This window comes from Lissotriton vulgaris, chromosome 9, assembly GCF_964263255.1.
Source record: "Lissotriton vulgaris chromosome 9, aLisVul1.2, whole genome shotgun sequence".
NCBI lineage: Eukaryota > Metazoa > Chordata > Amphibia > Caudata > Salamandridae > Lissotriton > Lissotriton vulgaris.
In genome coordinates, this window is record NC_141697.1 from 374,388,289 (window position 1) to 374,532,467 (window position 144,179).

Here is a 144,179-nt window from a genome sequence, read left to right on the forward strand (position 1 = left end):
TCAGCGATATTCATGCTTTCCGGCGATTTTTATCGCATTTGCGATAAACCTTGGTAACCCCTTAAGTGCTGCCTCGGTGCATTGGCCGACGGCAGCACTACCTCCCCCGTGCTGCGCACGACCATTGGACGTCCATTCAGCACTAGTTCCAATGGACAGCGCAGCACTGGGGAGGAATGTTTAATAGCATCTATGAGGGTAATACCAAGGTTTATTTGCGGTAAAAATCGCCGCAACTCAGCGGTACATTTTTATCTCTAACCAAGCAATAGAGATAATTATCGCTATTGCTTGGTAATATGCCCCGCCGTTTTTTATAGATCATAAACAGAACATCAGCTGGTGCTCCTGCCTTCATGGCGATCTACACCAGGGCTAGCAAGGACATTGCTAGCCCCGGCTATCCCTGTTTTAGAGTGTCCCTTTACTGCATATAATATAACGGAAGACAGGTAGCAAACACCTTCTTTATCATAAAATGATTTCATTATAACACAAGAGGCTATATTATGCAATAACTTTTATTTGCTGCCTAGACATGCAGCAAACACCTTCTTTATCATAAAATGATTCTTTAGCCTAAAAAAATTGAAAAGTAGAAAAAAAGTGGATCAATTTACCCACTGTAAAAATCCTGTTTAGAGGGGATTATGCACTTTATCCAAAACTATAAAACAAAGTATTGTGGATGCTTATTTTGATAAACAAAATCTTAACAATCCTAGCAAACTAAAGTGTGCACAACAGAACTTGCAGTTATGCAAGTAGTTAACATAAGACAGATGGAGGCCTAATAACAAAGGTATTTTGAAGTATCCGATTTTTAGACCTGCCATCCTTGGTGTGGTTTTCCCCCAACGTTTTGCTACAGCGCTCCTGATTCACTGACTTCGTTTTTACTGGCTTTAGGACTCTGCACACTTTACCTCTGCTAACTAGTGTTTAAGTGCTTGCACTTCCTCCTTAAAACATGCACAAATTGGCTTATACTCAATTGGTGCATTTAATTTACATGTTAGTCCCTAGTAAAGTAGCTATATATGTGCCACAGGCCTGTAAATTAAATGCTACTGGTGGGCCTGCAGCACTGATTGTGCCCCCCACTTAAGTAGCACTTTAAACATGTCTCAGGCCTGCCACTGCACCCTATGTTTGGCAAAATAAACCTTTTGCCAGGCCCAAACCTTCCTTTTTAATACATATACATCAGCCCTAGGGTAGGCCCTGGACAGCCCAGATGGCAATGTGCAATATATTTTAAAAGTAGGTTGTTCGAAATAGGTTTTCAAGTTGGCAGATGTATGCACCCTGTCGAAGTAGCTTTGTGCAATACAACACACAGTAACACAACGACCAAAATGACAATAACCCAAAGAGTAGAAGATGAGTTATGAATTTTTAAAGAATAAAATAAGTTCTAGGGCTTAGAAGTAATAAGTGCCAAGGGGAGTTACCTGGTCACTTTGGACTGGGGCAAAGCCAACAGTTCAGGCCAACAGTTCAGGCCAGCCACGATGGAGCGCAGGCCAGGGGCAAGAGCCACTCAGGCCCAGTAAATAGAGTAACTTGATCCTGGTTGCAACAGTGCAGACGAGCAATGTGTCGATGTCGAGCCCGCAGTCAAGGTGATACGTTGATTTTCTTCATACAAGGGTGGCAATGCGTTGGTTCCGAAGATGAAGCACCAAGATGCCTTGGTTCTGAAGTACGATGCGCCAGGTTTTGCCACACATGTTGAGTGGATTAGTTGACCTTTCCACACTGCTGCAGCATCAATGCATGGTTCCGATGTGTCAATATCATGATACTCTAGCCACACTACTATTCTGTCCTGTATTAGTCACCCTGAGGGCAGCAATATTCCCACATACCTCACTGAACACAGTATGCCTGAAAGGTCACTCATCTCTGCATAGACGGTACAGTGGCAGACAGTTAGAACTTATGCTGCAGTAACTGCATCAGAAAATAACACAGGTTGGGGACGGTTCTCATATATCCATGTCCCAGTGGCCATTTAAGAAGGGGCGGCTCCTCCTTGAAAGTGGAGGAGCGACGTCCCGCCTGCTGCAGGCGCAGCAGCAATCACAAACAAATAAAGTGGCATTTTATTTTGCCAGCAGCTTACGCTGTGTACAGCACAAGTGGGAGGGCAGGGGGCGGGGCTGGATCTTGCGATTTCATGGATGACTGCCACCCCTGCCATTGAGCACGTCAGACTGGTCAGCTGCATAGAGCTGTCCTATCCAACATGCGCACTGTGGAACCAGCAATCCAAGGGCTTTGAAACCGCCAGGGGATTTCTGGCAACGGCCCCAGCCTCATAATGAGCACTGGGTTAGCCTGCTCCCATCAATTCTGCAGCTTCTCTTATGCTGAAAACAGCATGAAAGCAGTTTCACCATTGGTTGGATTCGCATTCCACTGAGCACCAAGGAAGTCTTTACCTTCCTGCTTGTGGACGCTAAGGGGAAAAGTGCTGCACCGGGGGAGCCGCATACATGGTGAGTTTGGCACCATCTTGCCCCTCCATATTTTGGTCCTGGAAGCCGCCACTGCGTTTTGGCGATATGAGTATTTAAGAGTGCTCCCAGCAAGCATCTGGGCTTGCTATTCTGTTTACGTCCTGCAGATGTCTATGTTTCAGATCATTGGTGGAGGCGGAGTCCAGCAACTCAGCCCCTGACCCAGAAGCCATCTGTTTCTAGCTGTTGAGGCCGGATTATTTCCGCTTCTGCGGTCCCGTATATCAGAGCAGCTGAGGATTGTAGTGGCCTTGTTTGAAAGTGGCCTGGGATTTCAGAGGCCCTCTTGGGTATTAGTGATGCCACTCAGTGTGGATAAAAAAAGAAACAAAGGTCCTAAGCTAAGCAAAATTACAAATTGATACTATATAGACCACAATAGGCTGCTATATATTTTCCTTGCCCAGCCGGACAGGGAATTTATTATAAATCAGATCAAGTGTTAAAAGTTTGGATACATTTAGCAACAAACAATTTATTGCCGTAAGGCACAGTCCTGCACCGTACTGGAGAGGTAAGCAAAAATTGAAAGGAAAAGTAGTAGGAAAGAAGGGTTCTTCAGGCAAAAAGAGTGAGCGATCTGGGCACTGTTTTAATCAAAGTTATCAGTGTTTCCCAGAGTAGCACATACAAACAATAATATACAAGGGTCAGACGTATGTCTACTAGAAGGAGTCGACCTTTCGATCCCGTCCTCTAGTTACAAGGGGATCATCTTCAGGACTTAACAAATTAATTGCCTGGTTAAACAATATATACGCCTGTTGGGGAAGAAAACAGGGAAAAAGAACAGAAAAACAATGCGATTTAAGTTTGGTTTCGGAAAAGTTGGCAGAGTTCCGAGTTACACTACAGAATGCCCTTGTCAGGGCCTGCTCCGCAGAATCCGATTGATGAACAAAGGGGTCCACCTCCTGATGTTACCAACACCCTGAATGTGTACACAGGGGGTTCGAACCATCAGGCGAGGGATAAATAATGAAAAGAGACCGGGGACGGGAAGGGGTCAGCAGGGACAAGGGATCTGAAACGACAGAGCATACGTTTATAACACCAATCAAATATCAAGGCTACTCTCAGTAATACTCTCTCAAACTCTGAATACCTTGCAGGGCTGTGCACTTTCCTCCAACAAGTTTAAATGAGATATCAGTTCAACTTCCTGAAAGGAAACACAATGGTTATCATAACATATAACACACAGGTGTAAGATCTAGCAGCAGTGTACCCTTTGTAATACACACCGTGTTATGCGGAGAAAGAACCTTTGTAATAGACCCCCCCCGGGTAAAATGACTTGTTCCTCTAAATTAGTCTTTGAGATAATGCACAAGTCTATCATCCGGATTTATTCTAAAAGAGTTTGTGGTATAATCCCCCACGTTGTCACTCCATTAAGCACAGTACTGTCTCTTGAATTCGCATATGATATCTTTAAGCCCAAAAGATGCGATACGCTGGTGTACACTTATGTAGTAACAAGAGTCTTTTAAACCATATAACGGCAGTGTGTGGTTGCGACCACCACCACGCTCCGCTATTAGAATCTGATTCAGATCAAACAAAAACAACTAGCCGGCAGTAGGTAGTGGAATACCACTCTACTCCGGACATTGCAGGACAAGAAATGATCCTTCCACGGTAACTTGCAGCAGCCGCCGCCAAGCTCCGGGAACAGAAAACCCAGTAGAGCCGGGTTTGGAAATGGCACACACAAGACGGTGCTTTCCTTAGCCAAGGAAACAAAGTAGCAATTCTCACAATGCTGGCAGCGCCCGTGAACAGGGCTCCCAGCTGATACAATGTTACAATGCCGGCAAGCGCCCGGACAGGGCTCCCAGCTGATACAATGTTACAAAGCCAGCAAGCGCCCGGACAGGGCTCCCAGCTGTTACAATGTTGCAAAGCCGGCAAGCGCCCGGACAGGGCTCCCAGCTGATACAATGTTGCAATACCTCAATGCCGGGAAATCTTGATCAGCGCTCTCACTTCACAAAACTCTGAAGCAGCTCGATAGACGCCGTCTTCTCCCAGGAACTCAAAAACACAAAGAAAGGACACAAAATTACGAGCAACTCTCTTCCTGGAAACACCTCCCTTATACTTCCTCCCTACAAGGATCATGGTAGATGTAGTTCCCTAAAGATTGGGTAGGCGCGGTGCTGCAGGAACCTGACAGTATGCCCTCCCTCCTAGCGCCTCCTAGGCCCCGGCTTGGCAGGATGTCTTCGGTGAAATGACCTAACAGCAACAGGAGCATGCACATTCGTAGATGGCTCCCAGGAGTCGTCCTCAGCCGAGTAACCCTTCCAGGCCACCAAGTACCACAATGTGCCTCTGCGACGTTTAGAGTCTTTTATGCAGCGTACCACATACTCCAGTCCATCGTTGCACAGCACTGGAGGAGGAGCCCTCCGTCGAGCAGACAAGGCCGGTTTCAACAAACTACAGTGAAAAACCGGGTGGATTCGAAGCGAGGCTGGAAGTTTCAGTTTATACGCCACAGGGTTCACCTGTTTCACAACAACGTACGGACCAATATATTTAGGATGGAACACCGAACGGAGTTTGAACCTGATGTTTTTGGTGGACAACCACACCCTGTCCCCCACCTGGTAAACAGGACCCACACCTCGATGCTTATCAGCCCATTTCTTGTACTCTTGTTTGGCTCGAACCAAATGTTTGGACACTTTCTTTTGGACCGCATGCAAACGTTGGACCGAACCCAACACCGAAGGTTGATTACCCACTTCTTCAGGAATGGTGATAGGCAAGGCCCGGGCATCGAATCCGTAATTAGCATAGAAAGGGGACACCCCCAATGAACTATGCCAGGCATTATTATAGGCAAATTCAGCTAGCCACAACAGGGACACCCAGGAATCATGAGCCTCAGTAGCATAGCATCGTAGATATTTCTTCAATGTCTGATTGAGCCTTTCAGTCTGACCATCTGTCTGGGGATGGAAACTGGTTGACAAAGAGGCTTTGATCTTCAACGCCAAACACCACGACTTCCAAAAGCTCGCAATGAACTGAGGTCCCCTGTCTGATATGATGACTTCAGGAATCCCATGGAAACGGAAGACATTAGACAAAAGCAGCTGTGCTGTTTGACCAGCCGTGGGGAGGTTCCTACATGGTATAAAATGTCCCATTTTCGTGAGGCTGTCTACCACCACTAGCACAGCTGTATGTCCATGATCAGAAGGCAACCCTGTGATAAAGTCCATACTGATACTCTGCCATGGTTTCTTTGGGGTGGGCAATGGCATAAGTTTTCCCTTGCTCTGACTCTGCAATGTCTTGGCCCGTGCACACTCCTCACACTGACCCACCCAAAGTGTTACGTCTCTGGACAAGGTATCCCACCAGAACTGTCTTTGAACCAAGAGCACTGATTTCTTTATGCCTTGATGACCTGACATTGGTGAAGAGTGACACCACTCAAAAGCCTTTTTCCTGCTTTCCATGGTAGGCAAAAATAGTTTGTTTTCTACGAAGGGCAGACCACGGACGAGGGATCGTCTGGTGTCTTTGCTACTCCATGACCTCCAGGCAGCCTCGGTCTTTTGTCCCTTGATTGTCTCTAGGAAGACATCAGCATTAAGAACACAGATCACTTTACTAGGTTCAATGATGGCATCCATTGGAGGATCGGCCTTTACCTCCAATGTATCACCCAAGCGTGACAGAGTATCCGCCTTCCTGTTTTCGGCACCTGGGCGGAAGGTTATCAAAAAATTGTACTCCGCAAAAAACAGCATCCACCGCATCTGTCTCTGCGACAGATGTCTAGCTGTTCGCATGTATTGCAGATTACGGTGGTCCGAGAACACAGTCACTGGATGTATGGCCCCCCATAAGTACTGTCGCCACTCCTGGAAGGCCTTTTTAATAGCAAGTAGTTCTTTTTCTGCTATGGTGTAGTTTTTCTCGGCTTGGCTCAGTTTTTTGGAGAGGTACGCTACTGGATGGAGTTGACCTGTTTGCACATGTCTCTGAGACAAAATAGCCCCAACTGCCTCATCCGAGGCATCAGCCTCCACAATATACGGCAATTCAGGTTGTGGATGAGCCAAAATGGGCGCGGTGACAAACGCCCTCTTGAGATGAGTGAAAGCATGCTCTGCTTCTTGCGACCAACCGTACACCACCCCTTTTCTTAGTAATCGAGAAAGAGGCGCAGCAATGCGCGAAAAGCCATCTATAAACCTCCTGTAATAGTTCGCAAAACCCAGGAAACATTGGACTTCTTTCACTGTTTTCGGTGTGGGCCAGGATTGTACTGCTTGCACCTTTCTCTCTGCCATTTGCAACCCCTCTGGACATAGCATGACCCCCAGGAACTCCACAGTGGTTACTCCAAACTCACATTTACTAAGCTTGCAGAACAGATTGTTCTCTCTCAATCTCTGTAGGACCTGTGACACATGGTCGTGATGAATCCCTACATTACAAGAATATATCAAGATATCATCAATGTAAACAACCACACTGATGTCTACCAGATCCCTCAAAACATCATTCAGGAAGTATTGGAAAGCGGCCGGGGCGTTACACAATCCAAATGGCATAACAGTATATTCGAACAACCCATAGCATGTTTTAAAGGCCGTCTTCCATTCATCGCCCTCCCTCATTCTCACAAGGTGATACGCCCCCCGAAGATCTAACTTTGTGTAAATGCAGGCCTTCCTTACTTGATCTAACAGCACCGGAATAAGGGGAAGAGGGTACCGGTTACGGACAGTGTTTTTGTTCAGCATTCTGTAATCAACACAAGCCCTCAATTCACCATTAGCTTTCGCTATGAAAAATAAAGGAGAGGCTGCAGGGGACTTGGAAGGGTGGATGAAACCTATAGCTTGATAATGAGTTAGATACTCTTTGAGGTGAGTAGTTTCGGGCACAGATAAAGCATACACACGACAGGAGGGCATCAGGGCTCCTTCCACCATATCAATGCAACAGTCGTATGAACGATGGGGTGGTAGTTCATTAGCCAACTGTTCGCTAAATACATCTGCAAACGACTGATATGCACTAGGTAATGAAACCTCCTTTTCGGCCGCAGTAGCCACCTGAAAAGGAATAGACAGCTCTCTAGCCTGAGTAACCGGATGTGCTGACATATGTTCCTGACATACAGGTGAAAGAAACCTCAATTTCTTCTCTTTCCAATCAATATCTGGGTTATGGTAGGATAGCCAGGGCATGCCCAGAATCACCTCATATTGTGGAGCCTCGATTATGTTGAGGGTTAACCTGTCCTGGTGTTCCCCTTCGGGTAAGTCTATCACCAACAACACTTCTTCTGTTTGTTCAGTGATCTTCCCAGACTTTAAGGGTTTCCCATCCACCGCCCACACTTCTTCTGGGTGCATCCGGGGTATGCGTCTCAAGTTCAAAGATGTTACTAGTCCGCTGTCTATGAAGTTGCCCGTGGCCCCAGAGTCAATCATCACCAGAACTTGATGACCCCCTAACTGACTCACCAGACACATGGACAACACGATGTGGGATACCGAATCCTGAAGAACCTCACAAACCAAAGAAGGTAGCTTTAAGGGAGTCTGATCACCCCTTCCTTCATTATCTTTGTCATATGACTCGGTGCTAGATATGGCTAACTTTTTCTTAACCCAACTCCCTGTAGTCTTTGGCTTGGAGGGACATTCTCTCACATAATGTCCCTTTCTTCCGTAATACATGCACAGCCCCTGAGTTCTACGGGTTTCCTTTTCTTCTCTAGTTAAGGGAGCTCTCACTGCTCCTATCTCCATGGGTTCATGGCTCTCCCCTATTGATGATGGCCCCTTCTTGCTGAAATACTCTGGCCTAGGGGAACCTCTGTCCCATTTTCTCCTGTCCCCTTATCTTTCTGACATTCTACCATCGAGTCGTAAGGAAAGATTGATCATACCAGCACAGGTAGTCGGTTGGGGATCTATTTGCGCTATGACATCTTTCATCCCATCCCGTAGCCCTTGATAATAAATGGACATCTGTTTCTCTTCAGGCCAGGAAGACTCAGCCACCAATCTGTTAAATGACGTTAAGTATGTAATCAATTCATTACGTCCCTGTCTTAACTCCATCAATTCCCTGTCAGCCCTGAATGTGGTGGCCCGTCTATCGAACACCCTCTCAAACTCGGTCCTAAAGGCCCCCCAATCTGAAAGAATAGCATCATCTCTCCTTACCAGTGGGACAGCCCAGCTTGCTGCATCCCCTATCATGTAGGAGATGGCGAACGCTACTCTAGAATGGTGGTTGGGAAAGGACGCGGGTTTGCAAGAAAAGTGCATCATGATTTGTGTAAGAAATATCTGCGTCTTGGATGAATCCCCCGAATACCTCTCAGGACTTGCCAACGGTATAGGGGGGGGTACCGTTACTTGGATACGGGGATTGAGCGTAGCAGCATCAAAAGGGTTACCAACTAACCTATCCACCCTTTCTCTCAAGGCGGTAGCCTCTGCTCTAGAAGCCGTAGCCTCAGCTCTAGAGGCCACTAACTCTTGTTGGACTATAACAAGCGCTTGCAACACTTCCTCTAGGGTAGCCATGTTTGTTCACCAATCGTATCAGGCGGAGCATATATCGTGGGCTCGTAATTCTGTCAGGGCCTGCTCCGCAGAATCCGATTGATGAACAAAGGGGTCCACCTCCTGATGTTACCAACACCCTGAATGTGTACACAGGGGGTTCGAACCATCAGGCGAGGGATAAATAATGAAAAGAGACCGGGGACGGGAAGGGGTCAGCAGGGACAAGGGATCTGAAACGACAGAGCATACGTTTATAACACCAATCAAATATCAAGGCTACTCTCAGTAATACTCTCTCAAACTCTGAATACCTTGCAGGGCTGTGCACTTTCCTCCAACAAGTTTAAATGAGATATCAGTTCAACTTCCTGAAAGGAAACACAATGGTTATCATAACATATAACACGCAGGTGTAAGATCTAGCAGCAGTGTACCCTTTGTAATACACACCGTGTTATGCGGAGAAAGAACCTTTGTAATAGACCCCCCCCGGGTAAAATGACTTGTTCCTCTAAATTAGTCTTTGAGATAATGCACAAGTCTATCATCCGGATTTATTCTAAAAGAGTTTGTGGTATAATCCCCCACGTTGTCACTCCATTAAGCACAGTACTGTCTCTTGAATTCGCATATGATATCTTTAAGCCCAAAAGATGCGATACGCTGGTGTACACTTATGTAGTAACAAGAGTCTTTTAAACCATATAACGGCAGTGTGTGGTTGCGACCACCACCACGCTCCGCTATTAGAATCTGATTCAGATCAAACAAAAACAACTAGCCGGCAGTAGGTAGTGGAATACCACTCTACTCCGGACATTGCAGGACAAGAAATGATCCTTCCACGGTAACTTGCAGCAGCCGCCGCCAAGCTCCGGGAACAGAAAACCCAGTAGAGCCGGGTTTGGAAATGGCACACACAAGACGGTGCTTTCCTTAGCCAAGGAAACAAAGTAGCAATTCTCACAATGCTGGCAGCGCCCGTGAACAGGGCTCCCAGCTGATACAATGTTACAATGCCGGCAAGCGCCCGGACAGGGCTCCCAGCTGATACAATGTTACAAAGCTAGCAAGCGCCCGGACAGGGCTCCCAGCTGTTACAATGTTGCAAAGCCGGCAAGCGCCCGGACAGGGCTCCCAGCTGATACAATGTTGCAATACCTCAATGCCGGGAAATCTTGATCAGCGCTCTCACTTCACAAAACTCTGAAGCAGCTCGATAGACGCCGTCTTCTCCCAGGAACTCAAAAACACAAAGAAAGGACACAAAATTACGAGCAACTCTCTTCCTGGAAACACCTCCCTTATACTTCCTCCCTACAAGGATCATGGTAGATGTAGTTCCCTAAAGATTGGGTAGGCGCGGTGCTGCAGGAACCTGACAGTATGCCCTCCCTCCTAGCGCCTCCTAGGCCCCGGCTTGGCAGGATGTCTTCGGTGAAATGACCTAACAGCAACAGGAGCATGCACATTCGTAGATGGCTCCCAGGAGTCGTCCTCAGCCGAGTAACCCTTCCAGGCCACCAAGTACCACAATGTGCCTCTGCGACGTTTAGAGTCTTTTATGCAGCGTACCACATACTCCAGTCCATCGTTGCACAGCACTGGAGGAGGAGCCCTCCGTGAAGCAGACAAGGCCGGTTTCAACAAACTACAGTGAAAAACCGGGTGGATTCGAAGCGAGGCTGGAAGTTTCAGTTTATACGCCACAGGGTTCACCTGTTTCACAACAACGTACGGACCAATATATTTAGGATGGAACACCGAACGGAGTTTGAACCTGATGTTTTTGGTGGACAACCACACCCTGTCCCCCACCTGGTAAACAGGACCCACACCTCGATGCTTATCAGCCCATTTCTTGTACTCTTGTTTGGCTCGAACCAAATGTTTGGACACTTTCTTTTGGACCGCATGCAAACGTTGGACCGAACCCAACACCGAAGGTTGATTACCCACTTCTTCAGGAATGGTGATAGGCAAGGCCCGGGCATCGAATCCGTAATTAGCATAGAAAGGGGACACCCCCAATGAACTATGCCAGGCATTATTATAGGCAAATTCAGCTAGCCACAACAGGGACACCCAGGAATCATGAGCCTCAGTAGCATAGCATCGTAGATATTTCTTCAATGTCTGATTGAGCCTTTCAGTCTGACCATCTGTCTGGGGATGGAAACTGGTTGACAAAGAGGCTTTGATCTTCAACGCCAAACACCACGACTTCCAAAAGCTCGCAATGAACTGAGGTCCCCTGTCTGATATGATGACTTCAGGAATCCCATGGAAACGGAAGACATTAGACAAAAGCAGCTGTGCTGTTTGACCAGCCGTGGGGAGGTTCCTACATGGTATAAAATGTCCCATTTTCGTGAGGCTGTCTACCACCACTAGCACAGCTGTATGTCCATGATCAGAAGGCAACCCTGTGATAAAGTCCATACTGATACTCTGCCATGGTTTCTTTGGGGTGGGCAATGGCATAAGTTTTCCCTTGCTCTGACTCTGCAATGTCTTGGCCCGTGCACACTCCTCACACTGACCCACCCAAAGTGTTACGTCTCTGGACAAGGTATCCCACCAGAACTGTCTTTGAACCAAGAGCACTGATTTCTTTATGCCTTGATGACCTGACATTGGTGAAGAGTGACACCACTCAAAAGCCTTTTTCCTGCTTTCCATGGTAGGCAAAAATAGTTTGTTTTCTACGAAGGGCAGACCACGGACGAGGGATCGTCTGGTGTCTTTGCTACTCCATGACCTCCAGGCAGCCTCGGTCTTTTGTCCCTTGATTGTCTCTAGGAAGACATCAGCATTAAGAACACAGATCACTTTACTAGGTTCAATGATGGCATCCATTGGAGGATCGGCCTTTACCTCCAATGTATCACCCAAGCGTGACAGAGTATCCGCCTTCCTGTTTTCGGCACCTGGGCGGAAGGTTATCAAAAAATTGTACTCCGCAAAAAACAGCATCCACCGCATCTGTCTCTGCGACAGATGTCTAGCTGTTCGCATGTATTGCAGATTACGGTGGTCCGAGAACACAGTCACTGGATGTATGGCCCCCCATAAGTACTGTCGCCACTCCTGGAAGGCCTTTTTAATAGCAAGTAGTTCTTTTTCTGCTATGGTGTAGTTTTTCTCGGCTTGGCTCAGTTTTTTGGAGAGGTACGCTACTGGATGGAGTTGACCTGTTTGCACATGTCTCTGAGACAAAATAGCCCCAACTGCCTCATCCGAGGCATCAGCCTCCACAATATACGGCAATTCAGGTTGTGGATGAGCCAAAATGGGCGCGGTGACAAACGCCCTCTTGAGATGAGTGAAAGCATGCTCTGCTTCTTGCGACCAACCGTACACCACCCCTTTTCTTAGTAATCGAGAAAGAGGCGCAGCAATGCGCGAAAAGCCATCAATAAACCTCCTGTAATAGTTCGCAAAACCCAGGAAACATTGGACTTCTTTCACTGTTTTCGGTGTGGGCCAGGATTGTACTGCTTGCACCTTTCTCTCTGCCATTTGCAACCCCTCTGGACATAGCATGACCCCCAGGAACTCCACAGTGGTTACTCCAAACTCACATTTACTAAGCTTGCAGAACAGATTGTTCTCTCTCAATCTCTGTAGGACCTGTGACACATGGTCGTGATGAATCTCTACATTACAAGAATATATCAAGATATCATCAATGTAAACAACCACACTGATGTCTACCAGATCCCTCAAAACATCATTCAGGAAGTATTGGAAAGCGGCCGGGGCGTTCTAAGCGTGGGCGGAAAATCCGTTCCGCTCGCGGATTTTGCGGATTTTCGGGAAATCCGCAATCCGCGAGATTTGCGGATTTCCCGCAAAATCCGCAAATTCGCACGCAGCGGATTTTTTTGGCGGCGCGCGGCGTTGGTGATACAATTTTTGCGGCGCGCGGCGTTTATCATCGTTTGCCGAGTTGTTTTTTTCGATAGTTTGCGAGTGCTGCGCCATTTTGGATCTTGCTGTGTGATCCCGCGGGAATTGGCGAGCGCGATTACGTCATCGCGGCTTGCCAGCGAGAGTTTGTCAACGCGAGTACGGCGAGATCACGTCTCGCGGTACTTCGCAAATTGCGAGATTTGAGATGCGGCGCGCGAAAATATAAATTTGCAATTCTGCACAAGAAATCCACCAGCAAGCAGCATAAACCTTCTAGAAATGATGATTTTTATGTGAATAACTCCTTAGTTTGACATTTGCCTGCACTTTTTTAGCGAGGAGTCCATTTTGGGGAGGGGGGCAGGGGGGTGGGAGGAAGGAAGTGCCCCATAGTCTTCAACTTCCTGTTCCTGTTCAGCAGGCTCCTCCCAGTGCTTTGTCCATCTCCTGGTCACTTTTCATTCGGATGTGGACCTGGAAGGATTACCTTTTGTGGATGCTGCTGGATCTTTGGATTTGAGGCCTTTTTGACTTTCTTTGGATCACTGTTGGATTAGAAATTTTACAAGTAAGTTTGTTTGGGGCATTACAGTTGCTGCAACTAAAATTTTGGGATTTTCGATTTTTTTGCTGTTTTGGGGCCTTTTCCCAGGGGTACTCAGTGGTGGGTGGACTGATTCTTTCTGTGGGTTGTCTTGAATTTAAACATCATGGAGGCCATAGATGAATTGGGATTGTGCTGATTTTTCTGTGTTTTTCGATTTTTTTTTTTTGTAAAATTTTGTGTTTTTCGATTTTTGACCTGTTGTTGGGGCCTTGACCAGGGGTAGTGAGTGGTGCATGGGGCCTAGTCTTTCTGTGGGCTGTCTTGAATTTAAACATCATGGATGGAATGGGATTGTGCAGATTTTGCAGTGTTTTTCGATTTTTGGGGGTGTTCATGGGGAGGGACATGCCATGTGGCTGGTGGCCATTTTGAGTGCAGCTACAGGCACTGGCCATGTGCTGGCAGGCAAGTGGCCATTTTGAATGCAGGCTTTGTTGTTAGGCCTCCAACCATTTTGCCTACTTTTCAACCTTTATTTATGCCAGGGGTAGTGAGTCTTGCATGGGCCTAGTATTTCTGTGGGTTGTCTTGAATTTAAACATCATGGAGGCCATAGATGAATTGGGATTGTGCTGATTTTTCTGTGTTTTTCGATTTTTTTTTTTTGTAAAATTTTGTGTTTTTCGATTTTTGACCTGTTGTTGGGGCCTTGACCAGGGGTAGTGAGTGGTGCATGGGGCCTAGTCTTTCTGTGGGCTGTCTTGAATTTAAACATCATGGATGGAATGGGATTGTGCTGATTTTGCAGTGTTTTTCGATTTTTGGGGGTGTTCATGGGGAGGGACATGCCATGTGGCTGGTGGCCATTTTGAGTGCAGCTACAGGCACTTGCCATGTGCTGGCAGGCAAGTGGCCATTTTGAATGCAGGCTTTGTTGTTAGGCCTCCAACCATTTTGCCTACTTTTCAACCTTTATTTATGCCAGGGGTAGTGAGTCTTGCATGGGCCTAGTATTTCTGTGGGTTGTCTTGAATTTAAACATCATGGAGGCCATAGATGAATTGGGATTGTGCTGATTTTTCTGTGTTTTTCGATTTTTTTTTGTGTAAAATTTTGTGTTTTTCGATTTTTGACCTGTTGTTGGGGCCTTGACCAGGGGTAGTGAGTGGTGCATGGGGCCTAGTCTTTCTGTGGGCTGTCTTGAATTTAAACATCATGGATGGAATGGGATTGTGCAGATTTTGCAGTGTTTTTCGATTTTTGGGGGTGTTCATGGGGAGGGACATGCCATGTGGCTGGTGGCCATTTTGAGTGCAGCTACAGGCACTGGCCATGTGCTGGCAGGCAAGTGGCCATTTTGAATGCAGGCTTTGTTGTTAGGCCTCCAACCATTTTGCCTACTTTTCAACCTTTATTTATGCCAGGGGTAGTGAGTCTTGCATGGGCCTAGTATTTCTGTGGGTTGTCTTGAATTTAAACATCATGGAGGCCATAGATGAATTGGGATTGTGCTGATTTTTCTGTGTTTTTCGATTTTTTTTTTTTGTACAATTTTGTGTTTTTCGATTTTTGACCTGTTGTTGGGGCCTTGACCAGGGGTAGTGAGTGGTGCATGGGGCCTAGTCTTTCTGTGGGCTGTCTTGAATTTAAACATCATGGATGGAATGGGATTGTGCTGATTTTGCAGTGTTTTTCGATTTTTGGGGGTGTTCATGGGGAGGGACATGCCATGTGGCTGGTGGCCATTTTGAGTGCAGCTACAGGCACTGGCCATGTGCTGGCAGGCAAGTGGCCATTTTGAATGCAGGCTTTGTTGTTAGGCCTCCAACCATTTTGCCTACTTTTCAACCTTTATTTATGCCAGGGGTAGTGAGTCTTGCATGGGCCTAGTATTTCTGTGGGTTGTCTTGAATTTAAACATCATGGAGGCCATAGATGAATTGGGATTGTGCTGATTTTTCTGTGTTTTTCGATTTTTTTTTTTTGTAAAATTTTGTGTTTTTCGATTTTTGACCTGTTGTTGGGGCCTTGACCAGGGGTAGTGAGTGGTGCATGGGGCCTAGTCTTTCTGTGGGCTGTCTTGAATTTAAACATCATGGATGGAATGGGATTGTGCTGATTTTGCAGTGTTTTTCGATTTTTGGGGGTGTTCATGGGGAGGGACATGCCATGTGGCTGGTGGCCATTTTGAGTGCAGCTACAGGCACTGGCCATGTGCTGGCAGGCAAGTGGCCATTTTGAATGCAGGCTTTGTTGTTAGGCCTCCAACCATTTTGCCTACTTTTCAACCTTTATTTATGCCAGGGGTAGTGAGTCTTGCATGGGCCTAGTATTTCTGTGGGTTGTCTTGAATTTAAACATCATGGAGGCCATAGATGAATTGGGATTGTGCTGATTTTTCTGTGTTTTTCGATTTTTTTTTGTGTAAAATTTTGTGTTTTTCGATTTTTGACCTGTTGTTGGGGCCTTGACCAGGGGTAGTGAGTGGTGCATGGGGCCTAGTCTTTCTGTGGGCTGTCTTGAATTTAAACATCATGGATGGAATGGGATTGTGCTGATTTTGCAGTGTTTTTCGATTTTTGGGGGTGTTCATGGGGAGGGACATGCCATGTGGCTGGTGGCCATTTTGAGTGCAGCTACAGGCACTGGCCATGTGCTGGCAGGCAAGTGGCCATTTTGAATGCAGGCTTTGTTGTTAGGCCTCCAACCATTTTGCCTACTTTTCAACCTTTATTTATGCCAGGGGTAGTGAGTCTTGCATGGGCCTAGTATTTCTGTGGGTTGTCTTGAATTTAAACATCATGGAGGCCATAGATGAATTGGGATTGTGCTGATTTTTCTGTGTTTTTCGATTTTTTTTTTTTGTACAATTTTGTGTTTTTCGATTTTTGACCTGTTGTTGGGGCCTTTTCACCAGGGGTATTTGAGTCTAGCATGGGCCTAGTCTTTCTGTGGGCTGTCTTGAATTTAAACATCATGGAGGCCATGGATGGAATAGGATTGTGCTGATTTTGCAGTGTTTTTCGATTTTTGGGGGTGTTCATGGGGAGGGACATGCCATGTGGCTGGTGGCCATTTTGAGTGCAGCTACAGGCACTGGCCATGTGCTTGGCAGGCAAGTGGCCATTTTGAATGCAGGCTTTGTTGTTAGGCCTCCAACCATTTTGCCTACTTTTCAACCTTTATTTATGCCCAGGGGTAGTGAGTCTTGCATGGGCCTAGTCTTTCTGTGGGTTGTCTTGAATTTAAACATTATGGAGGGCATGGATGGATTGGGATTGTGCTGATTTTGCAGTGTTTTTCGATTTTTTTGTGCTCTATAACTGAACTGATGTTCCTCTGTCTTCCATTTTTTTTAGGTGCACAAGACTCAAGAGAACCACCAGTGCCAGGAAGAAGTCCTGCAGCGGTGTGTGTGTGCAGCATAACGTCACGCGACGTCACGTCTGGCCTCAGACAACTCTACAATTCGTGCAACTGCGGCCTGCTGTCTGACCTGCTCTGAAGAAGATGGCCCCAAAGAAAGTTCTCCGTAGCTCCTCTAGCAAGAAAGTTGCTAGTAAGGAGCAGAAGAAGCAAGTTACCAAGGAGGCTGGTGTGTCACCCGCCACTTTTTTTGGGAGCAAAAGAAAAAGTACGCCTGCAGCAGCAGGATCTGCTGGGGACCAACCTGAGAGCAGCACCCCTGCTCCATTGGGTTCAGTGCCTCCACCACCACGCCAACTTAAGTCAAAGCCCTTGAGTGCTTCAGAGGCAGTCAGTGTACTTCTCCAATCACCATCGACCAGTGATGTTGGCTCATCGCAAGAAAGTAGCAGCAATGTCCCTGAATCAACACAGGTTGTTGTAACTCATCTGACAAGTGTTGAACAACCACAGCCGCAACAACAACACCATGTGCAAGTACACGCCCAAGTACATGTGGAAGGAGAGGCAGCAAAAGGAGATGCGCAAGCAAAGGTGCATGGACGTTCACAAGTGCCCACAATAGTTGTTCCTCCCGAAGTAGGGGCACATTTGGAAATCGACAATGAAGCTGAGGTATCATTGGAAGCCACTCCTCCTGATGATCATTCATTGTCTTCCACATCCCTAGCAAGGAAAAGATCAAGGGGGGTGTCTACATCTTCTTCAAGCCCACCTCGTTCTGGTGCAAGTGATCTGTCTTGGGAACCACGACAACTGCGGTCTGACAGTGAGGCAGAGGCACACCATGATCTGCCACCGGTACCTAAGCGTAAAAGGAAGGTCGTCCAAAAACTCAAACCTATGGAGTGTGATGAGGCTCAACAAGAAGTGACAGATACTGCTGGTGATGAAGCCTCTCACGATGACGACGAGGCAGTCATCACAAAGGTCACTGCAGCCCCACCGGGCATGCAGCAAAGAGACATTTTGACCCTATCCCGAGAAGCTGCTGAGCGTGATGATGATGTCGGCGAGGAGGCAATGGAAATGGAATCATTAGATTTGGAGTTAAGTAGTACACCAAAACCTACCGCTTCCATATTTCTTCCTCGCAAGAAGGTACCCACCTCGTCCTCGACCTCAATTCGTGGTGGTGAAAGTGCAAAACGTACTGAAGTTCGGCAATCCACATCCTCCACTTCATCTGTCATTAGCAGCAGGACCACCACCACCAGTATCGACGCCTCCTCCGGCGGCGGCCCCCGAAGACATTTCAAGTCTCCAGTTTGGGACTTCTTTAGTGTTTGCCCAAAAAAGGAAAACGTAGCCATTTGTAGCCTTTGTAAGCTTCGATATAGTCGTGGTAAGCTTGGTTCTAACTATGGTACCGGAGGCCAGAGAGGTCATCTTGAGAGAAGGCACCCTGTCGAATGGTTTCCGCACCTAGAGGCGGTCAAGAAAGCCGGAATTGCACGTAATGAAAACGTTGATTTGTCATCTGCTGATGACGAGGAGGTAGAAGAAGACGATCCAAACACTTCACTTACACCCAGTTCCCATGTCAGCAGCACACCCCATGGGAGCCACACTAAGAGTGTGGGAGAGAGTGAGACATCAATGCGGAAAAGTTCATCAGCGAGCGTAACTGGGTCGAAGAGATCATCATCCCGTAAATCATTGGTCCAGGGCAACATTAAAAAGATGTTGTTTACAGAAGCGCAATATGAACGCAACCACCCAATGACCCGTCTGTATAACACTAAGCTGGCTAAAATGCTAGCTCTGGACCTTCTCCCTTTTTCTTTTGTCGAAGGGGTTGGTTTTCTAGAATTAGTGGCAGCGCTCTGCCCTAAATGGAAGGTTCCTAGCCGGTTCTATTTTGCCCGAGTTGCGGTTCCAGCACTACATGAAGATGTTCTGAAGGCGATTGGGGCAGCTTTGCAGAAGAGTGCTGTTCACACTATACATCTGACAACAGACATGTGGAGCAGTGGCGCAGGCGCTGATTACATGTGCATCACTGCACACTGGGTCTCTTTTTCAGGGGCTAAAGCAAAGCTAAACTCAGGTGTTGACACTAACATTGTTTTTAAAGGTGCTCGGAAACATGCAACACTAGCCATGTTTGGTTTGGAGAAACGTCACACAGCAGAAAACATTTTGGATGTCTTTAACACAAAGGTCCTTAACTGTCTGTCCCCACTAAAACGCAAGGTTGGTTATGTTTCCACGGACAATGGCTCCAATATAGTTAAGGCCATGAGGGACGGTTACTATTTCAGAGTGCCGTGTTTGGCGCACTGTATAAACCTGGTTGTCCAAAAATTCTTGGGTAATAAACTCAGTGCAGCGTCCAGTGTATTGGAGAACTGCCGAAAAATTTGCAAGCATTTCAGGCATTCTTTTAAGGCCCGCAAGCAGCTGAGGAGCATGCTATATCAATGTCAAATGCCAGTGAAAGCACTCATCCAGGAGGTGGTAACACGTTGGAACTCAACCTTCTACATGCTTGAGCGTCTGTATGAGCAGTATACGCAACTCGATCAATATTTCTTGAAAGAGGGTATAGAGGAGCTGAGGATGGGTGGGCCGCAATGGAACATAGTTGAAAGCCTAACACGCATGCTTCGTCCTTTTGAGGTCTTCACGCGTGCAGTCAGCAAGGAGGACTCTAATTTGGGAAAAGCTATCCCATTGTTGTACATGCTGGAGGACCAACTGAAGGAGGTGTGTTCTGTGTTTCGAAAAGATGACAAAAAGAAAGGCTCTTCTTTGCTTCTGGCTGAGCAATTATTAGAGCTCCTACAAGGTGATGAACGTCTTCAAAAGATCCACTCAGAACAGCATTACATTTGTGCTACTATTCTGGATCCACGCTACAAAAAGGCGCTGGCAGGCAGAGCATTCTTTTCTTTTGCTGATGAAGATGTTACAAAGTACAAACGTTGGCTAGCCTTGTCAGCCAAGAAGTTTGAAACAGAACGGCTGGAAATTGAAGGAAATGGCAGTACATCAGCAGGCCATCCCCAGTCAAAACAATCCACTTCTGCACCTGTGGCTGTGGCACAAGTGACCTCTCAGCCGTTAAAGACACCGGCAACCGCATCATCTGCACGAAAGACAGCAGAAACATTGGAGGCTGAAGAGGATTGGCTAGCTCTGCGTGGGTTTGGTTCTCAAAAGGCCAGAGGCACAGCAAGAGCTACGCAAAGTGGAGGAACCTTGGAGGAGGACCTTGAGTCGATGGTGAAGGACTATCTGAATGACTCCACAGAGGTCTATGTTAATTCTGACCCATTGGCGTATTGGCATGGGAAAAAAGAATTGTGGCCACAGCTCACCAACCTGGCTTTAAACTACTTGTCTTGCCCACTCGCAAGTGTGTCTTCTGAACGGGTTTTCAGTGCGGCTGGTGGGATTGTAACTCCCAAACGGAGCCGCCTCTCGCCCAAAAATGTGGAGAGGTTAACAATGATCAAGATGAATCAGCACCTCATACCACCAGATATAAGAGTACGAGAGAGCGTGCCGGATGAAGAGGAGGTGGCCAGCACCATAGATGAGGGAATTTCTACTCTGTCAGGTGGCACTGACCTCACCCGGGCTGAATTCGCAGAGTATGATGACGAAGCCTTATTCTTATTCCTGGACCGTGATTCCGACTTCGAGCCCTGAAAATGAGACAACGAATCAATAACTTTCTTTTTCATCCTTATTCACTTTTATTCCTGTGTGTCTGTCTTTCTTTGTTGTGCACAGTTAATATAATTCAAACTTTAATCAGATTATCACAAAGACAAGCCCATCAGCAGAACTGTCTTCACTTGTTTGCTAATTTATTTGAAGGTGCCGCAGTCTGCATTCCTCAGGTTCACAAGTTCAGAAGAACATGCTCCTCTATCCTCCTCCTCCAGACTCCTATTTCCATCAAAGCAGAGGGCTGGTTTACGCCCAATGAAGAAAGACTCAGCACTTGTGGGGGTGTTGTTCTACCTCTTTGCAGGTGAGTTGACGGGTCTGGGGCCATTGCTGGGAAGCACTAAAAGTGGTTTGTGCCAAATCCGAGGCGGAATTTTTTTTGTGTTTTTGATGACTTGCTTGCCTTTGAGGTGCTCTTAGGGGGGGTTCCGTCTGTTTGTGGGTGAGTTTCATGGTCTGAGAGCATTGCTGGGACACTCTAATCTTGATTGCATTTGCTTTTCAGGAAATCCGTCGTGCCAACCCCGACTTATGGCCTAGCTACGCAGCGCGTTTGGACCGAAGGCCCAGAAATATTGCAAGTATGAGATTTTGCTTTTGGCCTGTTTGGGGGTGTTATGCTTCTTGGCGGGTGGGTTGCCGGGTCTTGGGGCATTCCTGGGAAGGTCTAATACCGGGTAGAAGTGGTTGGGACAAAATCCAGGCCGATTTTTTTTGGGCTATTTCAGACATTTTGCTCTATGTAGCGTTTTCGGGGGCCTGTTTGGGGGGCTTGCTGGTGTTTGCGGGTGAGTTTCGTGGTCTGGGAGCACTGCTGGGACACTCTAATCTTGATTGCATTTGCTTTTCAGGAAATCCGTCGTGCCAACCCCGACTTATGGCCTAGCTACGCAGCGCGTTTGGACCGAAGGCCCAGAAATATTGCAAGTATGAGATTTTGCTTTTGGCCTGTTTGGGGGTGTTATGCTTCTTGGCGGGTGGGTTGCCGGGTCTTGGGGCATTCCTGGGAAGGTCTAATACCGGGTAGAAGTGGTTGGGACAAAATCCAGGCCGATTTTTTTTGGGCTATTTCAGACATTTTGCTCTATGTAGCGTTTTCGGGGGCCTGTTTGGGGGGCTTGCTGGTGTTTGCGGGTGAGTTTCGTGGTGTGGGAGCACTGCTGGCTATATATACTTTACTTTGCAAGAGGTTTGAAGCAAATCCATGGTGGCTGAGGGGACTTAGGGCCTAGCTGCAGAGCGCGCGCGGAGTGATTTGGGAAATTTGTGAAAAAGTGACTAAGTCCCCATTTTTGTACTTTTGCTCTTTGGCTGTTTGGGGGTCTTCTACTCGTTTTCTCCTGGGTTGACGGCTCTGGGGCCATTGCTGGGAAGCTCTAATACCGGATAAAAGTGTTTTGGACCAAATCCCAGGCGGAATTTTTTTTGTGTTTTTGATGACTTGCTTGCCTTTGAGGTGCTCTTAGGGGGGGTTCCGTCTGTTTGCGGGTGAGTTTCGTGGTCTGGGAGCACTGCTGGGACACTCTAATCTTGATTGCATTTGCTTTTCAGGAAATCCGTCGTGCCAACCCCGACTTATGGCCTAGCTACGCAGCGCGTTTGGACCGAAGGCCCAGAAATATTGCAAGTATGAGATTTTGCTTTTGGCCTGTTTGGGGGTGTTATGCTTCTTGGCGGGTGGGTTGCCGGGTCTTGGGGCATTCCTGGGAAGGTCTAATACCGGGTAGAAGTGGTTGGGACAAAATCCAGGCCGATTTTTTTTGGGCTATTTCAGACATTTTGCTCTATGTAGCGTTTTCGGGGGCCTGTTTGGGGGGCTTCCTGGTGTTTGCGGGTGAGTTTCGTGGTCTGGGAGCACTGCTGGGACACTCTAATCTTGATTGCATTTGCTTTTCAGGAAATCCGTCGTGCCAACCCCGACTTATGGCCTAGCTACGCAGCGCGTTTGGACCGAAGGCCCAGAAATATTGCAAGTATGAGATTTTGCTTTTGGCCTGTTTGGGGGTGTTATGCTTCTTGGCGGGTGGGTTGCCGGGTCTTGGGGCATTCCTGGGAAGGTCTAATACCGGGTAGAAGTGGTTGGGACAAAATCCAGGCCGATTTTTTTTGGGCTATTTCAGACATTTTGCTCTATGTAGCGTTTTCGGGGGCCTGTTTGGGGGGCTTGCTGGTGTTTGCGGGTGAGTTTCGTGGTCTGGGAGCACTGCTGGGACACTCTAATCTTGATTGCATTTGCTTTTCAGGAAATCCGTCGTGCCAACCCCGACTTATGGCCTAGCTACGCAGCGCGTTTGGACCGAAGGCCCAGAAATATTGCAAGTATGAGATTTTGCTTTTGGCCTGTTTGGGGGTGTTATGCTTCTTGGCGGGTGGGTTGCCGGGTCTTGGGGCATTCCTGGGAAGGTCTAATACCGGGTAGAAGTGGTTGGGACAAAATCCAGGCCGATTTTTTTTTGGGCTATTTCTGACATTTTGCTCTATGTAGCGTTTTCGGGGGCCTGTTTGGGGGGCTTCCTGGTGTTTGCGGGTGAGTTTCGTGGTGTGGGAGCACTGCTGGCTATATATACTTTACTTTGCAAGAGGTTTGAAGCAAATCCATGGTGGCTGAGGGGACTTAGGGCCTAGCTGCAGAGCGCGCGCGGAGTGATTTGGGAAATTTGTGAAAAAGTGACTAAGTCCCCATTTTTGTACTTTTGCTCTTTGGCTGTTTGGGGGTCTTCTACTCGTTTTCTCCTGGGTTGACGGCTCTGGGGCCATTGCTGGGAAGCTCTAATACCGGATAAAAGTGTTTTGGACCAAATCCCAGGCGGAATTTTTTTTGTGTTTTTGATGACTTGCTTGCCTTTGAGGTGCTCTTAGGGGGGGTTCCGTCTGTTTGCGGGTGAGTTTCGTGGTCTGGGAGCACTGCTGGGACACTCTAATCTTGATTGCATTTGCTTTTCAGGAAATCCGTCGTGCCAACCCCGACTTATGGCCTAGCTACGCAGCGCGTTTGGACCGAAGGCCCAGAAATATTGCAAGTATGAGATTTTGCTTTTGGCCTGTTTGGGGGTGTTATGCTTCTTGGCGGGTGGGTTGCCGGGTCTTGGGGCATTCCTGGGAAGGTCTAATACCGGGTAGAAGTGGTTGGGACAAAATCCGCGCGGAAAAGCCTTTAGTTTTGGCACTTTTTGTAACTTAGGGTTCGTTAGGGTTAGCCCTAGCAGCAGGATTGCATGTGTATCGGGGTGTTCTAGATTTTTCAAACTGAGTTCTGGGGTCTTAGAGCACTCGTGAGAATGTGTAATTTTGGTTGCAAGTCATTTGAAGAAAATCCATGGTGGGAAAGGGGGGATTTGGCATAGTTAAAGAAAGCCTTTGCCACTATTCTTAACTTAGGGTTCGTTAGGGTTAGCAGTATTTCTATTGCATGTGTTTGAGTGGGGGGGATTTCGAGTCTTGGAGCGATGCTGGCTATGGCTACTTTTGCTTGGTTGCTTGCAAGTGGTTTGAATACAATCCACGGGGGGTAATGGGTAATTAGGGTACTTCGGCCTACTTTTACTTTCAAAGTAAGTTTTGTCTCCAGTTTTCTGCTAGGCCTCGTTTTTTGGGTGGGAGCACTGCTAGGAAGATCTATTTTTGTTCTAAAACACAGTTTACAGTACACCTAGCTTGAGGGGCAAGATCCGCTACATTAATTTGCCCATACTTACTTATCCTTCAAAAGGTGACTCAGAGTACGCACTTTCAAAAACATTGTACTGTCTGTCTACTAGGAAAAACAAATTGTGACTTTTTGCACTCCACAGCCTACATACCTTATATTTATTTATCAGTGGTGTTGTAATATTATATCACTTCCTGTTTTTCGTTGAATAATTACAGGCCGGGTTTCAGTCTCTGCAATGGGGAAAAAAGGATGGAGTCAGGCTTCACAGTAGCGAGCCACAATTCAGCATCAGGCAGGCAGTGGACAGGGTGTCTTCTGGTGACCAACATCGGTGGACGAAGCGTCGGCTGCAATGGAGGAGTGCCGCTAATAGGAGGATTTTTTTTCTGCGGGCAACTTACTTACCACTTCCAACAGGACCACTACAACCACATAGATACAGTATCCCTTGCCTTTTTCTCTGACTGTGACTGCATTTCTTTGCTCTCTCTCGGCTTCTACATTGATCCCTTAACACATCACTTAGTCCACTCCACTATCTGCACCACACATAGTCATTTGTAAGTGCTCCTACGTAATTCGCAAGTCGCAGCACGCCCCAGGCCGTAGAGGACTGGGATGGCCCCAATGATGAAGCATGTCACCAAGGGGCAACCCTGGTGAGTGAGGGGACACCTAGAAAAAAAGCAATTTCTCCTTTTCTATCTACTATACCTTCTGTCAGGTTACGCAGCCCCTAAGCGCCTACCGTACTATGAAACTACATTTCCCATGAGTAGGCGGGAGACTTGCAGACTATTTAGTGAGACTATATGAGAGTACCCTTGTATGTTAGGACATCACTTCACTGATGCCTGTCTTGTCTTCTCTTACAGGTATCCTTTCCCTGCTGACCCTACCTTTACCCATCCCACATTTTTTATTTTAGTTTGTTATTTTTCTCCCTCGCCTAATGCCTCGAACACCCTGTGTTTACACTTCTGGGTGTTGGTGACATTTGGAGGTGGAACCATATTTGCATCGACTGGATCACGGGGAGTAAACGTGACACCTTCCAGACCAACCCCATTGAGTGTTGTTGTGAATGGATTTATAGTGACCAGCAAGGCTCTCGGGTATCTGGCTACAGAGACCTTATGTTGAATATAGTTATCAATAATTCCACACAGGCCCTGTACTGTCGCATTCTTTCTTTCCACAGTTGTCGATGATATATTCTTACTCTGCTTGACAAAGAACCATTGCTAATGTGAAAGAACTTCAACCGAATTAGTAGTTATACTTTACCATTTGTTAGGCTACAATGTGGCACTGCTCTACTGTACTTCTGTCACCTGCTATATTCTCAGTTGTACCGTTGAATTGCTCAGGAGGACAAACCAGATTTCATTTTCTTTTTTTTCATAGGCATGCAACTGCCACTGTGTCACACCACTACTACCACCGCTATGAGGAAATTTTATCCGACCAAGATTGCCAACGTTATTCGGTGTTTCCCGTGGAGCCAGCCCTGGGCCTAGCCCTACTTTCAAACACAAATTACAGGTAAGATAAGCGTTTGGTGGTTTGGGGGTATAATGGAGTATTAGTACGAGAGACGAGAGCCTGAAGGTAGTACTACTAAAGTCCTAGGACTCTTGGATTCACTTCACTTAGTCTGTGAGAGGCACTTAGTGTTGAAAACATTTGGGCATTTACACTTAAAGGAAGAAAATGGAACTAAACTTTCAGGAAAACAGTCAACGTTAAACCCCCACCCACCAGGCAAGCAGTAAAAAACAGGTATGCTCAGATAAAGTTTGAAAAAGTATATTTATATCCCTAACAAAATAATCTCCCGCAAGACCCTCCCTAACCCCAACGATTGTCCTTCAAAAGTCCCCAAAAACCCAACTCCCAATTCCCACCCCCCAAAAGTCTCTAAAAAAGGGGCAAGGGACACTATGGGTGGATGCTGTTCACTTTTTGGGCCAGGGCATCATGCTCCTCGCGGAGCAAGGCGAGCTCCTGCTGAAGGCGGGACACCATCAGGGTGGTGCGGCGCAGGCGTGCCTTCACTGCCTTGCAGGTGCAAGGCCTGTGAGAAGCAGCTGTTGGCCTTGCTGCTCGGCGGTGGCGTTTGCCTTTGGCAGCCCGGCTCAGTCTCGGTGGACCACTGTGCTGGGTCACGGTGGCAGCCGGTGAGGCCACGGAGGACGACGTTGTCGTTGTTGTCGACCGCACACTTTCCACGTCCTCCAGGGCCACCAGCCGCCGATATTCCGCAACAGTGGCCTCGATTCTCCGTTGCCGGGCCGCTCTAGCCAGCTCCTTCCTCCTTGTTCGTTTGGAAGGAGAACCTATATGAAGAAAGAAAGACATAGTCTGTAACCAATGCTCTTTAAGATTAACTCAATCATTCAGCAGAAATGTGTGCTGCAGTACAACTAGCAACTTGCAAGCGCATTACATAACTATTGAGGCCAGTATCTATCTAACCTCACACTTCTTCATCCTTGCTCTAACATTAGTGGGAGTTTAAGGAACAAATTCTATGAGCACTGTGGACTTCCATTGGAGTCGACTATGAAAGTACACCAGTCTTATTCTTCTTCTTGTCTCTTGTTTTGGAAAATTGGTACGTTATTTTCTGCAAGCCGGCATAATGCCAGCGCGGTAAACTTGCACCCGAGAAAAAGAGACGCACGCCATGAGGAGTGACCTAGACTTGCGTTGCCGTTGCGTTACTGTACCCGTCCAGTACATGCAGGTGGTGAATCTCTTACTTTTCTATTACGGGTGGCACTGAGAATACTCTGTTACAACTCAAGGGCTACTGCTTAATTAATTTAACTTTCACCCTACAGTGGAAATGAGTACTAGAAATGGAAAATTGAAGAAGATAAATAATCTGATTATCTATCACTTCACATGGGATGTTTTTGCTTATATATGGGATGACTTTAGGTGCTTTGCTTTTTATTGAGTGACAGGCAGTGATACATCCACACATGAATGACTGAGTACTACTAAACTTATTAAGAGAGGTAGGGAGTGGCCACCATAATAACCGGATCTATGCAGTGCTTGCAATACAAACTACTGCTACTATTTATGGTAGTATTTGGACAAAATTAAAAGTTCTTTTCCTTGCCTTTCCTACACTGGAACGGACGTGCGGGTGCAGTGTTAGTGTTACATGCTCTTCAAAGTTACACTTAGTTCATCCACTGACCGTCTACTCTCTCTAGATCATGGGTACTCACAAACTTTCTCTCAGGGGCTACATTTACAGTGTAGTTTGGGGCCGAGGGCCGCACTGGTGGGGGCGGAGTCAGAGGGGGCGGGGCTAAAGCAAAACGATAACTTGTGACCATGAGGTTGCACACAGGTCCCTGCAGCAGATGCCCTCATCCACTGAGCCACCAGACCCAGCATTTACATACATCTCTCTCCCTCCTGCTGTCCCTCCTGCCCTCCCTCCATCTCTCTCTCCCTCCTGCCCTCCCTCTCCCTCTGTCATCTCACTGTGTGTGTGTCTATCTGTGTCAGCCTTCAGCCCGGGTTGAGACCGCTTCCTCAACGCGCACACACAGACAACAACACCAAAGTACTTAACAGGTCTTTAAAAGACCATTAACATATTATTGAGGCTTTGTTTGTTTTAGCGCCCCTGCTTCTCCACCCTGACAATCACTGCTTGCCCGGCCCCACAGAGCAGAGGCTTAGTTCTATTTCACCTCTTTGTGGCCTTGCATCTCCACTCTGCTCTGTGGGGGCCGGGGGAGCAGTGATTGTCAGAGTGGAGATGCAGGGGCGCTAACAGGTGAAATACAAAAAAGCCTCTGCTCTGTGGGGGCCGGGGGAGCAGTGATTGTCTGCAAGGTCAGCGCACCGCCAACGAAGGCTTGCCGGGCCACCACCGGCCCGCGGGCCGTACTAGGAGTACCCCTGCTCTAGATACACATATGCTATCTAAGAGTCAGATAGTAGCATGATCCAGGTATATGGACACATACAGTTTCTGTGTCACCCACCCAGGCTGTTGTCCTTCCACCCATCATTGCTTCATCATTCACCCAGCCATGCATCTCATATTCTTGCCTTCCCAGCTAGTCTTCAATCTCAATAAGTAAGGAATATATAAGAGCTTACCTCTGGCCGCCACCACCGTCTCAACTCTCACATCCGGCGCCGCCGCCTCCTCCCCTGATGATGAATTGCCCTCCGCCTCCGTGTCGAGCACCACCACCACACTGGCCCCGCCACCAGATGTTCCACCTACAAAGTACATTTAAGAATCTTAGAATAAAGCACTCACTAGTCACTAGTATTTGGTCTAGGAATGAAGACATGTGAAAACAATGTAATTTGTGACTGTCTACGTTAAAGTTAAAAAAAATGTCCCTTTTTCCAGGGAAGGTTGTCTTGCTGCACTTTTTGGCACAACTGATGAAGGCTGATTTTTTAACACGCACCATTTTTCTCCACACAGACAGAAGATGGACTTCTAACAACAAGATCAAGTTGAAACCAGGTGAGAGCTCGGCTCGACCACAAGAAATGTCTTCAATTAATCGTCAGCACTAACCACTTTTCCATTATCAGTTAAACGTTTAGTTTTATTATGACTTCATTTTAATAAATGTGTTTACTTTTAATAAAGCTTTTAAATTTAAATACAATCTGTGTTTTTTGGTCCTCCAGACTAGAGTGACTGAACGAAAGGTTTTGCAATTTTTGCAAGCATGAGTCCAGATAGAACACTTCAAAAGACATTATGGACAATCCCAGAGGACTGCACTAAGTTGATAGAGCTATTGCTGACTAGAATCATGGGAGTTTCGCCAACCGTGCAATCTTAGTTAGCTACACAGACAGACTAATAAGAATAATCTAGTAATACCACAGGGAGTCATAGTAGAGGCAGGATAAGAATTTAGATACAGTCTACAAGAAGAGCAAAGACAATTTTGAAAAAATTCAAATGAGGAACGCTAGGAAAAATAGGTACTAGTCTAAAATGAAAACTTACTGGGGCCAGCAGAGGAGCCCTCGCCTGCCCGATCCTGGCCCTGTTGATGAACAGCATCCGCCGCCTGCTGCTCCTGTGTCCTCCTCTCGCCCCTGGGGGGAGCTGACGTACAACATGAAAGAAAGAACAGAAAACATGGATGATTGTTGCTTGTCAATGTCAACCAAATCAAACATTTCAAAAGAACAATAACAAAATATTTCCGCGAAATTATATTGATTATGGTTACTTTTTATTTATTTGCGGACCTGTGACTTCGAAAGTCACGTAACTCACTAAACAAAGTACTGAAACGTTCACCTAGGACTGGCAGGCAGCAGTCCGCAGGCAAGACGCAAAGTGACAGACAAACTCCATTGTGATTTCAGTCAGATCAGTGACAACACTAACAGTTGCCTGCTACATTACCAGTCATTTAAATAGTCAAACTATCAATCCACCGCCACTATTTTTCTTATTGTCAGGGTTACAAAGGAAGGGGCAGATTTAAGCCCTTGCGGCTCTTTTGCGCCGTTCTTGCGTGACTTTTGTGACGCAGCAGCTAAACAAAAAAGGGCGCCATGGTGCGGCGTATAATATTATAACAACGTGACGCATTTGGGAGATGCATCCCGTTATAAAGCCCTGCGCCATCAGGGGGCGTTCCGGCGCAAGGGAGGGCATTCCTGCGCTGGAACACATCCTAATAGTGGCTGAGGGAAATCTACAAAATATCAATCAGTCACCTTTAGGACAATGATGCGTCACACAAACCCTGCACCTGCTTGAAGCAGACGTACGGCTTGACCCAGCATTGGGGAGATAGGGTACCCCAGAGCATTGATGGAGCTGCGCCATCGTTGCGACGCAACTCCAGCAGTAAAGCTTCGGTGACGTTTTGGGCCCATGGGGAGCCGCATTGCAAATACGGCGCACCATGTTTGGTGGTGGTAGCGGGCCGCACAATTAATGGCGCATCCCTGCTACTTTGCAGGGATGCGACGGTAATTGCAATTCTGCCCCTTAGGGGCATACTTACTTACGCGTTCTGGCGCATCTCCAGAGATGCGCCAGATCAAATGCGTCACGCAAAACTACCCTTGCGACACGGCAGATGTGCCTCATTTACAATGCGGCGCGCCCTGGCGCAAGGGTAGGCACTTGCGTGACGCATCTCGTCACGTAAGAGCGGCGCATCGCTGGAGTCACGTCGCCAACGCAATGCAACTCCAGTAATGCTCAGGGCCACCCAATACTTTACATGCTGTGTCAGTCCTTTCGCCTGCTTCGAGCAGACATAAGGAATTGAATTGACGTAGCAGCGTCGCAGAAGTGCCTGCGTTAAATCTTGTAGATTTCACGCAGGCAATTTTGCGAGGCGCACAGCCGCTGGACCGCCCACCCTGCGTACTAGGAACGCACCCATTGTGGTGCAGGCCCATGGCTTTATAACGTGACGCATCTCCCTAGATGCGTCATGCTGTAAATGACTTGCAGGGATGCGGCACGTTTACGCCGCTGTTGCGTCACGCAAGGCAACGTAAACGTGGCGCAAGGGGCTTGTAAATGTAATCTGCCCCCTAGTGTCTAGCATTACGCAGTTCTGTTAAGTACACTCATACATAATAGTTACTCAGGCCAATGAGACCACGAAATAGAAAACAAATAAGCATAGTAGCAACCCCACTGAGAAGGAGAGCAGTGCACCTGAAATGCACAGAAGATTTTGAAATATAATTTAACTACAATGTAATCGTCATCAGCGGCATTATTGGCTTGCTCCATGTAAAAAACAAATATTTGCAATACAACAACACAGAGCAGGAGAAAACATCATAGTAGTGAGTGATTAAATGCCAATGGCTACTACTACTCACCAAGCCCGGGGATCTCCAAGCCGAGCTGGTCCAGCAGGTCGCGCTCGCGGTCCAGGAGGTCCGTCCAGCGATGGGTGACCTGGCTGTAGGTGCGCTGGACCCCGTAGAGGTGGGATATGGCCCAGCACACCTTCTCCCACCGCTTCCGGCGCTCCCGCATGTTATAGCCGCCGGCCGCGATCCTGCCGCCTCCCGCGATGGTCCTGGGCAGGCGGCGCTGGACGAAGTAGACCAGCGCGCCCACTTCCTCCGGGCTGAATATCTCCCGGCGCGTCACCTGCTCCCCCCTCGATCTCACGCCTGCTGTCCTGCCACTGGGTCCAGCACTACTCCCCGCCGCCGCTGCGGCCCTCAAGTGCCTGGGCAGCTTCACGGCGCCTGGCTTGACCATGGTCTGGGCAGGTAAGGTAGGAAGAAGTAGAAAATTAAGAAAGAATAGGATAGGGAAGAAGAAAAGAAAAGAGTTTACAAAAGTAGTTTAAAAGTAAAGAAAAATAGCAGAAAAGACAAAAATATACAGCTAGGAAAAGAGAGGGATAGATAAGAAGCAAAATCGTAAAAAAAAAACTGAAAACAAGCAAAGGATGGGAAAGATATCAAGAGGATTAAACACCATGCCCAGACACAGGAAATGAATGAAAAACAAGATGGCCGGCGCCCGTTTCCGAGCGCGAAAGTCAGTTCGCGCGAGATTTTCCTCGCGATCTCGTGCGAACCTCTAGATTTCCCGCGCGATCTCGTGCGAACCTCTACTCGCAATGCGCTTACTGCGCGAGATTATACATAGCGGGCGGAAACGGAAATACGTCACGCAAACAAAATGGCCGCGCCCGTACTCGACCTTGGGGTAAATTCGCGTGTTGCGCTGCAAGCGGCTCGCGAATACTGCAAAAAAACTCGCGAAACAACAAGCCGCAAAAAAATAAAATGCTCATTCGCACGAATTGGCGGCTTCCGCGGTCGGTTTCGCACGACGCCGCGCCCCGCGAATAGCGCGAAAAAAACCGCAAAACGATTTCAGCAAAAGCAAAAGCAATGAGCAGGTGCAAAAGGTCAACCTCATGATTTGTAACGATTCTTTGTATTGCTTCCTGAGGGGGCCCTCCAGAATTCGGTTGCCTGCTTGCAACTATTGTGTGACCCTGCTCTGACCTTAACTGTATGCCACAAAGGTCCTGATTTACAGCTAAAGGAGCAGACAAGCAGGTGCCAGGCTGGAACTTTAAATTCTTTCAGTGACACATTAATTAGCCCCTAATTCATTATTGTCAGTTGGGGCAGGGCAGGTGTTGTAACTAATTTTGCAACAATGAAAGCACTTAGCAAGTGCAAAAGATCACTAATCAGGGCGCACTAAGGAAGCAGGTGCCAGCTAAAAAAATATTCTGTGACACATTAATCAGCCCCAAATTAATTCAGGTCACTTGAGGCAGGGAAGGTGTGCTTTGCTTTGCCGAAAATAATGTACACTGGACAACCAGAGGGTGTGGTGATGAAACAGAGGGTGGCATGGGTGGGCCAGAGGGTGGCATGAGTAGTCAGAGAGTGGCAGTGGTGACAGAGAGTGGCAGTGATGAAGAAGAGTGTCCCAAACAGGCTGGACATGTAGAAACAACAAGTTCGCAAAACTTGCGACCCGACAGGTAAGTTCGCAAATTGCGAAATTGTAAAAACCCTCGCGAACTGGCAGAAACACGGGCGAACACAAAAAAAAAAAAAAATCCGCAAATTCGCGGGAATTCGCGGATTTTGCGGATTGCGAATCCGCAAATCCGCAAAATTCGCGAACGCGAGATCCGCAAAATTCGCCCATGCTTAGGCGTTACACAATCCAAATGGCATAACAGTATGTTCGAACAACCCATAGCATGTTTTAAAGGCCGTCTTCCATTCATCGCCCTCCCTCATTCTCACAAGGTGATACGCCCCCTGAAGATCTAACTTTGTGTAAATGCAGGCCTTCCTTACTTGATCTAACAGCACCGGAATAAGGGGAAGAGGGTACCGGTTACGGACAGTGTTTTTGTTCAGCATTCTGTAATCAACACAAGCCCTCAATTCACCATTAGCTTTCGCTATGAAAAATAAAGGAGAGGCTGCAGGGGACTTGGAAGGGTGGATGAAACCTATAGCTTGATAATGAGTTAGATACTCTTTGAGGTGAGTAGTTTCGGGCACAGATAAAGCATACACACGACAGGAGGGCATCAGGGCTCCTTCCACCATATCAATGCAACAGTCGTATGAACGATGGGGTGGTAGTTCATTAGCCAACTGTTCGCTAAATACATCTGCAAACGACTGATATGCACTAGGTAATGAAACCTCCTTTTCGGCCGCAGTAGCCACCTGAAAAGGAATAGACAGCTCTCTAGCCTGAGTAACCGGATGTGCTGACATATGTTCCTGACATACAGGTGAAAGAAACCTCAATTTCTTCTCTTTCCAATCAATATCTGGGTTATGGTAGGATAGCCAGGGCATGCCCAGAATCACCTCATATTGTGGAGCCTCGATTATGTTGAGGGTTAACCTGTCCTGGTGTTCCCCTTCGGGTAAGTCTATCACCAACAACACTTCTTCTGTTTGTTCAGTGATCTTCCCAGACTTTAAGGGTTTCCCATCCACCGCCCACACTTCTTCTGGGTGCATCCGGGGTATGCGTCTCAAGTTCAAAGATGTTACTAGTCCGCTGTCTATGAAGTTGCCCGTGGCCCCAGAGTCAATCATCACCAGAACTTGATGACCCCCTAACTGACTCACCAGACACATGGACAACACGATGTGGGATACCGAATCCTGAAGAACCTCACAAACCAAAGAAGGTAGCTTTAAGGGAGTCTGATCACCCCTTCCTTCATTATCTTTGTCATATGACTCGGTGCTAGATATGGCTAACTTTTTCTTAACCCAACTCCCTGTAGTCTTTGGCTTGGAGGGACATTCTCTCACATAATGTCCCTTTCTTCCGCAATACATGCACAGCCCCTGAGTTCTACGGGTTTCCTTTTCTTCTCTAGTTAAGGGAGCTCTCACTGCTCCTATCTCCATGGGTTCATGGCTCTCCCCTATTGATGATGGCCCCTTCTTGCTGAAATACTCTGGCCTAGGGGAACCTCTGTCCCATTTTCTCCTGTCCCCTGATCTTTCTGACATTCTACCATCGAGTCGTAAGGAAAGATTGATCATACCAGCACAGGTAGTCGGTTGGGGATCTATTTGCGCTATGACATCTTTCATCCCATCCCGTAGCCCTTGATAATAAATGGACATCTGTTTCTCTTCAGGCCAGGAAGACTCAGCCACCAATCTGTTAAATGACGTTAAGTATGTAATCAATTCATTACGTCCCTGTCTTAACTCCATCAATTCCCTGTCAGCCCTGAATGTGGTGGCCCGTCTATCGAACACCCTCTCAAACTCGGTCCTAAAGGCCCCCCAATCTGAAAGAATAGCATCATCTCTCCTTACCAGTGGGACAGCCCAGCTTGCTGCATCCCCTATCATGTAGGAGATGGCGAACGCTACTCTAGAATGGTGGTTGGGAAAGGACGCGGGTTTGCAAGAAAAGTGCATCATGATTTGTGTAAGAAATATCTGCGTCTTGGATGAATCCCCCGAATACCTCTCAGGACTTGCCAACGGTATAGGGGGGGGTACCGTTACTTGGATACGGGGATTGAGCGTAGCAGCATCAAAAGGGTTACCAACTAACCTATCCACCCTTTCTCTCAAGGCGGTAGCCTCTGCTCTAGAAGCCGTAGCCTCAGCTCTAGAGGCCACTAACTCTTGTTGGACTATAACAAGCGCTTGCAACACTTCCTCTAGGGTAGCCATGTTTGTTCACCAATCGTATCAGGCGGAGCATATATCGTGGGCTCGTAATTCTGTCAGGGCCTGCTCCGCAGAATCCGATTGATGAACAAAGGGGTCCACCTCCTGATGTTACCAACACCCTGAATGTGTACACAGGGGGTTCGAACCATCAGGCGAGGGATAAATAATGAAAAGAGACCGGGGACGGGAAGGGGTCAGCAGGGACAAGGGATCTGAAACGACAGAGCATACGTTTATAACACCAATCAAATATCAAGGCTACTCTCAGTAATACTCTCTCAAACTCTGAATACCTTGCAGGGCTGTGCACTTTCCTCCAACAAGTTTAAATGAGATATCAGTTCAACTTCCTGAAAGGAAACACAATGGTTATCATAACATATAACACACAGGTGTAAGATCTAGCAGCAGTGTACCCTTTGTAATACACACCGTGTTATGCGGAGAAAGAACCTTTGTAATAGACCCCCCCCGGGTAAAATGACTTGTTCCTCTAAATTAGTCTTTGAGATAATGCACAAGTCTATCATCCGGATTTATTCTAAAAGAGTTTGTGGTATAATCCCCCACGTTGTCACTCCATTAAGCACAGTACTGTCTCTTGAATTCGCATATGATATCTTTAAGCCCAAAAGATGCGATACGCTGGTGTACACTTATGTAGTAACAAGAGTCTTTTAAACCATATAACGGCAGTGTGTGGTTGCGACCACCACCACGCTCCGCTATTAGAATCTGATTCAGATCAAACAAAAACAACTAGCCGGCAGTAGGTAGTGGAATACCACTCTACTCCGGACATTGCAGGACAAGAAATGATCCTTCCACGGTAACTTGCAGCAGCCGCCGCCAAGCTCCGGGAACAGAAAACCCAGTAGAGCCGGGTTTGGAAATGGCACACACAAGACGGTGCTTTCCTTAGCCAAGGAAACAAAGTAGCAATTCTCACAATGCTGGCAGCGCCCGTGAACAGGGCTCCCAGCTGATACAATGTTACAATGCCGGCAAGCGCCCGGACAGGGCTCCCAGCTGATACAATGTTACAAAGCCAGCAAGCGCCCGGACAGGGCTCCCAGCTGATACAATGTTGCAAAGCCGGCAAGCGCCCGGACAGGGCTCCCAGCTGATACAATGTTGCAATACCTCAATGCCGGGAAATCTTGATCAGCGCTCTCACTTCACAAAACTCTGAAGCAGCTCGATAGACGCCGTCTTCTCCCAGGAACTCAAAAACACAAAGAAAGGACACAAAATTACGAGCAACTCTCTTCCTGGAAACACCTCCCTTATACTTCCTCCCTACAAGGATCATGGTAGATGTAGTTCCCTAAAGATTGGGTAGGCGCGGTGCTGCAGGAACCTGACAGCCCTCAACAGAGTTGGCCTTGAGCCCTTATGTGTAATGCTTAAATGTAATATGTCACCATTGCACTAAAGTCACTTACGCTGTCCTTAGCACTCACCATTGAAACATGAGACTCCAGTTCACCGCTTAACCTTGCTCCATGGCTCACTGAATATAAGGCACTTGATAACCAACGAGCAACCGCCTTCATTCAATATATGTACCCCATTGATTGCTTCCACAGTTATGTATCCAAGTGCCAATTACATACTGTATGTCCCCAGCAGTTTTAACATGTCACCTTCACTTGCGCCTTAGTGTTTTAATATTCACCAATTTTAACACACACATTAATTCTTTCTGACACCAGACCACCACTTGTGCCACGAGCCTAACTACTTACTTACGCACTCGCGTGTTAAGCTATTTTCCCTTTCAACAACCCCATTGTATATAGTACTCTTCCTAGCCATTGTATCACTCCAAGATGGCCGCTATACTGCTCGAAGTCTCCCTGGGCCCTCCATACGCCTCCATCACGTGCTCCGGGTCGCGATCACATGACCACGCAGCTTAAAACCAACATGCCCCCCGTCAAACCTTAGGCTCCCTATCAAGCGCGGAACCTGTAGCGAACCCCCACTGTGGTTCGCCTGCATTTAGACATCGTTCTAACAATTAGTAAGTTACTATCCCGTAGGCTTGCTATTTTCCCGCCCAGCCAGCCGTGAACTTAACCTACGCTGCCCTCTCTCCCCAGCGGATCGTTTGAACCTATTGACTGCTTTTCAACACGAAGACTTGTGAGCCCGCGTTGCCACTATGGCTGCCCTACCTGGAAACACCAACAGTCTCTATCTTACTTGAGCCCACGGTATGTCTCGCTAATTCACCCAGACACTTTGCCAGTCTGCAGCCATCGCAGTCTCCTTAACTAATCCCTCCCTTTGCAGCGCCACCAGCGTTATCACACACCCTGCCCCTCCAGGAGCCGTGCCGTATGAGCTCTCCCAGCCCTGTCAGAACACACAGCGGTTTCGCACGCCCTGTGGCCTTACCCAAGCCCCTGCAGAGGTAAGCACTTGCCTGAAACCGCGTGCTCATTGATTACAGGCTCACTCTCCCAACTGTCTCACTGCCGGTACCCACAATTTGAGCCTGGATCACAAATATCCAGAGAAATGCTAGTGGAAGCTCCCCCTGTGAAGGTCCTTAATTTAATTGTAACGGTCCATTTAGAGTGCTAGCCCCCGCTGCACGCAACACCTCTATGCTCACTGTCAGGCTGGAACTCTGTAAACCATTGCCATAATTAGCAGATGGCCACTCTGGCTCCCTCCTCACAACCACGGAGGCCTAAGCTAGTCATCATCAGGGTTAAACTTACTCCCATATATAAACTCCTGCACCGATAAAATGCACCAAGCACCACTGTTTTTAATTCAAATAGCACGCCCCTTGGCAGTACCTCATCACTGCGAATCCGAATATTGTGAATACAGTGCAAAACGCGGCTTTGTTGACCTCTCCAACCTTTTCCAAAACCAAACTAAATCGCATTGTTTTTTTGTTCTTTTTCCCTGTTTTCTTCCCAAACAGGCGAATATATTGTTTAACCAGGCAATTAATTTGTTAAGTCCTGAAGATGATCCCCTTGTAACTAGAGCACGGGATCGAAACGTCGACTCTTTCTAGTAGACATACGTCTGACCATTGTATATTATTGTTTGTATGTGCTACTCTGGGAAACACTGATAACATTGATTCAAACAGTGCCCAGATGGCTCACTCTTTTTGCCTGAAGAACCCTTCTTTCCTACTACTTTTCCTTTCAATTTTTGCTTACCTCTCCAGTACGGTGCAGGACTGTGCCTTACTGCAATAAAATGTTTGTTGCTAAATGTATCCAAACTCTTAACGCTTGATCCGATTTATAATAAATTCCCTGTCCGGCTGGGCAAGGAAAATATAGAGCAGCCTATTGTGGTCTATATAGTATCAATTTGTAATTTTGCTTAGCTTAGGACCTTTGTTTCTTTAATTAACTGATACCCATGGTCCATAGCTACCAATTGGGTCCCCCTTGTTTACTTAAAAAACTCAGTGTGGATGGCACCTGCCACTGAGACAGTGCTATTGAGGCGCGGACTGTCTCCAAAATACAGCTAATTATTCTGGCTGTGTGCTGTGTGCTCTCCTGTTCTGTATTCCTGTGACTTTGTTGTGGTGCTGGACATCTGTATTTTTTATGGTTAGCTCCTTTGTGACTTTTCCTGGTGCCTTAGGAAGTTGCAAGGTGGAAGAAATTACAGGCTGGAAATATAGTAAAACATTTACAAAGGCTAATAGAAAGGATCATTGCTTTCTAAAGCTATATTATTGGAGTGATGTTTTAACTCTTTCTTGACTCTGCGTTTGTGTTCCTAGTTGTCTACAGTACATGTGAGTGATCCCTTACAAAATAGTGATTGGTATTTGTGAGTGGCCAGTGGAACCACATAGTTGATGTGTCCTTTCTCTCTGTTCACTACAGGTCTCACATGCATGGTGGTCACTCCTAGTAGATGCTCTCCCTAGGACAGAACCCTGAAGAGACAGCAAAGGAGGTTCCTTCCCTTGGCAGAGGATTACCATTCTGTTGTTTATTATGTTATCCACACTCCCATTCCCTTGGGTGCAAATTTTGGTAATCTGTGTCTATCTGGTCTCTGGTCAAACACCAAGGGGAGTGGTAGGACTGTCTGTATGCCATCGTCCCCGCCAGCAGATCAATCCAGTTTAGAGCGTAAGATTACTAACTGTTGTGACAGATTGTGACAATCAGGCTCTCAAGGCGATGTGTTGGTTCCGGGAGTGATGCACAGATTCTACTCCTGCGACGGGGTTAATGCGCCGGTTCTACTAGACGCATGCTGGAGATGTGTCAATTTCTCTGGTGCATGTCCCTGGGTTCACTTCCCTTGTATCAGGCACACAGGCACAGGAGCAGGGGTAAAGACTTTGATAGCCCTGAATCTCAAGCAAAAGGAGGCAATCCAACAAGCTCTTGGAGAACACTTGGGTTGCAAAGCAGTGTCCAGCTTTCCCTTAGCAAGGTCAGAGAGCAGCATGGCAGCATGACAGCAAGGCACAAAAGCAGGTATTACATATCAACAATCCAGCAAAGAGTCAGTCCTTTATGCAGCACAGCAGTTCTTCTGACAGAGTACAGGTCCAGAAGTGTTTGACTTAGTGGGGTCAGAGCCCCAGTACTTATACACAGTTGTACCTTCACAGTGGGGGTGACTCCAAATAAGGGTCTTTGAAGTACACAGAGGCCCCTTCTTCCCAGCCCTGGCTCCACACTATAAGTAGGGGGTAATCAGCCCTTTGTATGGGGACAGGACACTGCCTATTCTGGTGTAAATGTCAGCCCCTGGAAGAGCCATCAGAATGCAGATGAGTACTCAGACACATCTAGCCTTCCTGTTTTGTGGCTGTCTAGAGTGAATGCACAAAGTGTACCCGCCACTCACCACAGACGTGTATTGGAGATATGCTGCAGACACACAGAGCTGTAAGTGCACAGAAATGTCTACTTTCTAAAAGTGTCATTTCTAAAATAGTAATGTTAAATCCAACTTTAAAGAGGCTTTATCATTGCCATTCCAAAGATATACAACATGATACAGCTATGCCTTTCTAATCAGGAATTACAGCCTAAAAGTGTTTGAAGGAATTCCCAATGTTAACCTATGAGAGGCCTCACAGTCATGAAAAATAAATGTCGCCGTTTTTCACAGCCAGGACATGAAAAACTTAAAAAGTACATGTCCTACCTTTTACTGGCACAACTCCCTGACCTATGGGCTACCTAGGGCCTTCCTTAGGGGTGGCATATGTGTGATAAAAGGGAAGTTTAAGGCTTGGCAAAGGGTTTTAAATGCCAAGTCGAAGTGGCAGTAAAGCTGAACACACTGGCTCTGCAGTAGCAGGCCTAAAAAATGTTTAAAGGGCTACTTGTGTGGGTGGCACAATCATTACTGCAGGCCCACTAATAGCATGTAATTAATAGGCACAGGGTATATGGTGTACCACTTTAAAAGGGACTTGCAAGTAAATTAAATAGGGCAATTGTGTGTACTTCAATGTTACCATGTTTAGGGGACAAGCAAACACATGTTAGCACTGGTCAGCAGTGGTAAAGTGCTCAGAGTCCTAAGGCCAACAAAAAGAATTCAGCAAAAACAGGAGGAAAGTAAAACGTTTGGGGAGACCCTTCAGAGCGGGCCATTTTCCAAAATAGGACATAAACTTTTAAGTCTTACATGTCCTGTTAGTAAAAAGCTCTCACATTTGTTTTTCACTACTGCAAGACTTACATCTCCCATAAGATAACATTGGAGTTACCTTATTACATTTAATAAGCTGCAATTTCCAAATAGGAACAGGTTACAGGTCCATGTTTGTTGTCTTTGGAAGTGCAATGAAAAATCCTAACTTAAGGTGAAGCAGGATTTTAAATTACAATTTTGACAATGGCACTTCTAGAAAGTCATTCTCCAATGGGTTAATCCTGTGTCCTTCAGAACCTGGGTATGGTTTAGTATATAAAACAATTGGTTATGTTAGAGCAAAAATATAAACTTCTATATAGACAATCACTTTTGTCATTGTACAAAAATGAGATACATTTCTCTTTAAATTTCTTTCATTAAGTAGAAGTATAAATGTTAAATGCCAAAGCACACAAGTCTTGTTTCACATTTGTTTGATATATTCATTTATTACATATCAAAATTACATAAAACATACATTAATGCTGCTCCTTGGTATAAAAGTGAAAAAAGTGCTTGTGCTGTGCATCAGATAAGGAAAGTGATTAAAATCTCATAAATAACAACTAGAAAATGGTTTCACAGAATTACTATATCAAAATGATATACAGAATTCCGGTCTCATACATACAAATTCAGAAGTCCCAATTGTACATGTTTTAGAAAATTATATCTCTTCCACTGTCCACCAAATTTTGGATGTAGGAGAGGCTGAATATGTAAATCGTCGATGTTTCGACCATTGTAAGATGTGGTTGCAACAAAATATCAGTAGGGGTCTTTATCAGGACAAGATCAATCGCAGCCTGGGTGACAAAATAAATTCTCAGTACTAGACCTCTTGTCTAAATATGCCAATAGTAACGACCATGTTGTAAAAGCACAGTGATGTTATGACAGCGTTGTAAACACTGTTTCCCACAATTAAGCCGCTCATTTCAAGGCAGTCCTCCGTAGAGAATAACTCCTATAAAAGCCAAGCATGTGTCAACAGCTGTGTTTAATAATTTGTGGAATCAATGTTCCAATGTAAACTCAAGGGGCTCACCTCCCATACAAGAATTCATCCAGCCTAAAAGTCCTGGAGCCGGTCTCAAAACCTCAGCTTCATGTTAATATAATTACTGGGCCTCCTGGGTCAAATGGGAATGGCCTTTAGGCTTGTTTCCAAAAGTAAATCTCTGTGGAGATTGACTCTTATAAAATATTAAATATTTGTCAAACACCAAATAGATTGTGGAATAACTCACTAAAAGGGGGAGTTTAGTCACAAGAACTCACCTCCCACTGATTAAGATGACCAACTTGTATGGGAGATGGCCATTGATTGTTGGTCCACTCTGCAATAAGTATGAGCATGTCACAAGAATCCCACTAGATAAAGAAGACACAGCATGTCACCTGAGCATGCATGCTGGTCAGTAAGTGATGTTCTGTCTCCCAAATTGGCGAACATCAGAAGATGGTCCATATATTACTGCTCACCCCAGGTTTCATAAAGCCCGAGCTCACACCTTAATAGTATGTATGTTTGCAATGATTGCAGTGTATCAGTCCGTGCTTGACCGTGGAGTCATTACAATGGTGCCAAGTTCTGTTCCGCAATTTTGATGATTGGATTATTGTCTTTTTGGTCTTGTTTTATTAGCAAAAATGTACACTAGTTTTCTAATTTGGTGTGGCATTCTTTTTTTTTAATAGAATCAGAAAATTTTATTGGTATAATTAATTAACATTATTACAAAATTTACATGATAAAATTACAATACAAAGTTTAATAACTGCAGTTATGTCTCTCTCTGTTTTGTTAGGGCCTGCGCATGTCAGGTCTTTGGATTAAAAGGGTCCCTGATGGCCCGCCAATTGGCTGATCCTCCTGTTCAATTGATTCTAAGGCTTTTTTTGCTTTAGCCAGAAATTTGACACCCCGGCAAGCCAGGATTATAGAGGATCCTCCAAGCCAGCTTGTAACTGCATGTCTGCAGGAACAAATCTTTAGCTCGTTGAAGATAGGTTTCAATAAAAGTCGTCTCTGACTTATCAGGGCCGGACATGTGCAAAAAAGGTGTACAAGTGATTCCATTTTATACCCACAGAGGCGACATTTTTCTGTCTGGTCAGACGGTTTCCAGGACGGTAGCAGCTCCTTTGCCACGTGCATCCTCATCCGATAGGCTAGAAATTCTTTTTTTAGGTGCCCACTGAAGTGTGTTACTAAATATGCAAGTGGTTTTAAGGTTTTAAAAGAGTCCATGATGGTCCAGCTGTGCCGACATTTTGCCAAAAGATCTTTATCCTCCAAAAAAGATTTCCTTTTTGCTGCCGCATTAGCTTGTTTGCTTAGGCTAGCTTTGTCTGTCCCAGATTTCCAGGCTGGTTCCAGCTCCAACTTTTCCACACAGAGTTTCAGGTACTTTCCCCAGGTGTTCGGTGTATCGGTTTCCCCCTGTTTTTTTATTTCCTCCAAACTCAGCCAGTCAAGTGAATCGGGGTCTGCTGCTCGAAGTTTACAACAGAGTTTCACGAAGCCGCTCATGCTCCGGAACTTATGGTTTAGTAGGCCGAATTCAAGCCTAACTTGAGAGGCTGAGGCGGATTTTGGCAGATTGAAAACCGCTTTGTAGATTTGTATCTGTAGAGCGTTTAAAAGATCAACCTCCTTGCCACGCCACCTAACTAGGCCGTAAGTTAAGGTGGGCATAATTTGTGCTTCCATTACTTTTAATAGGTGGTTATAATTTGGATAATCCTTTTTGTTTTTTAGAGAATGGTGCGCGAAGATTAAGGGATCTGTTTTTGCTTTTAGTGCGGTTCTGTGATCCTTATGTCTTTCACCTTTTGTTAATGTTATTCCCAAGTACTTGTAATACTCTTGTTCTTTCACTGTTACCCCTCGGGCCGTCCATTTGTACTTTAGTTTTTTTGGATCCACGAGCCGAACCACTTTGGTTTTTTCTTTGTTTAGTTTCAGGCTTTCTCGTTCTAAATACGATGTTAGTTTGTTGATGGCTCTTTGTAGGCCAATTGGTGTTTGACTCAACAAAACTATATTGTCTGCGTATTTTAAGAAGTGTATTGATTTGTTTGCCAAAGAAGGAGGGTGACTGTCTGCTGAGATGATCTTGCTTGTGAGATCAGAGAGAAAAAGATTGAAGAGGGTGGGAGCTATACGCAACCTTGTTTTAGGCCTTGATGCCTTTGAATGCTCCTGGTTGTACTGCCTCCATTACCTAATTTCACTCTTGCCCAGGTGTGATGATGAAGGGCTTTGATGGCTGTTAAGAGTTGGTGTGGCATTCCCCAGATCTCTAATTTTCTCCACAGGCGCTCTCTGTTCACCCGGTCGAAGGCTGACTTGATGTCTATGAAACAGGCGTACAAACGAATGCCTTTCGCTACCGCAGTGTCCCTTAGGATAGACAGACAAGTTAGGTTGGTTATTGTTCCCATTCCTTGCCTGAATCCTGTTTGAAATAATGGCATGATCCTTGTTTCTGTTATCCATGCTTGTACTTCAAGTGGAAGGCAGGAGGCATAGAGTTTAGCTTCAACGTCTATTAATGATATCAGTCTGTAATTTTTGGGGTTACGATGATCGCCATGCTTAAAAATGAGATGGATAATACTACCGTTCCAGGATGTTGGCAACTCTACTTGTCTGTATATTTGATTGAACAGTGGCATTAAGGTCTCTGACCACAGATCTGGATCATGTTTAAAGATTGCGTTCGGCAGGCCATTTGGGCCTGCTGCGCCCTCTGACTTTAATCTTAAAATAATTTTACGTAATTCCTATGTGGAGGTAAGGTCGTCTGGCTCCTTCTGCCCGTTCAATAGTCTTTCATGTTCAGGATCCCTGTGCTCCTCGCTGTTTGCTCTTTTTAGATTTTCCAAATTATCTTTAGCTGCCCATGAGCCGTTTGCATGGCCTTGATCTGAATTGCTGTACAAAGCTTGTACATGTCTAGTCCAGGTTTCAGCTCCAACCCCGGCTTCTTGTTGGAGTTTTACCCTTTGATTTAAGTCATTTATGATACCCCCGAAGTCTTTACTGTTTTGGTGTTTGCCCGCTATTTACAGTATGTTCCAGGTGGTTTCTTTATATTTATACTTTGCGGCCCTCAGTGCCTTCCTGTAGTACTCCTGGCACCCCTTAGTTTGGATTTATTTACCACTGACGCTGATGTTTTTTGGCTTGCTAGTATTCGAGCCTCCTTTTCAACCATTCTTTTTATAGCTCAGAACTCCGTATCAAAACAAGGCTCCTTCTTAATATTTCATTTGCTACGGGTCCCTGGCCTTACTGGGAATTTATCCTGCAGGACCTGAATCATTTGCTCCCAGTTGAATACTCGTTCCTCTTCCTTTTGTGTTCCAAGATTTGCCAAATGGGTTTTTACTAGGACCGTAATTTTACCCAGTCCTTCACCACGCCATTTTAATATCCTCAGATTGAATTTTGAAGTGTGGAGCAGAAGGGAGGTTGTTGTTGGAGCCGTACTTGGTGCAGTGTTCAGCCTTATTAGTTGGGGAAAATGGTCGCTTTCTGCCCGCTGTTCTATGTGAAAGGATTCGATACTGGGAAGTAACTCGTCACTTACTATTGAATAGTCAATTATTGAGTGCGCCCTGCCACTCAAATATGTGACGGCTGCCGGCCTATCCCCCTTGTTGTTGCCATTCAGGATTGATAATCCATATTCAATTAGGCTGGATGCTAACTTTTTTCCGCTACTGTCAGTGGACTTCTTCACCTTCGCTTTATTGTAGTCAATGAGCACGTTGTTAAAATCTCCTGAGATAACCAACGGGTGCAGTAGGTAGGTCCTTTGCATGGCCTTAATAAGTGACAGCAGAGTCGCGTGCTTTTCTTTTTGAGATTTTTTATCTGGATGAATGTAGACGTTAAATAATAACATTTGCCACGGGTTTGTCCCCCGCGACGGGGTTTCGATGATTCTGATCACTTGGGCCCACTTCAGGCCGACGTCTATCTCCTCTGAACACCAGTTGTATTTGTGGGTTATATATGTCAATAGTCCGCCCTGGGGGTGTCCATGCTTTGAAAAGCTTTCTGCATATATATGATGTCCCTTAAAACCTGGAATTGGTGAGGGTTGTAATATCCATGACTCCTGGGTCATGATTATGTCTTGTCGTAAGAAGAATGTTAGGGTTTCGTGATTGTGGGCCATTTCTCGAAATCCGTGCACGTTCCATGAACAGATTGAAACTATTGATTTCTTCGTTAAATTTTGGAGGGGCGTCTCATTCCGTAAGGTTACTGAAGGATTTGGGGCTGGGTTAGGTAGCTTTGTTGCTCAGGGCATTGGGTACCCAAGACCAGTCCGTTCTGTATGCATGGTGGAGACCGGTTGTTTGTTGTGGGTGACTTGTTCTTAGTGGCTCTGGTGTGGATTCTAGGGCACCGCGTAGGCAAGAGGCTAGTTGACTTGTTCTCCCCTGCCCGTTATTTTGCTCATGAGTATTAATTTGTAAGGGGTAGGGATACCTCGGGCGCTTATGTCGTATTATAGAAATACCCCATGATTCAAATTGTTGTCTTGCGAGGTAAATCCTTTCTACCAGGTCCGTTGAGGTCCAAGTTGTGACTGTTTCTTCGATTGCCACATTGTTTACATTTTGCTTGAATTGAACAGAGTACAGGTCCTGGGAAGTAATTTCTTTTAGGCCGAATGTTTCATTGAATAATTTAAATAAGTTCCCTCGATTCAAGATGTCTTACGGCCCTCTTGTAGGATGTTCTGGGATGTAGGTTAGTTTTAAGTCAAATAGTTCTTGAACGTTGCTTGGCTCCTTTTGAGTTGAGCCTGCATTGCACGATGGCAGATTGTGAGGTTGGGTACTTTTGGTATTTTCATTGTATTACTGTTCGAAGTGTTGGACAAATACTTCACACATTGCATCCAAATTAAGCATGACTACTCTGTGCCAACTACCAATGGGTGGAGCACTGGTTAATTAAGGTTTGGCTTGTGCCTCGCCTTGACAAGGATTGTGTTGGCTGCTTGACCAGAGCTCAAGCCCCAGTCAACTGACAACCCAACTCTCACCCTAATGTAGTAGTGGCTGTGGCACTCTTTTACATACTCTTACAGACGTTTTGTGAATTGGCCCCAAAACATCTAAAATGGGAATACAATGGGATTATTCACATAGAGTTACAAATAAAAAGGACTGTGCCCTCTTTGTCTTTTTACAATTTGGAGTTGGATGCTCTGGTGCTGATTTACAAAGACATGTAAGGACACATAAAAGAGTACTCTCATAGTAGCACTTCTCACACACATAAATGCTTTTGTGAATCAGCTCCAAGGTGTTTAGCAAGACTTTTTACAAACAATAGAACATTTAAATGAACAGCTGAATATGCAGATGCCATGAAAGAAATTAGAGTAGGGGGCAGGTTTTTCGTTGTTAAATTGAAAGATGTCTACATTTTGTAACGAATACATACAAGAGGGGGATGTTTGGCTGGCAGAGCACACCAGAGCTCAGACGTCTGTCTCCTACAAGTCACACTGTTGACTCACAGAATTGTTGGTGACATTCCAGTTCCCAGAGGCGTTTCTCTTCTCACAGCAAATGCACAAAAATAAGCAGACATGTAAAGAACAAACTGTTATGTTCTCCTTTGCTGATATTCTCTAAACTTTGATGTCAATTCTTTAATAAAATGTAACCCTGCAATAAGCTATATTCCATCACACAGGGGAAGAGGTGTGGGATGAATTAAATAGCCTTTGGCCGTTTGTTCATGCTCAGGTTTCACTGTTGATACAGCACAACGTGTTGATAAACTCGAACCAAAATATTTACTCTGATGATAATTCTTGTGAAGGTTAGTTGTTCACTAAGTCTGATTCTTTTTTTTAAGCTGTGGCCACTACTTTTTGTGCATCGATGAATTTCTTGAGCATCAGTTGCATATTTATTTATTTTTATTTGTTTGTTTTTTATATAGCGCTGGCTAGACCCCTAGGTATCAGAGCGCTTTACATGAGGATTAGCGAGTTACAAAATTACGTCAGTTACAGGAAGACTCCACCAAGACCATCTATGACAGCCTTTTAGCTTGGATCCTTCCCAGTGTTCAGAGATGCACAAAGCCATGCAGATCGCGTCATCAGTAGTCTGAAATGAACAGACTATATCACATCTTCTCTAAAGTTGGGTCATTATGATTGCCTAAAGCAGAATGCAGCCAGCCTTGTTTTTCTCTGTCTTATGGTTGGCTACCTGACTGCATCACCCAATTGTTACTATTACACATGCTTATCAGGGGCCATATTACAGAAAGTGCCCTGATGGAGTTACATGTGTTGTCTTCAGGTTTGTTCTCCCCAGAGGGACTTTAGTGCAACTGAATCGGCCTCAGCTGTCACCCTCACTATCCCAAGAGATTGTTCTCTCGTTGTTTGGGGACATGGCCCCATGAAAAGGAGAGAACACGTTTGTCCCTGTGCCTTTGCGCAATTAAAGATGCTGATACAGGAGCAAACAGGCCCTTTTGGGCGTGCATTGAGTGCATGCTTCATATACTGGGGTGCACAGCCTGTAAGGTCCTTGAGCATCCCCATGATGCTTCCCTAAAGCCAGGTGTAATCACACCCTGCATTTGTCTGCAGGATAAGTCACTGCCCCCTCCTCAACTTGCTGGTGGCTACTCTGCAATGAAAGAAGGACCTGCGGTCTCAAACCACCCGTCTGCCTTTCTATGTTGCACTGCTCACGGTTCAGGCTCTCTTTCATGCCTGCAGTGGAGGAAAGGTAAGGTATTATTTGTGCAATATGGCACACTCTCCCTGTCTGTGTTGAGCATATGCAGACAAGGACAGACAGGGATAGTAGTGCACTTTTATATGTAAAGTGGCACCAAGTGACTATCTTGAATCTCCTTAAAGAGAAACAACTCCACCTGGAGAGTGACACATGTTTGGGGGAAGGCCTCTAGGCTAAAACCTACCAAACTCTCTGTCTTAGCCACTATGGGGCAAATCAGAATTGGTCAAATTAATAAATGGGCTGAAACCCCAACTCTTCGATAAGCACAAAGTTCGACTTTTAAATAACTCTCCCTATGCCTCCTTTTAAAAAGTCGCGTACTGATGTCCCTTTTGATGTTTGTCCCTTTCTTGTTCGACTTTCCATTTCTATTACTAGTGAAAGAACTCCTAAGTGGGCATCAGGTATCAATTGTGCTACACATAACTAATATATAAAATGAAAACGGGAATTAATTGCATGCATTACAAACATCGTGATCCTAAGAAAATAAATAATAAGTTGCACACTTTGCCAGAAGCTATACACCCAGTGGCTGGTATTGCGTTAAGCATTTGCTTGGTATCTTTTGTAGAAAATAGTGATGCAACAAATTGACATCCAAAGTGACATATGTACCCAATGACCTCCAATCACATCACACAGTTGAGCCTTATAACATATTGGCCTCTCAATAGACTCCTATTTGCAGCTGATGACCTAGAAGAAGGGCAAGGAATAGAAGCCACAAAAAAGTACATAATACACCGATGGCTCTGCTTAATTCCTGTTGATGACTTCATGACCATGGAGAAAAGGGATAGCAGGTTCCGTGGCCAATGTATGACACATGGCATGCCTGTGGTAGTGGGTACTGTATGTGGCTACCTTTAATAGATGCCTGTGTTTAAAAGTGAAACTGAATGGTTTACAAACACAAGACGCTTGTGGATTAATCAGATACATAACATCTTTTGGATGAGTCCCAAAAATGTTTTTTTCCAGATAATATTCCATAGCATAGTCTGCCATTGAACTAAAAAGCCCTACTTTGTAGTATTGTTACAAATGTATGAAAATGACAAATATTATTCATGGGTTATAAAGAAAAGAAATGATCAAACAGACAGTAAGTGAGAGCACACACATTTAACGCCGCACCAGCCATGTCGAAACTTGATAAAGGCAGTAAATAATCAAGATCAATCGCGCTCTGCTATGAGAAGGTGTGTTTTTTCTTTTGTGGGTTACATCTGCCTTTTTTTATTTCTTTCAAAATGTATTACTTTCACCGAGATCACCCAATTAGCAAGAACAAAAATGCATTATAGCTTAGCAACCTTCAAGGTCTACAAGTGATAACTAAATATTTCACCCCCTGCAGATATGGAGAGGATTTGAGAAACGTTGCTATCTTTTTTCATTCACACATCTCATCTAAAATATGTAATAAAGCTTCATTGTGGAGGCCAAACATGCCATTCAAAGGTTTCAGAAATTGATGCACTTTTTTATTTTTGTTTGGTCATGAAAACATTTGATACTATTAACATCTTAAAACCTTAAAAATAGGCTGTAAGGAGAAGGAAAGAATTTGGAGGCGAGAGTACTGCCCACTAGCCAAGGCGGAACTCCGAGCAGTGCAAAAAGACTACTACGCTGCAATCAAGAAGGCTAAGGGAGATTACTATGCAGACAGGATTCAAAAGGCCAAAAACAACAGTAGAGACATTTTCTCTATTGTTAAAAGTTTTACGTCTCCAGTGGCAGAAACTCAGGCGGCCCCTATATCTGAGGGCTGGTGTGAGGAACTGTCCACTTACTTTATAGAAAAAATAAAAAAAATTCAAGAGAGTCTTAAGCCTATTGACTCTGGTCACTCCATATCAGTTCAGGGGGCCCGAGAACAAGACGACTCTCTTCGACTTTCTATTCGAACCAACGGCATAAAGCCGAAAGACGCACTGTGCTCTTTTAAAAATGTTGAAGAGAAGGACGTTTTGGCCATCCTTAAAGCGTTGAAATCTGGGTCTCCTGCTGATCCCTGCCCTGCTAGAGTTCTGAGCGGTGTGGCGGAGGTTATTGCTCCTACAGTAACCTATTTGGTTAATGAGTCTTTACCAACCGGTACTGTACCGCCCCAGTGGAAACAAGCAAAACTCCTCCCACTGATCAAAAAACCTTCTGCGGACCCTCTGATTACTTCCAATTATAGGCCCATCTCCCTACTCCCGGCCCTAGCCAAGGTCTGTGAAAAGGCTGCTTTTCGACAGTTGGAGAAGTTTGTGGAATCTACGGGGGCTTTACATCCTGCCCAATCCGGGTTCCGCTCTTTATTCAGCACTGAAACCGCGCTGTCTGGAATGTCTGGACGGGGGCGGCAGAGCGGCTCTAATTTTATTGGACCTCTCTGCCGCGTTTGACACGGTTCCCCACGTCCAGCTTCTCTCTAGGCTGGAGGACATTGGCATCACGGGCACGGCCCTCAGCGGGGTCAAATCCTTTCTCACAGACCGGTTCCAACAACTTTGGCTCCCCCCTACCATTCTTCGAACAGTAGGGTAGATACAGGAGTTCCACAAGGGTCGACTTTGAGTCCCGTACTTTTTAATGTTTATCTGACCCCCCTTGTCTACCTTGCTGAGAGCTTGGGTGCAAAAATAATGGCTTACGCCGACGACACCCAACTTCACTTGGGACAAGAAAAACCTCGGTACAGAAAGAGTCCAGCAGTGCTTGTCCTCAGTGTTTGCCTGGCTTGCCTGGGCTTGTCTCAAATGTAACGAGGACAAGTCAGAAGTTCTTCTCTACGGCCACTTTCCAGCGACCTTTAAGGAATCCATTTGGCCCAGGGGACTGTCTTGCCCCACTGGGAACTGCGGGGTCGCAAAGAACTTAGGGATCTGGTTCGGTGCTGACTTATGCTTCCGAGATCAAATCACGTGATTGGCGGGAATCTGCTATGGGACCCTAGCCACTCTCCGGAAGTTCTTTCCCCTTCTCCCCCAAGAGGCAAAAGAAACAGTAGCCAGAGCACTTATCCTCTCACGTCTGCATTACGCCAACGCCCTCTATATAGGCGCACCTGACTTTTTGCTTCACAAATTGCAAGTGGTCCAGAACGCGACAGTAAGGCTCTTGTTCAACATTCCCAGGAGTCTCAGTGTACGCAAGCAGCTCTCAGAATTACATTGGCTTCCAGTAACTTTCAAAGTACGCTTTAAGATCCTGACACTGGCTTTGAAAGCCTTACATGGCCCATGTCCGTCCTACTTAAGGGACAGATTTGCTTTCTACCATCCTCCGCGTCAACTGCGATCTGCCACCCTGAGACATTTGGTTACCCCCAGATTCAAGAGAGTTCGTCTAGGGGGAAAATCCTTGGTGGTCAGAGCTGCTCAGCTGTGGAACAATCTCCCCGACCCCCTCAGACACACGACAAACCTCCCATATTTCAAAAAACACCTAAAAACCTACCTATTTAGGCAACCCGTGTAGACCATCTGCTTTTAGTCTAGCTGACATCTGAATCCTGTCTCGCGCCAGGACAGTCTTGACTAACAGTGCGCGTTACAAGCAACCATATAACATAACATAACATATTGCCCTTTGATTTATTTCTATGATTTGGACCTACATTGCACGTGGTCCTATGGAAGTAATGCTTCTCCACATGTCCATACTTTCCTTGCCTTTTGTCTCCTTTTTTGTGAAAGGTTAGGTGTTTGTAGGAACTGGTGAACGAGGATGCACTGATTCCATACCAGCCATCCTCATTATTTTCATGTCTACTCTTCCACGTTTCAGTCGTTACAGTATGAGGATTAGCCATGACCGGAAACATGCAACTGCACTAGCCATTTAAACTTGATTAAAAACAGTTGTTGTCCCTCCCCTTGTCCTGAGGAGGACTCAACAATCAAATTAAACTGTCCACAGCACTTGCACTTACTCCTTTACTCTGCACATTAGTTGCTGATGAAACAAAGAGGGGCAGATCGGCCACATGTGTCTGTGCTACTCTTTTTGAAGAGTCTGTGTTACCTTGTGAAGATGCAAAGAGCACAGTTTATTGCTGAATGGGTGCACAGCCACAGTTTGCACCCTGTATAGTGGCAAGTGCAGCAAACGTGCACCGATTAAGATATGGCCATGTGGTGCAAACTGTTAACCTCTTTGATGAGCAATGGACCCAGATCCCTGTCTAGCATCATCATGTTAAAATCGATCTGGAGGGTCATATGTGCTTTTCTGGCATCTATGCTGATTCTAAGAGTGCTTGACACATCCAGCTTTCCAGGGGAGAAGACCTGTTGTCCCTGGACTAGGGGACAATTTTACATTCCTCTCTTTAATCAGTCAAGTTAAATCCCTGGCTCCTGAAAAAAGTCTGTCTTTGCCTGTCTCAGCCTCACCTCTGAGACCTTGGATGTTCTGACAGTTGCTAGGATGTACCTTACCAGATCACAATGCAAAAAGAAATCGCTGAGGTTTCGTCCACAGAGATTGACCAAAATATTGTTATGCTTTACTACTCAGTGGGTAATGTGAAGCTCTTCTCCTGACATCTGGCAGGATCGTGTCCTGGTGAAATGCTCTGAAATCCTCATTGCTGCCATTGCTAGCGAGACTATTGCATCTATTTTTCTCAGGTGACCGGTTTTGGCTAACTAAATTGTAAATGGGATTTTCCAACACATGCCCCCTTGTGGCACGAAGCTAATTTTATGAAAATCATCTTTTCAGATGATTATCACATCTGCCAGGCATATTGGTGGCCCTATGGAAATCTGAACCACACATGAAGCTCCACCGCGATAGGGTGATGTTAAGAATTCGCCTTACCTTTGAATCAAAGTTTTCCAGAGTTACACAACAAAGTCTTGTTTCCTGTGTTATTTCGAGGCTATTCCCCTGGTCCAGAGACTGCATAGCCTTGATGGTAGACTTACTTTTTAATTTTATCTAGCCAGATTTGTGCATTCTACAGGTAAATTTATATATAATGTATGGAAGCAGTAATCCTAGCTGGGTGGTTTTTAATGCTACTATTGAAAAATAGAATATATCCTCTATTTCCTACTACTGTACCACAATGTGGCACGTTGCACCATGACTCGGGCAGCCTCAGTGTCTTTCTCTAAGGTTGTGCCTATCAGCAATCTATGTAAAGGCATCTATATGAGCTATGCTCCAGGCATTCCAAAAGTGCTATTTTTAAGAATTCATCCGAAAACAATGTTCAACATTGCCTCGGCATCATTGATCATTGAAGCCGAGGCTAGGAAATTTGGTCTTGTCTCTGGCTACGCGCTAAATCAAGGAAAGACACAAATTGTTTTAAATCAAAAAATTGGGATGGATGACCCTAGGGTGGTGAAGGGAGCGACATACCTGGGTGTCACAATCTCTTCAAAGCTAGAGGAAGTAGTGGACATAAATCTTAAGCCAATGCTGAACACGATACAAAAGGATCTACGACGGTTAGACAATCTTCACCTGTCCATCATTGGAAGAGCAAATGCAATTAAAATGGTGTACTTTCCTAAAATATTATACTTATTCAGGGCAATTTGCCTAGAGTTCTCTAATCAGTGGTTTACAACAATGGAACGTACCTTTTCTAGATTTATATGGTCATACGCTCAACCCCGTCGAGCATATAAATATCTTACCCTTCCTAAGGACAGAGGCGGGTTAGCACTTCCCAATTTAAGGAGATATTACTGGTCATGTGTATTACTTTACAGTAAGGAATTATTGCAAGGGGGGAACAACACAGAGCTACATACCGCTTCAATCTTTCAGCTATTGGTGGGGAATTCCTGCTATGGCTACTTTTGGAGACACATACATGACAATTACCACAAAAAGGTCAAATTCAAGACTCTCTATAGCTGTTTTAAGGTATGGAAGGCGGTAAAAAAAGTACTAGGCATAGGACGATTCTCATATTATACTCCGGTACTAAACAACCCAACTCTTCCACCAATAATCTTTAAAGATAATTGCATTAATAAATGGTATAATTTAGGAATTACACAACTTGGGGATTTTTATACCAATCAGGGGATTAAATCGTTTGAAGTTCTGAAGGGAGAATTTGGTTTAGACTGGCGGGATTTTTTTAAATATCTCCAAATTAGGGACTTCCTAACTCACAAATCTGGAGCAAGGACACTCTGGGAACAATCTACTGTAGTGGAGACAATTATACATTCAAGGAAACAGTCAATAGGTGGAGTGTATGTGTCATTGCTGGACAGGTTCCCGGATGATCTAGATAAAACGGCAATGAGGTGGCAAGGCAAACTCGAGATTTCTAAAGAAGGATTTTTGTACTCCTATCAGCTAGCTCAAACTATTCTTATTTCGACTAGACTCCAGGCACAATTTTATAAAACCTGTTTTTTTCTTTACTATACACCCGATAAAATTGCAAAATGGGGAACCAGTAATGGGACTTGCTGCCCGAGATGCAATCTATTTAAGGCAGATTCCATCCATATCTTTGCCTCTTGCCCGGTGTTAATACCTTTGATACAAAGTATAGAGAGGTTTCTAACTTCAGTTCTTCACAGAAAGGTTGCCTTGTCACCAGAGGTAATGGTACTTGGGGTGGAGGATCCAGATAATCTTGAGAGCGGCCACGATTTTATATTTGTTGCTATGGCTGTTTGGCGGCTATGCCTAGCCTCGGCTTGGCTAGACCCGCTACCACCTACTTTCCAACAGTGGCTAGCTAGGCTCTTAGCTGTGCATAATATCGAGACAGCTATTTATAAGCGTAAAGGCAGACGGCGACATGAAAGGGGTATGAAAATCTGGACTCCTCTCACACACTGGCGAGCTCTACAAAACTGATTTATTATCGATACTGTAATGTATTCATGCTACTGTTTTAATTGGTTTTTTCGTGATGCTGGGAATATATTTTATTTTGTAAATTCTCTATAATGTATATTTATTTATGTCAAACACAACGAAAAGTTCATGATGTTAATGAACAGAAAGTCTGCCTGTCCGGGGGGGGGGGATAAATATGTAAAAATCAATAAAAACATTTAAAAAAAAAAAAAAACGAAAACAATGTTCAATTTGGTTAAGAATTGGCGTTCTGGGGAGCCTTTATACGTAACCTATCCACATGGTGAGGAAATATGTTAATATTAATGTTATGGCGAATTTGTTGCACCTAGCTTATAGGCTTTCTCCCACTCTCAATAGAGTCCTGTCAGCACTGCAAGTAGGAGATATACAAAACACCATGTACATGTGCACATACTTGGTATCAGGAACACACTGCTTTAGTTAAACTGCTAAATGAGCAAGTTCACTGTCAGGCCATGATTCCTCTTATTCATTGATCTCTCTGTCAATCTCACTCTCTGCTTTCAATATCTCCTCCTTAATGCTGCACAGAGAGATAGGTCAGTTCACAGTGGCAACATGGACACCAACCAACATACCATGTCATGACCTATAAGATTTGATACATATTCACACCTGAATAAAAGACGGGACTGTGGGCTAGACATTCAAAGTCAAAAAATAGGTTAGTACATGAAGTGTACACATTGCAATGACGATTTACTCCTTGAATGATTGAATATAGGGGAGCAGAGTGTAATGAGCTTGCAGGTCATCGGTTAAAACTGCAGAAAGCAGAAGTGGCAGCTGTTGCTCATTAAAAGTGCTGATGCATAATTCTTGGCTATAATTTCAGTGAGCGAGTGTTGGAAGGTGGGTGATTGGTGGTGGTGAGTATGCACCTACAACCAGTAACAAGGCCACTGACATGGTACTCGGTCCTAAACAGGGTCTCTATACAATAGTCTCTTGCTCATTCCTTGGGAGCTGACACCGAGCAATAAGGCTTAACTTAGGAGACAGGCATGTAAACCATTAAAAAACACAAATACAGTAAATAAGTAAGACACACCACACAATAAAAGTCCCACACCAATTTATAAAAATAGGAAATATTTTCATCTTTAAAATGACACAAATCCAATGTAGGGAACCGGAGATATGAACTTTTAAAGGATAACCACTTTCTACAGCTTAAAAAACAATAATGCCCAATTGGGACATCTGGACGCGCTTGACCGGGAAAAAGTCAGAGTTTCAGGCCAACCACAATGGTGCCCTGGTTGGATACACTAAGCACGAGGACCCATTCAAAATGCTACCTTCACACTTAGAAACATTTCTGCAGCTTATTCTTCCGACAGCACTCAATCCTCCACAGGAGGCCAGTGTCAGGGAAGGTTCACCAGCATGTCTTTCCGCAAGGCCCCTCAAATCCTTTAAGTCTGGAACTTTCAGCAGGACAAACCTGGAATCCTGGCTAGGTCACGATTGAAGGTGACTCTCGCCTCGAGCACCTTACGGAGCCCTTTCCTAAAAGTTCTCAAAACTTCTGGAAGTCCTTCCAGAAGTCTCCCTTGAGGGTTCCAAGTGTCCAAAACACAGATCCAAGGGGCTGGAGTCTCCTAGATGGTCCTTGGGATGTCTGGAATTCAGTTCCCACAATGCACCTTGCCAAATCCTTTAAAAGTCTACTGGACATCCTCTAGGAAGGGGACTTTTGTGGGAGATGATGCAGTGGAGCTCGGTTAACCTGTAGCTTGCAGGGAGTCGACTACTTACTCCTTCTTGAAGCAAGACAAAGTCCCCAGTGCAGTAGCACCAGAGTGTGCAGCAGGCGCAGCCATTCAGAATGCACTCCCTTGGGTGCAGATCCAGATTTCAGCAGGACAGTCCTCCTTCTTCTTGTAGTTTCAGACAGCTCCCACATATCTATTTCCAGCTCCTGGGCATCAAGCAGGACCCCCTCCGAACCAATGGGGTGCAGGAGGGCTCCCAGGCGCATGACCACTTCCTCCAAAGTTTGACATAATCTTGTCCCAGAAAGCACTACTTTCAGCAGAACAGTAAGAGCTAACCAAACCAACCCCAGTGTAGATCTTTGCCATAGATCCCCTCCCCTTAACATCAGCAAATTCCTTCCTTAAGTTTGCTATCTGGCTGGAGCACAGGGGACGGGGGTATGAAGTCCTGGCATTACCTGCCTGTCCTGTCCTCCTTTAAAGCCTCATGATTTATGAACCCTCCCCCTGTTCTGGCATTCCTGTGTAGCTGTAGTGCTTTCTCTATCAGATAGCCCCTCCCCTAGATAACCACTTATCACCTAATCAAGGCAGCCTGGCTTATCCTGCTAGAGCTAACCAATCAGGAAAGACTACAGGAAGGCTGTATTTTGGCTTACAGACAAGAAAGTCTTACATGAATGTCTTATAACCTCTTTTCTGTACAAGTTATGATACATTCAACAAGTTCAATTCACTGGAGTTATCAATACCATTCTTCCAAGTCTTTGAATGGTATTGTTATTCCCTTCCTAGCAATAATTATACATGCATAACATATTGCAATGTTAGCCTATGTGTTAAATATCCACAATGGGATACAATATTACATGGGCAGATTTCCCTCACCGGGGCTTATTAAAAAATCTTTTATAAGGACCCAGGTTATAGTTACATGACCCCCAACCCTGGGACGGACACCTGGAGGAGACCTTGGTGGTGCCCAATATGAAAACATAAGGTAGATTAATACTTCACAGCTCAAAGCACCAAAGTCGAGTTTGCAGTTAATTTACAAAACTGGGAAAAATTTACATGTGCAGTTTTCCTTCACCAGGGTTTATAAAACCTCTTTCATAAGGACCCTACTTCTAGTTACATGCCCCCCCCCCCCACAAGGACACCCAGGGGTGATCTTTGGGATACCTACTATGTAAAAATAGTGTAGGCTATCACTTTACAGTGCCCATAGCACCGAAGTTGACTTTGCAATGAATTTACTTTTAAAAGCCGCCCTGCAAGGCAAAACTGCTTTTAAAATGGTAGCCAGCCCCTCTGTAGTGAACACATGCAAAGTGCATAAAACCTGCCGGGCTTTTAAACCTCCATGTCCTATTAAATACTAGGGTCTTATAGGTAGATTAAACCCCATTGCCCTATTATCTACTAGGGACTTATAGGGTCTGTCAGAGTAAATGTACCCTAACACCTAGTGTACTATTTTACATGTGTGTGTTTAACTATAGTACTGGCCATGGGCCTGGTTAGCAGAGCCCCGGGCACAGTGAGAGTCAGTTACAACCAGTACCAGTCAGCAAACAATGGGGGTGAACAGGCCAAAAAGGATGTCTTTCTAATGGTGAGCCTGCCTTTTACTTGGAGAGTTCAAGGGAGTTTGCTCACACTTGCACTCAGTCTTACTCTCTCACTCATTCTCTCTTGGTCTTATTCTCTTACTCGCATTCACACTTGCACTCACACTTAATTTGACTCACTGAGTCTCACCGACTCACACAGTCTTACTTATTCTCACTCTGACCTAATCAGTCTTACTTACTCTCACTCAGCCCCACTCATTCTCACTGCTTCTGAATCACTCCGAATATGACTCATTATTTTGCATACCATTACTTGGCAGCTTTTTACTAAGTTGTTTTTATTTAGAAAATACCGTTATTACGCAAGTTTTTAGTTTGCATACATTTACATTGCAAGTTTTAATGTATGCAAACTAAAAGCTTGCCTAATAATAAAAACAGACATTTACCCCTCTTATTTTTCCTAACCCCTTTTTTGAATGTAAAAAAACCCTACACTACACTAAATGCTAAACACAAATACACTACCCTACACATCACAAACTCTAAAACAATACTCAAACACTCAAACACTACACTACCCTACCCTACTCAAACACCACTACACTATCCTAAACCCTAAATCACTACCACCTGGACGACCCTCCTCCTTCCCCCAGCCCGCTCCCTACACTCCAACACTACCCTGCACGCACCCCAGACTCTACCCTAAACCCTAAAACACTACCCTACACTACACAAACACTACAGCACTACCCTAAACCGTAAATCACTACCCCCAGAACGGCACTGACCCTACCCCATTCCTGTCTCTACTCCCAAATACTACCCAGCACGAACCCCCAGACACTACCCTAAACCCTAAAACACTACAATATACTACGCAAAAACCACAACACTACCCTAGACCATAAGACACTACCCCCAGCATGACCCTGCCCCTACCCCCAAGGCGGTGCCTACACTGCAACACTGCCCTGCATGACCCCTGACACAACACTAAACCCTAAAACACTACCCTACACTACACTAACATCACAGCACTACCCTAAACCCTAAAACACTGCCCCCAGCACAACAATGCCCCTACCCCATTCCTGTCTTTACTCCCAAAAACTACCCTTCTAGACGCCAGACACTACCATAAACCCAAATACACTACTCTACACTACACAATCACAACAACACTACCATCAAACCAGAAAGACTACCCCTGCATGACCCTTCCCCAGCCCTAAACCCTTAAACACAACACAGCCCCTCTCACCTTTCTCTCCTCGGTTCCTCAATTCCTGTCTTCTCCGGCTTCCTGCGTCGTCAGTGTTGCACGTCGTTGTGATGAAACAGAAGCGCGTCTGTTTCCACACAACGATGTGGATAGCCTGTTCTTCACAAGCATTACAACACATATGATGTATCAACTTGCGTAGTGAAAGCTAAGCGTTGTAACATTGCATGCATTGTAACACTTGAGAAGTAATGGTACGCGTTGTAACAGCAGCGTACTAATGGATGTTTACCACTCACTCCATCTCACTTTGACTCAATCAGTCTCAATCCTTCCGGCTCACTCTATCTCACTGTAATTTACTCATTTTCACTTAGTCTCACTTTGACTCACTCATTCTCACTCAGTTGCACTTATTCTCATCTAATCTCCCACAGTCTCCCCCTGACTTACTTGTTCTTTCTTTCAGATTCACTTAGTGCCACTCATTCTGGTTCAATCAATATCACTGTGACTCACTCATGCTAACTCGGTATCACTGATTCATACTCCTTTTGACTCTATCTCACTCTGTCTCCTTCAGACTCAATCATCCTCACCCTGTCTAGCTCAGTTACACTCATTCTCACTTAGTTCAACTCAATTTCACTCAGTCTGACTCACTCAATCTCAATCTGACACACTCAGTCTCACTCATTCAAAGTCATTCTTAGACAATCTTACTCTGTCTCACCTCACTCATTCTCACTGATTCACTCAGACTCACTCATTCTGATTCATTCAATATTAGTTTGACCCCCTCAAACGCATTCAGTCTCACTCATTCTGACTCAATCTCACTATGACTTACATTAAGAATACTGCGAGAGATTTTTTACTGCCCCTAATAACATCACTAAAGCTGATATTGTGTGTGTCAAGAAGGTCTTCTCTGCCAAGGCAAGCTCAGAGAGGAAGGCTCTGTTGCAGACCTAGTGCATGGTGACCCATTATTATTTGATTTAATCATTTTCACGTTGATTGGTCAAGGGGGTGCAAAGAAAAAAGGCGGGTACCAAAATGCGTTTTTCCACCAAAGCATTTTCTGTAGGCTTTTTTACTCATGCACAGAGTCCAACGATCAATCGGATTTTCAAGAAATTTGTCAGGATTATTGATTCTTTTTGGTAGTAAAGATTACGTATTATTAAAGTTATAAGGCATTTAAACTTAGTGATATTTCAGGTAGTGGTAGTTTCACAAAATCTAGCAGTATTTGGGAAAGTACCGCAGTTCATAGGGATGGCAAGGCATTTTGTGATTGGGTAATGATTGCCTTTACAAAAGTTAAAGGCAGCCAATGTGTTTTAAATACACTTTGGCTGTGTTCTGGGTTAGGATCTTAGATATAGGTAAGTATTACGTTTTCTATCCATTTAAAAAAAAGTTACGGAGTACTGAAGTACTTCCTAAGAAGTAGTACTGTATTTAAAAAACATAAATACATTATATATACACACACACACACACACACACATACATATATATATTCACTGAACAAACCATAGGTTATAGACCATATATAGTTAGTAATTAGCCTTTACAAAACCTTATTTTACTCACACAAAACCATTGAAATTCGCATATATAGTTAGTTGCACTAACTATATATTGCGCACCCGCAATCCACTGCTGATGATGTCACATATTACATCATTCACTGATGACATCACTGATGACATCATCCAGTGACTGTAGGTTTCTGTAAAGTTAAAATATGTCTTACATATTGAAGAATGAGTGGATGTATAAGTGTCTGGATGAAGGATTTAGTAGGTGCATGACTGACTGTATGAGAGAGTGATTAAATGTGTCTCACTGAGTGCATGGGTTACTAAACTGTCTTAATTTGTGCATCATTATATCTGTTGTTCTGTAAACTGCTGCATGTGTTGATCAGTAGCTATATGATTAACTATATGGGTTATTGATTGGTTGCCCAAGTATTTGTATGGGAGAGTGAGTGTGTGTGTGGGTGGCTGGGAGGTGTGTGACTATGTGCAAAGATGTGTGAGCAGTTGATTCACTAGATGTATGGGTTTAAAACTGCATGTGGAAACAGCTGTATGGGTGGTTGACTGTGTGCATGAGTGTATTGGTGAGTGAATGGATATCTCAGTGCTACATGTCAAAGTAAGTACATATGTAAAACACAGTACCTGTGAGAGTTGACATATATAAATAACTGTGTATAAGAGCCAGTGAATGTGTGAGTGGCTGTATGGATCATTGTAAACTTGTATCAGTGATTGTATAACAGAGTAAATATGTGTTAGAAAGTTATGTTAGAATAAGTAAGGTGTGTATAACTGTATAGTTGAGGAAATGGAGGTGTGATTTATTCTTTGCATGACTGACTAGGTGTATGAGTAACTCCATGGATGAGTGACAGTCTGTAAGTGTCTGTTTACACTGAGTGTATCTAAGGTTATATTAGAGTCTGAAGAGGTTCATCGTATTATCACATGAATGATGTCATCAGTGATGTTATCAGTGATGTCATTTGAGTTGTCATCAGTGATGTCATCAGTGATGTCATTTGCGATGTCATCAGTGATGTCAACAGTGATGTCATTTGAGATGTCATCAGTGATGTCATTTGAGATGTCATCAGTGATGTCATCAGTGATGTCATTTGAGATGTCATCAGTGATGTCATCAGTGATGTCACTGACCATGTCATGAATGATGTAATATGTGACATGATCAGCAGTGGATTGCGGGTCCGCGATATATAGTTAGTGCAACTAACTATATATGCGAATTTCAATGGTTTTGTGTGAGTAAAATAAGGTTTTGTAAATGCTAATTCCTAACTATATATGGTCTATAACCTATGGTTTTTTCAGTGAATTTTCAAGGTTTTGTAAATGCTAATTCCTAACTATATATGGTCTATAACCTATGGTTTTTTCAGTGAATATATATATATATGAATTCAAACAAATAGTCCTGAACTTCCAGCTCCGGCGAACAGAGACCAAATGAATCCCAAAGATAAGGCAAAAAGAATTTATTTAAACCAAGTTCAACAGCACAGCGGACTGACGCGTTTCGGGCGGATGCCCTTGATCACAGTAAAATGTAATACAAAATGCTGTGTTTTTATATGCTGTTGTGCACACCATGTGACATATAGACATAAACAACATACTTAAGAGGTAAGCCAAAGTCCATAGAAAGATATTTGATCTCTCCTTCTCTCTCTCGCACGGGTTTTATGTTGCAAAATGCCACAGTCAAAGTCAAAATCAATTCATATACTGAATAAATTCATGAACAAAACTCGGATCCCTGCATAAATGCATATAGGAAATAATGACCATAGTCTATACAGTACTGATGAAAGACTACATAATGTAAACTAATACACATGTGCAAAATACCGCAGTTGTAAACATTGAGATTTGTGCAAAATTGTAGCATGTTAATAGCAATAATTTATATACTTAAAAACATACTAGAAACAGAATATTTCCATATAAAACTTTCCATTGGGATGTGCAAATCTTAGCAATGTAAACATGGTAATTGTGCAACATATGCAGATAATTTATAATTTAAGTACTATTTTGACTATAACTATAATATGGTAAAAACAAATAGATAGCCTGCAATGTGGACATCGAACAAAGATGGCAACCCCTCTGTGTTGTAAATATATAGGCTTACCCGTACGTTGTTGGCTAAATGTGCTTAAATAGGAAAAAGCCCTGTAGTGTGGTGCAGGATCCGGATGCAGCCGGATTTAATAAGCCATGTCTGCATCCCAAATGTCATAAATTGTGACTAGAAAAATTAGATCAGCAGAATTAAAAACATTTCAAATTAGTAAATAACAGAACAGTACTGAGCGAGGTGGGGGTGGCCTCAGATAGATTGTCATTTCATCACATATTATATGGTGCAGGCCAACAAGCATAAACCGCGATAGGACCCTGTAAAAAATGATACAGGTCCTCAGTCGTATTCAGTCCGTTTGGAACTTTGCTGTCCAATTCGAGAATCATTTTAGATTCTAATTGCCGTAGAATTTTGTCCCTGTCTCCTCCTCTGCGTGGTTTGGGGACGGAAGTGAGTACAAAGTAGCTGAGACACTGTAAGTCGTTGTTGTCTACACATTTAAAGTGTCTCGCGACAGGGTAAGAGCTGTCATTGTTGACAATTGCGCGAAGATGCTGCAATATTCTGGCAAAAAACACAGTTGATGGACAGAATGTAGAACAATGTCGTACATTCACCCCAGTTCAAGGATCTGGGCCTACATCCATCGTTTTTTTGCACTCCACACCACCCTGGGTTAGACACTGGCTATATGCAAATCAGCTCTGACCCTGTGCCTCATGGGAACAGTCCAGTCCGAACTACCAAGCCATGTCTTTCCCAGACCGGAATCAAGCATCGCAGGACCAGTTTCTGGCTATCAGCCTTCATCAGCCTGGATAGCTTGACTCCAGTGGTGTGGAGAGCCTGGGACTCACGTCTGAGTATACCCAGCACACTCGGGGTGAAAATTGCAAAAAACACAGTTGATGGGCAGAATGTAGAACAATGTCATACATTCACCCCAGTACAAGGATCTGGGCCTAAATCCATCGTTTTTTTGCACTCCACACCACCCTGGGTTAGACACTGGCTATATGCAAATCAGCTCTGACCCTGTGCCTCATGGGAACAGTCCAGTCCGAACTACCAAGCCATGTCTTTCCCAGACCGGAATCAAGCATCCAAGGACCAGTTTCTGGCTATCAGCCTTCATCAGCCTGGATAGCTTGACTCCAGTGGTGTGGAGAGCCTGGGACTCACGTCTGAGTATACCCAGCACACTCGGTGTGAAAATTGCAAAAAACAAGTTGATGGACAGAATGTAGAACAATGTCATACATTCACCCCAGTACAAAGATCTGGGCCTAAATCCATCGTTTTTTTGCACTCCACACCACCCTGGGTTAGACACTGGCTATATGCAAATCAGCTCTGACCCTGTGCCACATGGGAACAGTCCAGTCCGAACTACCAAGCCATGTCTTTCCCAGACCGGAATCAAGCATCCAAGGACCGGTTTCTGGCTATCAGCCTTCAGCAGCCTGGATAGCTTGACTCCAGTGGTGTGGAGAGCCTGGGACTCACGTCTGAGTATACCCAGCACACTCGGGGTGAAAATTGCAAAAAACACAGTTGATGGACAGAATGTAGAACAATGTCATACATTCACCCCAGTACAAGGATCTGGGCCTAAATCCATCGTTTTTTTGCACTCCACACCACCCTGGGTTAGACACTGGCTATATGCAAATCAGCTCTGACCCTGAGCCTCATGGGAACAGTCCAGTCCGAACTACCAAGCCATGTCTTTCCCAGACCGGAATCAAGCACCGCAGGACCAGTTTCTGGCTATCAGCCTTCATCAGCCTGGATAGCTTGACTCCAGTGGTGTGGAGAGCCTGGGACTCACGTCTGAGTATACCCAGCACACTCGGGGTGAAAATTGCAAAAAACACAGTTGATGGACAGAATGTAGAACAATGTCATACATTCACCCCAGTACAAGGATCTGGGCCTAAATCCATCGTTTTTTTGCACTCCACACCACCCTGGATTAGACACTGGCTATATGCAAATCAGCTCTGACCCTGTGCCTCATGGGAACAGTCCAGTCCGAACTACCAAGCCATGTCTTTCCCAGACCGGAATCAAGCATCCAAGGACCGGTTTCTGGCTATCAGCCTTCCTCAGCCTGGATAGCGTGACTCCAGTGGTGTGGAGAGCCTGGGACTCACGTCTGAGTATACCCAGCACACTCGGGTGAAAATTGCAAAAAACACAGTTGATGGACAGAATGTAGAACAATGTCATACATTCACCCCAGTACAAGGATCTGGGCCTACATCCATCGTTTTTTTGCACTCCACACCACCCTGGGTTAGACACTGGCAATATGCAAATCAGCTCTGACCCTGTGCCTCATGGGAACAGTCCAGTCCGAACTACCAAGCCATGTCTTTCCCAGACCGGAATCAAGCATCCAAGGACCGGTTTCTGACTATCAGCCTTCATCAGCCTGGATAGCTTGACTCCAGTGGTGTGGAGAGCCTGGGACTCACGTCTGAGTATATCCAGTACACTCGGGGTGAAAATTGCAAAAAACACAGTTAATGGACAGAATGTAGAACAATGTCATACATTCACCCCAGTACAAGGATCTGGGCCTAAATCAATCGTTTTTTTGCACTCCACGTCACCCTGGGATAGACACTGGCTATATGCAAATCAGCTCTGACCCTGTGCCTCATGGGAACAGTCCAGTCCGAATTACCAAGCCATGTCTTTCCCAGACCGGAATCAAGCATCCAAGGACCGGTTTCTGGCTATCAGCCTTCCTCAGCCTGGATAGTTTGACTCCAGTGGTGTGGAGAGCCTGGGACTCACGTCTGAGTATACCCAGCACACTCGGGGTGAAAATTGCAAAAAACACAGTTGATGGACAGAATGTAGAACAATGTCATACATTCACCCCAGTACAAGGATCTGGGCCTAAATCCATCGTTTTTTTGCACTCCACACCACCCTGAGTTAGACACTGGCTATATGCAAATCAACTCTGACCCTGTGCCTCATGGGAACAGTCCAGTCCGAACTACCAAGCCATGTCTTTCCCAGACCGGAATCAAGCATCCAAGGACCGGTTTCTGACTATCAGCCTTCATCAGCCTGGATAGCTTGACTCCAGTGGTGTGGAGAGCCTGGGACTCACGTCTGAGTATACCCAGCACACTCGGGGTGAAAATTGCAAAAAATACAGTTGATGGACAGAATGTAGAACAATGTCATACATTCACCCCAGTACAAGGATCTGGGCCTAAATTAATCGTTTTTTTGCACTCCACACCACCCTGGGATAGACACTGGCTATATGCAAATCAGCTCTGACCCTGTGCCTCATGGGAACAGTCTAGTCCGAACTACCAAGCCATGTCTTTCCCAGACCGGAATCAAGCATCCAAGGACCGGTTTCTGGCTATCAGCCTTCCTCAGCCTGGATAGCTTAACTCCAGTGGTGTGGAGAGCCTGGGACTCATGTCTGAGTATACCCAGCGCACTCGGGGTGAAAATTGCAAAAAACACAGTTGATGGACAGAATGTACAACAATGTCATACATTCACCCCAGTACAAGGATCTGGGCGTAAATCCATCGTTTTTTTGCACTCCACACCACCCTGGGTTAGACACTGGCTATATGCAAATCATCTATGACCCAGTGCCTCATGGGAACAGTCCAGTCCGAACTACCAAGCCATGTCTTTCCCAGACCGGAATCAAGCATCCAAGGACCGGTTTCTGGCTATCAGCCTTCATCAGCCTGGATAGCTTGACTCCAGTGGTGTGGAGAGCCTGGGACTCACGTCTGAGTATACCCAGCACACTCGGGGTGAAAATTGCAAAAAACACAGTTGATGGACAGAATGTAGAACAATGTCATACATTCACCCCAGTACAAGGATCTGGGCCTAAATCCATCGTTTTTTTGCACTCCACACCACCCTGGATTAGACACTGGCTATATGCAAATCAGCTCTGACCCTGTGCCTCATTTGAACAGTCCAGTCCGAACTACCAAGCCATGTCTTTCCCAGACCGGAATCAAGCATCCAAGGACCGGTTTCTGGCTATCAGCCTTCCTCAGCCTGGATAGCGTGACTCCAGTGGTGTGGAGAGCCTGGGACTCACGTCTGAGTATACCCAGCACACTCGGGGTGAAAATTGCAAAAAACACAGTTGATGGACAGAATGTAGAACAATGTCATACATTCACCCCAGTACAAGGATCTGGGCCTACATCCATCGTTTTTTTGCACTCCACACCACCCTGGGTTAGACACTGGCAATATGCAAATCAGCTCTGACCCTGTGCCTCATGGGAACAGTCCAGTCCGAACTACCAAGCCATGTCTTTCCCAGACCGGAATCAAGCATCCAAGGACCGGTTTCTGGCTATCAGCCTTCATCAGCCTGGATAGCTTGACTCCAGTGGTGTGGAGAGCCTGGGACTCACGTCTGAGTATACCCAGCACACTCGGGGTGAAAATTGCAAAAAACACAGTTAATGGACAGAATGTAGAACAATGTCATACATTCACCCCAGTACAAGGATCTGGGCCTAAATCAATCGTTTTTTTGCACTCCACATCACCCTGGGATAGACACTGGCTATATGCAAATCAGCTCTGACCCTGTGCCTCATGGGAACAGTCCAGTCCGAATTACCAAGCCATGTCTTTCCCAGACCGGAATCAAGCATCCAAGGACCGTTTTCTGGCTATCAGCCTTCCTCAGCCTGGATAGTTTGACTCCAGTGGTGTGGAGAGCCTGGGACTCACGTCTGAGTATACCCAGCACACTCGGGGTGAAAATTGCAAAAAACACAGTTGATAGACAGAATGTAGAACAATGTCATACATTCACCCCAGTACAAGGATCTGGGCCTAAATCCATCGGTTTTTTGCACTCCACACCACCCTGAGTTAGACACTGGCTATATGCAAATCAGCTCTGACCCTGTGCCTCATGGGAACAGTCCAGTCCGAACTACCAAGCCATGTCTTTCCCAGACCGGAATCAAGCATCCAAGGACCGGTTTCTGACTATCAGCCTTCATCAGCCTGGATAGCTTGACTCCAGTGGTGTGGAGAGCCTGGGACTCACGTCTGAGTATACCCAGCACACTCGGGGTGAAAATTGCAAAAAATACAGTTGATGGACAGAATGTAGAACAATGTCATACATTCACCCCAGTACAAGGATCTGGGCCTAAATTAATCGTTTTTTTGCACTCCACACCACCCTGGGATAGACACTGGCTATATGCAAATCAGCTCTGACCCTGTGCCTCATGGGAACAGTCTAGTCCGAACTACCAAGCCATGTCTTTCCCAGACCGGAATCAAGCATCCAAGGACCGGTTTCTGGCTATCAGCCTTCCTCAGCCTGGATAGCTTAACTCCAGTGGTGTGGAGAGCCTGGGACTCATGTCTGAGTATACCCAGCGCACTCGGGGTGAAAATTGCAAAAAACACAGTTGATGGACAGAATGTAGAACAATGTCATACATTCACCCCAGTACAAGGATCTGGGCCTAAATCCATCGTTTTTTTGCACTCCACACCCCCCTGGGTTAGACACTGGCTATATGCAAATCAGCTATGACCCAGTGCCTCATGGGAACAGTCCAGTCCGAACTACCAAGCCATGTCTTTCCCAGACCGGAATCAAGCATCCAAGGACCGGTTTCTGGCTATCAGCCTTCATCAGCCTGGATAGCTTGACTCCAGTGGTGTGGAGAGCCTGGGACTCACGTCTGAGTATACCCAGCACACTCGGGGTGAAAATTGCAAAAAACACAGTTGATGGACAGAATGTAGAACAATGTCATACATTCACCCCAGTACAAGGATCTGGGCCTAAATCCATCGTTTTTTTGCACTCCACACCACCCTGGATTAGACACTGGCTATATGCAAATCAGCTCTGACCCTGTGCCTCATTTGAACAGTCCAGTCCGAACTACCAAGCCATGTCTTTCCCAGACCGGAATCAAGCATCCAAGGACCGGTTTCTGGCTATCAGCCTTCCTCAGCCTGGATAGCGTGACTCCAGTGGTGTGGAGAGCCTGGGACTCACGTCTGAGTATACCCAGCACACTCGGGGTGAAAATTGCAAAAAACACAGTTGATGGACAGAATGTAGAACAATGTCATACATTCACCCCAGTACAAGGTCCTGGGCCTACATCCATCGTTTTTTTGCACTCCACACCACCCTGGGTTAGACACTGGCAATATGCAAATCAGCTCTGACCCTGTGCCTCATGGGAACAGTCCAGTCCGAACTACCAAGCCATGTCTTTCCCAGACCGGAATCAAGCATCCAAGGACCGGTTTCTGGCTATCAGCCTTCATCAGCCTGGATAGCTTGAGTCCAGTGGTGTGGAGAGCCTGGGACTCACGTCTGTGTATACCCAGCACACTCGGGGTGAAAATTGCAAAAAACACAGTTGATGGACAGAATGTAGAACAATGTCATACATTCACCCCAGTACAAGGATCCGGGCCTAAATCCATCGTTTTTTTGCACTCCACACCACCCTGAGTTAGACACTGGCTATATGCAAATCAGCTCTGACCCTATGCCTCATGGGAACAGTCCAGTCTGAACTACCAAGCCATGTCTTTCCCAGACCGGAATCAAGCATCCAAGGACCGGTTTCTGACCATCAGCCTTCATCAGCCTGGATAGCTTGACTCCAGTGGTGTGGAGAGCCTGGGACTCACGTCTGAGTATACTCAGCACACTCGGGGTGAAAATTGCAAAAAACACAGTTAATGGACAGAATGTAGAACAATGTCATACATTCACCCCAGTACAAGGATCTGGGCCTAAATCAATCCTTTTTTTGCACTCCACACACCCTGGGATAGACACTGGCTATATGCAAATCAGCTCTGACCCTGTGCCTCATGGGAACAGTCCAGTCCGAATTACCAAGCCATGTCTTTCCCAGACCGGAATCAAGCATCCAAGGACCGGTTTCTGGCTATCAGCCTTCCTCAGCCTGGATAGCTTGACTCCAGTGGTGTGGAGAGCCTGGGACTCACGTCTGAGTATACCCAGCACACTCGGGGTGAAAATTGCAAAAAACACAGTTGATGGACAGAATGTAGAACAATGTCATACATTCACCCAAGTACAAGGATCTGGGCCTAAATCCATCGGTTTTTTGCACCCCACACCACCCTGAGTTAGACACTGGCTATATGCAAATCAGCTCTGACCCTGTGCCTCATGGGAACAGTCCAGTCCGAACTACCAAGCCATGTCTTTCCCAGACCAGAATCAAGCATCCAAGGACCGGTTTCTGACTATCAGCCTTCATCAGCCTGGATAGTTTGACTCCAGTGGTGTGGAGAGCCTGGGACTCACGTCTGAGTATACCCAGCACACTCGGGGTGAAAATTGCAAAAAATACAGTTGATGGACAGAATGTAGAACAATGTCATACATTCACCCCAGTACAAGGATCTGGGCCTAAATTAATCGGTTTTTTGCTCTCCACACCACCCTGGGATAGACACTGGCTATATGCAAATCAGTTCTGACCCTGTGCCTCATGGGAACAGTCTAGTCCGAACTACCAAGCCATGTCTTTCCCAGACCGGAATCAAGCATCCAAGGACCGGTTTCTGGCTATCAGCCTTCCTCAGCCTGGATAGCTTGACTCCAGTGGTGTGGAGAGCCTGGGACTCATGTCTGAGTATACCCAGAGCACTCGGGGTGAAAATTGCAAAAAACACAGTTGATGGACAGAATGTAGAACAATGTCATACATTCACCCCAGTACAGGGATCTGGGCGTAAATCCATCGTTTTTTTGCACTCCACACCACCCTGGGTTAGACACTGGCTATATGCAAATCAGCTCTGACCCTGTGCCTCATGGTAACAGTCCAGTCCGAACTACCAAGCCATGTCTTTCCCAGACCGGAATCAAGCATCCAAGGACCGGTTTCTGGCTATCAGCCTTCATCAGCCTGGATAGCTTGACTCCAGTGGTGTGGAGAGCCTGGGACTCACGTCTGAGTATACCCAGCACACTCGGGGTGAAAATTGCAAAAAACACAGTTGATGGACAGAATGTAGAACAATGTCATACATTCACCCCAGTACAAGGATCTGGGCCTACATCCATCGTTTTTTTGCACTCCACACCACCCTGGGTTAGACACTGGCAATATGCAAGTCAGCTCTGACCCTGTGCCTCATGGGAACAGTCCAGTCCGAACTACCAAGCCATGTCTTTCCCAGACCGGAATCAAGCATCCAAGGACCGGTTTCTGGCTATCAGCCTTCATCAGCCTGGATAGCTTGAGTCCAGTGGTGTGGAGAGCCTGGGACTCACGTCTGTGTATACCCAGCACACTCAGGGTGAAAATTGCAAAAAACACAGTTGATGGACAGAATGTAGAACAATGTCATACATTCACCCCAGTAAAAGGATCTGGGCCTAAATCCATCGTTTGTTTGCACTCCACACCAATCTGGGTTAGACACTGGCTATATGCAAATCAGCTCTGACCCTGTGCCTCATGGGAACAGTCCAGTCCGAATTACCAAGCCATGTCTTTCCCAGACCGGAATCAAGCATCCAAGGACCGGTTTCTGGCTATCAGCCTTCCTCAGCCTGGATAGTTTGACTCCAGTGGTGTGGAGAGCCTGGGACTCACGTCTGAGTATACCCAGCACACTCGGGGTGAAAATTGCAAAAAACACAGTTGATGGACAGAATGTAGAACAATGTCATACATTCACCCCAGTACAAGGATCTGGGCCTAAATCCATCGGTTTTTTGCACTCCACACCACCCTGAGTTAGACACTGGCTATATGCAAATCAGCTCTGACCCTGTGCCTCATGGGAACAGTCCAGTCCGAACTACCAAGCCATGTCTTTCCCAGACCGGAATCAAGCATCCAAGGACCGGTTTCTGACTATCATCCTTCATCAGCCTGGATAGCTTGACTCCAGTGTTGTGGAGAGCCTGGGACTCACGTCTGAGTATACCCAGCACACTCGGGGTGAAAATTGCAAAAAATACAGTTGATGGACAGAATGTAGAACAATGTCATACATTCACCCCAGTACAAGGATCTGGGCCTAAATTAATCGTTTTTTTGCACTCCACACCACCCTGGGATAGACACTGGCTATATGCAAATCAGCTCTGACCCTGTGCCTCATGGGAACAGTCTAGTCCGAACTACCAAGCCATGTCTTTCCCAGACCGGAATCAAGCATCCAAGGACCGGTTTCTGGCTATCAGCCTTCCTCAGCCTGGATAGCTTAACTCCAGTGGTGTGGAGAGCCTGGGACTCATGTCTGAGTATACCCAGCGCACTCGGGGTGAAAATTGCAAAAAACACAGTTGATGGACAGAATGTAGAACAATGTCATACATTCACCCCAGTACAAGGATCTGGGCCTAAATCCATCGTTTTTTTGCACTCCACACCCCCCTGGGTTAGACACTGGCTATATGCAAATCAGCTATGACCCAGTGCCTCATGGGAACAGTCCAGTCCGAACTACCAAGCCATGTCTTTCCCAGACCGGAATCAAGCATCCAAGGACCGGTTTCTGGCTATCAGCCTTCATCAGCCTGGATAGCTTGACTCCAGTGGTGTGGAGAGCCTGGGACTCACGTCTGAGTATACCCAGCACACTCGGGGTGAAAATTGCAAAAAACACAGTTGATGGACAGAATGTAGAACAATGTCATACATTCACCCCAGTACAAGGATCTGGGCCTAAATCCATCGTTTTTTTGCACTCCACACCACCCTGGATTAGACACTGGCTATATGCAAATCAGCTCTGACCCTGTGCCTCATTTGAACAGTCCAGTCCGAACTACCAAGCCATGTCTTTCCCAGACCGGAATCAAGCATCCAAGGACCGGTTTCTGGCTATCAGCCTTCCTCAGCCTGGATAGCGTGACTCCAGTGGTGTGGAGAGCCTGGGACTCACGTCTGAGTATACCCAGCACACTCGGGGTGAAAATTGCAAAAAACACAGTTGATGGACAGAATGTAGAACAATGTCATACATTCACCACAGTACAAAGTCCTGGGCCTACATCCATCGTTTTTTTGCACTCCACACCACCCTGGGTTAGACACTGGCAATATGCAAATCAGCTCTGACCCTGTGCCTCATGGGAACAGTCCAGTCCGAACTACCAAGCCATGTCTTTCCCAGACCGGAATCAAGCATCCAAGGACCGGTTTCTGGCTATCAGCCTTCATCAGCCTGGATAGCTTGAGTCCAGTGGTGTGGAGAGCCTGGGACTCACGTCTGTGTATACCCAGCACACTCGGGGTGAAAATTGCAAAAAACACAGTTGATGGACAGAATGTAGAACAATGTCATACATTCACCCCAGTACAAGGATCCGGGCCTAAATCCATCGTTTTTTTGCACTCCACACCACCCTGAGTTAGACACTGGCTATATGCAAATCAGCTCTGACCCTATGCCTCATAAGAACAGTCCAGTCTGAACTACCAAGCCATGTCTTTCCCAGACCGGAATCAAGCATCCAAGGACCGGTTTCTGACCATCAGCCTTCATCAGCCTGGATAGCTTGACTCCAGTGGTGTGGAGAGCCTGGGACTCACGTCTGAGTATACCCAGCACACTCGGGGTGAAAATTGCAAAAAACACAGTTAATGGACAGAATGTAGAACAATGTCATACATTCACCCCAGTACAAGGATCTGGGCCTAAATCAATCCTTTTTTTGCACTCCACACCACCCTGGGATAGACACTGGCTATATGCAAATCAGCTCTGACCCTGTGCCTCATGGGAACAGTCCAGTCCGAATTACCAAGCCATGTCTTTCCCAGACCGGAATCAAGCATCCAAGGACCGGTTTCTGGCCATCAGCCTTCCTCAGCCTGGATAGCTTGACTCCAGTGGTGTGGAGAGCCTGGGACTCACGTCTGAGTATACCCAGCACACTCGGGGTGAAAATTGCAAAAAACACAGTTGATGGACAGAATGTAGAACAATGTCATACATTCACCCAAGTACAAGGATCTGGGCCTAAATCCATCGTTTTTTTGCACTCCACACCACCCTGAGTTAGACACTGGCTATATGCAAATCAGCTCTGACCCTGTGCCTCATGGGAACAGTCCAGTCCGAACTACCAAGCCATGTCTTTCCCAGACCAGAATCAAGCATCCAAGGACCGGTTTCTGACTATCAGCCTTCATCAGCCTGGATAGTTTGACTCCAGTGGTGTGGAGAGCCTGGGACTCACGTCTGAGTATACCCAGCACACTCGGGGTGAAAATTGCAAAAAATACAGTTGATGGACAGAATGTAGAACAATGTCATACATTCACCCCAGTACAAGGATCTGGGCCTAAATTAATCGGTTTTTTGCTCTCCACACCACCCTGGGATAGACACTGGCTATATGCAAATCAGTTCTGACCCTGTGCCTCATGGGAACAGTCTAGTCCGAACTACCAAGCCATGTCTTTCCCAGACCGGAATCAAGCATCCAAGGACCGGTTTCTGGCTATCAGCCTTCCTCAGCCTGGATAGCTTGACTCCAGTGGTGTGGAGAGCCTGGGACTCACGTCTGAGTATACCCAGCACACTCGGGGTGAAAATTGCAAAAAATACAGTTGATGGACAGAATGTAGAACAATGTCATACATTCACCCCAGTACAAGGATCTGGGCCTAAATTAATCGTTTTTTTGCACTCCACACCACCCTGGGATAGACACTGGCTATATGCAAATCAGCTCTGACCCTGTGCCTCATGGGAACAGTCTAGTCCGAACTACCAAGCCATGTCTTTCCCAGACCGGAATCAAGCATCCAAGGACCGGTTTCTGGCTATCAGCCTTCCTCAGCCTGGATAGCTTAACTCCAGTGGTGTGGAGAGCCTGGGACTCATGTCTGAGTATACCCAGCGCACTCGGGGTGAAAATTGCAAAAAACACAGTTGATGGACAGAATGTAGAACAATGTCATACATTCACCCCAGTACAAGGATCTGGGCGTAAATCCATCGTTTTTTTGCACTCCACACCACCCTGGGTTAGACACTGGCTATATGCAAATCAGCTCTGACCCTGTGCCTCATGGTAACAGTCCAGTCCGAACTACCAAGCCATGTCTTTCCCAGACTGGAATCAAGCATCCAAGGACCGGTTTCTGGCTATCAGCCTTCCTCAGCCTGGATAGCTTGACTCCAGTGGTGTGGAGAGCCTGGGACTCACGTCTGAGTATACCCAGCACACTCGGGGTGAAAATTGCAAAAAACACAGTTGATGGACAGAATGTAGAACAATGTCATACATTCACCCCAGTACAAGGATCTGGGCCTAAATCCATCGTTTTTTTGCACTCCACACCACCCTGGGTTAGACACTGGCTATATGCAAATCAGCTATGACCCAGTGCCTCATGGGAACAGTCCAGTCCGAACTACCAAGCCATGTCTTTCCCAGACCGGAATCAAGCATCCAAGGACCGGTTTCTGGCTATCAGCCTTCATCAGCCTGGATAGCTTGACTCCAGTGGTGTGGAGAGCCTGGGACTCACGTATACCCAGCACACTCGGGGTGAAAATTGCAAAAAACACAGTTGATGGACAGAATGTAGAACAATGTCATACATTCACCCCAGTACAAGGATCTGGGCCTAAATCCATCGTTTTTTTGCACTCCACACCAACCTGGATTAGACACTGGCTATATGCAAATCAGCTCTGACCCTGTGCCTCATTTGAACAGTCCAGTCCGAACTACCAAGCCATGTCTTTCCCAGACCGGAATCAAGCATCCAAGGACCGGTTTCTGGCTATCAGCCTTCCTCAGCCTGGATAGCGTGACTCCAGTGGTGTGGAGAGCCTGGGACTCACGTCTGAGTATACCCAGCACACTCGGGTGAAAATTGCAAAAAACACAGTTGATGGACAGAATGTAGAACAATGTCATACATTCACCCCAGTACAAGGATCTGGGCCTACATCCATCGTTTTTTTGCACTCCACACCACCCTGGGTTAGACACTGGCAATATGCAAATCAGCTCTGACCCTGTGCCTCATGGGAACAGTCGTGTCCGAACTACTAAGCCATGTCTTTCCCAGACCGGAATCAAGCATCCAAGGACCGGTTTCTGGCTATAAGCCTTCATCAGCCTGGATAGCTTGAGTCCAGTGGTGTGGAGAGTCTGGGACTCACGTCTGTGTATACCCTGCACACTCGGGGTGAAAATTGCAAAAAACACAGTTGATGGACAGAATGTAGAACGATGTCATACATTCACCCCAGTACAAGGATCTGGGCCTAAATCCATCGTTTGTTTGCACTCCACACCAATCTGGGTTAGACACTGGCTATATGCAAATCAGCTCTGACCCTGTGCCTCATGGGAACAGTCCAGTCCGAACTACCAAGCCATGTCTTTCCCAGACCGGAATCAAGCATCCAAGGACCAGTTTCTGGCTATCAGCCTTCATCAGCCTGGATAGCTTGACTCCAGTGGTGTGGAGAGCCTGGGACTCACGTCTGAGTATACCCAGCACACTCGGGGTGAAAATTGTAAAAAACACAGTTGATGGACAGAATGTAGAACAATGTCATACATTCACCCCAGTACAAGGATCTGGGCCTAAATCCATCGGTTTTTTGCACTCCACACCACCCTGAGTTAGACACTGGCTATATGCAAATCAGCTCTGACCCTGTGCCTCATGGGAACAGTCCAGTCCGAACTACCAAGCCATGTCTTTTCCAGACCGGAATCAAGCATCCAAGGACCGGTTTCTGACTATCAGCCTTCATCAGCCTGGATAGCTTGACTCCAGTGGTGTGGAGAGCCTGGGACTCACGTCTGAGTATACCGAGCACACTCGGGGTGAAAATTGCAAAAAATACAGTTGATGGACAGAATGTAGAACAATGTCATACATTCACCCCAATACAAGGATCTGGGCCTAAATTAATCGCTTTTTTGCACTCCACACCACCCTGGGATAGACACTGGCTATATGCAAATCAGTTCAGACCCTGTGCCTCATGGGAACAGTCTAGTCCGAACAACCAAGCCATGTCTTTCCCAGACCGGAATCAAGCATCCAAGGACCGGTTTCTGGCTATCAGCCTTCATCAGCCTGGATAGCTTGAGTCCAGTGGTGTGGAGAGTCTGGGACTCACGTCTGTGTATACCCAGCACACTCGGGGTGAAAATTGCAAAAAACACAGTTGATGGACAGAATGTAGAACAATGTCATACATTCACCCCAGTACAAGGATCTGGGCCTAAATCCATCATTTGTTTGCACTCCACACCAATCTGGGTTAGACACTGGCTATATGCAAATCAGCTCTGACCCTGTGCCTCATGGGAACAGTCTAGTCCGAACTACCAAGCCATGTCTTTCCCAGACCGGAATCAAGCATCCAAGGACCGGTTTCTGGCTATCAGCCTTCATCAGCATGGATAGCGTGACTCCAGTGGTGTGGAGAGCCTGGGACTCACGTCTGAGTATACCCAGCGCACTCGGGGTGAAAATTGCAAAAAACACAGTTGATGGACAGAATGTAGAACAATGTCATACATTCACCCCAGTACAAGGATCTGGGCCTACATCCATCGTTTTTTTGCACTCCGCACCACCCTGGGTTAGACACTGGCAATATGCAAATCAGCTCTGACCCTGTGCCTCATGGGAACAGTTGTGTCCGAACTACTAAGCCATGTCTTTCCCAGACCGGAATCAAGCATCCAAGGACCGGTTTCTGGCTATCAGCCTCCATCAGCCTGGATAGCATGAGTCCAGTGGTGTGGAGAGTCTGGGACTCACGTCTGTGTATAACCTGCACACTCGGGGTGAAAATTGCAAAAAACACAGTTGATGGACAGAATGTAGAACAATGTCATACATTCACCCCAGTACAAGGATCTGGGCCTAAATCCATCGTTTGTTTGCACTCCACACCAATCTGGGTTAGACACTGGCTATATGCAAATCAGCTCTGACCCTGTGCCTCATGGGAACAGTCCAGTCCGAACTACCAAGCCATGTCTTTCCCAGACCGGAATCAAGCATCCAAGGACCAGTTTCTGGCTATCAGCCTTCATCAGCCTGGATAGCTTGACTCCAGTGGTGTGGAGAGCCTGGGACTCACGTCGGAGTATACCCAGCATACTCGGGGTGAAAATTGTAAAAAACACAGTTGATGGACAGAATGTAGAACAATGTCATACATTCACCCCAGTACAAGGATCTGGGCCTAAATCCATCGGTTGTTTGCACTCCACACCACCCTGAGTTAGACACTGGCTATATGCAAATCAGCTCTGACCCTGTGCCTCATGGGAACAGTCCAGTCCGAACTACCAAGCCATGTCTTTTCCAGACCGGAATCAAGCATCCAAGGACCGGTTTCTGACTATCAGCCTTCATCAGCCTGGATAGCTTGACTCCAGTGGTGTGGAGAGCCTGGGACTCACGTCTGAGTATACCCAGCACACTCGGGGTGAAAATTGCAAAAAATACAGTTGATGGACAGAATGTAGAACAATGTCGTACATTCACCCCAGTACAAGGATCTGAGCCTAAATTAATCGTTTTTTTGCACTCCACACCACCCTGGGATAGACACTGGCTATATGCAAATCAGTTCTGACCCTGTGCCTCATGGGAACAGTCTAGTCCGAACAACCAAGCCATGTCTTTCCCAGACCGGAATCAAGCATCCAAGGACCGGTTTCTGGCTATCAGCCTTCATCAGCCTGGATAGCTTGAGTCCAGTGGTGTGGAGAGTCTGGGACTCACGTCTGTGTATACCCAGCACACTCGGGGTGAAAATTGCAAAAAACACAGTTGATGGACAGAATGTAGAACAATGTCATACATTCACCCCAGTACAAGGATCTGGGCCTAAATCCATCATTTGTTTGCACTCCACACCAATCTGGGTTAGACACTGGCTATATGCAAATCAGCTCTGACCCTGTGCCTCATGGGAACAGTCCAGTCCGAACTACCAAGCCATGTCTTTCCCAGACCGGAATCAAGCATCCAAGGACCGGTTTCTGGCTATCATCCTTCATCAGCCTGGATAGCTTGACTCCAGTGGTGTGGAGAGCCTGGGACTCACGTCTGAGTATACCCAGCACACTCGGGGTGAAAATTGCAAAAAACACAGTTAATGGACAGAATGTAGAACAATGTCATACATTCACCCCAGTACAAGGATCTGCCCTAAATCCATCGTTTTGTTGCACTCCACACCACCCTGGGTTAGACACTGGCTATATGCAAATCAGCTCTGACCCTGTGCCTCATGGGAACAGTCCAGTCCGAACTACCAAGCCATGTCTTTCCCAGACCGGAATCAAGCATCCAAGGACCGGTTTCTGGCTATCAGCCTTCCTCAGCCTGGATAGCTTGACTCCAGTGGTGTGGAGAGCCTGGGACTCACGTCTGAGTATACCCAGCACACTCGGGGTGAAAATTGCAAAAAACACAGTTGATGGACAGAATGTAGAACAATGTCATACATTCACCCCAGTACAAGGATCTGGGCGTAAATCCATCGTTTTTTTGCACTCCACACCACCCTGGGTTAGACACTGGCTATATGCAAATCAGCTCTGACCCTGTGCCTCATGGGAACAGTCCAGTCCGAACTACCAAGCCATGTCTTTCCCAGACCGAAATCAAGCATCCAAGGACCGGTTTCTGACTATCAGCCTTCATCAGCCTGGATAGCTTGACTCCAGTGGTGTGGAGAGCCTGGGACTCACGTCTGAGTATACCCAGCACACTCGGGGTGAAAATTGCAAAAAATACAGTTGATGGACAGAATGTAGAACAATGTCATACATTCACCCCAGTACAAGGATCTGGGCCTAAATCAATCGTTTTTTTGCACTCCACACCACCCTGGGATAGACACTCGCTATATGCAAATCAGCTCTGACCCTGTGCCTCATGGGAACAGTCTAGTCCGAACTACCAAGCCATGTCTTTCCCAGACCGGAATCAAGCATCCAAGGACCGGTTTCTGGCTATCAGCCTTCCTCAGCCTGGATAGCTTGACTCCAGTGGTGTGGAGAGCCTGGGACTCATGTCTGAGTATACCCAGCGCACTCGGGGTGAAAATTGCAAAAAACACAGTTGATGGACAGAATGTAGAACAATGTCATACATTCACCCCAGTACAAGGATCTGGGCGTAAATCCATCGTTTTTTTGCACTCCACACCACCCTGGGTTAGACACTGGCTATATGCAAATCAGCTCTGACCCTGTGCCTCATGGTAACAGTCCAGTCCGAACTACCAAGCCATGTCTTTCCCAGACCGGAATCAAGCATCCAAGGACCGGTTTCTGGCTATCAGCCTTCATCAGCCTGGATAGCTTGACTCCAGTGGTGTGGAGAGCCTGGGACTCACGTCTGAGTATACCCAGCACACTCGGGGTGAAAATTGCAAAAAACACAGTTGATGGACAGAATGTAGAACAATGTCATACATTCACCCCAGTACAAGGATCTGGGCCTAAATCCATCGTTTTTTTGCACTCCACACCACCCTGGATTAGACACTGGCTATATGCAAATCAGCTCTGACCCTGTTCCTCATGGGAACAGTCCAGTCCGAACTACCAAGCCATGTCTTTCCCAGACCGGAATCAAGCATCCAAGGACCGGTTTCTGGCTATCAGCCTTCATCAGCATGGATAGCGTGACTCCAGTGGTGTGGAGAGCCTGGGACTCACGTCTGAGTATACCCAGCGCACTCGGGGTGAAAATTGCAAAAAACACAGTTGATGGACAGAATGTAGAACAATGTCATACATTCACCCCAGTACAAGGATCTGGGCCTACATCCATCGTTTTTTTGCACTCCGCACCACCCTGAGTTAGACACTGGCAATATGCAAATCAGCTCTGACCCTGTGCCTCATGGGAACAGTCGTGTCCGAACTACTAAGCCATGTCTTTCCCAGACCGGAATCAAGCATCCAAGGACCGGTTTCTGGCTATCAGCCTTCATCAGCCTGGATAGCTTGAGTCCAGTGGTGTGGAGAGTCTGGGACTCACGTCTGTGTATACCCTGCACACTCGGGGTGAAAATTGCAAAAAACACAGTTGATGGACAGAATGTAGAACAATGTCATGCATTCACCCCAGTACAAGGATCTGGGCCTAAATCCATCATTTGTTTGCACTCCACACCAATCTGGGTTAGACACTGGCTATATGCAAATCAGCTCTGACCCTGTGCCTCATGGGAACAGTCCAGTCCGAACTACCAAGCCATGTCTTTCCCAGACCGGAATCAAGCATCCAAGGACCGGTTTCTGGCTATCAGCCTTCATCAGCCTGGATAGCTTGACTCCAGTGGTGTGGAGAGCCTGGGACTCACGTCTGAGTATACCCAGCACACTCGGGGTGAAAATTGCAAAAAACACAGTTGATGGACAGAATGTAGAACAATGTCATACATTCACCCCAGTACAAGGATCTGGGCCTAAATCCATCGGTTTTTTGCACTCCACACCACCCTGAGTTAGACACTGGCTATATGCAAATCAGCTCTGACCCTATGCCTCATGGGAACAGTCCAGTCCGAACTACCAAGCCATGTCTTTCCCAGACCGGAATCAAGCATCCAAGGACCGGTTTCTGACTATCAGCCTTCATCAGCCTGGATAGCTTGACTCCAGTGGTGTGGAGAGCCTGGGACTCACGTCTGAGTATACCCAGCACACTCGGGGTGAAAATTGCAAAAAACACAGTTAATGGACAGAATGTAGAACAATGTCATACATTCACCCCAGTACAAGGATCTGGGCCTAAATCCATCGTTTTTTTGCACTCCACACCACCCTGGGTTAGACACTGGCTATATGCAAATCAGCTCTGACCCTGTGCATCATGGGAACAGTCCAGTCCGAACTACCAAGCCATGTCTTTCCCAGACCGGAATCAAGCATCCAAGGACCGGTATCTGGCGATCAGCCTTCCTCAGCCTGGATAGCTTGACTCCAGTGGTGTGGAGAGCCTGGGACTCACGTCTGAGTATACCCAGCACACTCGGGGTGAAAATTGCAAAAAACACAGTTGATGGACAGAATGTAGAACAATCTCATACATTCACCCCAGTACAAGGATCTGGGCCTAAATCCATCGTTTTTTTGCACTCCACACCACCCTGGATTAGACACTGGCTATCTGCAAATCAGCTCTGACCCTGTGCCTCATGGGAACAGTCCAGTCCGAACTACCAAGCCATGTCTTTCCCAGACCGGAATCAAGCATCCAAGGACCGGTTTCTGGCTATCAGCCTTCATCAGCATGGATAGCGTGACTCCAGTGGTGTGGAGAGCCTGGGACTCACGTCTGAGTATACCCAGCGCACTCGGGGTGAAAATTGCAAAAAACACAGTTGATGGACAGAATGTAGAACAATGTCATACATTCACCCCAGTACAAGGATCTGGGCCTACATCCATCTTTTTTTTCACTCCACACCACCCTGGGTTAGACACTGGCAATATGCAAATCAGCTCTGACCCTGTGCCTCATGGGAACAGTCCAGTCCGAACTACCAAGCCATGTCTTTCCCAGACCGGAATCAAGTATCCAAGGACCGGTTTCTGGCTATCAGCCTTCATCAGTATGGATACCGTGACTCCAGTGGTGTGGAGAGCCTGGGACTCACGTCTGAGTATACCCAGCGCACTCGGGATGAAAATTGCAAAAAACACAGTTGATGGACAGAATGTAGAACAATGTCATACATTCACCCCAGTACAAGGATCTGGGCCTACATCCATCTTTTTTTGCACTCCGCACCACCCTGGGTTAGACACTGGCAATATGCAAATCAGCTCTGAACCTGTGCCTCATGGGAACAGTCCAGTCCGAACTACTAAGCCATGTCTTTCCCAGACCGGAATCAAGCATCCAAGGACCGGTTTCTGGCTATCAGCCTTCATCAGCCTGGATAGCTTGAGTCCAGTGGTGTGGAGAGCCTGGGACTCACGTCTGAGTATACCCAGCACACTCGGGGTGAAAATTGCAAAAAACACAGTTGATGGACAGAATGTAGAACAATGTCATACATTCACCCCAGTACAAGGATCTGGGCCTAAATCCATCATTTGTTTGCACTCCACACCACCCTGGATTAGACACTGGCTATATGCAAATCAGCTCTGACCCAGTGCCTCATGGGAACAGTCCAGTCCGAACTACCAAGCCATGTCTTTCCCAGACCGGAATCAAGCATCCAAGGACCGGTTTCTGGCTATCAGCCTTCATCAGCCTGGATAGCTTGACTCCAGTGGTGTGGAGAGCCTGGGACTCACGTCTGAGTATACCCAGCACACTCGGGGAGAAAATTGCAAAAAACACAGTTGATGGACAGAATGTAGAACAATGTCATACATTCACCCCAGTACAAGGATCCGGGCCTAAATCCATCGGTTTTTTGCACTCCACACCACCCTGAGTTAGACACTGGCTATATGCAAATCAGCTCTGACCCTATGCCTCATGGGAACAGTCCAGTCCGAACTACCAAGCCATGTCTTTCCCAGACCGGAATCAAGCATCCAAGGACCGGTTTCTGACTATCAGCCTTCATCAGCCTGGATAGCTTGACTCCAGTGGTGTGGAGAGCCTGGGACTCACGTCTGAGTATACCCAGCACACTCGGGGTGAAAATTGCAAAAAACACAGTTAATGGACAGAATGTAGAACAATGTCATACATTCACCCCAGTACAAGGATCTGGGCCTAAATCCATCGTTTTTTTGCACTCCACACCACCCTGGGTATGCACCTGCAGCCTGGTACTACCAACATAACTAAGGCCGCAGGTGCACGTCAGAACATAAACAGCATATTCTGTCTTGCAGTTGTAGCTCCCTTTGATGGGCAATGGGACAGGACTGAATGGAGTGTTGTACTTGTTGGTATTGATACCAAACTTGCAAGCCCTGCAACTAGAGCATTTGAAAAACCCCAGCCGGGGTTTGAACCAGGACTGACTTTAGTCATTCAGGGAAGGAATTAGATACATGGGTACGCATAGAGGGGCCCCTACGGAAACTGATGTTGGGGTTGCTAGGAAGTTGGGGTGCCAGAGCCCCATCTGTCATTAGTATGGGCCAACTTTTGGTCAGAATAGCACTGATCTTTCTTTCCTGACAGTTGAAAGACGTGATGAACCTGATATTAGACTTTTCAGGATCTTCCAACGTCTCAGCAGTGGGGGCCTTAGATGTAAAAAGTGACTCTCTAGTCAGTATCAGTATATAAAGCTTTATTCGATTTTCGTAAAATCATAAAAGCACAACACATACATTTAAGTGTCACAATTAATAAAAGCATACTTATGCGTTTAACAATTAAAAAACAACAATTGTAATAATCAAGTCATTAAAAATTCATTCAAATACAATACAATATGAGGGGCAATTGGTGCTGTCCAACACAATAAGCATAGAGGGACCCAAGCAAAAATGTTTTACCGCATGGTTTTTCGCAGCAACATGACAGATCTTAAAAAACAAGATACCGCAAAAATCACGTGCTCGTCTTCAAGTTTTAACAATCTTATGAAGGCAGGCCTACAATTTCTTGCACCCCAGCGGTTTAGAAGAGGCTTTAGGTAAAATTTTCTGGGGGTGGAATAGAAAGTGCAAAAAAACATTAAATGCAAATTAGATTGGAATGCGGTATTGTCACACGTGCAGGACAGTTTAGAGGAAGACCAGTTATTCATCTCCGGTACAGATACCATACGAAAGAAAATCCCAAGGCGAAGACGGGACAGAAGCATTCTGTTGTATGGGCTGGGGTCCACTTTTAAATACATTTGCATGTCTTCGTTGGGGGTGACTTCTTGAAAGTTTAAGATGGTTTGTTTATTCTTTTCATCCATCTCAAATTTTCCAGATGGGTGATCAGTGTTTTTTTTAGAACTGATCTAGATACGCCCTCCAGGGTTCTAGGTTTTACATAATAATCTGGGAGGCCTATCTCACTAAGTACAGATCTTACGTACGACAACCATCGGAAATTTGCAACCCCATCTAGGCCCAGGCAATCCTCCAAGAGGTCCCTGTTAAAACTGGCTTCCCTTGTTGTCCATACCTTGTGCCATAAGAGAATTGGGGCCATCTAAATTATGTCTCTCAAATGCTTTACTCCAGTCTCTATGTGCGTCATAAATGAAGATGAGGTTTTTGATACACCTAGAAGGTAACTAATGAATTGATTCTCGCAACCCTGCAAAGAATGATCCTTCTCGATGCCCCAAAGTCCCGCCCCGTAGGTGGCTGTGGACACACACTTCGCCTGGTATATTTGTACCAGTTCTTTGATGGGTTTACCACCCACTCTGTTAGTAAAAGCGCGTAGAGCGCCTATGGTGTGAATGAAGGCCAGTTTCCTTGCTTCGATCGCCTGCTTCCAGCGGCATCTCCTGTCAAACAGTATGCCCAAGTAGCAGAACTTATCTACAGTGGCTATATTCTGTTTGTCCAGGGACACGTTACATGGCGCCCTCCTGCGCTTGTTGGTGCATGGCATGGTGTAAGTCTTCAAAATGTTCACTTTCAGCCCTCTATCTTGCATAAAACCTGCAAATTTAGTCACCGCCCTCTGCAGTCCCACTTGGGTCTGGGACATTATCGCCGCGTCATCGGCATACAAGAGGATTGGCACCGGTGAACCTTTCACGGTAGGGTAATCATTTTGATAGAGAGAGAGGTATTGGCTCACTGAATTTATATAGTAAGTAAATAGCCTGGGGGCCAGGATACACCCTTGTCTAACCCCTCTAGACAGTGTAAATTTGTCGGTACATTCGCCCTGCTTGCCATATCTCACTCTTGCCCCACAGTTATGATACAGCTCTCTAATGAAGGTAATTAAGCGTGCGTCAATGCCCATCTCGGCCAGTGTTGACCATAAAAGAGTATGGTCCACGCAATCAAAAGCAGAACTTAAATCAACAAAAGTTATAAAAAGTGACCCATCTCTAGCCTGCGTGTATTTTGCACATAAAAGGGCCAGGTTTAAACACTGCTCAGCAGTCCCTATGCCCTTCCTGAATCCATATTGGAAATGTGAGACTACGTTGTGCTCTTCCTCCCACTCCTAGTCTCTTTAAAATAATCCTCCCTGCTAATTTCATGAAACCATCCAATAGGGATATTGGCCTATAGCAGGTCGGGTCGTCGCGCCTGCCCTTTTTGAAAATGGGGACCACTATTGCATCCGACCAAGTTTCTATAAACCCCTTTTGGTTGCCCTTATTCAGCACATTTGTGAGCAGAGGGGCCCAGAAGTCTGGTTCGGCTTTGTACACATCTACCGGGGTACAGTCTGGCCCTGGTGCTTTGCCTGATGCACTGTCCCTGATTGCATCCTGCATTTCCCCTACTGTAAAAGTTACATCAATCGGGAATGAGCAGGCTGGGGGATAGGTATCCCTCCTACTATCTGTGGTTTGTGGGATAATAGCGTCAACTGGCTTTGTGTCCATGTATAATTGCCTAAAATGTGTAAGCCATCTGTCACCTGTTATTGCCAAATCTATTTTATTACCACTATGATTCGGTTGGTACAAGGATTTGACCAGTCTCCAAAACTTGGTGGTATTTTTCTGGGAGGATGCTTCTCTTAGTGTGGCCCAGGCTTGGTTTTTTAAAGCCAGGGTTCTTTCTTTTAATGCACGTTTATATGCTTGCCTAGCGGTACGAATTGTGTGGGGGTCCCTTGGTTTGAGGGCCAAAGCTTTTTTAAGGGCTTTTAGAGCTTTCGTACACTTCCCATCAAACCACCCTTCTCTAGGTGTGTAGTTATTATTCGCTGCCCAGGTCAACAAGTTTTTTATCCGCTGTTGTATATTGGCAAAAGCAGACATAACAAGAGAGGGGTCCGCATGTTCCTCCAGGCAGAGATTAACATCATTTCCGGAGTCGGAGAGTAGCTTTTCCAGAAACACACCGGGGGTAATCTTCTCTCATTTCACCACTCTCTAGTCCTTTCCTTCATCTTGCTGACTGCTTTGCTGAGTATTCTCTCGCTGTACCCTCTAGCTTTGAATCTGGCAAGTGCTTCAGTGGTACATGTATTTAATTCCTCTTCATTACTGCAGATCCTTTTCAAGCGGAGCAATTCCCCATAGGGTATATAATCAATGACATGGCATGGGTGAGCACTGCTCGCATGGAGGGTGGAAGCACCCGCTGTGCTTTTTCTATGTAGGGTGGTAGTTATTTTGTTACCCTTCAAAAAGACCTTCACATCCAAAAAGTCTACAGTTTGTTTGCCAATGTTACATGTAAACTTCAAATTCTCTTGATTGGTGTTGAGGCTTATAACGAAATTTCTAGTACTGTCTTCATCCCCCCTCCAGATTAAAAACACATTGTCAATATAACGAACCCACAGTGCCACATGCTCCGAAAATGTCTTGTGGTGTTCCCCCAAGAGGACCCACTTCTCCCACCAGCCAACGTGCAAGCATGCATAGCTGGGGGAAAAGCAGGCCCACTTGGCAACACCCCTCTTTTGTAAATAGACATCCTTCCCAAAGACAAAATAGTTATGATATAAACTCCATGTCACAAAATTCATCAACATCTTATTATGGTTATAACATTTTAAAGGTCTAGTGCTCAGAAAATATTCTAATGCCTTCAGACCCGTGGGATGTTCAATGCTCGTATATTGAACTTCAATGTCTAAAGTTATAAACAAGGAGTTCTCTGTCCATGGAATATCTTTCATTTTCTTTAAAAAAAATCTCCTGTGTCTTTTATAAAGGTAGGTAGATTTGTCACCAGGTTTTGTGAAAAGTAATCTGTAAATTGTGCCAAATGTTCTGCTATGCTTTTGATGGCAGATATAATTGGTCTTCCTGGGACCGGTAAAGCTCCCTTGTGCACCTTTGGTATTAGATAAAACCTGGGCATAACCGGTTGGTCAACATTCAGAAACTTGAACTCTTGGATAGATATTAGGCCTTCCCTTCTGTATTTATGAAGCAGTTTTTCAACATGTCCCTAGCATTGTCATATTCTTTGAGACATGTTTTCAGATAACACGAAGGGTCTGAAAGTTGCCTGTTGGCCTCGGCGATGCATTGTTCCTGAGGCCAAATAACAATGTTGCCTCCCTTATCAAAGCTGCAGACAATATTCTTATGGTCATTTTTGAGTTTTGTTACAAGTGCCCAATATTGTTTTTCTTTATCCATTTTGATTCTCTTACGATGTTTCACCTGGTGGTACTAATTCTTCAAATCAGATGTCACCACCTAATGGAAGGAGTCTATGGCATCCCTGGACATGGTCGCCATAAAACAAGACGCGGGTTTGAACGGACTCATACCCGCGCCTACTTGTTCAATTTCCGCTTCCACTAGTTTTTGCTGTGTGGACACAATTGGATCTGTCCTGGTATTCATGTTGCCCATTTGTTGCAAAGTCAGTAACGCTCTTACATTCCGGGCCTCAAGTGTTGAAGAGGATGGTTCTGTGTTTGTCACATCTGTGTTGTTCAGTCCATCTTTAATATTGAAGAATTAACGCAATTCAAGTTTGCGTATATAACGAAATACATTGATCCTGGTGGAGGTGTAGTTGAAGTCTGTAAGGGGACAGTATGTCAATCCTAGATCGGTGGTTGATTTTCCGCTATTGTTAAGGTTGTGGTAGATAGATTAACAATTGTGTTGTCTTTTATTTTTTGTTGCGCCAGTATTGTTTCTTTTTTTTGTTGTTTAAGTTTATGTTTTTTCCGGCGTTCTTTGCGTCGTCGGTTGATTCTGGCCCTTTTTGTTGCTGCGGCTGCCGTCGATTTAGTGGTCGCAGAGTTTGGAGGCGTGCACTCACTAAAAAATCTACCTCCTCACCCAAGTCTAGTACCATTTGAGGCCCCCTTATATATATATATGTTAAACACTAAACATACACTGTACATCCTGGCTCTTTGACAGGGACACAATGCTCAGATACCCCTAAGGGTGACAGTGTTGAGCTTTACAAATTCCATTCAATTCTGGGTGATATAATGCACACCTCTTTTAAAGAATGCCTCTCTCCTTCAGAAATCTTTCTATCTCCCTCGAATTCAGCTGAACCCCATTGTCTGTAAGTATGCACCTGGGACTCCCTTCTCTTGAAAAAATATCTGATGAGAATTTTCATTTCAGAAGACGTTTTGACATAGTTCAGTATTTTCACCTCCTACCCCCATGTCCACTAATACTAATAGATATTTTGAGGAATTGCTGCAGTCCAAGGGCCCAACTATATTCAATGCAATTTCATCCTAAACGTCTGTGGGACTATCACGACACGCCATGAGAGGAGTCTTGGAAGATGGAAGGATGACTCACTGCAACTCAGATAAGTAGTAAAAAGTATTTATTGTAAAGGTGTTCCCTGCTGCACGGACATGACTATCCCTCAGTCAGCCAATCTTCAACTGACATGTGTGGAACAATCTAATAGTCAGTGGAATGTGGAATATAGTATGAGAGGTGCTCTACATTCCTCACAAAGAAAGTAAACAACAAGGCATAGGTACAACACATTCCCTTCCCTTATTACAATGCAAACATTAGTAAAAATAAACAACCAACAAATGAAGTAAAAAATAACTAAGAACAGCTATAATATGACATTTTTGTGGGAAGACGAATAGCAAATAAAAGAGTAAAGCAAAAATATAACTATTAGCATATTCTAACATGAGTATAATCCTAGAGATCTTCAATCACAAAAATATAATCAATGAATACAAATATAATCAAGAAAATATTCAAGCACAAATATAATCTTTGATATATCCTGGAGGATGACGAGCTCTTCTAAGCCTTGACTCCCTTCCTTCAAACTCATGACTTTCAAAGTCAGTGGGAGCATCTCCACTACCTTGAATGCTTCCACGTGCACTCAATCTCCCTTGTGTAGTATGAACTAAATCGTCATCTGAAATCAGCAGAAAGGTATTATTGAGAGACAGACCACAGTGTTTTGCAACAGCATCACCAACACTCCCTTTCTGATACAATGCTACACGCCTGTAATTCCACCTGTCACCATTCTCCAGTACCACAGCATGGGGTAATGTACGTGCAACTTTAAAAGGCCCCTTAAATTTGGACAAGCCACCCCCACTTCTGCCACTACGTAGTATCACCCAGTCGCCGGAGCAAATGCGTTTACAGCCAATTCGTTTAGAGGAATTATCTTCTCCTACTGACCGTGAGAAATTGCTTCTACGTACCACTTCCCTTATCCATGCAGGAACTAGCTTGGTATTAGGCAGCCTCCCAAGCATCATTTCAAAAGGTGTCCTTCCAGCCACTCCATGTTCACTTGAGGGTTATACCCAAAACATTTCAGAAACCATACAACCCACATCACATATACAAGTCAAGACCATTTGAATGTAACCTTTTACCAGGTGGTTCGCTCTTTCAACCATACAGTTTCCCTGGGGATTGTAAAGAGACGTACAGTTATGCTGAGCACCAGAAACATCAAGGAATTCCTGCATTTCTGGCAAGGTCAGTTGCGTGCCATTGTCATTAATGACCACTGAATGTAAACCCCCTTGACACCAAATCTCCCTCAAGATATTCACAGTTGCCTCCGTGGTAATTTCCTTCATAAATTTTACAGTCAATCACTTGGTATGCACGTCTACAACCACCATGGTGAACTTTAAGTCACTTTTCAACTCATTCATGGGACCAATAAGTTCCCATTACCGCTTGTACTCCCATTCTCAAACGTTTTTTGCTCTCCTGAGAGACATAGCATTTCTCCACCCATGTTTCCACATCCACGTCTATCCCAGGACACCACCAATTCACTTGCAACCTTTTTTTCATTCTTGTTTGATGTCCCTCAATTGCTAATCTAATGAGTTTGTTCCTTTAACTTTGAGGGGGAATAAGCAGTTCCCCTCTCATCGCTAGGACATCACCACTTAAAGATAACTCATCCATTTTTTTTAAAATGTCTAACTCACAGAGATATAGTGCTTTCTCTCCTACTACCTGGCAGCACCAAGCGTTTGACATCCTGCATGGTAACGTAAGACTCCATTTCTTTAATCCACTCCCCCTCGGTGGTAGCATGTGCTCCAACCACACTTAACACATCTTGAACAGAAGCTACAGCTCCTTCACTCTCTTTAACCAAAACGAACACCTTATCAACCTTCTCCCAACCAAGAGATAATCTCGACAAACAATCAGCTTGAATGTTTCTTCATCCTTGTATATGTGCAACTTTATAACAGTATTCTTGCAGACGAGAAGCCCACTTGGCTGACCTTGCTGAGCAGCTGCTAGTTTCACCTGGCAATAATATTTGGCCTAATGGTTTGTGATCAGATTTCAACCTAAATTTAAAACCCCACAAGTAGGTTCTAAAGTACTCACAACCCCCAGCTGCCGCCAGGGTCTCTGGTTCGATGACTGAATAATTATTTTCGGAATCAGTCAATGTCCTAGATGCGAATGCCACAGTCTTTTCATGTCCATTATGAACCTGAGCAAAGACTGCCCAAGGCCTGAGGCCTCAAGAGTGAGGGCAGATTCTAATTTGGTGTTAAAAGGGGTAAGATTACCAGCCTCACAAATATCTATTTTGATATTATCAAAACACTGTTGTTGCTGCTCAACCCACACAAATGTAGCACCTTTCCCTAAAAGCAACCTGAGAATTTCTGTTTTTTTCAAAAAATCGGTGCACAAATTTGGTTAATATTCAATGAGGTCTAAAAAGGACCTTAATTTGTTCTCATCGCAGGGTACAGGAACCAACCTGATGGCATCCAAGAGATTCTCTTTAGGCCTCACACCCTCAGAAGATATTTCAAAACCCAAGTATTCCACTATGTCAACCAATAATTTACATTTTTCAGGGCTAAGTGTTAACCCTGCTTCCTTTATCTTGTGAAGAGCTTGCCTAAGGGTTTGGTTATGTTGATTGATTGTGTTTCCAGATACAAGAATTACATCTTGGAAATACACAATGTTGTTGATGTCTTTAAACAATTCGCTCACCATACGCTGAAAAACACTTGTGGCTGAACAAGGTCCAAACCGCATCCTTGTACATTGAAAGCTACCATCCATAGTGATGAACGCCGTAAGTGGCTTGGACTGATCATGAAGTTTGGTTTGATGGTGTGCATTTTTCAAGTCCAAGTTAGAGAAGTACTTTCCCCCACTCGAGGCTGATATCAGCTCATTGATATTGGGCAATGGATAAGTACCCACAACAACATTTTGATTGAGTGACCTTAAATCGATGCACAATCTGAGCCGACCATCAGATTTTCAGTGATAATTACAGGGGAAACCCACATGGAGCTCTCCTCGGGTTTAATAACTCCTAATGACACAATGAATGAATGAATGAATGAAACTGTTTTTTTGTAAAGCGCAACGTTCACTCCAAGGAGCATCGTGGCGCTAGATGACAGAGGGCTGAGGGGAAGAAAAGAGGAAGAGTACAGAAAAGAAAGAATGGTTAAGAGAAATCAGATGAGTGCTAGGATTTTCTGGTCAGGCGCGCTAAAGATCCAAGTTTTTAATAACTTTCTAAACATGGGCTCGCTGTTGGAGTGTCTTAGTTGGGTGGGCAGGAGATTCCAAGCTTTGGCTCCCAGTGTAGCCAGGGTTTTCCCCCCTCGTGTTTTCATTTTGAAATGGGGACTAATGAGGCAGTTCTGGTTGGAAGACCGCAGGGTTCGATTAGTTTTGTAGGGTCTAGGATGATTTCTCAGGTATAGTGTCCCAATTTCAATGGTGGCTTTATAGGTGATGGTTAGGATCTTAAACATGATCCTTTTAACGATTCGAAGTCAGTGGAGGGCTTTTAGTGCATCCGTCGAGGATGACCGTTTAGGGAGTCCCAGTACCAGCCTGGCAGCGGCGTTTTGGATCACTTGTAGTCGTTTTATCACCATCTTTTTTGTTCCCGCATATAATCCATTGCCATAATCAAGGCGGGACAGGATTAGGGCCACTGCAACAGTTTTCCTAGCATGCAGGGGAAGCAGATCAAAGAATTTCCTCAACATTCTTATTATTTGAAAACAAGTACCTGCAACTGTGAGTGCCTGTTTGTGAAAGGACAGTGACTGGTCAAATTTAAAACCTAGGTTTTTGGCTGTGTCAACTGTGGCGGGCGGTGGATCTGAGTTAATGGGCCACCATAGGGTTGGGTTAAAGTTGTTAGCTTTCCCGAACAGGATGATCTCTGTCTTGGAGCTGTTACACCTAAGCATTTCTTTTAGTGCTGCTATAACGACCAAAGGTATTCTGCGTAGTTTGTGTTGTACTGGTAGGGCGTCGGATTTCAATACTATCTTATGGACATACCCTTCAAGCATCATAATTTTTCTCTGAAGGCTTCTTTTGCCTCTTCTAAAATACCTTCCAAGGACAGATTCTCCACCACCATCATTTGGGTGGGTTCTCCAGGGTCTACAACAATGCATAGGTCGTACTGATGCATCCACCCTAAAATAGGGGTTCCATACACAGCTACGTACACCTTCCCCTGTATTGATCTTCCAGAAAATCCTAAAACAGTATCCATGTATCCTAATAGGTTTATGGTTTCTCCCTAATAGCCACCTGGACTGATATCTTTGGGGGACAAAATCACATCTGGACACAAATTGACAAACACTACCTTGGGAACGATGGTATACATGGACCCTGAGTCTACCATGAGTTGTACTAACTTTCCATTAACCATAGATTCTGCCATGGGTCTATACCTTCTGCCTGGACCATCCTCAACCTCTCCCACACTCAAGATCCTATCTTCGTGTGCTATCACACTACTATTCTCATCTACGGTGGCCACTCTAGGTTTGTACCCTTGTCTGCACACTACTGCAAAGTGTCCTTTGCGCCCACATTTCCTCCAAGATTTATCGATAGCCACACATCTGTGATAACCCGCAGAATGAAATGTGCTACCACATCTGTAGTCAGATCTGGTTGGTTGTCTAGGATTTTGGATTGCACCACCACATTTGAATAAAGCCGCAATATCAGAATCTTCTCTTACTAGAGTAGAAACAAGATCATAATTACTGCCATCCTTTTTACCCAATTCACGCATGCAATGCTGAGACTGTTCAAAAACGTTAGCAATGTCAAAGGCATCTCTTAATGGTGGATTTTTGGCAGTCCAAAGGCATTCTTAAGTTTTCTTACATTTACAATGAGCAATAAAATAATCACGGACCAGTTCAAACTTCATGGCCCCAAATTCACATTTTAACAATAGTTCCCTTAGTTTGGAAACAAGGTCATCAATCAACTGACCTTCCTCCTGTTAGTGAGTATAAAATGTGCAGCGATTCATAACAAGGTTAATGTCTTTAGCAAATCTGCACTCCAGGTGTTTTTTTGTTCCTGCCTACATGTTTTTAATAGGGTCACCATTGGGTAGAGTAGTCAGTGGTAAGCATTTAAAAATGCGCTGACCTTCTTTACCTATATTGTTTAATAAGAGCGCTTTTTTTCTGGAAGCACTAAAACGAGCAACATCCATGGCTTCCAGGCAATTCTCAGACAGGGGTAGCAAATCATCCCATTCAATAGCAAATGGACCTGGAGAAGACATAAAAATTGGAGGAGACTCAATAGGCCCTTGTGATTGCATGTCAAACTAAAGGGAAAAAAATACAAAGCACTTTATCCTACACGGGACATTCAATGTGAGCGGTGGTCACCATCTTAAAATGACTACGTTCATCAACCTCCTTTCGTGTTAAGTATGATCCGTATATGATTACAAATAGCAGTATTGATAATTGTGCAAAATACTGTTCATATACATTGCACTACAGTATGAGATGGAAAAAAACCAAAATTGCGTATTTTGCAAAAATAGTCAGAAAGGTGGCTGAGACAAATTCGTATTCCTCGATACCTGATTTGTACCGCAATACTAAAGTGTTAATAATATTGCGCACTCAGAACAAAACCAACAGAAACATGTTCATGCCGTTTGTTTAAGTCAAACTGGGATAAAACATAATTGACACCTTTTAGTACTGATCTAAAGGTATCAGATGTGAAGGAGGTGGTTGCTTACATAATACAACCCAAGTGGCACAACATTGTCATCAGTTGATTGTTTCCTAGTGTAATACCAGGCCACATATCGACAATCAACTTTCATAGTATCCCTGAAATTGTAAATCATACAAAAGGCAAGAAAGGAGAAATGTTACATGCTCAATGCCACACCTCAAGACCCACATGTACCCAAGCCCAGAAGACAAAAGTAGGGGGTCTGTACCAAGACGTCGGTGCAACCACATCTCACCACAAGTGTCACCTTCCATAGTGTGGAAAAATCAGAAATTCAAATAGCTAGGAGTAGACTAAGAAATGACTAAAAGCAGATTGAGAAACAAATAGAACAAGCATTTGCAATGCAATTGGTCTCGTCTTTGGAACCTTATATATATTTAGCTATGCAGCACATTAGCCTGGGTGCTGAAACATCTACTGTTCTTTAAAATGGAGGGAAATTAAGCACCAATCTGTGTGATATGCCAGGTATGGGAAACCATGGAGAGAAATATTGCCTTTCAGCGGGAAATGGTATAGTCCAAAGCTCCGTTTTAATATAAAATCAGGACCTTCGGTGGTCATATCACTGGAAATACAAGATTTGAAAAAAATATTATTGTCTATGGGTGCTTGTTGAAGACAATTTCTAATGGACTGGAATATAGAGAACGCCAAAGTGATTCTGGTATTTTACTGACCTCTGCTGGTCGCTTACTATCAAGAAGTAAAAACAAGGCAGTTGCCAGAAAAAGAAATAAAAAGAAAGTCTCTCCGCAGATAGCAATTGTGGTAATTTACTGACCTCTGGTGGTCGTTTTCTATCAAGACAGTTAAATAGAGGCAGTTGAACAGAAAAAAAGACGCTAAGCGGAAGCAGACAAGTCCTATGCCTGATTTCCAGAGCCCACAAAGTACATACACATATAAGTATATAATAAGTATTTACTAAAGTATATACAAGAGATCTTGAATGATGAACCTATAAAACAAAAAGTCTTGAAGAAGCCTAACCTCTTAAATGTGGCAACACTGCTTCTGTGCTTTAGCCTCTAGGTTCCTTGGTCTCTAGGTCAATTATCTATCTGGAAAGAGTATGTGTTAGCTGTAAAACCCTGTTACCCGTTCTCTTGTCTGGGTTAATTATGTCAATCCCAAAGAAGCTTAAAAGATACCTGTGCTCAATGAAGTGGAGTGAGGTTTGATCCCCGATAGTTGCCCCACCAGGTCCTGGACCCTTGGCTGGCATCTGAGTGTACGCCTCCTGTTTCAAAACTGCAAGAACTGGACTCCTGGTGAAAATCCAGAGGTCTGAGGCTCCTTGAGACAGCTAATGACCACCCTCATCTTCCCCCATCCTGAAGATCCAACAGCGGCCCATGCTTCGCTTAAGCAATGACCGTCTATGTCTCCCACCAATGCAAAGCTCCAAAGGTGACCTGCTCATCACACCAACAACAATCTCTTTGCGGCTCCCGCCAATGCGAAGTTCCAGTGGTGACCTGCTCCATGTGCCAACAATGATCTCCTTGCGGCTCCTGCCAACGTGAAGCTCTGGCTGTGGCACTTTGCATGGATGTGGATTGTGTGGAAAGGTAAACTCTTCAATCGGATGAACTTCGTCCGTGTATCCAACCAGTGCTCCATTGCAGTTGGCGTGAAATTTGACCTTGTCCAGCACAACCAGATTACTGAAAATGGCGATTTGTGCATTGTGCCACTATTTTCATCTGAAACTTTAAAAATTAATTTTTTACTACTCCTAAACTGAGAAAAATCCTAACTTTAAGACTTTCGGTATTCACAGAAGGTATTTAGGAGTCCTAACTTTACAACTCCTAAACTGAAAAAAATCCTAACTTTAAGACTTTCGGTATTCACAGAAGTCATTAAGGAGTCCAAAAGTTAGGACTCCTAACTTCTGTGAATACCGAAATGAGTAAGTGCATTCTGTGAATAACAAAATGAGTAAGTGCCTTCTGTGAATACCAAAATGATAATAAGTTTAGGATTTTGTCTTAAGTTAGTTCTGTGAATCGGGCCCATAGTTCCCAAATGTTCATACCTGGTGCCCTTGTTGAAGTGAAAGCAGTTTCTGGAGTTTCCTATTATAGAGGTGTCTGGCATTTCCTGTCTCACTGTCCTGGTCCCTCTCTCTCTGGGGGTACAATAGGCTAATGTGAAGCCCTTTGTGTGTAAGCAGAGCCAGATCCTTCGAAGTGCAAGTGTGATAGGTACAGCTCTGACGGCCTATCAAGTCAGAGATGGCCCATCCTGTTAAAACCCAGACCCTCCTTTGTGATACTGTCTTGGAGGTATGCGCATAGATAAAATACCAACTACACCTAGCCATGTGACCCAGTCCAAGCTGTGGGCACTAAATAGTGCAGGAAAATGGTGGCCAGCATGTTGCTTCCAGGGCCGGCAGAAGGAGAGAGACACTGGACCCAATTAGGTGGCCAGACAAGAATGGCAGAACAAGACCACCCAAGGGGCACTGCAGCAGATGGGGCAAATATAGTCAGGGCATGGCAACACGGAGGATGAGGGGACTGGGGTAGTCAAGCAGAGCAGAGTAGGCCAGCCGTTTACTCCTCAGCCTCCAAAGCAGTCCAGGCAAAACCTCCAGTCCAACCAGGGACAGCGACAGCCCCAGGCCCCGGGGTATTCAGCGATCCACGCCGTAAGTGCAGCCTCAATCAGTCTACTGGCCTCAGGCCCCAAGGCTCCGGGTCGAAAGCGCTCTAAGGGCAAGAGGTTAGGCCCCAGTTACACTTTCACGTTCTGTAGGGTGGGCCTCCCAGAGCTGCAAGCCTGCACCCATAAGGAAGGAGGAGGAAGGAAGTCCCCACACCAAGCAGGATGCAAAGTGCAGGGAGCAACAAGAATGCAGGCTGTGCCACCAAAGCAGTGGGTCAGCATCCCCCTTGAACATTGTGGCTGGATCCTACAAGGTCAATCAGCAGGGCAACAGTAGGCCGCAGGCGTCTCTTGTTGTGTGTGTGAGCAGCACAGGCACCACACTACCAAAGCAGCCACCAAGGGAAGCCAAGAACGCTGTGCAGCAAGGGAGAGGAGTGGGCCTACCAAGGGGCGAAGCACCACCCAGGTTGGCTCACCTCTCGCAAGAGCCATTGTGGAGGTTGTGCCCAGCAGGATCCACTGGCCTCATGATCCCGGTCCCCATACAGGCCACCGATAACTTCAAACTCCATGCTTAGCGATGAGGCACATGGCAGAAGGGCAGATGCCCTCTGGAAGGGAGCCATAGGCTCTCCGGTGGGCTCCGGCTGCCAGGAACTCTGGAGTCAGATGACTATCATTGTCGGTGGCCAAGCTCTGTCCATGTGGCACACATTTCTGTTCTACTCTGTATGCTGGCACATAATGTGTTCATAATATAGTCTTAGATGCTAGGGAAACTACATAGTTCACACAATTCACAGTGAATCGCTCTTAGCGACGCACCTGACCATACTCTTCACCCCCCAACCCCAAATGCTAACTTTTCATTCTAAATGTCTTTCAGAGAACATTTATATTCAACTCATTCTCTTCTAGACGCTAAGCCCACTGATGACAAAGATTTCCAAAGATATTCAGGATGCTCCAACCTTTCCTATCTTAAGTCTGCATTACAAATCACCCAGAAATCAAATTGTTCTTGAGCCTATCTAGAGTGTCATTCATAAATGGCTGCATGTAGGCAATAACATTCCATACCATGCAAAATGAACACCATTTATCTTGGCAATTGATACATACATGAACACTAAGGCCAATGTCATCCGTGCACACAACATCAATACCCTCTCATATGCTTGCAACATGCAACTCATACTCTCTCGGACAAGACCCCCAACACTAGGAACAAGTCCTTTGACTCATGACCAAAGTCACCAACTGAATGAAGTCCAAATGTCTCAGCCTCAACACCAACAAGATAGAGGTAGTGATCTTTGGTTTTCACCTGATGACCAGCTGACAATGGAACCAAAACCGCCCTCAGCACCCATTCCAGAAACCTAGGGATCATCATTGCCAAAAAGCTGGACATGACTGCACAAGTCCACGTTGTCACATTATCATGCTTCCACACCCTGAAGATGCTAAGGAAGAAGTTCACATGGCTCTCGAGCATCACCAGAAAAAACGGCACTCACACTCTTGTCACCAGCGAGCTGGACTACGGTAACACCCTCTACTCTGTCATCACCAACAACTCACTAGAAGCCTGCAAACCATCCAGAATGCGACAGCCAGACTCCTTGTTGACCTTTAACGGGGGACATACATCACATCACACCACACCTTAGGGAGCTCCACTGGTTCCCTATTCACAAACAAACACAGTTCAAACTCTTCACACATATATTCAAGTAACCACAAAACACAAATCCCACCTATTTGAACTGATGCATCTCCTCCCACCAACCAGATTGGTATCCACACACACATCCCACACCTACACAGAAACAGACCTGGAGGCCCGGCCTTCTGAGGCATTGCTCCTAAAGAGTGGATCAACCTCTCATGGCAAATCAGAGCCTCATCCTTGCTTCTTGGCTTCTGCAAGAAGCAGAAGACTTGGCTTTGCAACTAGCCTCCCCAGACCCCACACCCTACCTTAGGCGAGACTGGGCACTCACAATTCCTCAGCGTCAGGAAACCCTTGTGGTGATTGTGTGTTTCCCTGGGTCAAAAACATCCAAGCTACCTGCGCGGAACTGGGGCTCCCTGATTTGTGGACTGAGCCGGCAAATATAGCACCAAGCATCTCCAAGAGGTCCCTGGCGAATTTGTATCATGAACACAAAAGGGCAAGGGCCCAAGCTACCCAGACAGAGGGGTCCCTATCATTTGTGTTCCTGCAAAGTAAGGATCTCTATAGATTTGAGAAGGCATTGGACCCTATATATCCCACACTTGCTAGGAAGTTGTTCCTCCAATGGAGATACGGTACATTGCCCTTTCGGTCCTTTACAAGTTCCTGGTCATTGGCCCCCACCACAAAGCACTGTCCTGTCTGTGCTGACAAAGAGGAAAATGACTTGCACGTGATCTTCTTCTGCCCAGCCTACAAGGCAGCTAGAAAATACTGGCTCCTCCCCTTGATAAAGAATTTGGGTGGCAGGGAATATGCACCAATGTATAGGATTTTAAAATCCGATGTTTCCGGCCCAACTGTTTTTGCACTTTCCAAATTCTTTACTAATGTTTGGTACACGCGTAATCGCTTTTTAAAAAAGTGCTGGGTAGGACCTAGAAATGCTGCTGTTTTTTAAGATGTCTTTATGTCTGTTCTTTTAACATATGTACTTAATGTTTTATCTGTTTATGACAGAGTTACTTGTGATTTTATTTGTACTGTGTATCTTTTATGACCGAATGGTCGAAATAAAGATTGAAAATGAAATGATTGTGTGTTTTACAAATTCACATATCATAAACAAAACGTAATGGGCAGGAGAATAACATCAAATACCCTGTGTGGCCTAATAACTTCAAAGGAAGCAATGTCACAATCATTTGATCCCAATGACAGGCCATCTTTGGCTTTAACTAGGTCTTAGCGCCTTAAATTGTGGGCCATGTGTGATATCTGTTCTGGTAGCGTTGGGGACGCAATTAAAAAACAATTTGATACAGTTTGCATCCTCCTAATTTCCCCACGTTAAATTTCGGCAGGGTTGACCTGTGGATAAAAACGTTCGATGAATATATACACATGCGGATATTGGTGCGGAAAGCAACAAAATCTGCACGTCATGTCTCACTTTTAGGACAAATTCGTAATTCATCCTATTTATAGCACCGTGTGAATCCCGACCCTGTCAGATTTCAACTGGTGCGATGCTTAGCACTAAACCCTCAAGGGCACAAGTAATCGAAGCGTATGGGTACGTATTTTATATTTGGGTTTTGCTTTATGTGTTCTGCATTTTGCCCTTTGTGAGTTCGAAGAGCAGAAAAATGACGTAATATTGACTGGTAGATACATGTATGTTTAATTTCAGGTATGGATACGTTGAAAAAAATACATGCAAATGAACGTAATCTGACTTGGATACAATATCTTAAATGGTGGGCGACTGACTGCAGTTTCAGCTTTATGGATCAGCCAGTTTGCGGAAAGGGAATCTGAAATGCCAGCCACTGTTTTGGCTGAAGGCTGCCCAATTCATCCCAGCCTGCTCAGAGGTGATGTACTGTAATGGGAAAATAAAATGACAGACAAGACAGCAGATCAAACACGACACTTCAAAGCAAGGGGAAAAATGAAGAATTAAGCGACCCAGCATTACAATCCCACAATGCAGCAAAACAAAGCATCTAACTGTGTACGCCTGGTCACTACCACCGCCCAGAGACCGGCAGCGTGTGTCTGAGATCTTCCCCCAAACCACCGGGGAGCGGTCTCCAGCGACTACATGACCAGTTATTGCACTATCCGTGCTTAGGCACTCCGAGGGGCTAATTAGTGCTTTTAGTATGCAAATCAGAGCCTGAGCAGATTACATCTAGAAAAAAAACAGCTGGTGAATATATTATTTTAATTATCATGCCAGAGAAATATGACTGTGGTGTAGGATGATGACAGAGCAGGCCATCCGCATAAACACTTACCTGCCTGAAATCACGCAGCACAGGGAGCTGCATCTGATTATCAGTTATTAGAGGCAAGCAATCACTGTCTTTTTCACAACTGCAGTCGCTTAGCAAAGGCGCATACCCCGAGGTCTACGTGCTGACACCATGCTCCCGGAGCTGGCTCGCTTAGAGGAGTCTAAGGCGTCTGCACGTGCTGCGACTATAATACTAATTTGCTGAATATATAGCACCACCCAATTGAAAAGTACTTAGGGGCAGATTTATGAAGGGCTTGCGCCACGTTTACGCCGCCGTTGCGTGACGCAATGGCGCGGAAACGTGGCGCATCCCTGCGCCCTATTTACAACGTGACGCATCTAGGAGATGCGTCACGTTGTACAGCACTGTGCCATGAGGAGGCGTTCCTGCGCAGAGGGGGGCGTTCCTGCGCAGGAACGCCTCCTGAAAGTGGCTGAGTGAAATCTATGAGATTTCACTCAGTCACTTTCAGGGCAATGCTGCGTCAAAACCCTGCGCCTGCTTGAAGCAGGCGTAAGGCTTGAGGCAGCATTGAAAGAATAGGCCCCCCCAGAGCATTGCTGGAGCTGCGTCGCGCTTGCGACGCAACTCCAGCAATGCGTCACTTTTACGGCACAGATGCGTGACGCATCTGTGCCGTTTTTGCCCCATGGTGCGCCGCATCATAAATGCGGCGCACCATGGGTGGCGTAGCTGTGGCGCACTGTGGCGCATGTTAACTGGCGCATCCCTCGGGATGCGCCAGTTAACATAAATCTGCCCCTTAATTTATCGACTTCAGCAAGAACAAGCCGACCGCATTTTTGGCTTTGCCTATCCTTTTTTATTTTTGATATAGTTAGTGCAAAACCTTACTGTTGGGGAAGCAGTGAGGCCTGCAATTTAACAAAATACCAATGGCAACAGGCCAAAATATTTTTGGGTTTAAAAAAAGCACAAATTCATTTAGTAGTCCATGACGCCGAAGAGGATTACTATGTGTGTGGATGTCCTCCTTGTGAAAGTTATGCCTGGCTGATCAGCCCTGTTTAGGGTGAAATCATCGGTTCTGGGTGGCTTGTGTTTCAGGGAGGGCTCTGCAGCGGAACTGGGTGGGCCTCATGATGAAGCATGCCACCAAGGGGTAACCCTGGTGGGTGAGTATTTTTTTCTCTTCAAGTGGAGAGTTATTCCCCCTTTTCCTCAAGGCTGGGTTCCCATTTTTGACATACAAAGGGGCATATTACCAAGGGCCTTATCGCCACTTTAGCGGAAATTTTTCCCACTAAAGCGGCGATAATTTTATCGCCCTATTACCTAGCTGTCGCTAACACCAGTTAGCGACACCTAATAGGAGATAGCGATCATCTTGCGGCCCACTTTGCATGTCAGCGATAATTATCGCTAATGACATGCAAAGTGGGCGTGCCAAGATGTTAGCAACTGGAAACAGTCGCTAGCATTGCTATCTCCTATTACCTACTTTTGGAAATATTCGCGCTAAGCGCGAATATCTCCAAAAGCTAACACCTGCCCAGAGCAGTTCTTAGCCATGTTATCCAATGGTAGGTGGATAACATGGCTAAGAGCATTAGCTCGGTAATGCATGAATATCGCTGACTTTTCAGAGATATTCATGCATTTCGGCCGATTTTTATCGCTTTTGAGATAAACCTTGATAATAGCAAGGTTTATCTGCGATAAAAATCGGCGGAGCTCGGCGATATTTATTTTGCCGCTAAGCCAACATAGCGATAATTATCCCTAGTTGTTGGTAATATGCCCCATAATTTCTTATCGCTAATGTGACCTTGAATGAGGAGACGCAATGTAAATCTTAGCCTTTGTTTGTCGTGAGTCCTGGATGCTGAAGCATAGACACTAGTCTTATTTTGTCAAATATTCGTAATTTTTCCTCTCTTGTGTGATGAAACAACTCTTTAACTATGCTAAATCCCTGTGATCCTTAACCAAACCATTAACCCAATTGAGAAAGAAATAAAGCAAATTAAAGGTAATTATGAATATAAGTAGCTTTGTACTAAACACCCCAAATATTCACTTCCATGTGCACATATATATATTCAGAGCTTCGCCCATTCATTAAAGCCAGATGAAACAATCCAAATTGTGGCTTAACCTGTGAGTATTGGGCATAGAGCATGGCCTGTGCCCTGCTGTGTGGTCAGCACACACAGGATATAGGGGCACATGCATCAAAGGAAAAACTGGTTGCACACGGGCAGATTCTCAGAATCTGCCCCTTAGCGACCGGTATTTTTGCATTTGGGCTGCATCATCCCAAATGCAAAAATCGCAATTTGCGATTGCATTTAAGGAATCGCAAATTGCGATGCCTTGAATGCAATGCAAGATGGCATTTAAAATAGCGATTTTGCCCTTGGGGCATGTGTGTGCCCAACATGAGTGCCTATATAAATTTTAGGGGTGCAACTGGGTGTCCTTTTGACACCCTTGAAATTGCGTGCACAATTTGCGAGTACCTAATGGGTACTCGCAAATTGTGCATGCAATTCCCATTCATTCCTATGGGCCTGTAGACCCATAGGACTTCAATCCTATGGGCCTATAGCCTATAGGAATGAATGGGAAGCCATTCCTTAATTGTGACTCATAATTTGCAAGACGTAGTTAAGGAATTTGTAGGAATCACTATTTTTTTAGCGATTCCTACATGCATATGCCTTTGCGATTCCTTATTAGCGAATCCTTATTCTTCGCTAATAAGGAATCACAAATGGTATTTTTGATGCATGTGCCAGCTAGTCTTTCCCCACATTCTCTGGCAGTATCTTCTCTGTAGACAGCAATAGGCGTGGCCTATCACTGTGTTCTATGCACACATCGCACACACACACAAACACTACTTTCTAGTGTACGTATATGCAGTATAACTGCATGGTTTGCAGTTTTGCCAAATATAGAGCACATCCAGACCCAGTTTCACAAATAAATCACAAACGCAATGCTGTGCTGGGTTGCGTGAATGGGAGAGAGCAGAGCAGCATCATATCTACATAGGAGTGGCAGTGTTCTGCTTTCTCTCTGGTGAATTTTCTGCTGCCATGCATCGATGTAGACACCCTTGCACCAAGGTTACATCTCGGTCAGCCTGAACTTGTACCTTTCACCAGGGCGCCTTCTGCTTTTAGGACCTATACTTAAATCTTTGAAATTGCATGTCTCCCCTGTTAAATTATTTATTGAAATTTACTCTATTTCTCTAGATTGGAGTGGGATTTGTCTTGGGTAATCTCTTTACTTTACTACTATTATTATTTATTTGTGCCACATAAATACTTTACATATTGCTTCTAAGTCAAGCCTGATTGCTTTTGTGCCAAGCTAACAGAGGTTTAAGGAAAGGATAAATTAGTGGCTTTTGTGGTTCACCTTGATAAGGATTGGGGCTTGAGAGGGGCCCACACCCCCCTCAACTAACAACCCAATCTCCCACGTTGGGTTTCAGTGGTGGGATTTAATACTTGTGTTTGAGAAAGCCAATCAGTGGTTTGGTGATACACTAAGATACCATTATAAATAATTTGATACCAGATTCAACCTCTCTCTAAATTATCCTTGATTAGCCTATTTTGTTTTTTTAATGAAATTCACTTTCATTCTATCTGACTCTGTGTATCAGTGATTTTGTCTGCTGCAAGCATGGAGTTTGAGCTCAATAATCTGGAGAGCTACACTGGGGCTGATCTTAAAGGATTCTGCAGAGAGAGGGCTACTACAACCAAGGGCTCCAAGATTTAGGAGCTTCAAGTGGCCCTCAGGGCCTGATGTTAGGCCCCCCAGTTATAGCGACAGAGGAGAAGGAGGAGGAGGTTGACGTTGAGGAGGAGCAGCAGGATGAGATGAAAGATGGAGATGACAAAGTCCTTTTTGTGGCCCCAGAAGAGAGAGGGACCTCTACCAGCTCGAGGGCCAGCAGCAGCATCTCAGCAAGCGCCCAGAGAAGCTGGTGGTAAATAAATGTAAATGTACATGTATTTATATAGCGCATATCACCCACATCGCAGGCATCTAAGTGCTTGCTTAGGGAACCCGTCCTGGTATTCCCCTGTGAGATAACCCCGGCAGGGTATTCACAAGGTGAAAGCCAGGCATCCCGCCGCGAGGGGCCGTTGTGGAGATTAAGCAAGCTATTGCCCAGAGTCGCAGAGTGTGAACCCGTGAGTCGAGTAGGCACCAGAGCGAGAATTATCGAGTCCGTGGAATTATTGAGCCCAAGTCCCGTCGAGGCAGGGAATTGAACCCTGGTCCAGGGCCGATCGCAGCTTCCGGGTCTGCCGCCTCTAACCCCTGAGCCACACTTCTCCACAGTAGAGAGAGAGTTCAAGCTGAAGATGGCCAAACTTAAGATAGAGGAGGGCAGAGGGCAGCCGCGGAAAGAAATGCTGAAGCAGAGAAGGCCTTGGCAAGGGAGAAGGCAGAAGCCAACAGAGCATTAGAAGAAAAGAAACTGGTCTTGGATGAAAGAAACATTCTGCTTGCTCATAAAATGAGTGAACAAGTGCTGGACCTCAAAGCCAAGCTGGCCTCAGAGTCCAGCAGCAAGGGTGGTAGTGGTACTGCAGTGCCAAATGGAGACAGGACGGTCCACATTACCAAGGACCTGCTGCCTAGCTTTGATGTGGCAGATGATGTAGATAAAAGGTTTGAAGCCTATGGGGTTGCACTAGAGATACACAGATTCTTTAAGGAGGATTAGATTACCAGTCTCTGGAGCAGGGACGGTATCTCCTCAAGAATAGAGGAGAGTCGCCCCACCTGCTGTGAGCTCAGCAGGCAAACACAAATAAATAAAATGACATGCCAATGCCATTTTATTTATTGGAGCTAAATCCCTCAAATGTAGGATGACAGCACAGATCTACAGTCTTGAGACGGCCAGATCGACATGATCACTGTAGACCCAGCAATTCAAAGGCTGTGAAACAGCCTAGAGATTGCTGGAACAGGACCCCAGCTTTAAAACGAGTACTGGATGAGCCTGCTCCCACCAATTCTGGAGCTGCTTTCACAACTTGAGAGCAGCTCCAGGATTGGTTGGAGTTCCGTGCAAAAAGCAGGAAGGAAGTTCTTATTTTTCCTGTTCATGGACAGCAAAGAGAAGTTCAGCTTCGGTCGTGCTCCCACTCCGGATTTTGTGGTGAATTGTGCATGCCTTTGCACCCCACCATTTCTTATTTAAGCTAAATTCCACTACTCCGGATGCAGATTCCAAAAGAAGGGAGGGATGCACTGTTATCCCTCTGGGACAGGATGAAGTATCCACTCATGAAGGATACTCTTACCAGCAAATATGGTCTCTCACCTAAAAGGTATAGACAGACATTTAGGGAAAGCCAGAAGTTGCCCAGTCTGTCCTGGATAGATTATGTTGAATACTGTTGTAAGGCATTGGATGGTTGGATGAAGGGCAGTATTGAGATGGCTTACCAAGGGCTGGATAATGCATTTGCCAGGGAGCACATGTTGAGCAATTGTTTTCCAAAGCTGCACCAACACCTAGTGGATAGTATGCTCTCAAGGAATTTGCTAAGGAGGCAGGCTGCTGGCTCAGCACCAGGTTCCATAGGAAGGTATCCTGGGAGGGTATCATCCAAAGGGTGGACAGGGTCCCCAAAAAAGGAGGGTGAAGAAAAACTTTAAAATAAGTTCTCTATGACAAGAAGCACAGGCGGTTCATTCCCCAGTGTTCTGAGTGTTACAAGTATGAGCACATGAAGGGAGACGCCAAATGCCTCAAGCGTAAAGCAAACAACAATATCTCAACTGGTATAGTTAAGGAGGACGGTTAAGCATGCAAGTCGAAAACTTTACACAAAAGGACAAACCAGGAGACTCTTGGTAAATTTTTAGAATATGCATTCAGCATCATATATTTGAGGGCAAAAAATCAACATAAATAAACATACAGTTATGACAGCACTGTAAGCTAAAATGCGTTAACAACCCGAATTGAACTTGGTGCTTGAGTGTGAAAGTGACACAAAAAGTGGCGACACAAGTGACAATTGGTGGTCAGCGTGAGAGGAAGGCGCGAAATGTGAGCAGTTATATACAGTGAATGGGGTGGTTCCAGACATAAATGACCGATTTGGGAAAAGAGTTGGTAATGATTTTGTGAAACCACGGAGCCTGCGTCTTTAGTTACGCTGAAGGGTCGACGGCGTTTCGATCCAGTGACTGCGGATCATCATCAGGACTTGGTTGTCTAATTATCGCAGTGCTATGAGGGGTGCGGGGGCCCGCTTCAAGAATGGCATCGGGGGACGCGGTGCCGCAGCTTCAGGGAGGCCGGCGGTGTCCTTGGGTAGTTCGTGATGGATCGGGGCTTGTCCGGGCGGAGCATCGGCGGCTGGGAGGAATCCTTACTTGGTGGAAGAATTGAGAGGCAATCAATGGGGTACCGCCACGGTCGTGTGCGATGTGCCGGAGCTAGAATCACGGGGTGACTGCCACGTTCGTGTACCAGTTGAGATATTGTTGTTTGCTTTACGTTCCTACCCTAATCTCAACTCGGTTTATGGATTAGACTCCTGTTGTTTGAGACAAAAAAAATGCATCAAGAGGGCACAGTGATTGAGGAGAAGGAGGTCCTAGCATAAGTGAGAGAGAGCAGAAATGACCTTAGTATTCCTGGGTGATAAGGAGTTACACCTAGATTCATGAAAGTGCCATTCTGCGAATAGCAATTTGCGAGAAATAGCGAATCGCAATTTGAAATTCGCAGAATGGCATTCATGTCGAAATGTGATAGAAAAAAGCGAATCAAAATCGGCCGCAATTCCCGATTGCAATTTTGCCACAATCGCTTAAATTTCACAGAATCGGCATTTTTCCATGTAGAAATTGCGATCTAGCAGTTAGCGAAATCGCATTTTGCGATCTCGCTAACTGCGAAATCGCAAAAATGGGAAGTCGCATTTCGAGCCCATTGATGACATCACAACCAGGAAGTAGGCTTTTCCCACCCACAAACAGAACACTGAGCCAGACAGTGGAAGCAGCATTCTGAAGAGCTCCAAACCTCTGAATTTGCAGCACCCCAGCAGGACACAAATCCTCAACATGTCCCAGGAAGCAGCAGGGAGCAGTCGGCAAGGGAGGAAGAGAAAAATCAAGTTCTCTGAACAAGAACTAGAGTACTTGATTGAGGGGGTCTGCAAGGACCATGGACGCCTCTTCGGTAAAGACTCCCGGAGGGTGCCAGAGGCAGACAAGCACGCAAAAGTAAATTTGGTCGGGGTCAGCCAGCGGTCAATTGATGACCTCAAGAAGCGCTGGTACGACCTGAGAGGTCGTGCAAAGGAGCGCATTGCCGAGAGGCTTGGGGAGCGACTGCCCACCGGTGGAGGGGATCCTATTGCCACACCAAACACTCCATTGGAGGACCTCATAGAGGACACCCTCGCACCAGAAGCCTGCGTGGGGGTAATCCAGCTGGACTCATCCCGACCCAGCCAACAATCAGAAGGTAAGTGCCATGCGACTGCGACCCTGTCCCCCAACATTGCCCATGACTCCTGAGCTAGCAACATGACATCCCCAGTAATGCAGGCCATGCACATCTGAAAATGCCCAATTTGTGGTAGTTGTAGTGAAATCATAATTCCCCAGATAGCTCAACACAGCCAGACCTGTCAAATAAAAGTAATTCCAAAAGCCAGTCAGGGAAAGCAAGCCTGCATGCATGTATCAACATCTTGTGTGCAAGAGACATTATATGAATCATGCACCCTTTTACATCACAGGTGCTGTCGACCAACCCAGCACTGATAGCGAGGCCCTGCACATCGCGGAGAACCAGGAGGACACTGAGGGTGAGGGCCAGACCAACCAACAACCCGGTCCATCACAGCCATCTGCAGTGCTTCCACCACCACCACCCCGTGTGGACAGGGTCACCCCTGCAGCCACAGGTGTCCAGCCAACACCCCCAACAGACACCCACAGCAGTGGTACAGGCCACACCACCAGCACCTAGGAGGCAGACGAGGCGCACAGCTGGAGCAGGAACACACTCCAGCGCACCTAGGCGCCAGCAGCGTCAGGCCTCAACAGGCACGGGCAGGGCACTCCATCTTCCTGATCCTGGTCTGGCCATTGAACACCGCATGCTGGCGGTGCACCGTACCAAGGCGCGTCACCTGGCAGCAATCCATACACAGCTGCAGGCGACTGCCCAAAATGTGGCCCAGATGACTGCTGCTGTCAGGGAGAACAGCCAGCTGCTGGTAGCCCAGCAGGACATGACCCGCCGCCCACCGCCAACTACTGGCCCGCCTGTCGGCCTACACCAGGTCAAACCACATTGTAGGTAATGCGACGTCACAGCTGTCACGCAGGTCACTTGCCATGCAGGGCCAGATGGTACAGTGTTGCCAGGATGCGGCCGGGTCACTTGATCTGCTAACAGCAGTAGTGCTCGGCAGCCAGCCCACTGCCCAAGGAGAACCAGGGGGGCCTGACGATGTGAGCGAGGTTGCATCGACAAACAGCAGCATATCCTTGCCGCCTGTGCCTGAACGTCGCCGCAGCAGCAGGCCCACGGCATCATCTCGGGCCAACACCGTCCCTCAGGACCCAGAGAGACGGCTTGGTGCGTCTCCTCGCAGCCACCAGTGAGAACTTGGACACTGTCGGTAGGTCCATGCTGGACACCTCTGCAAGCCCTCTACCCCTGCATGGGGAGGTATGAAGAAATACTGTCCTTATGTGACACCAAAGAAACAAAAGGCCACTTTATTGTGCATTAACAATAAAGATTCATGGTCTGACTTAAATCCAACTCATGTCATTATTACATTTGTCATGCACGAGTGCAGTGTTTTGTGAGGGGTATGGGTGCACTAGACACAGTTAATAGTGATGTGGTTGCGGCGCCTGTGTCCTTCAGCAGGATTTCCCCGCGTGCATGACGCACATTTGGAGGTGGCCGGTTGTCCCCTTCCGACTCACTGCCAGATATCTCCACTGGTATCCTGCGCTTGGTAGCAATGTTGTGGAGTATTGCACACATGGCCACGATGCGGCAGCAGACCTCAGGTGTGTATTTGATGGCCCCACCAGTCTTGTGAAGTATGCGGAAACGGCTCTTCAATAGGTCAAATGTCTTCTCTATGCAATTTCTTGTGCGTATGTGTGCAGCATTGTAACGCCGTTGCTGTGGTGTGGCAGGGTTGAGGTATGGGGTGAGGAGGTACTCACGTAGACCGTAGGCGCTGTCACCTGAAGGTAAGAAGCACAGGGTGAGTGCCTGTTCTGCGCAGATACATGATCACAGTGCACTATTTGGGGGCATGTGTACTTACCTAGTAGGTGTCCTTCACCATAGTCTCCCCTGGCCAGTCGTGCGTGCATGCCGCTGTGCCAGAAGATGAAGGAGTCATGTGTGCTCCCCGGATATTGTGCCACTATGTCCGTGATGAAAGTCTTGGCGTTGCACACCCTCTGGATATTGAGGGAGTGGTAGGACTTGCGGTACATGTATTCCGTTTGTGCTGGTGGGCAGATGTGGATGTGGGTACAGTCAATGCATCCTATTACATGTGGGAATTGCACAATGTTGTAGAATTGAAGCTTGGTGTCATTCAAGTCCTGTTGGGTGGTGGGAAATGAGATGTAGTGGTGTAGCCGGGTCAGCATTGCATCCAGGAAACTCTTTAGGCAGCGGGACATGGTGGGCTGGGATATCCCCCCTGCATATGCGACTATCCCCTGGAAGCTCCCGGAGGCCAGTAGGTGCAGGCTGCACAATACCTGGACATGGATGGGCACGGCATTGGTCCTCCTTGTTGGGTGCTGCATCAGGGGGTCTAGGTCCCGGATCAGCTTGATGATCATGGCCCCATTCAGGCGGTACTTTGAGTAAATTTGCTCATCAGTTTGGCCCAGAAGGGTGATCCGCTGGCGGAATATTCGCTCCTGGATCCGGTGTCTGTTCTGTGCTGCTCGCTATAGCCTTCGCCGCCTGACCACCATGTAGAGTCCTGGCATTGTGAGAGTCCTCGTGCTCCAGCTGCGTCTCCTTAAGTGTGTTTGGTCAGGCCTGCACCTGTTGGTAGTTTGTTAAAGTTTTTAACATTTTGTTTTCCTTACTGGTTACCACCTGGTTTGGGTTCTCCTTAAATTGCACCTCGCAAATAGCGATTTTCGGGTTTTTCGCATTTTGCGATTTTTCTTGAATAGCGATAGCGATGATTTTGCGATTTCGCAAATTTATTCGCAGAATCCATGGTATCTCGCAATTTCCGATTCTCAAATGGGCTTCTTCCTGGATTTTGCGAATTTATTTGCGAACTCGCAATTTTACTTTAGCAAATTCGCAATTATAGAGATTTCACTATCAAGAATTCCTTTTCTTCATATTGCGCTCTCAAATGCGAATTCGCAGCAATTGCGAGCGCAATTTGGCTTCATGAATCTATCTGCTAGTGCCCAAAACCCACTTGCCTTCAAATACTTCCAAGTACAGACAGTGGGACACCATCAATGGGCAGAGGGTCAAGGCTCTGATGGACACAGGAACCAGCATGACTACTGTGAGGTGGCATTCGATGTCCTCAGAGCAGATACTACCTAATACAGTAGAGCCACTTTGCCATGGATCTGGTTTCTTTTGAGTGGTAGGAGCTTCTCAGATGCACTAAAAGTAGCTGTGAGTCCTGTCATGCCTGCGATTGTCTGTTAGGCAATGGTATGGAGCACACTGTCTAGAAGGAAGTGGAGCTCGGATCACACCTGGAGATATTAGGTTTGCCTGAGTGGATCTGCATGACCACACAGTCCGTGGCTGCCCAAGGATGCCTAAAGCCTGGAAAAATGGTCCATACCACTGCCAAAAAGATTCATGTGATTGGGATAACAGCCCCTGAAACTTCCACACCCCAGGTTGAGTGAGCACCAGAGGACGCTGCCCTGAGGACGATATTGCCGCCCTGGGAAGCCTACCTGATTTTGCTGGATGGCAAGTTGAGGGTGGGCCCTCCATGGAAGAATTCTATAAAGTGCAGGAGTACACTCTAGAGGGTTTGAGGTAGCAAGCTTAGGCCCAGGCATTTGGGGGACACCTCTGGAGATCACCTCATACATAGTGAGAATGACCTCCTAAACAGTGAGTTTAAGGTTCCTGCACCTGGTGCAACCCATGTGATGGTGGTCCCTCAGTGCTACAGTGCCCTTCCTAATGGGGCTATCTCATGATATACCTCTAGCAGAGCATCTGTGGCAGGACAAACCCTTTGGCAGGCTTGTCACCCCTTTTATTGGCAACAAGAGAATAGAGAGGCAACAAAAAGAATATTTTCACAATTTTTCAGAACTCGGAAACAAGTGAAAGTCCTTCAGTGATATAAACAAATCACTTTTATTACATCCTTTAGGGTATTCTTGATACAAGATGATTGGACAAACAGCCAACGCGTTTCGCCCAGGTTGGGCTTCCTCAGGGCAGATGCTCAAATTCACTGATGTAGCGATGTTGATCTGTACCTTATCAACAATGCAGTAGGCTTTCAAATAGAGGTGTCCAGTACTTCCAAAGGATGGACGTTATATAGACGTAATATGTTATCCCGACAATCAGCACAGTGTTTCTTTCATGAGTTCATGTTCTTCGAGGTGCCAACATTCAGCTGGAAATATCAGTGTGGACTATGATATGTGACACTTCTAATATGCACCAACGTCTCTAGCAATGCCCCACGTAGGACGCCGAGTCTCTCAACTCACCGACGGCCAAAGTCAAAATTCGAAAAAGGCTCAATTACCAAAGCAAAGAGCATGGGTGACAAGAGGAAACCCTGCCTGGTCCCTCAGCACACCTCGTGTCCCTTGGAGATAACACGGACAGTTTTTCCCCTGGCTGTAGGGTCGCTTAGAGCAGTCGAGCCCAGGCTATAAAACCACATCCCAACTTCAGTCACTCCATAACTCCATAGAGAAAGTTCCAATCTACACTGTAAAAAGCTTTCTCTATATCTACTGCAAATACTGCTGCTTCTCCATGGACATAAGTATCTGCCTCCACTAATGTTAACAAGCTCCTGATATTGAGTGCTGTGTTATGGACAGGAAAAAAACACTGTTATGATTTTGGTGTATCAATTTCATTATCCAGGGTAAGAACCTGGCTACCAATACTCGGATAAGGATTTCATAATCAATGCTAGACATCGACAAAGGTTTGTAACTTTTCAGTCATGTTGAGGCCTCCCCGGTTTCAGCAATGGCACCACCAACGCTTTGCGGGCAGAAGGGGAAAGATGACCTGTATTTGTAGCTGTCCTGTACAGATCCACCAACTTGGGGGCTAACAAATCAGTATATGTGACGTAAAATTCAACGGAAACCAGTCTCTCCCAGGTATTTTCCTCATCACTGTGCCACTTGGTGCTGCTCTTATTTCCTAAATTGTAATATTCCCTCATAGCTCCTCTGTTTCCTCAGGTGTAAGAGTTTGTAAAAGTAATGGGGTTAGGAAATGGTTCTGGCTTCTTCTAGTGTGTGGAAACGCTTGCATAGAGGCGAGAATAGTACCCCCTAAAATGTTGGTTAATGTCAGCCTGTTTATAGAGTCAGACCCCCTGATCTGTTTCTAGTTCCACAATAACCAAACCATGTTGAGCAGAATTTGCAAGCCAAGCCAGGAGCAAACCAGCCCAATCGTGTTCTGCATGTGCTTGTATCATGTACTCCCTATAATCATAGTATGTAAGCTTTTTGACCTGTCCCGCCAAGCGCTCTTTGGAATCTTGTAAGACCTGTTGCAGGTCTGAGCAGTCCGGTCTGCATTTCTCCACCTCCCACAATTCCACCTCCAAGGCCACTACTTCACCAAACAGAGTGCGCCTAACGCTGACCGTTTCTGCTATGCACTTCCCTCTGATCACTGCTTTAAAGCATCCCATTCCACCTGTGGGGTAGATGCTGTGCCATTATTGTCTTCAAAATATCGCCATATGGTAACACTAATTGTGTCCTTACAAATTGATCTTCTAGAGATTCTGGCTTCAGTCTCCACATAGGTGTGCAGGGCCACATCTGCTTTTAGCCCAAATAGTACTGGGTTGTGATACTAGATGGTTCTAGCAAGGTATTCAACGTCTCCTACCATGCCATGTGTATCCGGTGTGAATATGAACGCATCTAAGTGCACATGAAGTTTGTGGTGGCCCGAAAAGAAGGTGTAATAGCCTAGTCAGCGTGTGCATGCAACGTCAAGTATCAACCAGTCCATTTCTAGCCTGCCATCCCACAAATATCTGAGTGGTATCGATCCAGCATCGGACCAGCTATATAGTCTCCCTCCATAAAGACCAAGTGCACCAAGACCCTTAACAACTCCTCCAGAAATGCCCCCTGGTCCACATTTAGGGCATACATATTAATCACTGTTATGTCTCGGCCAGCCAGCCTTCCAGCTACCACCATAAAACTTCCCGCTGGGTCAATCAGTTCCCAATTTTTATGAAAGGGGACCCCCAGGCTCACCCAAATAGGTACCCCTCTTGCATAAGCAGAATACGTGTTCAAGCTCATTTTGGTTCCCTATTACTGTTTCTGGGGCTTGGCACCAGCTTCGCATCTGAAGGTGTATAAATCTGGATATTATATGGTCTGTTCGTTGTTTACACATTTCCCATGTAATCAAATGCCCATCTTGAATTATATGCTTCCAACGTCTAAAACCTGCCTTTAATAATGGTGCTGTAAGTGCATCTTTTGTGCATTCTGGAGTTCTGGGTGAGTCCCAGATTGGAGCCCAGAGGGTATGATATGGAATTTTAAAAACGTTTCTAATCTTGTACAGGTCTCAGCCAGCCCCCTCAAGATCTTTAGTCTAAGTTTTTTTAAATACTTGGGGTCTGCATATTTAAACAAAAAGCCTTGTTTATCCCCTGCCTCCAAGCTCGACATCACAGCCAATAGGCCCCCCATCTCAGATGATCTTGGTGTGTTAAACAACATTCTCCCGTTCTTCAATAAAAAGGCCCATGAGTAAAACAACAAATCTGGCAGTAATAAACCTCCTTTTTCCACCCTCCTTCTCAATTTCTTACATGCTATCCTTGGGCCGTTACTTGACCAAATGAAGGTACTGATCTGACTTTGCATCTTCTTTAGCCATACTTTCTCAAAAGGCAGGGGAATAGAATTGAAAAGAAAAGTGAGCTTTGAGAGGATTATCATTTTTACTAGATTGACCCAATAGAGAAAGCTGAAGATGAGACCACATTTTTAGGAGTCAACAAACCTCTTTCTTGACTTTCTCAAAGTTAACTTTAGTTATATTATTAACATCCTGTGATATCATGACTCCTAAATATTTCATTTCTCCTCTACTGGCATCACCTCCTACGTCCAGATTCCAGGACATAATCTCCATCTTACCCCTGTTGATGTTATAGCCCGAAATCTTTCCAAAGTCTGCGTTCAGAATCATGATACGCATCAAGGTATCTTGCAGATTAGGAGTGTAAATGAGGATATCATCGGCATATAAACCCAGTTTCTTACTCCAGCCATCGTAATAAAAAGGTACAATGTCAGGATCCTCCCTAATTTTTCTAGCCAGATGCTCAATATTGAGATTAAACAAGAGCGGTGATAAGGGGCAGCCCTGTCTCCTACCCCTAGTAATGCGTACAGGGTCAGTCAGGGAGCCGTTGACCAAAACTCTAGCTTCTGGAGTCGCATAAAAACCCTCCAGGGTCCTACAAAAATTTGGCCCAAGATTTAAACATTTTACCACGGCTTGTAGGTAGACCCAGTTTACCTGTTCCAATGCCTTTGTGGTATCCAGTGCTACTACTGCAAGCGGTAGCTCGTAGGCGGTTGCCAGGTCTATTGAACCAATTAGTGCATGAGTCAGCTCCTTCAGAGATATTCCATGTATAAAACCTATTTGATCTTCGTACACCAACTCTGCCATAAGCCCATTTAACGGTATACAGTCAAAATATTGAGTTTTTATTATCGATTTGCATTAATATCGATTAAAAAATTTAGAATGGACAGAATATCGACTGGACAGAATATAGACATAAAAAATATCGAATAGGATAGCATTAACATCAAATTGAAAAAATATAGAATGGACATAATATCGAATGGACAGAATATAGACTACAAAAATATAAAATGGACAGAATATAGACTACAAAAATATAGAATGGACAGAATATAGACTACAAAAATATCGAATTTGAGGTAAGTAAGTTAATATCAATTTTTAAAGTGTTTTTTATGTTAGTATATGAAAAGTGTATATTTATTTTATTATTTATATTAATTAATTATTTTTATAGTATTTAATTTTTGCGTAATATAATTCTGTAGCGGGTTGTGGGTTTATAGGGGAATACGGTGGGAAGTAATTTAATTATAATTAATTAAATATGTTAATTTATTTATTGGTAGTTATTTTGAATCAATTCTTAATTCATTAATAATTGGTAATTAATTAAAATATAATTGCTAATTAATTATAATGAATAAATTGATAAATATGTCAATTTTAGTAATTTATTTTCAGTAGCGGGTTGTGGATTTATAGGGGAACAGGGTGGGAAGTTATTTAAATATAAATAATTAAATATGTTAATTTATTTATTTGTATTTATTGTGAAATAACAGTTAATTATTTATTAATTGTTAATTAAAATATAATGGGTAATTCATTTTAATTAATTTATTAATTGATAATTATGTTAATTTTATTATTTAGTTTATGTAGTGGGTTGTGGGTTTATAGGGGAATAGAGTGGGGAGTAATTTAATTGTAAGTAATTCTATTTTTTAATTTTTTTATTTTATCAAATTTTTAATTATTTTCTAATTGTTAATTCATTTATTGTTAATTGGTAAATAATTTGTATTAGTAGGTAAATATTAATTAATTTTTATTTGCATTTTTTATTGATTAATTAATATATTATATAAAAGTGTTAAGTATTTTCATTAATTTGTAATTGGTATTATTATTTATTTTATTTTAATTTATATATGAAGTATTTACTTTCCCTACTGTTGCACTCACTGGAGTGGGAATAGTAATTTTTACCCCTGTGCTATCCAACGCTTTCCCTACTGTTGCACTCTCTGGAGTGGGAATAGTAATTTTTACCCCTACGCTATCCAACGCTTTCCCTACTGTTGCACTCTCTGGAGTGGGAATAGTAATTTTTACCCCTACGCTATCCAACGCTTTCCCTACTGTTGCACTCTGTGGAGTGGGAATAGTAGTTTTTACCCCAACGCTATCCAGCGCTTTCCCTACTGTTGCACTCTCTTGAGTTGGAATTGTAATTTTTGCCCCTACGCTATCCAACGCTTTCCCTACTGTTGCACTCTGTGGAGTGGGAATAGTAGTTTTTACCCCGACGCTATCCAGCGCTTTCCCTACTGTTGCACTCTCTTGAGTTGGAATTGTAATTTTTGCCCCTATGCTATCCAACGCTTTCCCTACTGTTGCACTCTCTGGAGTGCGAATAGTAATTTTTACCCCTACGCTATCCAGCGCTTTCCCTACTGTTGCACTCTCTGGAGTTGGAATAGTAATTTTTACCCCTACGCTATCCAACGCTTTCCCTACTGTTGCACTGTCTGGAGTTGGAATAGTAATTTTTACCCCTACGCTATCCAACACTTTCCCTACTGTTGCACTCTCCGGAGCTGGAATAGTATTTTTTACCCCTACGCTATCCAACGCTTTCCCCACTGTTGCACTCTCTGGAGTGGGAATAGTAATTTTTACCCCTACGCTATCCAAAGCTTTCCCTACTGTTGCACTCACTGGAGTGGTAATAGTAAATTTAACCCTTTCTGCTATCCTACGGTAAAAATATTGTAATTTTTTTATTAATATTACGTTTATATATATATATGTATTAACAAATCAATAGCGCCGGGAAACCTCCGGGTAGCTGAGCGCTCAATAAATGCAATTATAATAATAATAATAATATGTTTTTTTTTACTTACATTAATTATTTATTAATTTTAAGATTGTTTAAGTATTTTAAGTATGTTTATTATTTCATTCATTTTTAATAAATTTAAAGCATTAAAAAAATTTAGATATTTTGACTTACTATGGGCCTCATTAGGATCCCCAGAGTAGGAGGGACCGTCCGCAGGGGCAGCGGCGGTCCCTCCGTGCAGATTAGGATGTGACCGCCACCCTGGCGGTCACATCCTGTATATTTAACATTGCGGCGGGTGCTGCTTGAAGCAGCACATGCCGCAATGTTAAATAAACCATGTTTTCCTTTGCGGGCCACGAAGCTGCAGGCACCGCGTGGTGCCTGCCGCTTCGTGCACGCAAAGACATGGGGGTACCATAGGTACCCCCCATGTGCACCCCCCAGCCCCCCCCCCCCCCCCTTCACCCCTGGGGGCTCACAATGGGCCCCCATAGAAAAGTCTGTATGCCTTTCCACAGCGGAAATGCCGCCGTGGAAAGGCATAGGACCAACGCTATCCTAATATGGCTAGCAATGTCGGATAGACACCGCCAGCCATGTTAGAGCTTTTCCGCCGCGGTCGGAAGGTGACCGTGGCGGAAAAGCAGCAGACGGAATAAAGATCCCCCAGCCATCCTAATCTGGCGGGGGGTCTTTTTTCTGTCCGCAGCGGTGAATCCGCATCCTCCGGGCCGGCGGTGGCTTCCTCCGGCTCGGAGGATGCGGATTCACCGAAATCCTAATGAGGCCCTATATTTTTTACATCAATATTTTTGATTCGATATTTTTGTACTTACCTGTTTGGAGATAGGAGGTCTATATTTTGGCATTCTATATTTTTACCTCAATATTTTGGTAGGTCGATATTTTGGCATTCTATATTATGTCAGTGATCCCCATTTAACCTAATCACAATTTTTGGGGCACTTTCCTGGCTTCAAAATTAGCAAGATAGTGGCATCCTTCTAAGAAACTGGCATACCAGACCCTTCAATGGACAGGTCATTAAAAATCCTCACCAAAATGGGAATTAATATGACTGCCTCAGCCTTGTAAACCTCATGGGGCAGGTCATCGGATCCAGGAGCCTTCCCCATCTTACCCTGTCTGATTACAAGCGCTACTTCCCTCAAACCAATTTCCTCATTCAGCTGTCTAGATATTTCTGATGAAAGCGGATTGGCACAGCCTTGCCCTGACCATAGTTTTGCCTCTTCCTCTGTAGTTTTTAATTCTTCCCGATAGACTTTGCTGTAATATCTATGAAAGGCTCGCTCAATCCCTTTACTATATCTAATTAAGACCCCAGTCTTCACATTTGACCTAGTCCATCCTATTTCTCACTTGCTCCTTTTTTGCCTTCCAGGCCAGCAGCTTGCTACATTCCTCGCTGGATTCAAAATGACTGGCTAGCCTCCCACCTTTTCCTTCACCTGTCTTGTGGAACTGTTGTTAAATTAGATTTTGCTTGCATAATTTTCTGTACCAACCCTGCCCGGACTCCCACCTCTGTACTAGGGTCAATTAGATCATTTTCTAGGGAACGAATCAGCTCTTCCAGTGCTAACATCTCTTTGTGATATAGCCTCCTTTTTTCTGCAGCTAATTCCCCAACTCTTCCCCTTAAAAAGGCCTTGTATGCATCCCAGATCACTCCGGATGCTGCTGAGTCCCAATTAAACTCAAAAAGCTCTTCGGTCTCTCTACTTAACGCCTCTATAACTCCCTTATCCTGCAGGATCATACAGTCTAAGGTCCGCCTGTACTGAGTACCCCCCTAGCAAATCTTCAATAGAAGAATCACTGACAAGTAGTCCGCAGATGAATCCCCACATGGTCAATTCGCTGAACCTCATCTTTTTTTCTGCTGTCAATAAGGAAATAGTCAATCCTCGATTGGTGCCTATATTTTGTATTGTAAAATGTAAAGCCTTTTTGTGAACCTGCACTCTGACCCCATATATCATACAGCCCCAGTAGTTCCATCATTTGTTTTATGAGCCCAGGCATTTTAGGATTTACCAGTGTTCTGCTGTGTGAGGATCTTTCTAAAGTGTAATTTAGAACAGCATTAAAATCTCCTGCCCAAATAATTGGGTCATATGAGTTTAATAGGTCAGCCAGCAGTTCACCTAAGGGAGCAACATCATCCTGATTTGGACTGTAGTAACCCACAAGGGTGAAACCCCGTCCCAAGATCTTTATTTTAGCTATGAGCCATCTACTGGCTTTATCTGAAACATGGCCCTCTAAGCTGATTTGTGCCCCTCTTTTAATTAAAATCACCAACCCCTTTGTTACGGCTGATTGGGCTGTACATGCCGTTTGGGCAATCCATTTTTTGGTCTTAAAAAACTCCATAACCTCGTTCTGCCTTAAGTGCGTTTCCTGCACAATAAGAATCTGAGAGAGAATTTATTCTCTCTTTTCTCACCCATCGCCAATAAAGGCTAAAAGAAAAACACCCCGGCTTAGTTAAAGAGGCTTTAGAGGAACTTTTTTCTCTTTTTTTTCTCCCACTGCTCCCCACCTTGTGCTCCCCAACCTCCCCACCACCCCAGGGAAAACCCTTCCCTGGCTCTACATGGCTTAAAGCCATATGGTTGTTCCCCTCAGAGCGGGTTTCTCGACTACTATTAGTTTATATTTCAGTGAGGTAAGAGAGTTTTTACTCAATTGATTGGAGGAACCCTAAAGATTAAAATGGTTACTCTTGCCAGAACAGTGATGATGTTTTAATTTTGATGGAATGCCCTCCGTCTTATTCAAGGTTGTGCAAGGTTTCTGACCCCCTGATTGTAAATCCTTGATAAAATCATCGACCTTTTCACTGGAATGGAAGATGTGCATCTTATTATTAAACATCACCTTCAGGTAAGCTGGAAACCTCAACAGGACTGAGGCGCCCAATCTCTTTAATGAATCCATTCTTTGCCCCAACTCCCATTGCCTGTTGGAAGTAACAATAGAGAAGTCTGATCCAAACTCATATTTAATTCTGTCAACCTCTATCGTTTTCATACTCTTTGGACCGTATTTTGTCTTTTAACGTAAACGTCAGGAAATTCTGGGCTTATACCTATTGGGGTTTAGTCTAAAAGGATCTCAATGGACCCGCTGTAGATCTTTTGCAATTTCTTCTTCTGATTCCTCCATCCGTAACACCCTCTTAATCCATCTCACTACGAACGTTTTTATGTCTTCACCTTTCCTGCCTTCCGGCACCTTCAAGATTTGTACATTGTTCCTTCTACGAAAGTTTTCCAATCTTTCCACTCTGTCTTGCTGTTCCCTCTCCACTGAATCTAATGTATCTATTTCAGAGCAATTAGCCAGTACCATTTCTCAGAGCTCTTTCACCTCCCCTTCCAATATTGTTGTTCTACCGCTTAGATCGTCCATATTCCTCTCCAAAACTTCACAAGCATTCCTTATCTCCTTTTGGTTTACCTCCTATGTTTCAAATCTATTTTTGATTTCAGCAGTCAGGGCTATTAGGAGAGCTCCTTCTCGGGCTGCTTTAGATTTTGCTCCGGCCGTTGAAATTGGGATCTGAGCTTTTTAACTCAGCTGAGGCATGCCCCCCTCATCTAAGGTTTGTTGCTCACTCCAACTGGGGTCAGGGGAGAGCGAGGCTAGGATCTGATATCTGTTTGATGACATATCTTTCCCCAATCTATCCCGATTGCAGTGTCCAGACCTTCAGGAGCTTTCACTACCTTCATACTACCCCTCTCCTGATGGTTATTTGCCTCCTCGATTTTGCTGCCAGACAAATTTAAACCTCTCCGCAGGTTTACGTTTCTCTACCTCTATTTTGTTTGGCTTTACTTTAGTCTGAAAAACTGAAACGTCCCTCACAGAACCGTTTAACTTATCGGGAATTTTGACAGGGCACTTTAACTTCCTATCTCCCTCCTTATCTTCCTCCTTATCTTCCTTTGGAGCAAGTTCCCAAGGGGTTAAAGACTCTGAAACCAGCCGTTTATTTTTATCTCTCTCCAAACTCCTCAATGCATATCTAGAAATCCCTTCTCTTTGAGCGCTCCCACTCGCCACCTTCCTCCAACCTTTAACTGGCTTTAATCTTGAGCGGTCCGCTAAACCGAGTCCTCTTGTTCCAGGCAGAAAACTTGACTCTGTCTACTTTCAGGCTCCGTCTTGGTCACCTCTGACTTCCCGGTCTCAAAGCCGACACTGTTACTACCTTGACCTCCTTTCCCCCAGAGGAGAATCGTTGCGGCCACGCCTCTGCCTCTACGGAGCTCCAGGGCCCCCCTGCTCTGTGACTGTTCCATTGCCGTCTTGCTGTTTTTCACCAAACTCGAGCAGCAGAAATGGTAAATGCACTCCCCGAGATTTTCTAAAGAGACAGAATAGTCTGAATCCTGGCAAAGAGTGTAAATTGCTTTCGCAACAGTTTTACGGACTAAAAAGGAAAAATCTCCCCACTCAAAAACTGCACATCATTCCTCCGCTCCAAGGGCTCTCCCGCAACCCGCTACTCGCTGGCTGCCATGTGTTCCCCCTACTCTCTATCACTCTTGAGGGCGACTCGCTCCACTGTTGTCACCACCACTGTCACCAGCACTTCCACCTCCTTCATCTGTTGTTGCTGGACTTCCACCCCAGAGGGAGCTGCTCTGCTGTAACTTTTAGCCCTGCACTTTGATCTAGCCCTCGCAGTCTTCCTCCTCAAGGACCCCTGGCCGGATTCTGATGGCAGGTGCTGATCTGGCCACTCCCATACCTCCTGTGGGGTCCATAAAAATTGCACCCCAATTCACAGCATCACTCATAGCCTGGCTGGAAACATAATGGAGTAAGTAAGACCCAGTTGCCGGAGGCATTGCTTCACCTCTAGAACAGTGGACCACTGCTTTTGGACCTCCTTGGTGAAATCTGAGAGCACCATGACATTACTATTCTCTGCTTTGACATCACTTCTCAATCTGACTTGGTTCACAATGTGGTCTCGTCATTATAATGCAACAGTCTGGTCACCACAGTTTGTGAAGTGCCCCCTGGGGGGAAGGTCGTTCTGGAACCCAATGTGCCCTCTCAAATCCCAAGAAAGAAGAAAGGCCCTCTGTTGCCATCTCCTCTTTCAACCAGCATTTGATGTAGTCCAGCATGTGCTCCCCTTCCACATGTTCAGGTAGGCCAATCACCCTAATGTTGTTCCAAGGTGACCTGTTTTCTGCTTCCTCTGCCTTGAACTCCAATATCCAAACCCTGGCCTCCAAAGTCAGTCCTTCATGGTCACCAAAACAAGGGGGACTTAAGTCTACTCTCTCTCTGCTGGCGTGACTCATTCCGTAAAGGCGCCTGTGAATGTCTTTCAAGATCCCCATATCCAACACCTGTTTCCAGTACCTCTCTGGAACCATTTATGGCCTGTAGAATACCATTAGAGTGGGGCCTTTAGAAGATCCCGGCTGTGAAGCAGTTGCTTCTTCATGGGTTAGATCATCAGTAGAGTCTCCTGCGGCTGCTTCTTTCCTCTTGGAAATCCTCTCCATCATGCCTGAAACCAGTAGTATGCAGTGTACTTATATTATACCTCCCTGAGCACCACTACGAGTGCCTGCCAAGCTGGAAGGGGGAGAGAGAACAGCAAGGAGGCACAGGCCCCTCTCTAATTTCCAGCATGTGGTCGTCTGTGTCACTGCACTTGTCGCGGTGGCACTCTCTCTGGCCACACCACACTCTGAATGGTGTCTCAGGCAGTAGTTAACTCTACTCCAGCGTGGCACACCCTACACAAGTAAGTCACAGAGTACGATAAGGCGGGCTCCAGCAATTCTTAAATCCACTGCTAGCACTCACTGGTAGCAACAGTGTCTCTGGGCCAAAACCATGCCTCCAGTGTGCGAACAGTCCACAGTAGCACTCAGTGGGCCCTCCACAAACACTAGGGCTCTCAAACATAGTGATCAACTGCAGTGGACACTAACATCGTCATCCTCTCCAGGATAGTATCATTGTAGTGGTCTCTAAAAGCACATCACACTTCCAAAGTGAAAAAGTGAAATAGGCACTGTATAACCAATCTCCAGAATTGGCCACTAGGGGAGAGGCAGCCCACTCAATGCACTGATGATCTCTTCAGCACCTCTTTGCTGTTGATCCCCCCCAGTAATGGCACCACTGCCCCCAATTCAAGGCTATCCCTGTGGACACCACTGGAGGGGTGCCGGGGGGGAGAGTGAGTTGCGCTGAAAAGTGGTTCAGGCTCTCGTTAGGTGATATGTAATTCAGTGGGCTGGACCGCTGTTCACCCAGGTGGGCCTTGCTCTTTGGGACACCTCAGGGACTCAATGCTGCTTCCACTGGAGCTGAGCCCGAAGCCTCCATGTCAGCCACAGAGGTCAGAGGTCTTCAATGCACAGACCGCTAGCTCAAACTGACAGTATCATGGCAGGGTGGCGTGCCATCTCCTCTCAGGGCCGCCCTGCTCCTCAGTCACTCTGCCTGAGTTTTCAGGCTTGCTAAGCTTTCTAAGTAGTCAGCAGTCAGCTCACTGCTTGATCATGCAGCACAGCAGCAGCAGGAGTAGTCACTCCTACAGGGTCATTAGTATCTGCAGGGATTCCTCACACACTGCAGTGGGGACTCCCAGAACCCCTCACTTGGACTCTGGCTTCAGAGGTGAGCTCAGAGAAGGCCCTTCAATGGTCTTCTCTGTCTAGGCACGGTTTCTGTCCACCACTTTGTAAGTGCGGCTGCGTGTCTGGCCAGTTCAGCTGCTGTTCTCTTTGCTGAGCCGGTTTATACTGCTAGCACTGCAGCAAAGTATTCTGTGGGTTCAGGGGGCACCTCCCACTCATTAGGTGTCCCCTCAGCCAGAATGGAAATCAGGATGCCATTGGATGGAGCTCGCTGGCCGGAAGCTCTAGTTCCTGCATCCTACGCCATCTGCGTCTGGCCACACCCCCAAAGGTACCCAGTTCATGTTTGTTGTCTTTGGAATTATAATGAAAAATCCTATCTCATAATGAAGTCAGGTTTTTTAGTAACAATTCAGAAAATGGCTCTTTTAGAAAGATCGCATTTTCCTGCTTTTCTCATTTAGTGCCTGGGCCATATGACTGAGTGTAATTAGCAGTTGGGCTTTGTGTATTCCTCCTAGACAGCCACATACAACAAAGAGCTTAGGTGTGCCTGGATGGGCCATCACTGGCAGGAGGATGGAGCTGGGACCAGCCCTACTTACACTTGAATAGGCTGTGTCCTGTTTTCACACAAAGGGCTGCTTACCCCCGGTAGTTAGTCTGGAGCCTGGAAAGGGACAGCCAGATGCCTGGGGACCTCAAAGGGAAACCTCTAGAAGCTTTTCTCCACTTCAAATGCAAAAACAACAGTTGATGGACAGAATGCAGAACAATGTCATACATTCACCCCAGTACAGAGATCTGGGCCTAAATCCATCGTTTTTTTGCTCACCATACCATTCCAGTTTGAACCCAGCCATATGCAAATCAGTCTTGACCTTTTACCCCAAAGGGAACAGTCCAGCCTGAACTGCCACGCCAGGTCCTACCTGGACTGGAAACAAGCATCCTCAGACCGGTTTCGGGCTTTCAGCCCTCATCTGCCAGGATAGTTTGATTCCAGTGGCATGGAGAGCACTGGACTCACGTCTGAGCATACCCATCCCACTCAGGGTGACAAATGAAAAAACAACAGTTGATGGACAGAATGCAGAACAGTGTCATACATTCACCCCTGTACGGAGATCTGGGACTAAATCCATCATTTTTTTGCTCACCATGCCTTTCCAGTTTGAGCTCAGCCATATGCAAATCAGTCTTGACCCTGTGCCCCATGGGAACAGTCCAGCCCAAACTGCCAAGCCAGTCCTCCCTGGACTGGAAACAAGCACCCTAGGACGGGTTTCGCAACTGGATTTAAGCTAACCTGGCTGATGACGGCTGACTAGCCAGAAACCGGCCCCAGGATGCTAGTTTCCGGTCCAGAGAAGGCATGGCTTGGCATTTCAGGCTGGACTGTTCCCATGAGACACAGGGTCAGACTGATTTGCATATGGCCATGTCTGAACTGGGGTGACAGAGTGGGCTAAAGAACGGTGATGGATTAAACCCAGATCTGTTGACTGGGTGTGAGTGTTTGATTGGTTCAGATGCTCCCTCCATCACCACCCCCTTTTGTACCGCTTTGTTCTCCATAAGTTGGCAGGGTATGCTCAGACGTGAGTCCCTTGCTCACTTTGCCACTGGATTCAAGCAAGCCTGGCTGAAGACGGCTGGAATGCCAGAAACCGGTCCTCGGAAGCTTGTTTCCGGTCCAGGGAAGACATGGCTTGGCAGTTCGGGCTGGACTGTTCCCATGAGGCACAAGGTCAGACTGATTTGCATATAGCCATGTCTAAACTGGGGTGGCAAAGTGGGCTAAAGAACGGTGATGGATTAAACCCAGATCTTTTGACTGGGTGTGAGTGTTTGATTGATTCAGATGCTCTGTCCATCACCACCCCCTTTTGTACCGCTTTTGGCCGCCATAAGTTGGCAGGGTATGCTCAGATGTGTGTCCCTTGCTCACTTTGCCACTGGATTCAAGCAAGCCTGGCTGAAGATGGCTGTAATGCCAGAAACCGGTCCTAGGAAGTTTGTTTCGGGTCCAGGGAAGACATGGCTTGGCAGTTCGGGCTGGAATGTTCCCATGAGGCACAGGGTCAGACTGATTTGCATATAGCCATGTCTGAACTGGGGGGCAGAGTGGGCTAAAGAACGGTGATGGATTAAATCCAGATCTTATGACTGGGTGTGAGTGTTTGATTGCTTCAGATGCTCCGTCCATCACCACCCCCTTTTGTACCGATTTTGGCCGCCATAAGTGTGGCAGGGTATGCTCAGACGTGAGTCCCTTGCTCACTTTGCCACTGGATTCAAGCAAGCCTGGCTGAAGACGGCTGGAATGCCAGAAACCGGTCCTCGGAAGCTTGTTTCCGGTCCAGGGAAGACATGGCTTGTCAGTTCGGGCTGGACTGTTCCCATGAGGCACAGGGTCAGACTGATTTGCATATAGCCATGTCTGAACTGGGGTAGCAGAGTGGGCTAAAGAACGGTGATGGATTAAACCCAGATTTTTTGACTGGGTGTTAGTGTTAGATTGATTCAGATGCTCCGTCCATCACCACCACCCCCTTTTGTACCGCACAAATACTTTACACATTACCTTGAAGTTAAGCCGGACTGCTCTGTCCCAAGCTACTAGAGGATGAGCACAGCTTAGTCTGGGGTTTGTCAGTGCTTTACCCTGACTAGGATTGTGGTTGCTGCTTGACCTTGGCACACACCCCAGTCAACCAGAAACCCAATTTCTAATAGTTCCATTTCAGAAATTTCTGAAATAATTGAAGCATCATAATTGTCTGACATAATCTGAGCACTGTTTTCTTGGCTGATTGCTTTCACCAGAGCTTTCTGCCTAGCAAATTAATTAAAGTATGACAATTTACACAGACATCCAGTAGGGATTTAGAGTTGTATATGACTATTATCAGCTATGGTCACAAAGGGGATTTATGACATTCTCTGGTACTCCCATCAACAATGGTTCCTACATTCCTGGTCTTTTAGAAGTAATACAACACTTTAGAGAAGTATCAGTGGTAAAATGTACAGCCCACAAAGCTGGTAAAGTCATAGTCATGATATGTAATAATTATGCCAGCAAGGTGGCTTAGTATTGTGCTCTTGAATATGCAACTATTATTTTTAAATGAGCAAACACCAGTGCAAGATTCATGTGAAACCAGTGTACAGGTTGCCCTAGGCGGAAGTGCCAGATAATGAGAAAACGAGATGGGAATTAAGTAATTGTAAAAGAAGGTATAATGAATTATGGATCACTCTTGAACATCAATATGCATTGCCAATCTCAATGTTACATTCCAAGGCACATTATCTGCATGGCCCCAGACATGTAGGAAAGGATGCAATGATTAAGATTTGTGGAAAATAGTGACACAATAAAAAGTTTAGAAGTGTAGCAGAGGACTTAGCCAAAGATACATTACTTATCAAAGAATGAATCAGGGCAAGCATACACTTGTGGTAATGAGTCACATAGGAAAAGTCAGAGGACAAGACTTCAATCAGACACATTGAAGTGACTGTTTGTAGTGGCTTAGATATGTTCTTGTGATTGTCTGCTTGTTTTCAAAATGGGTTGAAGCCTACTCATCCAGGAGAAGTGAGAGCATCACTAAAGCCAAGCTCTTTCTGGGAGAGCTAGTAGCGTGGTTTGACTTGCCTACTTCTATGGAGACAGATCATGAAACTCATTTTAAAAATAAGCCTCGAAAGTAAGTATGTATTGCACTGCAGATTGAACAAAAGTTCCGCTGTAGTTATCATCCACAATCATCAGAAGTGGTTGGAAAGATGAATGACACCATCAAAGTAAGCTAGCCAAGGTGTGTGCCTCCACAATATAAAGGTGGCCTGACGCTCTTCCTCTTGTTCTAATGAGCATTAGAATTACTCCATATAAGAAGAGTGGCCTTTCTTCTCATGACATTTTAATAGGCAGAGCTATGAGAATCACATACATTCTTTCAGAACGATTATCTTTTTAAATGATGATATCATATTAGATTATCACAAGGGTTGGATGATATAGTGAAATATGTCTCTCAGATGGTAATTTGGCAACAGACCCGATCAAAGAAACTCAGGGGCATATATACAAGCCTCTATCGCCACCACAATGTCACTTTTACTGATGTTGTGGTGGCGATAAGGGCTGCGCCTTATGTACAAGGCAGTATTAAGCCACTTAACGAGGCTTAACGCTGCCTTGTACATAAGGGACCCTTTCACTCTATGTTTAGCGTGAAAGGGGCGTGCAGTGGGTGGTACGGTGGGTGTTCCACTGCAAAACCCATTTATTTTGATGCTGCCCCTATGTACAAGGGCGGCGTACATAGGAGGCAGCACCAGAATTAAAACCAGGAAAATCCTGGTCTTAAGTTGGCGAAATGAGAATAAATGCATTATTTCTCCTCGCTTTTGCTATTTCCATGTGTGTAGCCTTATGCGGCACACATGGAAAAAGCTAAATGCCATGGGTTGTTTATGTACAGGTAGGTGTCCCTTCCTGCATATAAACAAACCTTTTTAAAAAAATGCCAATTTGCAACATTCATGTGTGCTGCATGAAGCGGCACACATGAAAGTTACAAAATGGCATTTTAGGATTGTTTATGTGCAGGAAGGGACACCTTCCTACACATAACCAATCCTTGCCTGCACACAGACACTCTTGCACTCTAGTGCAAGGGTGCCTGCGTTGGTGCTAAGTTGTTAAACTTAGCGCCATTGCAGGGGGAAACGCAAGGCTGCACCACATTCTTGTAAATATGGTGCAGCCTTGCGTTTCCGAAATGGCAGAGCGTGTCGTTAAGCCAAGGAGGCTATCGACACACTCCGCCACTTCATTGTACATATCCCCCTCCGTGTCATCCACTAGAACAAGACAATAAGATTCTTAGCAAGAAACACTTTCACAAAGAGCTGCCTGGCACCGAGATAGAAGGAGCCACATCAAGTTGTGCTTGTGATCCATGCGGCTCACATCAGAAGAGTGAAGACAGAGAATGAAGAAATGGTGACAACAGCCACCTAATTCATAGAGTCAAGCTCCTGGTGATCCTTAAACTGGTGAAGATGGTGATAGTGAAGATCCTGGTGAAAGTACCAGTAGCTAGTTTCAATTTGAAAATCAGAGGGAAGAACAGTTGCAACATTACGAGCAGCAGGAAGAAACAGTCTCTAACCCAGTATGAAAAAATTCAGCTCAGAATTTGAGTCTCAAGGACTCCTAAGGGAAAGAGGCAATTCACAGAGTCAAGTAAAGTTACTGATTGTAATCAAAGTAAAATTGGGTAGTAAGTGAATCAGCATTTAAAACTGAGCGTCACTGACACAAAAACAGTATCGAGATACGGAAATATATCAAAAATATTGATTACAAAAATATCGTTCTACCCCAAACCTATAATGGTAAGTACAAAAATATAAAAAGAAATGTAATTTCACATTAATATCATTTAACAACATACAAAAATAGGGTTATATATATAAATATATATATATATATATATATAGTTTAGAATATTATAAAGTACATTAAATCAACTTAAATATTAAATACTATACATATATAAATATATACTTATAAAAACACATATATTTTCTATATCTTAAATTATATTACATTTTTTGGCTTACTTTTTTCAATTCACTTCTATATATATATCTCCCAATCAGGAAGTGTTGGCAGCCATCTTGTGCCTCGGTAGAACCGAGGCACAAGAAACCAAAGAAAAAAACACGAAAAGGTGGCAGGGTAGAAACACCCTGACCCCTAGGCCTGTTCAGGGGGTCCCACAAGGACCCCCAAGGCCCAACAAAAATTGTCTTTTTTTTAAAATCGGCAAAATCCGCGCAGGACGTATCCTACCGATAAAAAAAAAGAAGCGCTACGTTGCTAATTAGCTCCCGGGTGGGCCAAGTCCCGGGGGCATGCACAAAAAAGTGTGGGGGGCCCAATCCATCCCTGCAGCCCGGGTTGCATAGTATAATGTTGGGGGCCTCTAAGGCCCCCCAGAGCCCCGGGGACCGCCACCCTCTGGGCTCGACTCAATTGTGATTGCGGGGGGCACACTGCCCCCAGCAGCCCCTGGGACCGCCACCTCCGGGGCTACAAGTGGCCCAGGAGGGGGGCCACACTGCCCCCTTCCCAATATTAAAAAAGAAATAAAAAAAATAGAAAGGCCGGCCCGGGGGATGGGGTCCATGGGGCCATAGGTGGCCAGAGGAGGGGGGCAACGCAGCCCCCCTCCAAAACATTTAAAATAAATTTAAAAAGCCATGCCCTGGGGCCGATTAAGGCCTCGAGATTGGGCCACGCGGCCCCCTTCCAAATTTGTTAATGTTTTAAAAATAAATTAGGGGGCAGGCGCTGGGGGATGGGGTCCCCAGGGCCAAAAAAATCGAAAAAGAAGGGGGCTACACAGCCCCCTTCTTTAAAAAAAAAGACTGCCATGGTGCTGGAGGCCACACCCCCTCGTTTCAGGACTCTGCAAACGCCCCCCCTGGACCGTTTGCAGATTGGGAACAAATTCCCCTTGAATATTGGGGGTCCTTGGGGCCAACTAGCACACCAGGAACCTCCAGTATTCGCCAGGGGGCTGCATTACAGAGAGTTGTTCTGAGGCCATGCCCCTTTTTACACCTCACTGCAATGCAGCTCTGTGGTGCTTAGTGGAGGTAGCTTATGGGCTAGTTGCACTTCAGGGACCCTCAGGATTCAAGTGGAGTTAATCCCCCAACTTCAAATGCGCCACAGGACGTGTTTACACAGTGGTGAAGGGAGGGGACGGGGCCTGAGATGACGTGTGCAAACACACCCTGTTTTGCGTTTTAAATTTTGGAAATAATTCCCCTTTAATCCTGAGGGACCCTGGGGGCCAACTAGCCCACCAGGTGCTTCCAGTAAGTGGCCCTGCACTAGGTTGCAGAGAGGCGGTCCAGGCCGTTACACTTTTTACACCTCTCTGCAACACAGCTCTGTGGCGCTTACTGGAGGTACCTAGTGGACTAGTTGAACCCTAGGGACCCTCAGGATTCAAATGAACTTAATCTCCCAAGTTAAAATGGCCACAGGACATGTTTACACAGTGGTGAGGGGAGGGGACAGGGCCGGAGATGACGTGTGCAAACACGCCCTGTGGTGCGTTTTACATTTTGGACATAATTCCCCTTCAATCCTGAGGGACCCAGGGGGCCAACTAGCCCACCAGGTGCTTCCAGTAAGCACCACTGTGCTGTATTGCAGAGAGGTGGTCTAGGCCATGCCCCTTTTACACCTCTCTGCAACGCAGCTATGTGGCGCTTACTGGCGGTACCAGGTGGGGTAGTTGGACCTTAGGGAACCTCAGAATTCAAGGGGACTTAATCTCCCAACTTAAAACAGCCACTGGGCATGTTTATGTATTAAATCTTTTATTGAGCACAGGCAAAAAATATGCACCTCAATCTGTGATGTGGGCCGACCCCACTCCGGGGAAGCCAAAGGCGGAGATTACACTGACACCCATGGCCTGGCCATCGGGCCACACTGTTCGTTAACACAGCAAGCCGCCTACAACCCAACCTGGCCGGCCGCGTCATAAGAGGTGCTACAAAGGAGCAAGCTGAGTAGTACTAGTGCAACATGAAAGAACCATCAAACCGTTAACAACCCCCCACCCTTCCCACCCTTACCCTCCCCTCTCCTTGTCCATGTCTGGGAATAATCGGTTGGTTACTGTCTTCCACTAATGGCCTGGTGGTACTGCGCTCGCCTGACCTTTACGCTTGTGGTAAGATCGAGACACAAGAGGTGGCAAAAACAAAGGGGGAAACGACCATAAGGGGGCAGAGTAGACCCCCCCTGATCCCCTAGGTTTGATGTGGGGCTATAAAAGGGCCCCGCAGGAAAATCTTTTTTTTTTTCGATTTGCGTGGGGGGAGCGCCCGGTACGCGCAACGGGGAGCGGACCCAGTTTATTCACTGCGTCATCTCTACGACCCTTTCTTGCGTCAATACGCCCCTTTTGCATACATTACACCTGTAGGTATAATGTGGTGCAGGGGTTTACAAAGTGACGCATCTACCTAGATGCATCACTTTGTAAATATGACTCAATAAGGTGCATTTTTTACAGCACTGGTGCGTCACAAAAAGTGACGTACCGGTGGCGTAAAAGTGACGCATGGCCTTATAAATGAGGCCTTCAGTCTTCTACTCATGCGTCATATTAAATATATGACGTATTATGTCGCAAGTACTTACAGATACGTCAGTATTTCAGCCGTATCTGTAAGCGCTAAAGTGATGCATTGCTAGAGTGTGTCACAAAAATGATGCAACTCCAGCAATGCATCCTTTCACATGGGGCCAGGCCCATGTGAAAGGGCCTGCATCAGTCTTACGCCTGCTGTGAAACAGGCGCAAGATTTTGATTCAACAGCATCATAAAAGTGACGCAGTGATATCCCATAGATTTCACTGCGTCACCTCTTGCATCAATATGTCCCTTTTGCATACATTACACCTGACGTAGGTATTAAGCATGGGCGACTTTTGTGAATCTGGCGTTCGCGAATTTTGCGAATTTGCGAACTCGCAATCCGCAAAATCCGCGAATTCTCGCGAATTTGCGTTTTTTTTTGTGTTCGCAAGGATTTCTGCCAGTTCGCAAGGATTTTTGCCAGTTCGCAAGGATTTTTGCCAGTTTGCGAGGGTTTTGTACCAGTTCGCAATTGCGAACTTACATGTCGGCTCGCAACGGTCACGATTATGTTGTTTCTACGTCTGGTTCATCATCACAGGTTCCCAGCACCCTCTGTTTCACCCCTTCCACCCTCTGTTTCACCCATGCCACCCTCTGGTACATCAATGCCACCCTCTGGTTCATCATCACTGTAGATTATAGGGGGAAAAAGCAAGCACACCTGCCTGCTTCAACTGACATGAATTAATTTGGGGTTGATTTATTAATGTGTCACTGTTTTAAAATTCCAGTCTGGCACCTGCTTCCTTATCTGTAATTTGCTTTCTGTTGCAGTGCAATTTTTTTTTCCAGGATCTTTGTGGCCTACTTGTAGCTATTCTATGAGCCTGCTGTGAGGGTCAGAGCAGGGTCATACAATTGTTGCAACTAGCAACTGAACTATGGAGGGGCCCTTGTCAGGAAGCACTACAGGGAATGGTTACTAATGATGAGTTTGAACTTTTGAACCTGCTGAATGCTTTCACTATTGCAAAACTCGTTTTTCTGCAGAACAGCATTACAGCAACTGTAATGTCCCAAACAAGCTTATATGAGAAAGCTGATTTCTAATCCAAAAGTTATCCAAAGAAAATCAAAAGGCCTCAAATCCAAAAAAGTGCAGGCAAATGTCAACCTGAGGAGTTATTCTGATAAAAATCATCATTTTCAGAAGGTCTATGCTGCTTGCTAGTAGATTTCTTGTGCAGAATTGCAATTTTTGTAATTTCGCGAGTGCGAGATTGTTGCTGCCCGCCGCACCTACATGTACGCAATTGCGAACTTACACCGCACGCCGCAAAATTGTATCACCTAGAAAAAAAAATCCGCTGCGTGCGAATTTGCGGATTTTCGCTAAATTCGCGAGCGTTCGCGGATTGCGAATTTACCGAAAATCCGCGAGCGGAACGGATTTTCCGCCCATGCTTAGTAGGTATAATGTGTCACAGGGGTTTACAAAGTGACGCATCTACCTAGATGCGTCACTTTGTAAATATGACTCAATAAGGTGAATTTTTTTACAGCACAAATATATGACGCATTATGTCGCAAGTACTTACAGATACATTAGCATTTCAGATGTATCCGTAAGCGCAAAAGTGATGCATTGCTGGAGTGCGTCACAAAAATGATGCAACTCCAGCAATGCATCTTTTCTTACCCTTCCACACCCTTGTTCCTTTTCTACATTTTCTATGAATATCCACATTCCCCATGTTCACTCTCCTTCTCCTTACTTTCCTTCCCAACACTCAACTTCTTTCAGTCCCCCTACTTCACTTCCTTTCCCCTGAATGTTCGGAACCAGCTCTTGTGATCTCCCCCTCACCGATGGTGTTGGTCCTCCGGTGGATGTAGAGGCCCCATCGCTGGAAACCTCTTGTGCCAGAGCCCTGACACTTTCCCGGGCAAAATTCTGGGGGTGCCTCCTCTCCACATGGCGAATCATTGTGGAGTTCCCAAAAGAATATTTTTTAGTGGGGTCACCCCGTGACAGGACTGTGTGACAGATCCTGCACTCCACTTTTGGAGCATTTACCTTCTTTTGGTCTTCTGGTATGGAAAAAACTTCCATATGAAGTGTTCTTTTACCCGGGGTGGAGGAACCTCTTCACCAATAAATGTCTCTCTGTCATCATCACTGCTGGATTCTCTGGCAGCCATGGTAATCCAAGAAAGATCCAAGAGCAAAAAACAGGTCTTTCAGTCACAAAAGTGAAAGAAGAAGTGAAGGAAATGGGTGGGGATTTCATTCTTTGTAAAAAAAACTGTTAGCAACCAATGAAAAGTGTTATTTTAAGGTCACATGACTTGACGCGCTTACGCTGCGCGCACCGAAGCGCTTCCGGAGGCGCTCACGCGGCGCGAACGTAGCCGCTTCCGGGGGCGCATACACGGCGCGAACGAAGGCGCATCCGGGGGCGCTTACGTAGCGCCTAAGTGATGTTTTGATAGTTTCACGGAAATGCAAAATCATTTTCATTTCCTTATTCAAAAAAACTGCTTTTATATGTATAGTACTAAATGTCTGGCGTTATTATTTACTTTTCATTCATATTTTTTTTCACGAACGCAAGTAGCGCTCTGGGTGCGCTTTCTGGAGAGCTTACCGGTGCGCGCACCCAGAGCGCCCCAGGAAAAAATGATTAAAAAAATATATATATTATAAAAAATAAAAAATAATAATTAATACTTACACAAAACAGCAAATTTATAAAAAAAATCGTAGGTTAGAAACTCGATATAGAAAGGAATTAGCTTTTAAAAAACCTTTGAAATTCACTGAAAAAACCATAGGTTTCACACCAGTTATAGTTAGGAATTAGCATTTAAAAAACCTATTAAATTCACTGAAAAAACCATAGGTTTCACACCAGTTATAGTTAGCTGGAAATTTTACTGACATAAACCATTGAAATTCCCCCGTTATAGTTAGTTGGACTCACTATAACTTGCGCGCCTGCAATGCACTGCTGATGACGTCACATATTACATCACTCATGACATGGTCAGTGACATCACTCATGACATCACTGATGACACCATCCTTGTGACAGAGTGACAGACCTCCTTTCAGTGTAATGTAACCCTTGAAACACATATTCAAAAATAGAAACAAACATTTTCAAAAAAATGGAGATACCCATACCAGTTACAACAACCAATTCAGTAATTCCACCATCTATACACACATCCACTCATTCATTAACAGTTCTATATAGTCACTCATACATATACTCACTCATCATATGTCGTGATACACCTATACATCCTGTTACACACCGACAGTCATCCAAAAGTCACACACACATACTCACACATGCAAATAAACTATTGGACATCCATTTATTTGCATATACAGCTATACACACACTACCACCTTACTTCTAAGGAAACCTACACATACTTACTCTCTTAAACAATCACTTATAGAAACACATACTTATTTAAACAGGAACTCTTACAATCTCTCACTCTCACATATACTCACTTATATACATCAATACTCACATATACTAGATTAAAACATATGTTGTTACTGATAAAGAGACTGAGACAGTCATTCACTCACTAACACACACATATACACATTCATCCACCCATACAGTCCTGCACATATGCTGTCTTCAAAACACATACAAACAGTGAGTCAGTCATTGATGCATCTATGTGCTAAGTAATACCCCCACCAAACTATTCAGACACTCATACTGATACTAAAAAAAACATCTAATAACCCATATACACACACATGTAGCTACTCACCAACCAATGCAGCCACTTATACACAAAGTGAAACACTGATACATATATTTAAATATTTAAACATTACTCGCTAATAAATGTATTCACTAAGATACACTTAATAAGCCAGTTAACCAATCATTTTTTTTTAATAAACATCCATTTAGACACTTATTTAAACATTTATTCTTCCATCGACCTTTTTCACATACATATATAAAACATATTTATTTTTCAGAAAGACACACATTCACTGGATGGTGTTGTAGTGTAGTTCCTATTTTCCCTATAGGCCCTGCCCATTGCAATAACATAAACAGCAGTGTAGACGTAGAAGTGCGGTCTTCCAGGTCTCTACTGACTATGTTAGACTTAATTGGGTTTGTACCAGCTAGCTCAGAGGTCACTGGAAACTTTCTTGACTGAATAGGAAGTGATCAGCTTCCCTGGCTCAGACAAGAAGGGATTCAGTTTTCCAACAACCGCATTAACATGACAACTTTGCTCCTCAGAATAAGAGTCAATCTCTAGAGTCGTGTGAAACAATAGACAACTATTTCACTCAGTCAGTTGTGCAAGAATTACTTTCACCTGGATGCAGAGAATAGAGAGACGGGCGTTTTCAATAAAAGGTATTATTTATTGAACAGTCTTTCTTCTCATGCAAGAGAAATGAATTGCCACAATTGCAAGACTTGTTATTATAAAAAGTGCGAACAGTAAAAGGAGTATTGCAAAATAATACTGTAAAAGCATTGATATGGTTTCTAAGCCATATGATAGTTAAAATGAATAAAATATATACATTCATATATACATTTGGCTAACGTCCTCAACTGGTGCTTCTAACTACGCCTACTCCAGTGTACCTGACCTAAGCCTAATACTTGGGAGGGAGTAAGTAAGTAGCAGTTTAAGTTAAGTTGGTTTTGCCAAGGGTTTGCTTCAAGAATTCTCTCTAAGGTTTTAGTCAGCACCGTACCTCTGGAATAGAATGTTGGAGGTCTGGTATCTCCTCTCAGGACTCGATATCCCAGTTACCCGCAAGGGTAGGCTGGAAATGCCAGAGCTGGATTTTCTCGGCAGGAGAAAAGACAGCGTCTATCTCAGCGCGTCAAGGAGGAGGAGGGGCAGCGTCCGTGAGCTTCTCGCATCTGCTGGGCTCCGCAAGGGACAGCTGTTCTGCTCCTGTATTCACCACCACCATCGCTGTGTTTGCTTAAGGCAACGTTGGTATTATTTATACCTGAAAGGTGCCGAGTTTGACGTAAGTTTTTGGACATAAGAAGTCAATAAAGATGTCACTAAGAACTGGTCGTTCTTACAGTGCTCAATAGAGTTCTATTACTAATCAAAACATAGCAAGCGGGGCTTTCCCAGGTTGCTGGGGGTTTTATTTGTTGAAAGAACTCGGTGTGTTATCTAGGAATCTAAGGAAGCGGCTTCTGCTGTGTCATGTACTGTAACGAGCTGCAGAGACGAGTTACTGAAATATGGCTCTGATAGTTTATGCCATTATAGGCATATCAATTGATTATAGCCGTATAGGGGCATGAGGTCACAATATTGATCGGGGTCCTAGATAAAACACAACACCCACTCCACAAATTTATGTCCATCAAATTACTAAAACCGAAGGCAATAGGATGCACGTGTATTCCTACCCACCCCAAAATACATATTGCATTTGAAATGGTGTATTTGAAATACATGAAAATATAGGTACTGTACGTTTTTAAGCATAGTAATCATTCAATTAATTATTGCATATGTAATCAGTTTGAACGATTTTGCGGAAAATTACACATGAAAAGTCTCTAAGTACAGAAAAGAAGGGCGAGACTATTTCATCACATATAAATACAATTGCTGAAAAAAATGTGCTAGAGGCAGTGGTAATATATTGTCTCTAGATTTACTAAAAATAGAAGTTCTGTTCTTTATGAATAGTTCTTCTTTAAGCAAAAGTATTTGTGCCATAAAAAGGTAAATATTTTGAAAAAAACGTCTGATTAAAAAAATAAATTTCATGGTTAACGGGGGAATAGAGTTCCAAACGCTTTTCAGTAGTTTTTGTTGATCAAAACTGAAGGCCAAATTCAGAGTTCATGGGAACGCTGTGCGTCGGAATGTTTCTTTTCCAAAAATCATTGTTGCTGTTCAGGGGAGAACATCATATCAGACAGGCTCTTAAAGAATAGGTCTACATATTCAGGTGACAGTTCGACCAGGTTCGATAGTGCAGTAACCTGGCAGTTGTGAGAATGATTGCTATCATCGATGTTTGGATCAGCAATGCTCACAGAAGGCCATACCTGGGTGATGTTGCTTTCATTTACCGCTTCACTGCCGCCACCTATTCGTAGCGCAGGAGTCTCAACGAATGCCGTCATCATGATTGGTAGCCGCTGGGGACAACACGATGCGTGAGCCATTACAGGACTTAGCAAAGTATCGATATCCATTGGTACTGCTGATGGTAGTGCAAGACAGGTGTTTAACACGCATTCTTCTCCGCATAGCATACATTGAAGCACAGGTAAGATGCAGGTCTGCCATATAGGTCTGAAGGAAAGAAACCAGGTCATGTTCAGATCTCTTAGCCGGACCAATCTAAGGACTCTAGTTATGCGGTCCCGGTACCGTACTGCTAGGATCGTTTCTTCCATCCTTGCCGGAGTCATGTCTGTGTTTTGGCTTGCCATATCGGAGCAGGAGGGTCAAAAATAAAATGCCTGCTACAAGTCCCAAAGTTAGGGGTATGCCGCCAAAGACTGAATGGACAAAATTGGGAATAATGCCCAGAATTGCTTTGAATGGTATTAACAGTCCCGAAAAAATCATCTTAAATACGTTTGAGATACCTACGGCATCCGACATATTTAGAATTTGGCTAAGCATTTCTGTGGAATGCACGAGGCAATTTGTTGATAAAAGGTCATGTATCTCCGATGTTGTCCTTGCAACTTGGAGATCATACGTCTCTTTTGATGATGTGATGGGCACAGTTGTCTGTAAAAGCACAGACTTCATTCTTCTTAAAGTATCAATTCGTATAGAAGAGAAATTCAAAGGAGGCCAAATCGGCTACTCGGAATCTTTAGGGCCGTTTGGAAACAATGCTTGCATACAGCAAGTGACCATGGAAGTTACGCTTACGAGATATGCTTTCCCTGGCATCAAGCCACAACAGCTGTGATCCGTTATTAGAATGTAACTCCCGTTAGAAAGTTGCTTAAAGAAAGGCTCTATCTGCGTTGCAGGTGTGGCGTGCTGGTGGCATGAAAGGTTGTTTAAAGTACCTTCACAGGCCCCATGTAAATTAATACCCTGGCACAAAAGTATACCGCTTAGTGAATGTTTGCAGTTTTCACCACTAAGAAATACATTTTTGTTGTAGTCACTGTAGCATGTGTGTGTATATGGTAATTTCCATGATGAGTTAATGTACCTTTTACCCAATCGTTCATACTGGCCAGTCGGTATATACTCAAGGCAATTTTTAAATCGGAAAGTAGTTATCGGAATTGTGATAATCCCGTGTATTATCCATTCAATGACAGGTCTTTCTGACATTGTCAATGGTAATCTCTCAAGTTTTTTGATGCTCAGGATTGTATAGTCTGCTCGTTTCTGTGCCAAGCTGATTTGTTTATCAGTAAGGTTAAAGATGGAAAACAATGACGTTGTGTTGATTAAACGCCATGGCACACAGCCTGAACGAAGATTTTGCAGCGTCCAGCCTAGCTGTACAATAGAACGTAACTGCGACTGGCCATGTTGTAACATTAGCAAGTCTTTATCTATTATATCGATGGCAGATGATACAATACTGTCCAGGGAATATATTCTGGAGGACAGAGTCATTAACCCATTGTCCACAACAGAAAGTGATTTTTCCAAATTAATACGATCAATTTCTCGTATTTTTTCGGCTGTCTCAATTTGAGTTTCTTTCCAAGCCTCGTTGTATGCCGTATATATGCTGGCCGCTATGAAACGTTTTTGACGCTGTTTGCGTGGTCCCATAATAAAATCACGCAAGTCAGCACCATCTTTAAGTAAAGTTAAGTGTCGCTTAATTTCTGCCAGTGTGGATGTTTCTAGCCATTCGAGGCAGAGTTTCCCTACACTGTATGTTGTTACTATCCCTGGATGTTGTTTCTGGGAGTATCTAGGGTCTGGTCTGGTCATTGTTAACCCCTGTGTTTTGTTCAGGAATCTATCTTGACAGTTATTCGTGTCAGTAGGCCAGATTAACCATTTTTTCCAATCAGGATGTGTTCTGTTTAGATTTAAAATTTTAGATACGTCTATTTCAATATCTGTGGTTGTATTACCAGGTATTGGCTTTGGAATAGACGGTTTGTTAAGGTCTTTTATCTTAGCTAGGCCAAGACAGGTTGTTTGGTGAATTGTGTCATCTAAGAACATTATTTGTTCTGGGATCATGCAGGCTCGAAATAATGCTTCTAGGCCTTGTACCTGCCAATCTTTTGTACCCCAGATGGTTTTTGTTTCAATGTTGTTTTTCCAGAAATCAAAACCAAATGTCATCATTTTTACATAAAATGCTTCTGAATATATCAATTTAGTATTTGTCAGCATTGTTTTCGTCCCTGTTTTATCCACCAGTTTATAATAAAATGTTTCAGCATTACTTGTGTTAAACCCTGAGAATTATTGGAATTTCTCATAAAACGTTTTTGAACTGCTTTTAGGTGGTGTAGCACAATGTTCCCATTGGTTATATTTAAAAACATTTCTAGGTTGAGCAGATTTATGTAAGTAATATTCTCCATAATGTGAGAAACAGTACATTTGTTCATAATCAGATGAACGTTGTAAATAATCATGTTCTGTAAATTTTGCTGACAGCACTAAATCTGACATCATATTGTTTATACTTTCAAAATCCCAATCATCAGCGAATGTACTTCGTTTTACAAAGTCACTTAATGAAACCTTGAACTGGTGAGGATATTTCAAGATTTCCACCGGGCCATATATTTCATAGTCAGTCTTGTCCCACACTACCCCGCCGGGTATTGGAATGGCTGTGACACTTACTGATGATAGTCCTCTTTTGTTGACGTGAGATGATATGTGTGGTTTCAGAACTAAGTTGATGTTCTGACTTGCTGTGTCCATTGAACTGTAATAAATTTACCTAAAATTAAAACTAAAATCAGGCACAGTAGGAGTATAAGTACCCCTGATACAATCCAATGCTCAATTAATGGTGCATCCAGATATGCATTTTTGATTTGATGAAAGAGTTCTGATGCCTTTTCTTTAAAAGTCTTTGTTTCTGGCCTCACTTCAGGGTCGCTTTGATCTTCAGAAAAGTTATCGAAGTTGATGAAGTAGCCAGAGGCAGTTCTGTCAATTGTTGGAATTGTTTTCTCCAATTGCTTTTCATTAGCACATTCTGATGCCACATCATTGTAGACTGGTATTTCATGACAAACTGTTTCAATCTGTGTTTCAAGAGGCACGAGTTCCATGGCATTATTGCATAGTCCTTCTCTGTGCACTGCATGTTTATCAAATGTGATTAGTCTTTCAGTTTGAACCTCTTGGATTGTTGCAAAGTTGGGTATTCTGTTATTTCTTGGGAGTCCACTTGGCCTACTGTTGATTATAGGCCACATGCTTGTGGTTTTACCAGGTCGATTGATACAATTCTGTTCTCCTTTTTACCAGCAAGGGGCGGTAGTACTACTGATCTTGGTCCGTTGATTGCTAAGACAGGTACTGCTTTTCTGTAAGAAGGCCCAAATTCCTTCTTCACCGCTATTTTTTCTCTGACCAGATCCCCAATCTTTGGAATCCAGACAGGTCTTGCTGGGACAGGTGGTGTGTCTTCAGTGGTAGCTGGCTGTTGCTTTAATTTTATGTTGCTTAAGGATTTTCTTGTTTCATTCAACTCCTGTAAAACAGCCAAACGATCTTTGATGTAAAAGTCTTTATTTTTATCTTTTACCACTGAAGCCTGACTATCAAGATCCTGAATATGCATTCTAGTTCTGAACAATAGTTCGTACGGGCTGAAACCTTTTAGAGAATTTCTTGGCAGGTTGTTAAGACTACGTTGGACACTTATTAAATGTTTGACCCACCCATCACCCGAACCTAATACCCTCGCTGTTATAGATTGCTTTATGTCTCGGTTTTTTCTTTCCACTACACTGTTCCCCTCAGGGTGAAATGGACAAGAGAATCGCAACCTAATTCCCATACTGGCCATGGCCTCCTTATAAGCTCGAGAGCTGAAAGCAGGACCCTGGTCAGAATGGAACATGGCGATTGCGTATGTGCCGA

The 144,179-nt window shown here is 45.3% G+C and overlaps 1 protein-coding gene and 1 pseudogene across 2 annotated transcripts; both read right to left on the bottom strand.

The window, feature by feature from the left end:
- Positions 1 to 25,249: 25,249 nt before the first annotated feature.
- Positions 25,250 to 29,416, bottom strand: LOC147690152 (uncharacterized). Of its 2 annotated transcripts, XR_015299777.1 has the most exons (3): positions 29,318 to 29,416; positions 28,438 to 28,563; positions 25,250 to 26,642 (listed from the first exon to the last, which is right to left on the bottom strand). XR_015299777.1 is itself a non-coding variant. In XM_086936647.1 (2 exons), the coding sequence occupies exons 1-2, from the start codon at positions 28,574 to 28,576 to the stop codon at positions 26,245 to 26,247; spliced, it is 537 nt and encodes a 178-aa protein (XP_086792773.1). In that variant the 5' UTR covers positions 28,577 to 28,592; the 3' UTR covers positions 25,250 to 26,244. The 2 variants fall into 2 exon arrangements, 1 of the variants encoding a protein (XP_086792773.1); XM_086936647.1 differs by lacking the exon at positions 29,318 to 29,416 and having other exon boundaries at positions 28,438 to 28,592.
- A 14,970-nt stretch (positions 29,417 to 44,386) lies between these two features.
- LOC147690153 (uncharacterized) lies at positions 44,387 to 98,869 on the bottom strand (annotated as a pseudogene).
- Between the last annotated feature and the right edge of the window lie 45,310 nt (positions 98,870 to 144,179).

Excerpts from the sequence above, each read along its gene's own strand:
- LOC147690152 (XM_086936647.1), bottom strand. The coding sequence starts at position 28,576 with ATGTACTTTGTAGGTGGAACATCTGGTGGCGGGGCCAGTGTGGTGGTG. Across the intron at positions 26,643-28,437 it reads GACGGTGGTGGCGGCCAGAG|GTTCTCCTTCCAAACGAACA; the intron begins GTAAGCTCTTAT and ends TTCTTCATATAG.